General features: G+C 39.2%; 9 protein-coding genes across 10 annotated transcripts in view; 4 read left to right on the top strand and 5 right to left on the bottom strand.

Moving 5' to 3' along the window:
- c5h1orf159 (chromosome 5 C1orf159 homolog) overlaps positions 1-7,921 on the bottom strand; it is an 8,979-nt gene extending 1,058 nt beyond the window's left edge. Inside the window, exons 1-9 of the mRNA XM_030729558.1 lie at positions 7,719-7,921; positions 5,091-5,171; positions 3,689-3,773; positions 1,750-1,845; positions 1,613-1,669; positions 1,342-1,476; positions 1,215-1,240; positions 1,042-1,066; positions 1-771 (exon numbers count right to left, since the gene is read on the bottom strand). The exon at positions 1-771 is cut by the window's left edge and continues 1,058 nt beyond it. Of these exons, the coding sequence (XP_030585418.1) occupies positions 668-771; positions 1,042-1,066; positions 1,215-1,240; positions 1,342-1,476; positions 1,613-1,669; positions 1,750-1,845; positions 3,689-3,773; positions 5,091-5,162 (600 nt within the window). The 5' untranslated portion in view covers positions 5,163-5,171; positions 7,719-7,921 and the 3' untranslated portion in view covers positions 1-667. The remainder of the gene's footprint in view (positions 772-1,041; positions 1,067-1,214; positions 1,241-1,341; positions 1,477-1,612; positions 1,670-1,749; positions 1,846-3,688; positions 3,774-5,090; positions 5,172-7,718) is intronic.
- Positions 7,922-8,458: 537 nt separating this feature from the next.
- ccdc36 (coiled-coil domain containing 36) lies at positions 8,459-11,713 on the top strand. Of its 2 annotated transcripts, none has more exons than XM_030730314.1 (8): positions 8,459-8,565; positions 8,774-8,840; positions 9,038-9,176; positions 9,972-10,108; positions 10,192-10,240; positions 10,337-10,421; positions 10,615-10,670; positions 10,825-11,713. In XM_030730314.1, exons 2-8 carry the CDS (start codon positions 8,788-8,790, stop codon positions 11,539-11,541), a joined length of 1,236 nt encoding a protein of 411 aa, XP_030586174.1. In that variant the 5' UTR covers positions 8,459-8,565; positions 8,774-8,787; the 3' UTR covers positions 11,542-11,713. The 2 variants fall into 2 exon arrangements, with proteins under 2 accessions (XP_030586174.1, XP_030586173.1); XM_030730313.1 differs by having other exon boundaries at positions 8,494-8,644.
- Positions 11,714-12,364: 651 nt separating this feature from the next.
- On the bottom strand, positions 12,365-15,596 carry kbtbd12 (kelch repeat and BTB (POZ) domain containing 12). The gene is made up of 6 exons (XM_030729317.1): positions 15,535-15,596; positions 14,018-15,171; positions 13,659-13,929; positions 13,318-13,468; positions 12,999-13,196; positions 12,365-12,909 (listed from the first exon to the last, which is right to left on the bottom strand). Exons 2-6 carry the CDS (start codon positions 15,088-15,090, stop codon positions 12,740-12,742), a joined length of 1,863 nt encoding a protein of 620 aa, XP_030585177.1. The 5' UTR covers positions 15,091-15,171; positions 15,535-15,596; the 3' UTR covers positions 12,365-12,739.
- Positions 15,597-16,467: 871 nt separating this feature from the next.
- Positions 16,468-23,667, top strand: slc26a6l1 (solute carrier family 26 member 6, like 1). Its single transcript, XM_030729316.1, has 19 exons — positions 16,468-16,669; positions 16,837-16,976; positions 17,078-17,188; positions 17,277-17,452; positions 17,548-17,712; positions 18,290-18,442; positions 18,756-18,838; positions 18,943-19,090; positions 19,202-19,315; positions 19,462-19,539; positions 19,683-19,778; positions 19,928-20,034; positions 20,204-20,273; positions 20,356-20,448; positions 20,988-21,098; positions 22,125-22,523; positions 22,818-22,872; positions 22,955-23,100; positions 23,260-23,667. The coding sequence occupies exons 1-19, from the start codon at positions 16,530-16,532 to the stop codon at positions 23,284-23,286; spliced, it is 2,412 nt and encodes an 803-aa protein (XP_030585176.1). The 5' UTR covers positions 16,468-16,529; the 3' UTR covers positions 23,287-23,667.
- p4htmb (prolyl 4-hydroxylase, transmembrane b) lies at positions 23,526-30,396 on the bottom strand. Its single transcript, XM_030729318.1, has 9 exons — positions 29,527-30,396; positions 29,366-29,447; positions 28,309-28,499; positions 28,098-28,194; positions 27,343-27,505; positions 27,084-27,269; positions 26,717-26,807; positions 26,426-26,549; positions 23,526-24,307 (listed from the first exon to the last, which is right to left on the bottom strand). The coding sequence occupies exons 1-9, from the start codon at positions 29,857-29,859 to the stop codon at positions 24,081-24,083; spliced, it is 1,494 nt and encodes a 497-aa protein (XP_030585178.1). The 5' UTR covers positions 29,860-30,396; the 3' UTR covers positions 23,526-24,080.
- A 1,158-nt stretch (positions 30,397-31,554) lies between these two features.
- LOC115779825 (myosin heavy chain, fast skeletal muscle-like) lies at positions 31,555-43,182 on the bottom strand. The gene is made up of 40 exons (XM_030728674.1): positions 43,154-43,182; positions 42,786-43,001; positions 41,411-41,554; positions 41,164-41,320; positions 41,033-41,060; positions 40,836-40,950; positions 40,667-40,759; positions 40,494-40,557; positions 40,288-40,386; positions 40,067-40,170; positions 39,694-39,832; positions 39,483-39,601; positions 39,121-39,270; positions 38,824-38,994; positions 38,419-38,725; positions 38,131-38,198; positions 37,915-38,002; positions 37,714-37,831; positions 37,512-37,635; positions 37,257-37,393; positions 36,837-37,092; positions 36,500-36,742; positions 36,239-36,415; positions 36,016-36,161; positions 35,686-35,776; positions 35,187-35,576; positions 34,924-35,050; positions 34,715-34,833; positions 34,409-34,605; positions 34,152-34,335; positions 33,894-34,059; positions 33,471-33,595; positions 33,076-33,384; positions 32,789-32,992; positions 32,574-32,699; positions 32,305-32,475; positions 32,110-32,214; positions 31,927-32,022; positions 31,710-31,841; positions 31,555-31,597 (listed from the first exon to the last, which is right to left on the bottom strand). Exons 2-40 carry the CDS (start codon positions 42,987-42,989, stop codon positions 31,577-31,579), a joined length of 5,814 nt encoding a protein of 1,937 aa, XP_030584534.1. The 5' UTR covers positions 42,990-43,001; positions 43,154-43,182; the 3' UTR covers positions 31,555-31,576.
- A 10,678-nt stretch (positions 43,183-53,860) lies between these two features.
- On the top strand, positions 53,861-67,260 carry LOC115780859 (myosin heavy chain, fast skeletal muscle-like). The gene is made up of 39 exons (XM_030730279.1): positions 53,861-54,073; positions 54,338-54,481; positions 55,011-55,167; positions 55,396-55,423; positions 55,542-55,653; positions 55,748-55,840; positions 56,072-56,135; positions 56,215-56,313; positions 56,717-56,820; positions 56,945-57,083; positions 57,550-57,668; positions 57,750-57,899; positions 57,986-58,156; positions 58,255-58,561; positions 58,690-58,763; positions 59,206-59,293; positions 59,520-59,637; positions 59,721-59,844; positions 59,941-60,077; positions 60,489-60,744; positions 60,831-61,073; positions 61,156-61,332; positions 61,428-61,573; positions 61,658-61,748; positions 62,121-62,510; positions 62,624-62,750; positions 62,846-62,964; positions 63,056-63,252; positions 63,326-63,509; positions 63,587-63,752; positions 63,957-64,081; positions 64,210-64,518; positions 64,627-64,830; positions 64,913-65,038; positions 65,442-65,612; positions 65,875-65,979; positions 66,624-66,719; positions 66,886-67,017; positions 67,139-67,260. Exons 1-39 carry the CDS (start codon positions 53,861-53,863, stop codon positions 67,157-67,159), a joined length of 5,826 nt encoding a protein of 1,941 aa, XP_030586139.1. The 3' UTR covers positions 67,160-67,260.
- A 9,129-nt stretch (positions 67,261-76,389) lies between these two features.
- LOC115780858 (myosin heavy chain, fast skeletal muscle-like) lies at positions 76,390-88,405 on the top strand. Its single transcript, XM_030730278.1, has 41 exons — positions 76,390-76,408; positions 76,608-76,660; positions 77,119-77,334; positions 77,746-77,889; positions 77,976-78,132; positions 78,330-78,357; positions 78,454-78,568; positions 78,652-78,744; positions 78,826-78,889; positions 78,993-79,091; positions 79,231-79,334; positions 79,448-79,586; positions 79,677-79,795; positions 79,892-80,041; positions 80,171-80,341; positions 80,648-80,954; positions 81,048-81,121; positions 81,243-81,330; positions 81,433-81,550; positions 81,656-81,779; positions 81,893-82,029; positions 82,131-82,386; positions 82,471-82,713; positions 82,805-82,981; positions 83,069-83,214; positions 83,301-83,391; positions 83,470-83,859; positions 83,949-84,075; positions 84,477-84,595; positions 84,689-84,885; positions 84,965-85,148; positions 85,496-85,661; positions 85,791-85,915; positions 86,236-86,544; positions 86,641-86,844; positions 86,934-87,059; positions 87,155-87,325; positions 87,419-87,523; positions 87,610-87,705; positions 87,815-87,946; positions 88,245-88,405. Exons 3-41 carry the CDS (start codon positions 77,131-77,133, stop codon positions 88,263-88,265), a joined length of 5,820 nt encoding a protein of 1,939 aa, XP_030586138.1. The 5' UTR covers positions 76,390-76,408; positions 76,608-76,660; positions 77,119-77,130; the 3' UTR covers positions 88,266-88,405.
- Positions 88,406-97,229: 8,824 nt separating this feature from the next.
- cacna2d2b (calcium channel, voltage-dependent, alpha 2/delta subunit 2b) lies at positions 97,230-139,824 on the bottom strand. The gene is made up of 38 exons (XM_030729168.1): positions 139,489-139,824; positions 129,721-129,802; positions 125,430-125,546; positions 124,535-124,594; positions 118,796-118,840; positions 118,508-118,643; positions 118,281-118,412; positions 118,129-118,186; positions 117,984-118,034; positions 116,227-116,326; positions 115,959-116,120; positions 115,726-115,836; positions 115,513-115,591; positions 112,982-113,031; positions 112,726-112,815; positions 112,549-112,614; positions 111,968-112,042; positions 111,805-111,879; positions 111,542-111,613; positions 111,316-111,387; positions 109,904-109,965; positions 109,681-109,757; positions 109,528-109,588; positions 109,356-109,453; positions 109,155-109,245; positions 109,007-109,069; positions 108,804-108,907; positions 106,886-106,984; positions 106,705-106,796; positions 106,576-106,623; positions 104,515-104,586; positions 100,979-101,131; positions 100,841-100,893; positions 100,593-100,648; positions 99,884-100,007; positions 99,670-99,779; positions 99,478-99,560; positions 97,230-98,300 (listed from the first exon to the last, which is right to left on the bottom strand). Exons 1-38 carry the CDS (start codon positions 139,599-139,601, stop codon positions 98,187-98,189), a joined length of 3,306 nt encoding a protein of 1,101 aa, XP_030585028.1. The 5' UTR covers positions 139,602-139,824; the 3' UTR covers positions 97,230-98,186.
- Between the last annotated feature and the right edge of the window lie 909 nt (positions 139,825-140,733).

Here is a 140,733-nt window from a genome sequence, read left to right as displayed (position 1 = left end):
CATTGGCCTAATTCTAAGCAGTAAAACTCAGTGCACAGTTATAAAATGCAAATAAATAGCACACATGTACAAACATCCTGGTCATCAAAACAAATGTCCATCACATGATACCGGGCTGCTGCTTAGATGCAAATCAACACAAGACGAGTGGTGTAAGAGTTTCCCATCTCACAGAGTCGAGTTTGACAGCTACGCACATATTCAAGAAGCTCTTCATTTACATTAGGTGACCAAACACAGCAGATTAAAAACTGCTTGCCGACAGCATTTCCACTTAATCTGAGGCGTGATCCTGAGAGATGCGTGACTCTCATTCACCACAAGAAAAGACAAACTTGCACATAAACACAGAAACTATTTTTCCTGGAGCGGCTATAATGTGTGTGTGCTTCTTTTTAAACAAATAACCAAATGAGTACAAGACAATTCAGAGCCCCAGTTAATTACTTGATACTGGTGATTTTTTTTTATTTTTTTTTTATATATATTATACTCTTATTACATACTGAAAAATTAACAGCCCTAATGACACGAATGCAGCAAAAGCAGCTACAGTTAAATTTGGCCATCTTTATTAGAGTCAGCTTACCTTCCTTCACTCATTAGAAGATCTTACATCGTTCCTGAGCTTTCTCTCCTACCTGCAGCAGAACTCCCGCACACCCTCCTACACATTAAAATCTTGAGTAGGTGAAGTTGTGGTTATGGTTGCACTGTTCAGGTTTGTCGAAGCAGAGGGTCGCTCTCTTCGGACATATCTGGGCTTCCTCACTTAAAAAAACAAAAACAAATGAAGAGTCATAAAATCATCTGTGAGAGTAACAAGAGGATACTCTCAATCAGATTTTGCATGTTTGGACTCAATTAATCTGCAATTTCAAACAGCTTTTATGCCAAAATTTGCTTTCATGCAGACAGGCCTTTAACTGCAACAGTCCTCACAAATAATGCCAAATACTCCCGGCATTAGTCAAAAGCTTCACATACTACTTCCTGTTTCAAAACAGTTTGCAGTTTACAAAGACGGTGTGGCCATCTCACCTGACGAGGAGGGGATCATGACAGCCTAGAAGGGAAAACAGGAAAGGTTAAAGAGCTGAGACACAAAGCCTTTGTACTTCAGGAGACTCGACATCATACGAATTTACAGTCTCTACACTCCAAATATGCCGTAGCATTTGATGAGCTATTACCAAATGATAAAAGCGACTTACTGTCTCACTTGGTTGAAATATGAAGGCTGAAAAAGTACAAAAAAAAAAAAGTTACAAAATCAAAGCCAGCAGCAAAGTTTTTTCCATCTTCATGCACACACTAAGTGAGTCACTGTGCAGTGCTCACCCTTGTTGCGGCGGTAGAAGATACTCGGGAGTCGGTTGGAGCGTTTGAGGTAGAAAAAGGAGGCGACGGAGAGTATCAGGAAGAGGCTGATCAACAGCGTTCCCAGAAGAAGAGAGGCTGCCACACCAGGGCCACCTGCACAAAAACAGGAAATGAACAGAATGTGAATGTGACAACAGACTGCCGCAGACACTGACTGCATCAAACAATCCCGTCTCTTCAAGCCACACAAGAAATATTACACCAAATAAAATGAGTCTGTATGTCTTACCAATTTTAGGAATAACTGTAGTTACAGTTGTATGATTTTTACGCTCCACTGTGTGGTCTGGAAAGCACAGAAAAATGCCAATTAAACAACACAAACAGACACAATTTAACACGCAGCGAAGGGCTGAGAGTCCTTACTGTAAGTGCAGACTGTTATGTTTTCTAAATCGACAGCTGCCGGGTCGCACAATATGCAGACAGTGTTGCTGTTCTCAAGGACACGCAGGAAGCATCCTGTGTAATTCAAGAGAATGATATTACATAGTTTGCCCTTTTGACACCTTTTCATTTTGATGTGTTGACTATCTATAGCAAAGTAGTAATAAAACAAAAGCATTTTCACATTTTGATACACTAAATTAATTGCAATTTCGTATAACTAATGAAATGACGATTCATTGGTTAGATCATTAATTTTTTTTCCTTGTGTCATGAATAATCTAACTGCCTCACGTTCATTATGGCCACAAACTGAAACTTTTAGTTTCATTAACCCTCTGGAGTCCACGGACTCGCCGGCGCGTCAAAATGACATCGCCAATTTGACATGACGTAGCATCGGGACGCTGCTGCGCTGAGTCTCCATTTCAACATGAATCGAAAGAGCAAACTTCAAACTACGTACCAGTTTTTAAATTTCGTTGATAGGCCAAGTAAAACCAGAGTTATGCCCAATGAATTACGCCATGCTTTTTCCTTTATAGTTTCCTCACCTTCGTTTTGTGCAGAAATAAACTGCGAAAACTGGAGTTTCGCTAACAGGAAGTGCCTGCTAATAAAAACAAAACAAAACAAAATAACTCCCAACAACACCTTTCCTATTGGTGGAAAAATGCACCATTTCAACCAATCAGAAAATTATGCGGTACCATGGTGCATTTGGGTGCATTTGGCTCCTGAGGAACAAGTGAAAAAGTGGTAAAAGAGACAATATTGATGGCAAGTTCTGCCTGTGATGGGCCCCTCAGTCTTGTGGAGGACAGAAACTGTTTTTTGAGGTGGCATAAATAATTTGTGTAGCATCTTAATGTGAGTCCTGATTGCTCTGCAAATAGTTGTACAGAAAAACGCCTGAGGCCTTTCCTGCATTTTAATGTGAATACCTGCATATAACTTTATTGTTTACTATATTTTTACACAAGTTTTGAAAATTTACAACTTATATTTGCATTTTAAGTTATAAAAATAATTCGTTAAGCATGTTTGTGATTTTTACAGTAAAAAAATCAATTTTTTTTCTACTCGGATTTTATGTTTTTATGTGATTTTAAGTCCAGTGTGTTAATACAGTATGCCAAAATGAAAGAATAACTATACAGTCACACATGAGGTGGTGCTGAAAAGAATGATACCAAGGTAAACAGTTTCTAAGGTCAACTATAAAGGTAAAAACAAAATTAGTCAAAAACGGCCAAATATACCCCGGACCCCAGAGGGTTAAAAAAAGAGAGATTAAAAACAGCCGCCAACATAATGTGTCACTCATATTCTGTTCTACTTCTGAACAGACGTCTTTGATTCATTGGCACTATGCAAATATCTTCAAGTGGCTGATGAATGCCAGCCCTTTCTGTATTTCCACTCACATATCACAAAGGCAGATTATTTTTGAAAATCTAACTGTACAGAATAATTTATTTATAAATTATATAATCAGTCTATGATCGGGTCTCAGAGTTTCAATAAACTATTCCCTATTCTTCTCCATTCACCTGTTTCATCACTAACTTTGATATCAATCATAGTTAACAGACACACGGCTTAAAAAAAATTTGAAAAAAAATTCTAATAACTACCACCTTTATGTATTACTACAATATGAAAACCAGTTTAAAAGTGAACCTAACAAATCAAATCATATCCCCCCCTCTTTAATTTAGTCCAATTTCTTAAATACTTAATAATCAGACGTTCTGCTCCATCATCAGTCTTTCACTCTGACTAATCTTATATTGATGCTAATAATAATAATAATGATGTTTAACAGGTAAAAACTCTCAGTGATAACCTACATACTGCTGATATGCTCCTTCACAGCTGTTTGTCAGTGATAAGACATTAAAGACATCCATATTACCTGGTTCACAGTGGGTGTCATTTGAGCAGGAATTGTTGGCTCTTTGCTTATCACCACAACATTCAAGTGAGTTCTGATGTAGGGCCTGTAAGCAGAGAAGAATGCATAGATTAAGAGATCAGTATCACCTGAACAAACCACGTGTGGCTCTTTTGGCTAGGTAACATCTACTGCCTACTAGGGTTTAATATTTTTCCCGAAAATGACATGAATCAAATCCCGGGAAATGGCTCGTCATTTCCCGGGAATCCCGGGAAAAAGTTTATTTATTTTTTTATTTTAATTAGGCCTTCTGTAGCCTGTGTCGGCCTTAACCTATTGTGATATTGTAGAGGTAGCTTTCCAGCTATGTCCTGTTATGCCCAGTAGGGGGCAACGTCGGCTTGATTAATGCAATAAAACCTACATCTCGGCATTGGAGTGCTCGAGCTATGCGGTGTTGTATCGTTCCTCAACACTCCCTTAACAAATATAATTAGAATATTCCTCCATTGTACATGGAATTATACCAAGCGATTTTACAACTGCTGGTGCAAAACAATACGGTTCATCTCCACAGCATTGATAAAGGCTCAGCCACGCTGTCGTGGCGACATCTGTTGCGCTATATCTCCACCAGTGGAACGCTGTAATAGTCATTGAAAAGTTAACTACCGTACTACACTATAATATGACATAACACAGGGCCTTGAGTAATGCACTACGACTTGGTCATTGCCATTCTGGCAACAGCAAATTTATAACACCGTGTCTGAGGGTTAAAGTAGGTTCGCTGTGAATCGTCTTTTGAAAAACTGGCCAATCCTTATAGCCTAAAAAATATACATTTTACTCAACTCCATTTTAAAAGCGAAATATGTTAAAGCAATCTATTTCATGATAATTTCTTCACCCATTAGGCCCGTATCCTAATTCATGATTGTTAGTAAGCGGCTGCAAACGAGGAAAAGAAACACTCGAAGTTAAACAGATATTTCTTTATTGTTCAGGGCAGGCATATTTTATAGGCTATATAATGCAATATAACAATATATAATAATATGAAATTATATAATACAAAATACCTTAGGGTAAACACATTGCCTACGATTTCAACAAATTAAAGAGGAAAAAAGCACAACTGTGTAATACCTCTATTAAAACGCTTGAGATGAAGGCTGAAGCCTTAAACGGAGGCTGAACGTGCCTGAAATGAAGAGTAATGCTTTTCGCATTAAACGAACCCTTCTCTCAATATTTCCTTAAATTTAACATTCTGAAGCTTTCTTTTCTTTCTGAAAGTCAAATTGATGCGCGCGACTTTTTTCCCGGTTTCCCGTCTAACGTTTCCCGGGAAACGGGAAATGGTTCTGATCGCATTTCCCGGGAATCCCGGATCCCGGGATTAAACCCTACTGCCTACCTTAGTTACAGGCGTCTCGGGTCTGATAAGAATCACAGTAGCAGCCAAGACCAGAAGGAATGATAGAGCCATATTTGAATCCTTGGAGATGAAACAAAGTTAAAATTAGTAACGCATCAATCACAATCTAACCAGTCAGGACAGACATTTTCATACTTTGAAATCTGAATAACTAAAATATTTTGATAAAAAAAAAAAAAATTATTTTTCTTGTTTGCCTGGTGTTTACTTTTTAAATGCATTTCATAAATTGGGTGTCTATAAAACCTAGATACTTTTGTTGTACTGCCTGAAATTTCCTCTTAGAAAACCATGAAGAAATGAGAGCTGGAATCAGATTTTATCAGCTTAAATTGTATATATTCTTAATTATTCATTGATTCAACCCCTAATACTAATTTTAGACTAACCTACAGTGTGCCACTATTGCATTTCATTTTAAGTTTGTGCCTTCTCTCTGTACCTTTCTGCAGGTGCCTGGCTTGGGAGGGGCATGTTCCTTATCTGCGGTTATCGGGCCTGTCTGACCTGCCAGGTGTTTGTTGTTATGCTGTTTACTGTTTCAACCTTCCCCTCTTCCCCAACCGGTTGAGGCAGATGGCTGCCCTCACACAGTTAGGTTCTGCAGATGTTTCTGTTAAATTTTTCCTCCCTGTTGTCACTAAAGGTTTAAAGAATGGCTCGTTATTTTTTTCCCCTCAATAGTACTGTATATTTCTTCTATCTTAATGCAAATTACATAAATAAATTAATTAATGAATTAAATGATTTGGTCTGTCTATTAAGAGAACAACTGTCACCTGAATTGTCTATGTAATGTAAAATAAAAATTTGAAAAAAATGTTTTATTCTTCGATGTGCTGGAAAAAAAAATTGTGATGTTTAAAGCACGGCTTTCCTATTACATATAAACTGGCATCAACATACAATACTGTGCACAAGTCTTGGGCCACCCCTCATTTCTTTACGTTTTGCTTAGAAAATGGTATATAGGTGCAGAGATTTATTGAAATATGTACAGACCTACATGGAAACACAAAATATAAGACAAAAGGAGTCTGTAGAATTATAAGTTTGAAAGTCAATATTTGGTATGACCACCTTCAACACAGCTTCTTCAAGGACATTCAAAGCTCTTCTTTAGATGTTGGCTGCCTTTTGTTCTGGTCTCTGTCAAGATGATCCCACACTGCTTCAATAATATTGAGGTCCGGGCTCTAGGGAGGCCAATCCATGACTGATAGTTTTCCACTGTGTGCTTTTCTATTCAGGTATGCTTTTAGTGTGTACTTTGTACATACTGATTAAACCGAAAAAGAAAAAGGTCCATCAGACCCGATGCCACTGATTTCCAGTCCAGTTCTTGTGAAACTGGTATACATCAGTATTTTCTCCCTGTTTCCTAATCTTAAGAGTGTTTTTGTTTTTGATGGCCATCCTTCCACTGAGACCATTTCTGATCATGCTTTGGTGAACAGTCCTTCAACTGAAGGGCCAGATGCATTTCTCAAATCCTGTCATGTCTTTGCTGGATCTTCTCCCCATTTCTTAGAGATATGATTTTCAAAAACTGTACATCTGCTGTAGATAGTTTTTTATTTTTTTTTTAGGTCTGACACTTGTCACAAACTTTTGTCCTCCACTTTTCCAGTTTCCTCAATTTTGTTTAAGGACACACCACACACCCTGTGGAGACATACCAAGTTTTTGGCTAATAGCCCTTTGGGAATCACCTTGTTGGTACAAAATACTATTTTATGTCTGTCAAACTATGTTATCCTTACCATCTATTATGGATCATAATAGATGTCAGGCTGGTAATAAAGTACCTAAAGATACAATTTAAAACTTAGCTCGTTGCTAAGTTGTCTCTTATGTGTAGACAACACTGGTTCATCCCTTGAGTTAGGTTGAATGTTTGAATGAGTCACAGATCAGTGTTAAGAGGCTGAACACTGAAACAAACATTCTTCTGATAATGGTCTGATAAGGAGTGCACTGAAAATGAATGAAAAAGCAGCCAATGTCCAAAGAAAAACATTGAAAGACCTTCAGAAAGCAAAATATAAAGAAAGGAGGGGTGGGTCAAGGCACAGTACCGTAGGTCAGTTATCTTTAACTACATTAACCCAGCTAATAGAACACTACATTTGTCTGATCACAACACTGGAAGATGCAGTGTATGCTTGATATTAAACTACACAAGTTACCCACAAATAGTTTGAGCATTCCTGAACGTATACAAAAATAACTAGAGCTATCTTTTTCTTATTAATAAAGTGATTTTCACAGGTTTTTCCACAACTGTTTTTTTTAGCAAGGAAACTTTTACACCTAACGCAAAATTTCAAATGCAATACAATGAATTCAGGAGTAAGCAACAACGCTAACTTATCAGAAAATTACGGGCAACGGGCTAACGTCTGTGGTGCTATACAGGAGTACTGTTCAGCTAGCTAGCACCTGCCACTGAGATGAAGGTATAACTTGATTGTTCTAGCAGTTAGAGCTATAAGATCGATGCCAGCGTTTAAGAACTAAACCCTTCTCACATGATCGGATATGTTTACAATCGCACATCAGTAGCTGTATAATGGCTGAATGTGAACACACAAAAAGTTAACTTACCAGCCAAACACCAGGCTTTGGCCTGACCAAACTCTTAGGTGCGGTTTAGTAACCGGCTGGTCTCGTCCGCCGCCGCGGTATTACCACACAGCTAGTTGTAGCTTCTTCCAGATTACTCATCCACACACCTCTGGTCTTGAGCCACAAACAGATAACCCTACAGCGGGTGGCTCATAGCGACTAACGTTTGGATTGTAAACTTCCGGGACAATTTTTCAAAATAAGAATCAAGAGAACGGCGATGCGCTTGTGACGAAGAATAGAGGACAAATATATAAAAATTATATTCCCTTCTCCTTCTCCTCTTCTTCATCACTTTCTCCTCCTAGTAACAGTAATAATGAAATTTTATAAAGTCTTTAATTTATATTAAGGGGTCAGTACACCCAAGATCCAGGATTTTTTTTTCCTGAAGTATTGGAAATTATAACTTGCAGTAAAGGATTTGCAGCATAGCTGAAAGTGGTTAAGCAAAGTACAAAAAAAAATATTATGGTGCCAACAGTTAATATCATGACAACAGACCACTTCACAGTCCTGGTTTGTTAGTTGCATTGCTTTTAACTTTAAACTAACTTCTGCACATCTTAGACCCCCCCCCCCCCCCCCCCCCTCATTGGCGGCCTGTTAATAAATAATTTTAATAAAGATTAAAAATATATTCGTCCACGACAGAAAAGCCTTACAGTGTCCAGCGTCCTTTGTGTTCTGTGGCCTTTCAATGTGGTGCCTGTGGTGGGGACATTTTCGACGACCTCTGAATGCAGCGCAGCGTCGTCCTGATGGCGGGAGATATAAATACTGTCCAGTCAATTTTCGATAGCTATAACTATTAATAATCACATCTGTAAGAAATGCGTTAATTTAAAAATATATAATAGTGCTGATTATTACTGATATCGCATCTGGACACAAAGTTAAAAAGAGTAGGCTTTTCTGAAGGTTTAGAATGATTTTCCAGCTGTAAACAATTAGCTAACATCTACTTGTCAGCTAATGTACTGCTAATATGACAGAATTACATAAGTCTGTAGCTAACTTATCTTTACAAACAGATAACCGAAGAACAATGAATCATATAAGGAATATAAAGGAAAGGCTGAACATCCCAACTGGAAGCAGGTACTACTTCACAAATAATTGTTTTCCTTGTTGTTATTGATATATAACATTCCTATTTTTAGCTTTAAAGCTATAAGTTTTTCACATAAACACATGGAACAACATTTTGGTTATTTATTTGTGATTTTGCTACACAATTTAACTGTGCTTGGTTTCTTCTCACTCATCAAATCTCATGGGGATGCAATTATGAACAGAAATGCGGCTACTAGCGGCTACTCCAGTTTAATAGACTCTCAGCTCTTCTTTGGGTCTCAGTTTTGGCTGGAAAATTCTCAGGGCCTGTCTCAGGATATGAGTGTGTCATCCAGGAATTCCCAGCAAAGTTCACAAGAGGTAAGATTTTCCATTTTCACCTTGCAGGTAGTTCTTGGTAAGGTAGTAATGCCTTCTGGTTACCAACTGAATAGCCTAAGCCACTTATGTGGCTTAACAGCATTAAACTAGTTCGGTGGCCTTGGTAATTTACATATAAGTTACATTCAAGGTATGACCTTTGTAACAGGACTAATGACAAGGCTAATTTTATAGAAATGGTTTACTTTTAAGTTGTATTTCTCCTTCCTTCTGGTTTTAGTTGTCTATATTATACAGTCAAATCATTAACCTTACCTTCCACTGGTGCTAACCTTTGCAGACCTTTAACTCTAGCCTTTATTTACTACTGACATTTCCTCCATGAAACTATCATGTGCTCTGCTGTCTTTGTTTATTAACACTTATTACAGGGCACCCAGTTCCCCAGTCAGATCACCTTTTTCCACTCTGCTAATTAGTCCCCTTTCTATATGCCTTCAGCTCTCAGTGTTTGTTTGTCTACCTGTAAGTCTGTTTTTTTCTTTTGCTTTTTTTTGTCTTCTACCTGTGCCCTATGCTTTTGGATCATTTGTAACACTGATAGTAATTTCATTGCATTTATTTAGACTCAAAAATTTGTTGAGGCTGAACCCTTGTCCAAATGAAATGAGTAGGTTTATATAGGCATTTCTGAATTCCCAATACCACTAATCTGTTTATGTACATAAAACAAAACAAACTGGGGTCTAAATTGCATACAAATATACTGAAATTTTTTTATTTTTTTTTGCAAAACATTCTCTTTCCTCATGTGTGTATTTTGTCTCTGTTTAGGGGAGTGGCCCAAAGTTTTCAAGTAGTTATCAAACTAAACCTCTTCTCTTTGGAGACTTCAAGGACAAAACCAGTACTTCAGGTATACTGGATAAATTTGAAGAGGACAAGAAAAAGGCAAAAGAAAAAAATGACAGGTGGGTCTTTTTGTCATTTCAGACATACAACTCTGGATCCCCAATTAATCTTTTTTTTTTTAACCGCTTCTTTACTTTAACAGTGATCACTTTGCCAAAGAATGCCAGCATATCAGAGAAACACTTAGAAATGTAAGTGGTGATGGGAACCTATTACGTTCATTGAAATTCCGCTTACCTCCTCTCTAATTAAAAATATTTTTTAAAGCAGAAACATTTTCTTTTCAGATTCAACAGTTTGTTGCCGGCACTGAGAGAAATGCAGCTGTGAGCCAAATAGTCTCTGAAAAAATTGACAATTTCACATCAACAAGTAAGTTCCCTAATTGAATTGTGTTTTTGTAAAACATGGTTAATGTTGATGTATTGAAAAAGAAATAACACCAGCAGATGGTGCTGTGTTCCAAGCAGTCTCTCCTAATCATTTCTAACTTGTTTATATTTTCATTATGTAGACTTACAACTGTGCTTTGTATATGTTTAATCTTTTTATCTATTCATCCCAGTACAAAATCATTTGGACCATCTTCAGGGCCACATCTCCCAGCAGTTTAAGTCTTTGGTAAATAATATGAACTCCCAAAACGATGTGATGACAAAACTTAAGAAAAGAATCCAAAACACGTTGCTTATTGTGTTCTGTATTTTGAGGTGAGATTTAAGTGGCTAATGTTTATGATTAGTGAGGAGTAAAACTGTTTATTAATATCCTGCAGAATGGAGACATTCTAGCAGAGCTTGACTCACATCTGCAAAGCATAAAAAGTAGCCTGGAGGGACTGAGGGAGGAGCAGGGAAGACAAGGGCACATGCTCGAAGAGGTCCTGAAGCTGCTCAGCACTTTAGTCTCAGAGCATTCAGCCAAACCCCACACTGAGGGAGTGATGGACAGCGCCATCCAGACATCACCAGCACCGGAGGCATCAGTGTCCAGCATCCTGCACGACAACAAGCTTGAAGGCACGCAGCTCACTAGTGCATCATACAACCTTGAAGAAAATCAGGGTGAAGTTCCCCGTCAGGATCGCAGCCACCTTGCTGGAAACCGGAAATTCACTCCAAGACCACAAAACAGGCTCAAAAAGAGACCGCTGGTTCTCTCACAGAGGAGTATGCATGCTGCCTCAGATGAAAACCGTCGACCTCCCATGAACTATAACAAACAGCAGAAATCTAAGAGCTGTGATGTGAGCATGATGAGCAGTAAGGGCAGTGTCAATCCAGGCAGTCTGATGCCACTTGACAAGGAGACCAGATCCTGTGAAGCTGCAGGTTGTTTCATCACCCCTCTGAGCTGCTGGTCTCAGGACAGCGGCAGCTCTGTGTGCCTCGCAGAAATAGAACCCATCTTAGAGAAGCTGTCAGCTGAGCAGGGGTCTCCAATAAACCCAGGAGGCTTCTGGCAGCTGTTTGATTCTGAATCAGACCTTTAAAGAAGGTGCCAGAATAATTTCCTTTAATTACTGTCAGAGCATAGAGGATAAAAGACAAAAGTGTGCATCTGTATTTATTACTTGTATTTATTAGTTCTGACCTGTGTTCTACTGGAAATGTGTTCCTTTCTGTCTTTGTGAAAGAGCTGTAAAGACAAATTAAGCACTGTGTTGTACAAAAAAGCATTAAAAATATTTGAAATTTCTGATCATGTTATTTTTTTTCAGGTTACATGAAAAAAAGCACAACCTGGCTCTGACCAGAACAGAAAGGGAGACCCAATTTCCCATTCGGGGGGTGGGGGTACTTCAGAGTTCCCAGTATGAGAAAGAGATGCGTGACAGGTCTTAAACTTGAACAAACATTTGTAAGACTCAGATTGTTTTGCAGTATCATTTATTTTATTTTACGCATTTAATAATTATTTTTTTTAGAATAAGAATACTCTGAGTTTTTGAGGAAAGAAACACATTTTTGCCACTGTCTGACACAAATGGCCAAGTTTATTGCATCATTAATCAGTGCATCTTTAAACATGATTAACTTGCACTAGGTAACAACTGTGCTGTTAGAATACAGGAGTGATGGTTGCTAAAAAGCATACACCTACATAGATTTTATCTATTAGCAGTTTATGATAAATGATTCAGGTTTTCATTGTTCCAACAATAAACATGTCCAATAAAAACAAGTGATTTTCTTTCAAAAGCAACAACTTCTAAGTGGCTTCAAACTTTTGTGTGGTTGTGTATGAACTATGTGTCAGTGTCAGTCATAAAAAAAACTTTATTATTTTCCTGTAAAAAAAAAAACAGGCCGAGTACCAGAATTTGGCTACAATATCTATCAAAGCATTATGTCCACTACTATAATCATTCATACCCCTCAAAGAAAATCCTTTCCTGGAGCTACTAATAATGCTCCAGATATACCACACAGCTGCAGGTTTGGGATAATCCACTTTGCAGCTGTTACACAACAAAATAAGAAGCAATAAAAATATTGTATTTACAAATTACTTTCCTTCTTCCCAATGTGCAACCAAGCATTTAACCACAGACACCTCTTTCGTGCAGAGTGCTAAGATCTTTTCTACTTGAAAAAAAATGAATGCCATAAGCTGTGCAATAAGTGCATTAATAATTAATTTCCTTCACTAATTCTCCCTCACAGACTTTGATCTGACTGACAGCACTGTTACAGTTTTACTAACTCTGCAGGTGGGGATAGGAGTCCCCTTGGGTTGAGATTTGCCACTAAGCAGACGTCATAGTTGTCATGCATTAAAGCACGCTGAGCCACCGCAATCCACCGGTTTTCCCATGGATCCAGCTCCAAAATGTCCTTTGTTATGTTATCATGGCGATCTAAGGATAGTTAATAAACAATACAGTCACATGGAAATAAATGTCAAATATCACATTTCTCATATCAGATATGGATACTCTTTCATTACCTGCTCCTCTGTAATAGCCACAAATATAAATCTTTCCTCCCACAACTCCAGCATTGGAGGCATTGGTACGTAGTGAAAGCTGGGAACATGGCAGAGGAAGTCCATCCCTCCAATAATCTCCATCTGGGTTGTAAATCTCCACCACATTGAGACAGTGACGTGATTGTCCACGATCCACACCCTCACACCCAATACCTCCTGCAAAACAGGTCGGCAACATTCCCATAGGCTATTCAATTCATTTAGGACAGCCATAATATGCATATTGTTAAAAATTCCTTCAAATTTATTGTCAACTTAACTGAATAATTCATCTTACCCATGACATAAATTTCCCCATTAAGTACCACAGCACTGCACCGGTACTTTGAGTACTTCATGGGACTGAGCTCTGTCCATTTATTTGTGTTTGGATCATACTCCAAGAGGCGGTTACTAAGACAGTCGGGCTCCTCATCCATCCGGTATGACTGGAAGGTTGAAGGGGAGAAATGATATGACAAAGGAGAGCAGGTGCAGTCAGAGAAAGGTCACATCAAGACACAGTAAGAGCTCTTGTTAAATGTGTAAATGAAGTCTGAGTCCCTTTAGTTTACAAGATCTAAGGTGAATGGAAGTTTTTGAATAGTGTTTGATTTTTTTTTTTTTTTTTTGCATCACCTGTGGGGTTCGACCACCCATCACATAAAGGCGATCTTTCATTCTGACCACACTGTGACAGGCCAAAGGCATAGGAAGAGGTGCTGCACTCCGCCAGGGTCCACCCTGCAGAGACCACCGCTCCACACAGTTTGTGATGAGTAACTGGTTCTTTAGCTTCATCTGCCCTCCCAGTAGGTATAGGGTGTCTCCCACTGATCCCAGAGCATAAGAGTCACGGTACTCTGCTGATGTCAGGTGCTCCCAGGTTCCTTGGGCCTCCACTTTGTACCTGGAAATCCAATCTGGCAACATTTAGTATCTTCTGTGGGGGATAAGTGAAAGCACAGTAGTCGAGTGTTACTAGATATCATTCTTACCTGTAGATCTCAACACTAATGTCTTTCTGTCGGGCCATTCTGCGAGCACTTGCCTCTCCTGCTACAATAATGTCATTTCTTTCAGTCACAACCCCAGCACACACATACCCCAGAGCTTCTCCATAGCGAGGTGAAGTGATGTAGTAGGTTCGCCCTGTGGATGGGGCATAGCAAAAGCTGCGCTCGGCATAGTTTCCGTACCTTGACCTGATCCCACTACCGTCATTGCCAATACAGAGCAGCAGATCTGTGGTCTCCATGCCATACCGCAGCTTTAGTTTGCGTGGTGCAGCTGAAGGATGCAATGCAGTGGCCTCCAGTGCTTCGTTCACAATCTCCAGGCATTCAGCATCAGCCAGCAGGGCTGTGTTTCTCTTTATTGCTTCTCTTAAGTAGTCAGGGTTTATCAGTGGCAGACGGACCTTCCTCAGGAGCTCTGGGAGATGTCGAACACGTACTTCTCCATCCAACAGAGAGCTGTGTTTGACCCAACGAAGAACCACATCCAAAATGGTTTCTTCACGAGAAACATTCAGATCGTCAGATGACAGAAGCTTTACGAGCTGATGGGCCTCCAACTCCACGACTTCCTCATTCTGGCAAACTTGAACAAAGTGCTGCCTCAGGAAACGCTGAGCTTGGTCAGCCAGTTCCTCTGCACCAAGGTCACGGGCAAAGTAATACACACCGAGGCAATTGGAAGCATCCATGTTCTCCATCATGTGCAGCTGACAGCGAGTGAAGACATCATCCATTTGCAGAAGAAAAGCTGCAATAGAGATGCCCTGTACATTGGCATTAGTGAGAGGAAGATCTGAGCAGTACATGTAGTTCAAGAGGAGTGCCAGGCTGTCTGCAGGGGTGTCACGCAGGAATATCTCTCTGTTGTTGCACTCACGCAGACCACAGGTGAACATAACACGGAAGTATGGGCTGAAGGCGGATAGAACAACTCTGTGACAGGGAAAGCTGATGCCCTCAGCAACCAGCACCACATCTGTCAGATGCTCAACCTCCCTCATCTTCTTCAGCTGCTCGAGCAGCAGCAGCCCATGTTTGGCAGTAAGATCCATTGTGCTTCAAAATGGTTGTAAAAATCTTATTTACAAAGCTACACAGGTTTTATACACCCTGAACAGCTATTAAGGTTCTCTCTGAAAAACAGAACAAAATACATGGAAAATGAAAGGCTGTCATTCCTGAAATTTCACAGGTAGAAACTGGGTTAAAGAAGTTTGAGCAAATCAACTTCTTCAGCTTGTGCGCACCATCTTATGCAGATAAAAAAGAAGGAATGTTTCTGTTAAGAGCAGTACCAGTTAAAAGAGACTATCGAAAGTGCTTTATATTTCAACCTCCATCATTTTAATGAATTACATTTTCTGATTTGCCCTTATAGATCGGTGGATAGATGTGTATGCAGCAAAATAACATGTACAATGTAACAAATAAGTATTACAGCAGACTACGCAGTGCAGCATTTATTTTGTAAAAAAAAAAAGTCTTATCAGACTTACCAAAGTCATCAGCTCCACTTGGCTGGCCTAAAAAGAAAAGATTTTCTTCAGTCTAAAAAGACCAGCGCATATCTGTTTTTAAAACCAGGCTATATGAGTTGTTTATGTTGCTGAATGTCACAGTTGGTGGGGGTTAGAGAGGTCTGTGCAAATGTGTGGCAAAGATATGTACCCCCTCCTCTGCTGCTGCCCTCTGAGCTGGTAACCCAAAAATAGAAGATAGTGTTGTGGCAGACAGCAAGTGGGTCAGAAGGGTTTGAGTGATCCTTAAAGAGAGAAGGTTTTAAAGCAGTCACAATGATAAATGTTATATTTCATGTTGTCATTCATAATTTGACTCATGTGCATTTTAATGCCCAGTGTTTGGAGTAATTCTTTTCAGCTTGTTTGCCTTGGTTACATGCAGCTCTGAAATGACTGAAACACTGCTGCGAGTTCGGAATCAGATTTCATTGACAGTGTTCTCTTAAAGACCCAGTATATGTTGTGTGCTCACAAGTTTCAGAAATAAAACTTTCATATTCAAATTCATAAGATTCTTGAAGCACTCACAATACAGTTTTTGGCTTTCTGATATAATTTATATTGACATACTGAAATACAGCTTTAAAAGAAACCGCATTTGATTTTGTCACTTTGTTCGGACGAAGCCTTCATTAAAGAGTTACCAATGTACTATGGGTTTAAAATGACTTTTCATGGTTCATTAGTTTCATTTTTGTTGCTGAATGGAAAAAAAACCCCACACGAATGGAAACACACCATCATTGAGTTAAACTTTTTCCTCTTTCAAGTCATAATTACATCTTTTGCTTCATCCGGTCTAATAGCTCTGCCCACAACATCCTGGCTGTAGTTAACCATTAGGCAATATGGTGTACATATGCAGATACAGTTGCTGCTTCCACAATAGTGCTCTAGCATCTGGTTTTGGTTGCAAGTTTGCAGTCAGAAAGAGTCTTTGGACTTGGGCAGAGTCTGACAGATTAAACCCAATGGAGTCTGCAGGCAGATCTGGGAGGTTCAGAGTGGAGAGGGAAGTGCTTGATGAACAGAAACTGGAAGTGGTAACACAGAGGAAGACATACTCTGAAATCCACTCTTCTCTAAGGAAGCAGCTAAAGAATTCCTTAAGGTAAAGTCTTATATGTTACTGCTTTCTTGCTGATTGTACTTTACTAGAAAGAATACAATCAACAAGATTGTACTGTTTCAGTGAATTGATGCTATGAAATATCTGCCAGTAGCCTACAGTATAAAGATTTTCACAGTTGCTTCCCGAATCCCTCAAATGCTTCCTAGATGCTCTGTACCTAAACTCAAGCGAAGCGTGGTGAGCAGTTTGCCTGTGTTATACTGGCTCCCCAAGTACTCAGTCTGGGACTACGGCATGCCAGACCTCATCTCTGGGATTAGTGTGGGTATAATGCACCTGCCACAAGGTATGACAGTATTTTACTATGACCAGTTGTATTCAAAATAGCATCACTCCTTAATCATAATTGCCTCTCAGCCGTTGTTACAGAACATCTCCCATCCACAGGTCTGGCATATGCATTACTGGCTTCTTTACCTCCTGTATTTGGCCTCTACTCATCCTTCTACCCAGCATTGGTCTACTTCTTTTTTGGAACATCACGGCATATTTCCATAGGTAAAGATGCTAATGGGACACATACACCGTATCATGACAGTTATAGTAACTACTGAAATAACTTGTTGCTATGTTTTATTGTGTTCAGGCACATTCACGGTGCTCAGCATCATGGTGGGTAGTGTGACAGAACGACTTGCTCCAGATGTAGATTTCCAGAAAATGAATGGGACCAACATCACCGCAGAGGTAGATGTAACTGCCAGGGACTCATACAGGGTGCAGGTGGCAGCAGCTACTGCTGTGCTAGGTGGACTTATTCAGGTTTGCAAAACTGCAACATCCAAGAAATCAATAACACCCTATTTTGTTACTACAGATACATTAACACATATACACTGAAAATATTATGTTCATAGGTGCTACTGGGTGTGATAAAGTTTGGATTTGTGGGGACATATTTGTCTGAGCCTCTGGTGCGGGCGTACACAGCAGCTGCAGCAGCCCATGCTGTTGTGGCACAACTGAAGCACATCTTTGGTGTTTCTCCCACACGGTTTAGTGGTCCGCTGTCACTGGTGTATGTGAGTAATATAAAGTATTGATTATGCTCTCTGTGTTTCTGTTAATAAAACAGTCCTGACCTAATTCTTTTATATGTGTTGGAACAGCATGAGGTCATGTGTTAAATTGCAGCATCTGTAGTCACACAGGAGGTACATATGCACTCCTCAGGATCCAGTGTTCTCTCACTTAAAATATACAGATGTTTTTTAGGGTTTAGTCTCTTTCATTTGGGCATCTTTGAGTCCTTTATGTTTTTATAAATATGCAGTTTTGCTGAATTTTTAAAAAAGAATTTCATTGATTTCACACATCCAAATCTGTTTTTACTGCAGAACAGTAAAGTGTACATAGCAAAAAAGTATTTTAAAGTCCTGTGTGGCTTCAGAGTGAGCTACAAGGAATCTGATAATCTAAAATCAGATAAAACAAAATATCACCTGTCATAGCTTAATTTAATCTATGCACACAATAGAGCTTGTTAAAGAACTCCTTCTGTACTCATGACTCAATATGAGCAAAACCCATTATTATGTCAGTTTTATGTGTGTGTTTATAGCATCAGTTTATAACCACCTCCCACTTTTTTATTTTCAGACTCTGAAGGCCGTTTGCTCTTTACTGCCACACACTAATCTTCCCACACTGCTGGTCAGTGCTGTGACTGTAGTGCTTCTAATTGCAGCCAAGGAGATCAACTCATTTCTCAGTCCAAAGCTGCCAGTGCCCATCCCAGTGGAGCTTATCACAGTAGGTTGACAGGAGGACACCATCTCTGGCTGCTCTTTATGTTATCACCTCTGCGCTCTGTGCTGATGCTGATGTTGCAGAGCTGAAAAAGCACAGACACAGTGGAAAAGAGCAGCTGAATCAGCAGCAGTATCAGGGCCTCTCAGTTTTTGCACTTCACAGCAAAAAATAGATATTCATGGCTAATAATTAAGTGCACATCTGGCATATGAATGACCAGATTTTAATGACTGATGTTAAAAGTAGATGTGTTTTGAAAGTTAGCTATGCACCTTTGTGTTTATGATGTTCGTGTTTGCTGTGATCACTTTAGATTGTGGCAGGAACACTGATATCATCCTATGCCCACTTGAACAGCAATTACACAATTTCAGTTGTTGGAGAAATTCCTAGTGGGTATGCATTTAACTTTATCTTTTACTGCTGTCATTTTTGTTGAGTCATATTTTCAGCATGCTAGAACTAACTTGTTTCCTTCATATCTGCCACCTGTTCACCAGTCTAAGCTCCCCCAGTGTGCCAGATGTGAGTCTTTTCAGAGAAGTTATTGGTGATGCTTTTGCACTGGCCATTGTTGGATATGCCATAACTATTTCACTCGGAAAAACATTTGGACTAAAACATGGATACAAAGTGGACAGTAACCAGGTGAACAAGTCTTCGTGTTAAATAATCCATGACTTTTTCTACACTCAGCAAAACAATTATTTTCACTGTTTTCTCACCAATTCTTGTATCTTTGGCTCCACCCTGTTGCAGGAACTTGTGGCGCTGGGTATGAGTAACGCAGTAGGAGGCTTCTTTCAGTGCTTCTCTGTCTGCTCCTCCATGTCTCGAAGTCTAATACAAGAGACAACTGGGGGCAAAACACAAGTGAGTGAGCACCTGAAGTTAAAACAATTACACAGAGACAGCCAAGAAGCTAATATCTAACTGTGGACTCATTCCATCTCCGCTAAACAGACTAATATTTTAACATGCACAATAAACCAAAAACAATTTTTGTGTTTATCATGCAGATGGCTGGAGTGGCCTCGTCTCTAATTGTGTTAGTGACTATACTTAAACTTGGGACACTGTTCCACGATCTGCCAAAGGTCTGATTGCTCTGCAACCAGTCTTTACTGTAAAGTAACTTCCTCTGAATGTTTATGATAATTACAGATTTTCTGTCATATCATACACTGACTTGTGACATTTAAATTTCTGAGCACATTGCTGATTATTTTTGTTGTTTTAGGCCATCCTTGCATCAATTGTGATTGTAAATTTGAAGGGGATGTTCAAGCAATACTATGACATTGTTACACTGTGGAGGAGCAGCAAGATTGATCTGGTGAGAGGATAATGAATTATGATAAATTACTGTATCCTTAAATGTAACGACTGTGACAGTTTGCTTTTTGTGCTGAATCCATGAACGTGTCATGTTTCATTATGACTGTCACAGGAAAGAATAATGCAGTGTAACCCTGTGTCACTTAGGTGATTTGGCTGGTCACTTGGGTGTCAACATTGCTGCTCAATCTGGATCTGGGTCTGGCAGCATCCATCACCTTTGCTTTGTTTACGGTTATCTTCAGGACTCAGCTGTAAGACCCCTCTCACATCATCAAAGCAATGCTCTCTGCAGTCTCTGAGTCATACTGTGTGCAAGATGCAACATAAGGAACAAGATGTTGGACTGCAGGATCTGCCATATTAGACAAAATATGCAAACATAATGTGCACATACATTAAATTTTTCATTCCACTTCTCAGGCCAACATACACTGTTCTGGGAAATGTTCCAGGTACAGAACTGTATGTGGATATAGAAACGCACAGAGAGGTAAGACAGAAAGACAGAAAGCTATGACTAAAAGCTCGTCTCCCCTGACTGCAAAAAAGCTAATGATGTCTCTGTTTGACAGGCAAGACAGATTCCAGGTGTTACTATATTCCGCTCTTCTGCTACAGTATATTTTGCCAACGCTGATCTCTACCTTGAAGCCCTGAAAGAAAAGGTTTGCTTTCTTTTTTAAGAATATCTGGTATCAAATCCAGGGCAGCGACTTGTGACATTCTTTGTTCAGTCATCTGATCAGTTAATATTTTCTTGATTAATAATCAAATCATTTTGTCAAGAAAATGTTGCACAGTAAAACATATTTATCACCAATCCAAGGTTGTGCTTTAAATACCTTGTTTTATGAATATATAGATATCGATATATATATCTATATCTATCTATCTATCTATCTATCTATCTATCTATCTATCTATATATATATATCTATCTATATATATATATATATATATATATATATATATATATATATATATATATATATTAGGGGTGGGACTCGATTAAAAAAATTAATCGAATTAATTACAAGCTTTGTAATTAATTAATCGAAATGAATCGCATTTTAATCGCATTTCAATATTTGACATGAGAAATATTAATTTAAGTTTAGTTGATGAATAAATCTACATATATATATATATATATATATATATATTGTTCATTGGTTCTGTTTTGTTCCTCTTTATCTGTTTTCAGAGTGGGCTTGACATCAGCAAAATGATTATCTACAAAAGGAGGCAGGAAGCTAAACAGAAACGAAGAGAAAGACGGGCTGAGAGGCGGGCAAAGAAGCAGGCCAAGAGAGAGGTGACATGCTCAGTGTATTGTTCTCCTTTCAGCTGCTCCCTTTAGGGGTCACTGCAGCAGGCAATCCATTTCCATCTCTTCCGGCCCACTGCATCTTCCTCTGTTATGCAAACCACAGTCATGTCATCTCTTACCACATCCACAAGACTTCTTTTTGGCCCTTTTCCTTTTCTCTTTCCTGGCATCTTCAACATCTTTCTCCCAGTTTACCCAGTAGCTCCCCTCTGCAATTGTCCAAGCAAACAGTCTTGTCTTTTTTACTTTATCACTAAACTGCCCAACCTAAGCTGTCCCTCTGATGTATTCATTAATCCTATCCATCCTTGTCACTCTCAGCACAACATTAGAAGTGAGTTTTTGGCTGTTAATCCCATTGGTTGTCTTTCCTAAAGTTAAAGGGAAAACTAGTGCCAAATATGAGTCACACAGATTTGAGAGTGCAGGCAGGATGGAGTGGGTGGAGACAAGTCTGAGGGGTGATTTGTGGAAGAAGTATAGCAGCGAGTGACAGGGAAGGTTTACAATATGGTAGTGAGCCCTGCTATGATAAAGGGTTTGGAGACGGTGGCACCAACAAAAAGACAAAGGGTGGCAGAAATTAAGGTGCTAAAACCTTCATTGGGACTGACCAGGATTGACAGGATTAGAAATAAGTATATAAGGGGGACAGCTCAAGTTGAGCAGTTTGAAGAAAAAGTTAGGGGCAAGGCTGAGGAGGGATAGTGAATATATTGAGCAAAAAATGTTGAAGATGAAGTTGCCAGGCAGGAGAAAAAGAGGAAGACCACTGAGAAAATTCATGGAATGAGTGAGGGCATGCAGAGGATTGTGTGACAGAAGAGGATGCAAGGGATAGGGTGAGATGGAAGCAGATAATCTGCTGTGGTGACCCCTAAAGAGACCAGCTGAAAGAAGAAGCCAGATATATGTGGGTAATCAGTAGCCCAACTTCTCCAAACTCAAAAAAGCCTACCTTGTACTTTAAAATTATATTAATAATAATTTCCTTTGCATACAACTCCTAAGAGACGAGCACAGAGGGCAGCTAGACGGCTCTCAGAGTTACCAGAGTTCTCTGTGGAGGAAGAGGATGGCTGCTGGGAAGACACAGTGAAGGAGGAGCAGGCCTGGACTGAGAGGGAGAATGGGACAGTGTTTGTCATCCCAACTGCGCCCCGAACACCAGATGGTAGATGGGAGTACCTCAAAGGAGGAAATCCAGATTGCAGCAGCTTGGGATGGATGTCCGAGCTGCAGGATGGGAACACCACCTTGGGCTCCATCAGTGAGGACACCTTGAGCCATGATCTGGAACGGGTCTCTCTGGGGTCCCTGGGCAAGTGGACTTGGGATATTCATTCCATCATTCTGGACCTCTCCACGGCTAACTTTATTGACATAGTGGCTATCAAGACTATGAAAAATGTGAGTATTAAGCAGATAATTATTTCACGAGTGAAATGTCCACGTATTTTATATTGTTTGGAAAATTTGGACGAAAGCCATTCAGACTTTAAGATCCCTCAGGTGTCAAATGTATTAAACAACTAATGTAACATTTTACAGTGTTCAAGTTTTTTTTAATTGGCAATGACAAATGTAAACACAGCGTAGCGTAATTTTTAATGCTGTCACTGAAATGTAAATTCATATAATAGATAATACCTTCTCACAGTCAAATTGATAATGGATGCTAATCAGTGTTTATTATATTGACAGATTTTCCAGGACTTCAGTGAGATTGATGTGGATATCTTTATGGCTGGTTGTCAAGGTAAGCAAATACCACTACTGCATGTGCACTATGCTGTACTTTATGATGGTGGTAATTTACTCATAAGCTCTTCTGTTTTTAGCCTCTGTGGTGGAACAATTAGAGCGCAGTGACTTCTTCTCTGAGACAATAACAAAGAGACATCTTTTTGCTTCTGTACATGATGCTGTGCTCTACTGTCTAAGCCATCGTGGAGCGACATTGTGTCCCACATACGAGCCGTCAGTGGTATGTCCAGCCAATGTTCAGGTTTCATTTGGAAATTTAAATGACCCAACTTTCATGTGACTGGGTAGATATGTTGAAACATATTAAGGTTATAGCTGATGATTAAAGATTAAGACTGATGAACAAAAGTGACCACTAAAAACACTTCTTTGATTACAGGAGATGCATACCAGCACAAAACTTTAAGGTCTTCAGCCAAAAAAGGAAATCCAGCACAAAGAAGAAATCTCAAAAGCTCAAACTGTATCTGTAAATTAACTGATACAAGCACAGAGCAAATCTTCAAACTTATAACATATAGTATAAGCTATTGTTTGAATTATTGCACTGTGTGACGAGGGTGTCTCATTCATTTCCTTGTTGACCTGATTTAACATTCTTAAAGTTTTTAAGTTATGTAAAAGAAAGACTAATGCTCATGACCGGAGAGCTTACTTGAATTTTATTCAATGTAGGAGAGTGAGACAGTGCATTCAAAAGAAATACGTAATAAATAAAGTGGAATCTGAGCGATATCTTGTGCATTTTAACGTGTTGTGCATTCCACATGGAAAAGGTACTGATGAATTCAAGGGGGGAAAACCAAGGCAACATGCATCACACTGACAGTGTGTGAGCCTTTTTTTTGGTAGTGGCAGCAATAACAAGGTAGGACACTGAAAGGTTTACAGTTGCCATTTCAGTTTTTGAAGGTAATGCATGCAAAGGAAAGCTTTTTCAAATTGCAACTGAGTTTCTAGTGCAACACTCCTAACACACAGTTTTGGTAGATAAAAAAATAAAAATAAATAACAGGATAGCAATATTCAAGCAAAATATATAACAAAAAACATCTCTTTACTGTTGCATAAACCCACTGTGACCACTTTCCCTGAATAAATCTTGTCTCTACGCACTGGCCACAAAAGGGTGTTACCAAAAACATTGTGCACAGGACTGAGGAAGGCTAGGATTTTTACTTGTATTATTTGGTAGATGAGCTACAAGTCTTGATGGATCCTGGGACCCTGTATTTCTGTGTTCATAGTCAGACCTTCATCATCTTCCTCCTCCTCCTCCTCTGACTGTTGTGATACCAACTGCTGGTAGCGAGCCTGCCGCTGGTAATCCGGATCAATGTTGATCCATTTATTGGCAACCCACTTAGTGCCATGGGTGACCACACAACCTCCATGCAGAGCGTATTCGTCCTGCTCCCCCACCCAACCTAATGAGAGAAAAAAAAAAAAAAAAAAAAAAGTATTTTATTCACTAACAACATCCTTTAACTGATTTAAACTTATAATTAATTTAATGAAAACACTGACACTTTGGCTGTCAAAAACACTGCTTCATCTAATGAAAGCAGCAGCAGAGCACTTTCTTCCCCACAGAAATTATAATTTATTCTAATTCTTAAAGTATGAATCAAGTATATAAAGCAGATGAACTGCAGATGTTACAAGTTTTCTTACATTTTTAACAATGCCCATAGAGGTTTGAATTTCACATTTTTACACAGCACATTGACATTTACTCTGTGTATCAATTGTGCCACCAAATGCAAAAACACTAGAAAACCCACCTTGCCTCTGTGACTCTTGTAACTTGACCTTTTGGATTTAAAATGTCATCACTTCAGAATTTTACCCTTTAAGACGTTTGTGTGACATTTCTTCACGATTAGCAGATTAACTCTTGAGTCATGGTCCAGAAGTGTTTTGAGAGGATACAGTGACCTTTGACCATCAAGTATCTCAGACTGGAGTGGATATTTTTTGCCACACGCAGTAGAATTCCCTCAAGGGGTTGCTAATACAGTATATTGCACAAGAGGTTTGTTTTTACAACTATGGGATGGACAAAAAGATAATCCAAAAACATAATGCCTCCAGACCTTAAATGGTAAGATTAACTGAATATAGTATTAATGATAAACTGCTTTTCAGGATTATTTTTCCATGCTAGCAGTTTGGCTCTAGATCCACCAAAACCCAGCAACTGTTAGAAGGATTATTATGAATTTCACATGCTCTAAAGATTTTGTTGATCTCATAACTTTCATTTATGCAACCAACTACAGATATCCTTTAATTTTTTGTTTTTTTCTCATCTAATGCTACCTAAGGGCACAAAATCAGGTAAAGACATTCATGAGTACCTGACACTGTATCTGCTGTAACCTTAACTTTGAGCTACCACCACCATGAAGTATATTTCTCCTGTACATTTCTATGACAAAATACCAACCAGATATACCAAAATCACAGTCCCACCATCCTCTATGCACTGTTTAGTTTTCTGAGAAAATCCATATTTACGTAATTTGCCAGAGAAAACAGAACACGTTATTCTCACATCCTTTCTTGTACAACTGGTAGAGGTTGCTTAATTTTATTTTAAAATATAGGTATTGGTTGGAAAACGTGCCTGCAAAAATGACCTATGAGATCATTTTTTTAAAAGGAGGATAGGCCCTCTATGCCAGTGCCAAACAGCTTATTCTGCTATTGACTCTGAGCTTCTGGTACACCAGATGCTGACAATCAGGCTTGTCGTCATTGGAAGCAATTTCACTTCAGAGAGATAGAGATGAGATTCTGCAACCAGTGGCAATCCCATAACTCCACAGTCTGGGACCAAACTCCATCCTTCATGACGACAACGCTCAGCCCCACAGAGCGGAGTTTATCAGAGACTACCTCAAGAATTTGAGAGTGGAGAGGATGGGGATGCCATCCCACTGATGGCCAGCATGAGGATGAGGTGCCAGGCTGTTGAGGCTGTGTATGGTTCTTCCACATGCTACTGAGGGTACTGTTTATTAAATTAATAAACTGTTAAATTGTCAATGACACCAAACAAAAGTCAATAGCAGCATAAGCTGTCTGACACAGGCAGAGAAGATTTAGCAAGTTTAACACGGGCGCACCCCACATACTCAACTCAGCTGCTCAACCCACAAATGCATTTTCCTTACAAATGTGGCACATTTATGGGCAAATAGACAGACTTTCCAACTGTATAAGATTTATTGCCAAGAAGCATTGTTACAACAAAGAAATAATCAACCAACCACAAATGTCCTTACTTGTTGTGTTAAGTTTAGTAGCATTAAGTCACTTTAAAGATGTGTGTTTAAATTTTCTAATATAGCTATGCCTTAATCACTTGTTCATACTGTATGCATAGTCTGAGGTACATCTAAATTTGTTCATAGATTACAAACAAATTCAGGCACGAAAATACTGATTCACAGATTTGTGTGTGAAATGTTTGTACACACTGTTTGTGAATGAGGCCCATTTTTTCGCAACATTTCTGAAAATGTCTTTCATTTACCTACCTTTTCCATCAGAGAGGTAATTGTACCAGAACACAGCAGTCCCTTTTGTAGGCTTCACCCTCAGGTTACTTTTGTCACAGTTTCTTCTGGTGTCCAAAAGATCCACGTCATTCTGTATGAGAGACTAAAACACACATTCAAAATCAGGGACATCGTTTGCCTGATGTCAGACCCATGCATTCGCTGACATATGTGTGAGTCACCACAGTTATGAAACACATGCGCAGAATGTGCACAATACATTTGCAGGACACTTTGCACACATTTCCAGATCCAGACACCATTACCCACCACTTCATCATAGGTCCTGTTGTCTGCCACTGGGAATGCGGTCTCCCCGCCCCCATCAACAGAATTCAGGTAGAAGAGAACTGTGATGTACCTAAGTGTGCAACACAGATTTAAATTGACACACACATGTAAAGTGCAAGCAAACAGTACACAAACACACACATAAACAACAAATGGCAAGCATGCACATTATTGCCAGATTATGTTGAGTCGCACAGACTAGCATGCCAGCTGTCACAATGGAGCAACGGTGCATAGTTCAGTAATGACAGACAGATGAATTCATATCTGAACATTCACAGACATATTTGTTAAGGAATGCGGCTTCTAAGATCTCAATAAGCAACATGTAGCGCAGTGATCTCACCGGCAAGATGTTTCAAAAGGAGTAGAAGCATTGGCTGCAAGGCGCGTGTGCGTGCAGGCTGTTTCAGGGTAGACAGGGCCGCTGTCGTGGTGGGCGTGGTAGTGTCCCCCCTCCTCATAGCGAACCACCTGTAATGGTTCACTAAGGTCCACTAATTTGGTTGGAAGCCGAGTGAGGCGAATCACCCTTTTATGAGGGAAAGGGAAAGTTTTAAATATATACAAGCACACGATGAATTCCAGTGATTTGTCTCTCTCACCTCTCTTTAATGTCTTGGAGGACCTGGTGTGCTCCTTTGCCCTGGTACAACCAGGTGTGTCTGCTGTTCCTCACCAGCTGACTCCTTTTCACTCCGCGCTGCAACAGGAAGCGCTGGAAAGCATCGTTGCTCAGAAGCCTGAACTCTTCTAGACTCAGCAAACCTACCCAAAATATGAGGATATACAGTCCTGTGAAAAACTACATGCACCCCATGATTCAGCAGTTGTAGAACCACCTTTACCACCAATAACTTGACCTCCAAACTGCAGAAACGTCTGCTTTTACAGAGGTGCTCACACTTAGTGTTGACCAGTTAATCAAGTGCATTTGATTAGCAGTACCTGGCTGCTACTTACACTCTTAAGTCCTATGGAAGAATAAGGGTGTTCTTAGTTTTTCACAGGACTGCATATCCTGTGAAAACCTTTTTTCACATTCTGATGTGTTGCTAATGTTTCAGAAAATCACCATAACCATCATTAATGGTTTAATTTCAGTTACTCACTATTATACCACATATTTAAATTGAGGATTAGTATTCTTATCACACCTCTATAATATTACTGTCACTGCACTGAAACTGTACCCGCAATACAACCAAAGAAATTAAATGCATCACAGAAGGTGAGCATATTTCACTACCACCTAAAATTTAAACAAATTATCCACACATGAAGATGTTTTTGACACAGAGGAAAACTGGTTTCAATGATATGGTCTAGGTGGACATGACTGATAAAAATGATTTCTTACCATTGCCATCCTTGTCAGCTTTGAGTCCAGCATAAATTTCTCGCAGATTCTCTGGTGTGAGCCAGATGCCGTCCCTCACTCGAGAATGAGTCAGTATCTGGTGGAGTCACAGTAATTAAGACAGAATAAGTTAGAGACCTCTGAAGCAGGAAAAAAAAAATGTTCACGTTGGACACTACAGTTCAGGCTCACAATCCACAAACTGACATACCTCATGCAGCTGCAGTTGTCCATCCTGGTTGATATCAAGAAGGTTAAAGATCTCCTCTGGGCTGAGATTGAGCTCCCTGGCCAACTCCTCCTGACCATCTTGTACCATTAGCTGGCTCTCCATTAGACCCTTCAGCTGAGCAAGCTGCATTACCACACGACACTCATCCTCAGACAGAAACCCAGGGATCTCTGCAGAAACACGCAAAGTCCGAAACAATTCGAAGGAAACTGGGACAACATAATTGCAGCATTATCTGTCCCTTATTTTTAAGTTAATGTCAGGCTACTATCCACATATGGCTGCAGAATTATGTAGACTGAAGCTGGAATTAACCACGAGTTCAAATCAGTAGTTTAAGTCGATTTCAGAAACCGATCAGTTTCTCCACATGCTGCTCCAATATATGATCTTTTAGGTTGTAACTTTGGGAGATTATGTTTAATATTCTGTTGAATATTTTCAATGTTTGCTTGATTTAGCATAAAAACATAACTGTCAGATTAATCTAACTAAATATTATTGAATCATACTTCACTTAGCTGCCAGCTGACCTACTGCTAATCTATTAATATCAACCTTGAACCAGTCCTTTTAAAATCTGCAAGTAATCTCATTACTAATAAAAAAAAAACACAGTAACATAAGAGAAAACAACCAAAATGACTACAGGCCAACTGCATAATACTTGTAAAGCATCTGTGTGCTGATGCATTATGCTCTTCACTTCAGGTACAGATGTATTTCTGCCCTTTACCCAGTCAGCTGTAAGACCTTAATTGCATCACATATGCAATGGACCGAGTTTCAATAGAGCAGTTGCTTCAGGACTTGCTTGACTATTTTATGTAGTCCTGCTTGATCTCAGCACAATACACTCAGCCTAGTCTGTGCCTTGATAGCGTGACGAAGAGGAACACAAGGTAGAGCCAAGTGTAAGCTGCAACATGTTTTTTTTTTTCTTTTGGCTGGGTGGGGGTTTGGGGGTGGGGGCAATTTTAGGCCGTACTGATGTGATGCAGATTTGTTTTTGTTACATGGTTGTACATCCTCTTACCAAAAAGAAGAGGTTTCAGGCTCAAAGTACGCATCTCATGCACTTTGCCTGGCATGAGTGACACCTTCTGGGCATGTCCCACCTGAAAGATACATCAGAGGCGTGTATGAGAAAGACAGATGGAGTGATGCACCGTCGTCAAATACTCACCCCCAACTCACCCTTATCCCCTCTATTCGTGGCAAGAAAATATCACGCAGAAACTCATCTTTCGATGGCGGACGTCGCGACTCGGGGCGCTGGTGGTCACGGCTGGGAGTATCACGACTCCGGCTCGCGTCTTCCTGTCCGCTGTTGTAGTGCACGTAGAAAAGCAGCGCTATCACGTTAATGATGTAAACATGAAAAAACACCATCACTACCACAAAGTACGAGCGGGAGCACACGCTGCTCTTGTGGCACGAGAGGCGCTCGCACGGCGGACGGAGCGGCAAGGTCGCGCTCCCGGACGGAGTCGTGTCCTCAGCATCTTGGGTTTCCTGGTTGTCAGTCATTTTGTGGTTGAAGGAGTTGATAGTTCCTCAGCAGTAAAGTCCATCTGATTAATCTGGCGACAAGAGAAACCTTTTATGTCTGCCCAGAAGTAGCAGATGTTCTGAGTGACAGATGTCCAGTTTAATTCAAATAAAGAAAATCCTTAAAGAGCTCCGGTTTGTGTTGTTCTATTCCGCTGGAGACAATTCACTAAAATCGTTGCGCATTGTAGAAAAAAATAAACAAAAAAACAATGATGATGAAATTGCAGCCCTACTGTTTTGAGCTGAAAAGTCAGCTATCACTGGGACTGTATGAGTATCTTTTCTTCTACAGACAGCAGCGCTGCAGCCTCGGACAGTCTTGTTTACACTGCAGCAGTCCCAGTCAGCAGCGGCAGCAAAGCGCACTGCGCATCCCAAAGCACTGCGAAAGTCATCTCAGACGCCGGGTCCGTAAACCTGACCCAGCATCGGCTGAAAGCAACGATATTCGTTAAAATCAGCTTTATTTCGACTGCAAATAAGCAAACAGCGATTTTATTCACACGCCATAACACGAACTCTCCGCTGACAGCAACAGCATGTAAAGTGTGCAATGCTGACCTCTGGCGACCTGCGGTAATAACGTTCCCGTCTTCAAGATCCCACTCAGTGCGGTGCAGTCCCTCTGCTGCTTAAAAGGTCCAGTATTTATTTGCTCATCTCAGAATGTTAGCGGTTAAATGGCTTTCGAATTTGTTGTAATAAGGTTTTTTTTTTTTAAATAATAGATTATCATTTATACCAAGCTTGCATTTGGAACTTCATTGGGATAACATGCTCAGTATTTCCTTAAAATAAATAAATAAACAAATAAACAAAGATAGCAGCAGAAAGTGACAAATGGGTATCATCAAAAGCTAAATATCCATCAATCCATCCATGAATCCATCTTTCTAAATATTCATCAGTAAGAAGGCTCACTATTATTATTATTTATTTATTTAAGTTTGTCTAAATTGTGCACGCAGATCAGTATTTTTGTGTCAGTTGAAGAGAGAAGTTTTCAAAGTTTTCTACAGAACAGTGAGTAGTGGTGTTAAATGAAGCACTTGATTTAGGTTCATGGATGTAGTGAAGGACGACATGCACATGTCACATTCGTGTGACAGAGGATGCTGGGGACAGGGTTAGATGGAGGCAGATGATCTGCTCTGACAACCCCTAAAGTCAGCAGCAGAAAGAAGAAGAAAGAAGGTTAGTAGTAAAACTATCTTAATGTTGAACTAGCAGAAGGTCCGTGATTTGAAAACAGCCTGGTGAGATTAGTTTTGGGGAGCCTGTGAACACAATGGAAAGCCTGGTAGCAGGTGTCTTAAAACAAAAGTGTTCGAGATGGCAACACCTTTTCTTTTCTCCATGTATGGAGATGTAATCTTGTGCATGACTATACGTCAATGCGACTTAATGCAGTTCACACTTGAGCCACACTGAACGTAGTTCTGGCTGTTGCAGTGAATGTCTCAAGTTTTACACAACAATAACTAGGATGCATAGTTGAACCTGAATTTAGAGGCTTCAAGATTGATTGAAAAGGAGCTAAAATGAGTCATTTAGAAATGAGAGCGCAAACACAAAAAAGATGAAACAATCTATATTTTATTCACTTCAAGCACAGTTACTGTTCTTATGTGAACAACTAACAAGATAACCATATTGTATGACTTCTTGTTGATTCACAGCTTTGCTTTCTTCATCACTCCGCCACTTCCTTGGTCTGGAATGACAGAACAATGGCACGTAAAACATTTCACCAGATAGTCTTGATTTTAACAGGATCAATGTTTCTACAAACTTGATGCACGTTAGATTTTTTTTTTTTTTTTCACCTTGACAATTTCACGACTCTTTGCCCTCAGCTTGTTGACCTGGGACTCAGCAATGTCAGCACGCTCCTGAGCTTCCTCCATTTCATGTTGCACCTTCCTGTACCTGGACAGGTGAGTGTTGGCCTGCTCCTCCTGTGTAAGAAGCCACAGTGATGTTAAGCCCTGTACACTGAATGACACTGTCAAAGCGTGTTTCATAAGAATCAGGTGTACTTACAGCCTCCTCAGCCTGTCGCTTATATGATTTCACTTTAAGCTGCAGCTTGTCAACCAGATCCTGAAGTCTGGCAATATTCTTCTTGTCCTCCTCCGTCTGTTGTAAAACAATAATAAATGTTCTAATACAAATCTAACACTTATTTGAGCATGATATTTGGTTTTGTAGTGGTAGGAAACTGACCTGATAGGTGAGCTCCTTCACTCTTCTCTCATATTTTCGCAATCCCTTGATAGCATCAGCACTGCGCTTCTGTTCAGCATCAACTTCAGCCTCTAGTTCACGGACCTTGACGGAAGATGAATGCAGTCATTTTTAAGAGGTAAAATGTTTTCCCAGCTTACAGCAAATTGGTCACATGGTCCGTGTGACACTTACCCTAGCCTCCAGTTTCTGGAGCTGCTTCTTGCCACCTTTCATGGCCAGATTCTCAGCTTCATCAAGGCGGTGCTGCAGGTCCTTCACTGTCACCTCCAGGTTCTTCTTCATCCTCTCCAAATGAGCACTGGTGTCCTGCTCTTTCTTCAGCTCTTCTGCCATCATTGCAGCCTGGAATTTGATATAATTTGTGTTGTTGTAACAGTAATATAAGTAATATAGTTGGCAGAGAAATAGCTACTGTATAGACATTCATCAGGATGTCTCACATCAGTGATGGCCTTCTTGGCCTTTTCTTCAGCATTTCTGGCCTCCTGGACAGCATCTTCCACTTCACCTTGGATCTGAATAAGGTCAGCCTCCAGCTTCTTCTTGGTATTGATAAGGCTGGTATTCTAAAGAAAAATAGTGGAAAAATAATCACATACTCTGATTTTCAGTTTTCAAGTTTTAAAGCTATGTTGCTGTTTGAATCTTAACCAACCTGAGAGTGCAGCAGTCCCACACGCTCGCTGGCATCAACCAGCTCCTGTTCAGCAATTTTGCGGCCTCTCTCTGTTTGCTCCAGTGCAACTCTCAGCTCCTCGATCTCAGCCAGCATCAGGTTGTTCCTGCGCTCCACCATTGCAACCTGCTCTTTCATTTCTTCCTGACTTCTGACAGCCTCATCAAGGTGCAGTTGTGCGTCCTTTATGAATAATAAAACACTTTTACAATGCAGTCTAAATGAAGGAAACTTGACTTGCAATTTTATTTCAGAAGCTACCAGACCTTCAGCTGTCCCTGCACATTTCTCAGCTGTTTCTGGGCTTCAGCTGCCTGGCGGTTGGCATGACTCAGCTGAATCTCCATCTCATTCAGATCTCCCTCCATCTTCTTCTTAATTCTCAGAGCATCATTCCTGCTCCTGACCTCAGCATCCAGAGTGGTTTGCATGGACTCAATCACTCTTTGGCTGTTCCTCTTGATCTGTTCAATCTCCTCGTCCTTCTCAGCAAGTTTTCTATCAATTTCACTCTTGACTTGGGTCAGCTCAAGCTGAATGCGGAGAATCTTGGATTCCTCGTGCTCCAGAGTAGCCTTTAAAAAACAAAAAATATACTATGTAGCTCCAGTGCCATTTAAATTGAACTGTGTTTGACAAGAAATATTTTTTCATACAGTACCTCTGCCTCTTCAAGTGAAGTCTGGAGTTCAGACTTCTCTGTTTCTACAGTCTTTTTTGATTTCTCCAGTTCATGAATGGTTTTTCCAGTCTCACCGATTTGCTCAGTTAGATCTGAGATCTCCTCTGTAAAAGACAATGAATAATCAATTTAAAGTTTAAGCTGAATTTATATATACATGTATTTATTTACATTTGGTAGATTAATGAAGTGTAAACTTGCATCAGTTGTAGGATACAGTATTACATTTGTAAGTTTTAAATCTTTAAGAATCTCTGAACTGTTCCTCTAACAAAACATGTGACAGTTTTAGAAACTGCATATCCCTGGGTGTATTAAAACACATTGTAAAAACTGTAACAGTTTGCACATTAAGCTCACTGTCTGGTGTTTTTGTTAGATGGCTGAATCTCAAAAACTTACGTTGCAGGTTCTTGTTCTCCCTCTTTAAGGTCTCCAGGTGGTCCAGAGCTTCTTCATATGAATTTTTCATCTTGAACATCTCAGTGCTGAGAGAACGAGCTTCTTTTTGAGCTCCCTCTAGCTCTGCTTGGGCTTCTTCATACTTCTGCTTCCACTCAGCAAGAATCTTGAATATAAAAGAAGACCCATGAACTTCAATAATTCATGATTCTTTAGCCTTCATTAAAATAAAATAAGTCAAAAATAAAAAAATGGCACCTTGTCAAAGTTCCTCTGCTTCTTGTCAAGGTTGGCAGCCAGAGCATTAGCTCTCTCTACATCGATCATCAGGTCCTCCACTTCACCATGCAGTCTCTGCTTAGTCTTCTCCAGAGATGCACATTTTGCATTCACAGCCTCGATGGACTCCTCTGCATCCTGAAGACGCTGAGCAAGCTTTTTCCTGTGAAGAATTTCTTTTAAGACTTATTTTCTATTATATCTACAGGGCAACAAAACTAAAACTGGAGACTCACTTTGCCTCTTCCAGCTCCTCGGTGCGCTGAATAGCATCAGTCTCATATTTGGTTCTCCACTGAGCCACCTCGCTGTTTGCCTTGGACATTGCACGCTGCAGCTCAACTTTGGCCTCCTGCTCCTCCTCATACTGCTCTCTGAGGAGGTCGCAGTCGTGACGAGCCGACTGGACAGCATGAGCCAGGGCGTTCTTGGCCTTACAGAAAATTGGAGGTATTATTCATTAACTTAAATTGCTCCAGTTTAATGTTTCTAACTGTTTAATCAGCTCCGAGGTGGTGATAGTATTTTGAATGAGCACTTACTTTAACTTCCTCCTCAATGTGCCTCTTCAGCTCTTCAATCTGCTGAGTGTAAGCCTGCTTGCTCCTTGTCAGCTGAGAGATCAGGGCTTCTTTCTCCTCCAGTTGGCGAGTAATTTCACCTAAGGTGAGACAGAAAATTAGAATCCACATTCGAATATGATCATACATCGAATATGACTGTAAAAATATCTAAAATATTGGTTCCCCACCATTCTCTGTTTGAAGCCTTGCCCTTTGTACCCCGATGTCATTCAGTTGTCGCACATGTTCATCATTTTTGGTCTTCAGTTCACTCAGTTGATCTTCAAGTGAGCGACACATTTTCTCTAGATTTGACTGAAATAAAGAAAAGCTCTGTTAATCTAAAGTAACAAATGTAGTCTAAAAGCAGAAGAGTCAAATTAAGGCGTGGGTACTAGTCGAGTAATTTATGTTTACTCACTTGCACGTGAAATGTTTTACTTTATCCTACCTTGGCTTTAGCGATGGCCTCCATGTTGCTTGAGAGGTCATCAATCTCCATCTTGTACTCGCTTTTCTCTTTCTCCAGCTTCTGTTTGACTCTCTGGAGGTTATCAATCTGCTCTCCTAGCTCAGCCACGCTGTCAGCCTGCTTCTTGCGGAGCGTTGCAGCGGTGGCTTCGTGCTGCAGGGTTGCCTCTTCGAGATCACGTCTCAGCTTCTGAAACTCGGCCTCACGCTTTTTATTCATCTCAATCTGAACAGCAGTTGCTCCACCGGCTTCTTCGAGACGCTCACTGATCTCCTCGAGTTCCCTGGAAAGATCAGATCTCTGCTTCTCCACCTTGGCCCGAGCAGCCCGCTCAGCCTCAATCTCCTCCTCCAGCTCCTCGATACGAGCCTGTTATTTACATGTTGAAAGGAACAGATAGACATCTATTTGTAAAATTGAAGCCACATATACTTGTTAATTGTAACAGACTTTTGAGGTTTCTGTCAAATATACACACCTGCAGTTCTTTGATCTTTTTCTGAAGCTGAGCACTAAGGGATTGCTCATCCTCAATTTTGCTAAGAAGCTGGCTTGTTTCAAAATCCTTTCTGTGTGGGGAAAAATTCAAACAAAATTTTACATCATAAGTAATACCAAGTGGAGATTGTCAGGGTTTTGTTTGGTTTCCTAACTCAAAGAGTGGGTGAACTGTTCTGTTTTCCATTATGGTTCTGTTTTCCATTATGGTGTGCTGTTTGGCCAGAGAATGATTTTTATCATTGCTACTGTCTGCTGAGGAAATGCAATTATATCAGATATTAAAATTAACAAACTCCATTTTGCTTACTTCTTTATTTTCTCCTCAGATTGCTGCTTGTCATTCTCCAGATCCATGATGGTTTCATGGGCCAGTTTAAGATCACCTTCAAGCTTTCTTTTAGCTCGCTCGAGGTCCATGCGAAGCTTCTTTTCTTGCTCCAAGGAACCTTCAAGCTGTTTAAACCAGGATGAGATTTTATTTTGTTTTTGAGATTTTTGAAATTTTATTCTTTTATTTTCCCTTTACTCACATCATCCACTTGCTGCTCCAGCTTGGTCTTGGCCTTCGTCAGACTGTTGACTTTGTCTTCCTCGGCCTGCAGATCATCGAGGGTTTGCTGATGGGCCTCTTGGAGGGCTTTCTTTTCTTTGGTCAACTTAGCAATGGTTTCATCTTGGGAAGACATTTCCTCAACCAGATTTTTAACCTATATTGACACCACAAGTGAAACCACAAGGTTTTGTAGTTTGCAAACAATTTGACCTTAAAGCCTTGTGACTGATGCACCAACCTTGTTCTCAGTGGCGTGTTTCTCCTTTTCCACTTTGGCCAGGGTCAGCTCCAAGTCATCAATGTCTTTCTTCAACTCAGAGCACTCATCCTCCAGCTTCCTCTTCTTTGCAGTCAGCTCAGCATTCATTTCCTCCTCATCCTCCAGTCTCTCAGACGTCTCTTTGACTTTGGCCTCGAGCTGGATTTTTGCTTTGATGAGACCTTCACACCTTTCCTCTGCATCAGCAAGGTTTTCACCTTCCTAAATTTGGAATAATATACAAATGAATTAAGATTTCCTTATTCATAAACACCTGGACTACTGACAGAAAATTCCTTTCTTTCTTTTAACATACAGACTGAATTTGGATCTGCAAGTCATTCTTCTCCTGTAGCAGAGAAACCATTTTTTCCTCTAGCTCTTTCTTCTTAGCAAGAGCTTTTGCCAGCTCCTCTTTGGTCTTTTCAAAGTCCTCTTTCATTTGTGCCATCTCTTTCTCAGTCTCTGCACTCTTCAGCAGAGGTTTAATCTTGAAGTACAGCTTCATCCATGGCCAGGTTTTGACATTCATGAATGAACGGATGTTGTACTGGATGGAGTAAATTGCCTCCCTGGGGATGATTTGAGGGAAATGGATATTTTAAGATTTTAAAAGCTGTGATAAAGACCACGGGCTGCACCACAAAGCAAATTATTGGCTTAGAAATTACAGTGAAGTTGTTATCTACATAGTACACCTGCCCTTTGATGTATAAAGCTAATATGTCTACTATACCGGCGCTCCATCATCTTGACAAACTCCCTCCTCATGAGGAAACCTCTGCAGAGAGCCTGAGTCATTGTGACCAGGATAGCAAGTTTGTCATCTCGCATCTCCTCCAGGAGACCCAGCAGCCCAGCTTTGAAGAATACCTGGAAAATAATGGTAGCGAACACATATTGTCAAAAAATTGTAATGCCTGCTTAGAATATCATGAAGAAGAAGTTTGTTAAAAACACCCACAAAGGTTTGCATATCTGGTTACTGTACCTTTGTGTGGCCAAACTTGTACTGAGTATGGTCAACATCAATGGAACCCAAGAGTTTCTCTGAGGCCTTTTTGTTGTCGATGAACTGTCCCTCAGGGATGACACTAGCATTCAATACTTTGTATCTGATTGGAGGTAAATTGACAAATTTAGAAACAGCTAGTCTTCAGATTGTGAAAAATGTAGTTATTCTTAGTAATCACCTCTGCTTGAAGTCACCATAGAGGATTCTGCTGGGGAAACCTTTCCTGCAGATCCTGATACCCTCCAGCACACCGTTACACCTCAGCTGGTGGATGACCAGGTGGTTCTCCATGAGACCTTAAACCCATTCTAAATTCAGTCATGTGTTGCGTAATACATTTAGTTCAAAATGCATTAATTTTTATTGCTATTACGCTTACCAGGAGTTTTTGATTCATTTGGGATTATACAGCGTACAAAATGAGGATGAGTGCTCCTTAAGTTTGTCATCAGCTTGCCCAGATTTTCCTGAAATATGAAAAAATTCAAATTGTTACACAACAAAAAGTAAACGAAGCCTGAATGCTACCTAAGCATTTGAGGGAAATAAAGAGATGGCCATATTTTATTGTAGTTGGGTTATTTATTATGCTTACCCTGAACAGAGCGGATACAGTCTGAAAAGACCCACCCTTCTTCTTGCCTTTTTTCCCACCTCCCTCAGCTGTAACATTAAGATTAAATGTCATTTATTAACTTGAATGAATATAAATATATTATTTAAGCAATATTCTCTTCTGAACAAAATCAAATTATTTAGAAATGGAATGCAAACAATAAAAACTCTAAATTTTGTCCTAAAAACATCATCACACATAAATAATGCAGTGCAATAAATGCAATAGTTTTGTATATACATAAATTTATATATAAAAAAGCACTACCTTCTGCAGAGGCATGCGATGCATAGAGCAAGGCCAACAGTTTTGTTGAAGACTTCTGGTAGAGCTGCACCACAGAGTCATTCAGGGGGTCTTTATTCTTCTCCAGCCAGCCAAGTACATTGTAGTCAACAGTGCCAGCATAGTGCACCAGGGAGAAATGGGCCTCAGCTTTGCCTTTGGCAGGTTTTGGTTTCTGAAAGGGGGCACTTTTGCCAATATGCTGATCATAGAGTTTGTTCTTGAAGGTCATGTCTGTTGCCTTGGGGAACATGCACTCCTCTTCAAGGATGGAGAAGATGCCCATTGGCTGCCATGATGAAAAGACCATTTAAGACAAACAATTTCAAAAGTTGTTTTCCATTGTTTTCTGTGTGTAAATATACAGTAGTCCAACACATGGCTCACCTTCTCAATAAGCTCAATGCAGGCAGCCAAGTCCATGCCAAAGTCAATGAACTCCCAGTCAATCCCCTCTTTCTTGTACTCTTCTTGCTCCAGGACAAACATGTGATGGTTGAAAAACTGTTGCAGTTTTTCATTGGTGAAGTTGATGCACAGCTGTTCCAGGCTGTTGAACTGGGGGAACAAATCCTTATAGTATCAAAACCTATAACTTACTTATCATTAAAATCTATCATATGCATTACTTCTTGTATCAAGAAAATCAGAGGTATAAATAAGTGCCCTTTCCAGCTCACTTACATCAAAGATTTCAAATCCAGCAATGTCAAGCACTCCGATGAAGAACTGTCTCGGCTGCTTTGTGTCCAACATCTCATTGATTCTGACGACCATCCACAAGAACATTTTCTCATAGGCAGACTTGGCGAGAGCCATGACGGAATTGTTGACCTGGTTTTTTACAAATTAATTATACAATATTATCAAGGATGAAGTGGATTTATATTGATTATAATTTTAGTGGCTGTAAGTTTTAGAACCATAGTTGCATTGTAACCTATAGGTAAGAAAATCATTAACAGCATGCATAAGTGTGATGTTAAGAGTCACTGTCTTACAGGAAACAATTAATTATTTGTGTGTTTTCTTTGTAACAGCTATACCTGAGGAACAGTTTGACCTTTGGTCACAAACTCGTTCCCAACCTTCACTCTTGGGTAGCACAGTGCTTTTAGCAAATCAGCTGAGTTCAGACCCATGAGGTAGGCGATTTTATCTGCAACTATAAGAAGACCACAAATAGATAATAAAATAAACCTCTACCTCAAAGGTGACAATATCTCCAGTGCTTAAAGCTCATGGTGTTCTTCATACCCTCAGTGCCATCAGGCTCAGCCTGCTCTTCTCTCTGCTTCTGCTTGAACTTCATGTTTCCATGATGCATCACAGCTCCAGTCAGCTTATACATGCTTGCCTTCTCCTCTGCAGTGAAGCCCAGGATGTCAATTGCAGTCTGTGATATGATGGATAAGTTAAATAAACACAAATTGAACACCATTTAATTTTCTTTCAGATAAAAAGAAGCTTTATATATTGAGTCTAAATTACATTTTTAATTCAAACTCCCCATCTAATGTTTACCAATCAACAAAGTCTAAAAAAAAAAAAAAAAAAATCAATGTGATAAGCTTCATTGGTTATATAATTATAAATATGAGTGAAGGGACGTGGGTGAAGTTGTTCTTACATCAGTGGCAAGGAATTCTTCAATGTCATCGATACTCTTGACAGTGATTTCACCCTGACTGATCATGGGAAAGTCATATGGATTTGTGGTGATCAGGAGAGCCTCTGAAGGAAAAAAAAGAACACAAAAAGTAACAGCACTATAAATGGTATATCTAGGCTAAGGTACTCTGGTTTACTTCCTGGAGGAAAGCTGACATAATTTCTGTATTATTCTCTAACCTATAAGTTCAGGTTTGTGGCCTGTAGTGAGCTGATAGAAAATATGGTAGCTCCTCTCAGCAGAGAGCTGGAACGTCACTCGCGACTTCTCCAGCAGATCTGTGCAGGTGTAAGTTGGAAATAATCATGTTAATTCTTCCTTGTAGCACAGTTAAGAAAATTTCTGATAACTTCCTCAAAAGAAATAAAACAAACAAAAAACGTACATGTTTCAATGTCAGCTGAAGCCAGTTTTCCAGTAGAGGCAAAGTGAATTCTGATAAATTTTCCCTAAACAGAAGGAGAATAACATTTAAATTATAATGGTAACAGTGATTTTTTTTTTGCCACAGAATAGCTAACAATTTCAGCTTAAGGTAAAATCACCAAAATAGCTTACAAAGCGGGATGAGTTGTCATTCCTCACAGTCTTGGCATTACCATAAGCTTCCAACAGTGGATTTGCTGCAATGATTTGGTCTTCCAGTGACCCCTGAAGACAGCATTCATGTGCTGTGAGTCCAAATATTCTTTGATTATCAGATCTCATATTGTACAACTTCATGTACCTGCATTTTTCCAGGAACTGGCTCGGCTTTCTTGCTTCCACTCGCCACTGCGATTGTCGCAAAGTACTGGATGACACGCTTGGTGTTGACAGTCTTTCCTGCACCAGATTCTCCACTGGGTTTAGGAAGGTGTTTGAGAGTTTCAATATCACAAATACTATTTTCTATAATAATCATAAAAAATGCTTTGCACTTACGTAATCAGGATAGACTGGTTTTCTCTGTCTGCAAAAGATCATGATATCAATGATATAGGCCAGAATAGTTGGGAATTGACTTTAGAATTGCTGCTGTATATCTGAATTATAGCTTGCAAAATGATTGATACCTTGGAGCATGAACTGATAGGCATTATCAGAGATGGAGAAGATGTGGGGTGGGGCCTCAACTCGCTTCTTGCCCCTGTATCCTGCAACAACTACTGCATCATACACTGGGAGCCACTTGTAGGGGTTCACAGTGACGCAGAACAACCCAGAGTAGGTCTGTGGAGTCAGAGAGGATCATTTGTGATAGATATCTTCCTTTTGTCATGATAAGTTTCATTTGTGGTGTTCTGATCAAGACAAACTCACATAGATCATCCATGCTGCATAACGCTCTTTGAGGTTGTACAGCACAGCAGGCTCACTGAGGTGGGTCATCATGGCCATGTCCTCAATCTTATCGAATTTGGGAGGGTTCATGGGGAAGATGTCATCTTCTTTCACAGTGAGAGACTGTCAAAAGGACCAAGGAGGCACAAACATAAATTTAGATACAGTTAAGCAGTTTTGTCTAACGTGTGAGATCTAAAAAAAAAAAAAAAAATCTTAGTTTATTTCAAACCATTCATTTGTCCTTCTTATCAGTTTTAGACTTTGGGATAAAGTCAGATGGTTCCACGAGTCTACTACTTGGCAGTCTACTTTAACTTGTATTTAATACATTTTTTCATTACAAATGCTAATATAAGGAATTGGAATGAAAAGTTAATCTCTAAAAAAAAGTACGTGAGTTTCAGGGTAGTTAGTATTACAGCATGAAACTGCCATCTAACAATATTTTTATGATATCAGGAAGTATTCTTATTATATTCTTGCCACACCCACCCACTGAGCCCATGATAGTTACAATAACACTACTTGGTCTTTTTTTGCTCTTCAAGTGGTTCATGCAAAGTTTTGCTGTATGTGTTGTTCCAATTACAGCGTGAATTCTTCACAAAGATGCAAACCAGAGTCAGAAGAAAGGAATGCTATTTTTCCTTTGTCTATTTTTTTAGTGATTCAGACTAATCTGAAATTACCAACAGTTAATAGTGAAATGTTGATATGTTTGACCTTCTTTTTCCTGCCTGAGCAGTGTTTTATAGAAAAGTAAAACACTTTAGTGAATAGTGCTCATCACATGTTTGATTCAACACTTTAACATCAGACGCCGTTCTGACACAACTCCAAAGGGGATTAGTGTTACCAACTGGAATTGACCCAGTGACCTTTCCCTTGCCAAGTGAATGTGTTAACCACTACACTATGGAGGCACTTTTTGGTCAGTTTGTGACTACTTCCAGTAAAGTGCTTTAGAAACTTTCAGTCTAACCACTATGTTGAGAAAGCTCCTCCTTCCACAACTTAACACTTTCACTCGGTTATGATGCCACGTTTTCCACTATCACAGTAGGTCACCACTGTTCTGCTAAAGAACAGGAGATAGTGTCACGGGTTTGTCAAGACTTCTAATCTTTTTTTTAAAAAATGTTTGTGAACTGGAAAATTTGCTGATTATATGTTTACAAGTAAATATAATGGACCACATTTGGACCACACAACATATAGTTTTATTTTTAAATTATTTCTAGATTTTTTTTTTTTTTTACTGATTAACTCATGTCCCAGCTGTCCGGGGACTATATCAAAACTCTTCTTAAGCAATGTGAAACTGCACAGATTCAAATGTGGCCACTCTCACCTTCCCACATAGAGTCTCCACGGTGGCTTTGCCCCCCTCTCTCTTAATTAGTTTCCCCTTGAGGTACATTTCACTGGGCTCAGACACGAAGTATGCTGTTTTAGCATCAAATGGAGTGTTCTGAGCTTCAATGCGCTCTCTTTCTGGCTTCCGGAGGTAAATGGCCGCCGGGCCAAAACACTCCATTTCCGGGTCCACACTCATGATGACCCTTTACTGCAAGTGAGGAAGCAGGAGAGTAGTCATTTATTTTATATGCCAGCAAAGTAGATAGATTTGCACTCTTCATTGACACTGCAGTCAAACAGCTCTTATGTCTATAGTACTTATGAACTGGTACTGTTGACCAACTAATTAGTCAGATTTACCTTGGAGGACACCAGGTGAGAAATGGGTTTTCTGTCAGACTTCACTGCAGACTTCTGAAAGAAGAAGCAAATGTGCAAGGTTTACAAAATGCTATGTCATACTTTATTTTAAAATAACATTAAATAAAATTCAGATTTTTTTTAAAGAAAGCCTTTAAATCTGTTTGCAGACATAACTGTGTAAACAATCAGCCTGATTCCTATTATACCTGGAAGTACTGGAATAAATGAACCATTGAGAAACTTACCTTTGCTGGGTGCCTGTGCTTGGTGGTGGTTTGCTCTTCCTTTTATATCGAGTGATGGGAGCCTATCACACGTGGGTTTCTCTATTTGGTCATGTTGTCGGGTGTTATCCTTGTGCACTAATTCTTACCTCTGTCTCTGTCTTTACACAGTTTATGTTTTCTGGATGTCTTCCATACCAAATTGCTGTACCGGTGATTACAGGCACACAACTGGGTTTTTGTCAGCAATAGATCTTGACTGAAAATATGAAGGTGAAAGCAGCATTTCGAACTCCACACATGTATTATTTTAAATTATTATGCAGCATACAGATGTGAAATATGCTTTGTTTATGTGTATGGAAATATAAAACAAATAGGAAATTGGTTCATTTTTGTTAAAGTCAAGTCATCAGTTACAGACAGTCCAAAAGTATGACTAATGCATCTTTTTATTGGTCTTTGGCACAACAGTAGCTCCTTGAAATGCCTTGGAGAAGCTTTAAAAAGTCACTGAGGTACTGTTTCAGAGTCCTTACAAGTCAGAAATTATTATAAAATAAAATGAGTGCCAATAAGCTTTAAAGAAAAGGAAGGATTGCCAAGAGATTACATTTTGCGACAGAGCCAACAGCTGTTCTTAGTCTTGTTCTTCTTAAAGGACACACAAGGGAGACTGAGACAATCCCTAAAAGTAGAGTGGCTGAGTACACGTTCTTCTCCTTTATGTTTGAAAAATTACCTCACTGTGGGTTTCTTTTTTTTTTTTTCTTTCTGTGAATCTAAGTTCAACAAGTTATTCCAAACATTGTTTAGGGCATTCCATCCAACATTATTTGTGATTGTTACAAGTCCGCTGAAGCTTTTGTCAGAGATGCCAAGACTATGGCACAGAGCTGGCACAATTATGTGTGGTCATTGGGCACAGTTTCCCTGGAAAGAAGATCAACTTACAGCAGTGAATAAGAAGAAGACATTCTAAAGCACTTACCCACAAGATATAATGAGCCTCTGTCTTCAATAAATATGTGTTACATGATACCTGCTCTGAAATCTTCTGTCTTATTAGGACAAAATTCAAATATAGCATCAGCCTTGTGCTGATGCTAAGCCAAATGCCACATACCTAGGAGGCTTATTGTGTTTTTATGGCCTTTGATCTACATCTGTCTCTTTCTTCATTTGAGGACCAGCTGGGCTGTGGATAATAAACTAAGGTGTGTGCTGGGTAACATTCCAGTCCATAGGCTGACAACAAATAAGCATCCATGTGTAACACTGTATGTATTGTACATTTGAATGTGTTTTAAACATTTTGGATCAACTATGATCTTCTAGCTATTGCTGAATAATTTCTAGTGTAAAAATCTAATCTGTAGAACAGTGTTGTACCTGTGTTTTGTCAGTAGTAGTTACAAGTGGACACTGATGCTGTGTGGACTGATATTTGTAGTTATGTTGTGTTGCGGGAGCCATTCAGATTATTGTGTGTCATATTAGGTGCATGTGTAAAGCATTTAACTTTTTATGACTCGTGGTTTAGTTTGCAGAATGAGGATGCAGGTATTTTTACATTTTTTTTGACCTCGTTAACTGTGAAGCCTGAAACTCAAATATTAAAGAATGTGTTATTATTTCATTAAGCAAATTATTTCTTTATCAAATTGTCTAAATAATGCTATGTTGTCATTTACACTCAGCGTGTATATTTTAATATTATTCTGTCTGACAGTAAGTAGTACTCAAATATAGCTGCAAGGAGCGCTGACTGTGACATTGTTTGTTTTTTGGGGTTTTTTTTGGAAGAATGGCAGTTTTGTTGTTGGCATGGTTTTTCTTTGTTAAATTTAGTCTGAGTTTTTGATTTGGCAGTACCCATCATGCAGTAAGGCACTGGTATTAGGGTGTGAGAAAGTGGCAAGTGTGAGTGAGGGTGGGTGTGACTGTAAAGCTGTCTCCAACAGTCTGTTACTCATACATGATATTTTGGAAGCTAATGGCTTCATGCGGATGAAATTTCATCCCATCATTATGCAAATGAATGCATCATACTTGATTTTTCCAAAAATGAAACTGAATTATAAATTCTGAGTTTTAACTTTTGTGCTGCACCTTTAAAAAAATAGATTATTAAAATAAATTATAGCTGAGGATGCTCTCTGTGGTCCAGGCAGTGTTAACTACTGCCACATGGGTGGGAGTCACGGGTGTCTTATAAACACCAGAGGGAGACTCAAGTTCCAAAGGTGCAAATATGTTGCTTATGTTACTGGCTTCTTTGTCATCATCACCATCATAATCATCTACTGGTCTCTCTTACACTGCATCGCCAGCTTTTATCAAGCGTGTTTATTTACCTAAAATAATTCATTATTATACAAAAATATCTACTTATATTTGTTTTATTCGGGTGACAAGGTAATACTTGAAACTGTATCAGCTTGCATTGGACAGAAGACAGCGGAAAACATGGGACAGTCCCTCATAACTATCTTAAAATATGGTATGACACATTTTCAGATTTTTCCATGTGGTATTCACCTTTTACTAGTTTAACATATTGAGATTTTCTTGCATGCATTGTTCTGAGAAATTCAAGGTGGAATTTAGTTTCTTGCTTTTTCAGTGTAAAAAAAAGCAATTTGTAATAGATTGTAATAGATTGTAATAAATATTTCACTGGCTTACTGTGATACTGAATGCAGTAAATCACTCTAGTTCACATTAAACTAAACTTAAAGCTTCTTTAAATGAATACTGGGTTACTCTTGGTTTAAGAGCATGGGTTGAAATGAAACCTCTACAACCAGAAGACAAGTACAGTCTAAGAGTTTTATGATAATATAAACTCTCGGGTATTTCAGGCATTTGTTTATTTAATTCACTGAGTCAGCAGTAATTATGTTTTTGTTATTGTGGGGCTCCATCAGGGTATTACATTTCCCAAAGGTCCCAGCTGCCTCTCCTGTCAAGCTTAAAAAACACTGGATCCTACGTTTTCTACAGTCCTCAGCAGCATTGTTATTGAATCTTTCCTGCCTCTTTTCTGGCCACTGCCGAGGCCGTTTTTCACAGGCGGTAATTTAATCCTCACGAATCAAATGACACATGTAAACCTTAATTGAGTGCTCCACTGAAATATTTAATAATTACTGATCACAAGATCCAGTTGTGAATGCAATGTAAGTTTTTTCTAAAAGGTTAAAAGCAATTAACTAACGCTGTTCTCATATATACAGGAAGTAGAAGAAGAAGCAGTGAGATGGAGCATCAACTGATGACAAAGCTGCCAGTGAAAAGTAAGAAAAACCTCTTGGCACAGGGTTACAGTGGAACAGGTTCAGAAGAACAGTGTAAACACAAAACTGTAATTTTTTAAAAACTTAAACCTTATCTGTATGCCAGTGTAGAAACTGGTCCCCAGCCACCTGCTGGACAGATTTTCTCTTTGTGAGGATCAGCCAATCAGAAGAAAGCTGGCTTAAAGAGGGCAGGGTAGCCTTAAAGGGAGAGGAGATAGTGTTTGTTTCAGACAGTGGAAGAACTAAGAAGCTAAATAAGGCAAGTAAGGATTATTTTTGAACTCTAAATTATGCAGCACTACTCTAGTAACATTCAAGAAAAACTATGAATCTTATAATTAGTATAATAAGTCCCTTTAAATAATGTGATTAGCTGGGGAAAAGGCTGATCCCCTTACAGCTGTCAGTGCATCACTGACAGCTGTAAGTTCTTTACTTATAAATGAGTGTGTGTGGGGAATGGCTGCATTTGAAATTACCTGCCACTTAATAAACGTTACTCCTGTTGGAATATATAAACAAATGCATTACTTACATTGATGTTATTGCTGAATTATATGAAAGCGTATTACTCAAATTGGTATGTTATAGAATGTATCCTGTATATTAGAAATTATATAGTTTGCTAGATTAAGATAGAATTTAGAGGAAGCTGCAGAAACAAAATGTACTCTTTTATGTAGCAACATGCGTTAGTAGATTGCACTCACTTCTAGATAGAAGCAAGTGTGAGTGGCAGCTTTGAGAGCAGGAAAGTGCACAGAGAGGTCAGATAGCAGAAGCATGCGACTAAATACACATTAAATGTTCAGACAAAGTACAAAGGTGTCAGCCAGAGCAGCGAGCAACAGGAAACCATCACAGGCAGAAGTAGGGTGCTTTCTTGTTCTTGTCTCGTTTGGACAGGTGCTAAAAGAAGTAGGAAACACGGCACGGCACGAGAATGGAGACAGTTGTACTCGAGGTCACGAGAGGTGAAATGAGGCAGAGAGAGGAGCTGCGCCTAACAGTAGCAAGAAAGCCACAACCAATCAGCTGGCGATGACACTCCTTACTATATTTTTTAATAAAAGCTGGATCTAGGGAAAGGTAGGGGCATCAGACTTCGTGAACTGAGTACCCATTCTGTGGATAAGGAAAAGCTCACAGTCGGATCTGGGGCCCTGTAACCAACTTTTCTCTGTGGATTTGTAATAAACTCACTGTGTTTGGAATTTATCGACTCCTGTTTATCTTTATAAAAGACCACGCGAGTCCAGGATTTTTCGGACTCCTCAGTCCTCTGCTGTAGCGCTGGCTAGATGCTGAAGTACCGCGACCACAACTTACCGATATCAGCACTCGCCCACTTTAACACCAGAGTACAGCGCTATAAGTGATGCACAAGTTATATCGTTTTGCCTCTTTCACCATTTCATGAATGGGATAAGCCCCGGTGATGGAGGCTACTTCAACAGGATTGGCTTTTATGGGTTATTCCCACCTCTGCAAATCACCCATGACACTCGTCTCCAGCCACTTAACCCTGCCTGCACACTCTTCACCTTTCGAAGTATCGTCCATGTCCATTGCGTTGGATGGTTGACCACAAGTATTTATCTATATACAGTAGATCTATATTTATCTACCTTCACTATCTATGCTCCTTGCATGTTCACTTTTCCATCCGTCTCCCTCTCATTCACACACATGAATTCTTTCTTGTTTCTACTGACTTTCTTTCCTCTTCTCTCCAGTGCATACCTCCACCTCTCCGGGCTCTCTTCCACCTGCTCCCTACTCTCACTAAAGATCAGAAAGTTGTCTGTAAAAATCATAGTCATAGAGACTCCTGCCTGACCTCACCTGTCAATCTGTCCAGTACCACAAGAAGGGGCTCAGAACCAATCCCTGATGTTATCCCACCCCCACACTGAACCCATCTGTCACTCCTACCACTGTCTTGTTGTCCTCATACATGTCCTGTTCCACCCTTGCATACTTCTCTGTATGTCTTCTTCTTCTTCTTCCACTCCTGACTTCATGCAGTACCACAGTTCTGCCACTTCCATAAGAATTAAGAGGGTAGTCAAGTCAAGTTTACTTCTAAAGCACAATTAAAAACAACAGCAGTTGACCAAAGTGCTGTAAAATTAGAATAAATAAAATAACAAAAAACACAGGATAAGAAGACAGTTAAAACAGGAAAAAAAAAATAATAAAACATAAGTAAAAGAAAACAGCATCACTAATGTATCCAGGACTCAAGAATCATTCTGATTTAAAAGCCAAAGAATAAAAATGGGTTTTCAAATGGGTTTTAAAAGTGTCAACTGTAGGAGAGGTCCTGATATGAAGGGGCAATTTGTTCCAGAGTTTTGGAGCAACAACTGCAAAGGCCTGATCACCTCTGTGTTTTAATCTTGATCTCGGTACAGTTAGGAGCATTTGCTCACCAGACCTCAGTGATCTAGGGGGAGTATGCAGGTTGATAAGATCGGAGGGGTACACTGGCAACCAGTGTGGGGATGCTAGTATGGGGGACATATGGTCTTGTTTACGAGCGCCGGTTAGTAACCGTGCTGCTGCGTCGACGAAGTAGCGTCATACTGACACCTGAATAGAGATTATTACAGTAGTCAAGTCGGAATGAAGGTCGCCTGGGTGGCTTAGTGGTGAAGCCGGCGACCACATACACACGCCGCGTTGTGGTGCGGGTGGCGCGGGTTCCGTCGCCAATTTGCCCGCGTGTCTTCCCCCGTATCTTCCCCCCATTTCCTGTCACTCTCCACTGTAGACAAAAGCCGCTGTGGCCAAAAATGCAAAAACAAACGAAAAAAAAAAGTGAAATGAAATGAAGGCGTGGACCGCTTTCTCAAAGTCCATGAAACAGAGAAATGACTTCACCTTTGCAAGTAGATGAAGATGGAAGAAGCTAGATTTGATTACAGTATTAATGTGTTTGTCAAAAGTAAGATTGGTGTCAAAGATCACCCCCAGGGTCCTTGCAGAGGATTTATTATATATCTTTAAGGGGCCAAGATCATAGAGGTCAGGGGTACCAAACACAATGAGCTCGGTTTTCTGCTCATTCAAATTAAGAAAGTTTAGAGCCATCCATGATTTAACTTCTTCCAGGCAATCCAGTAAGGCCTTCAAAGGACTCATAGAATTTCATTTCAGTGGCAGATTTATATGCAAGTCATCTGCATAACAGTGAAAGGGGATGCAGTGTTTTTTTAAAAATGGACCCCAAGGGGAGCATGTAAATTGAAAAAAAGGGCTGGGCCAAGAATGGACCCCTGGGGCACCCCACATGAGAGCAGGCTTTGAGAGGAAGAAGTATCCCCTAGCCTAACTGTAAAACTTCAGTTTGTTAAATAGGATTTAAACCATTCAAGTGCAGTCCCTTTGATTCCAACAAAGTGCTCCAGTTGAGAAGCAGTAGCCAGGTGCGAGCTGGAACATTCGTGTGTGACACAACGCCACACTCTACGCAGGAGTGGATGTCTCAGCCAATTCACACCAAGGCCGGACCATGCGATGCTCAGAGAAACTGCAGAAAACCTAAGAGCTACATCTCAGACTCCACAGGCCTCACTTAGGTCTCAGCTAGAAAAAGACTGAACAAGCATAGCTTTTTTTTGGAATGGTTGCCAGGAGAAAGCTTCTTCTCTCTAAAAAGAACATGGAAACCTGGCTAGGGTTTACAAAGTTGCATCTAAACAATCCAGAAGACTTTGGACTTATCTGTTCTTTGGACAGATAATGTTTGGCCATAATACAAAGTGCCATGTTTGGTGTAAACCAAACACAACATATCAGCACAAACACCTCATACCAATTGTCAAGCACATTATTGGAGGGGTGATGCATTCATTGAGTCAACCACAAATTCCTCTATATACCAAAGTAGTCTAGAGTCAAACATTCAGCCATCTGTCTAACAGTTAAAGCTGGGCCAAAATTGCTTTAGCTGTTGGACAGACAGCCAAGAGCACAAGAGGGATAGCACTTCTAGTATTTATAGGAGACTAGTGGTATATTTCATGAATCAGCATTCAGCTCTCAAAACATCTTTACATCATCCATCAGTCTACAGTGTCAGTAACCTAGTCACCATACTGACAGTCAGAAACACACAGCTTGGGCATTTGTCTATTGTGACTAGCAAAGGGATGCTGAAAAAAACATTGTGGGATCATTGTCCTGCAATTCTCCTGCAGGGCAATCATCCCAAGCACAGCAGCAAACCTACAACAGAATAGCTGAAAAAAAAGTCAAGGTGTTGCAATGGCCCAGTCAAAGTCCAGACCTCAACCTGACTGAAGTGCTGAGGCGGGACCTTGAGAGAGCTATGCATAAATAAATTTCAAGTTATTGCTGCTAAAAGTGATTATACAACCACTGAATCATGGTGTGTACTTATTTTTTCACAGGACTGTGTATGAAAAACTTCATCTCTTTCACAGTACATGATTTTGGTTTAGTGCCATAGACCAATATACTGGGAAAGTGCATCCTCTTCATAGAATCAATTTTTATGATACTAATAATAATACTAAAAAAAAACTAGTAGAACAATTATTAACACTAGTAGTACAATTATTATAACAATATAAATGATTGAATGCAATGTAGAATGAGACAGAAAGTCAGCCTTTGACTGCTTATTTTTTGATGCTGGCCATGGCTTTTTCAAATGGTTTTCAATACTCCATTCTAGTAATTCTACTGTATCCAGGGTTGTAGCAGATGAACTGAATTTTGACTAGTTCTTTACCATTTGAAAGTACATATACAGAAGCTTTTACTAACAACCCTGAGAGCAGGAGAGGGATGACACTTATATTATTTATAGGAGACTGGTATATATTTCATGATTCTAAAAAGGAAATCATACATGCTGCAGTCAGCACTCAGAGCATCTTTGCATCATCCATCTATCTGCAATGTCAGTAACATAAGGCATGTGGTACACATGGAAATGCACAAACTGGTAACGCATTTAACAAAACTCGTGAATCCCCATTTTTTGTTTTAGGTATTTAACTTACCTGAAGTTTCCAAAAGGTGATTCAGAAAGATTCTGTTTCAGTATCAACTCGAGTAAAATATTAGTCAGTCTTAATCTCTCCTTTCCTCGCTCCCTTTCTACACTGCTAATTTGATTTTCTTTGTAACGCATGCATAAACGTGCTGCCAAACACCTGCACAAAGATGTCTCTTTAATCACACACAGGGGAATATTTTCCAGCTTAGCAGTTCAAAAATATCTCGGCCTCCTTGAAGCCAAGGCAGATTGTTTACCAAAGGCTGGCAGGTGGTCGGCCATGTGAACAAGTTGTTCATTTGTTTTCATTAAGACAAATATTCACTGCTGATTAATGTCTCTGTTTGGTTTTTTTTGTTTCTGTGAATTAAAATCTATAAACAAACCAAGTGAAAAAAAATGTAGGCATATCAGTAACACTCTGCATATACATAACAAGTCTGCTTTCATGCACATATATGTTTTTACTTCCTTGTGTAAAGCATTTTTTATTTTTTTTTATCAGTGTTTGCCAGATTTTCCAACCTCAGGCTCTCCTCTTGATAGCGAAATAAGTTAATAATGGCCAGCTTTGCTTTTCACAGCACTGCCTGGTAGAATACAATATGGACATAACTATAAGCTTAAGGTATTAGGTGCACAATTTTCCTTAACTGCGTAACTTTATATCTGTGTCACACAAGAACTTAAATTCTGCTTAAAATGATCATTTATTTTGATGGTTAGTGAGAAGTCACCTTTTTTTTTGCTTTCAAAGATTTTTTTCTGACAGAAATTTGCAAAATTGACCATATTTAACCATGCAGTAACAGCTGTCACTTTTCTCAGAGTAACATCAGCATTCACAGCATCAGAGGCCGCAAACACAAACTACAAGTAGTGCTAGCATCATGCACTTAGCAAACTCACTGAAGTACAGAAGAACAGAAACAGTAACAGACTTGCATAGATCTCTACTCACCATGACAGAACTTAACTCAATTGAACTTGATGTGTTTGTGACTCAGTCACAATACTGACGGTCAGAAATAAAGAGCTTCCCAGCTTGGGCATTTTTCTGATGATTTGTAACAGGATGCTGAAAAAATATCTGATGTAATTAACTGAAACGTTCAACCTATTTGTCAACAAATGCAATAGCAAGAGCTTGGGCATTTGTGAGCTGTAGGCTATATTTGCTTTAGGTCCTAATAAGACTGTAAAAGTAGGGTCAGATGTATTGAATGTCAATTTTTTTGCAACTTAATCATACCGCAGGAAAATACTTTTACTGCATCCTAGGTGTCCTCTTTCTTTATAGAGAAAGCACATCATGATAATGAACCATAAATGGATCTTAAATTAGCTTCAGCTAGATGCTTGGGCCTTTGCTTAAGAGATGTCTGAAACAATGCCCCTGCCAAAAATGTGTTTTAATGGTCAGACTATTCCCTCTGCTGATAATTTAATCTGTCTTCTGTACACAAAGACTATCATTAATCATTCTTGATTTTCATGAATTCATAAAGGCCTGCAGAAATGCAGTATATATGAAGTAATCCTTCCTTTCAGGTTTACGTATTAAAATGCATAAACGGCCATTTGGTTATTTGCTGGTTAGTTTTTTGTGAGGAAATTTTGAGTTGGGGTATTTATTGTTTATCTTTCCATTTTAAAGGAAAGGTTGACATCAGCTGTGGTGATGAAGTTGGGAAACTATCTGATATCATTCTTTTCAGAGAAGCTCAGTGACCTAAACAGGAGGGCTGCTCATTCATGATGGCCAGAGATTTCAGTATAAAAGAAGCACCCTCAGCCTCCACGAAAGCTTTGGACTCACAGGCTTCCAACAGAGGTAAGTCCTCTCTCACACTGTAGCAGCGAACTGTGGTTTTGGTTAATTACATGTGAAAAAGCAGTTCTTTTTGCAGATGAAAGTTAACATTTTTTGACTCTGTTCTATTGAATTTAGATTTGCCCTTTGTAATACCCACACACCAACTGCACCTGACAGCAAAGGTAACATGTAGCTACTAACAAGGCTGAAAAAATGTTCTAAATTAAATTAAGAATCTGTTACTAACCCATGCATTTTCTTTTATTATTGAAACTATTAATCTATTATTAATATTATTGTATTTTACTTATTAATTTTTACAGAGGTGCGATGAGTGGTCAAAAAGTAGATCCGGATATGGAGTGTTTTGGCCCGGCGGCCATATACCTCCGGAAAACTGAAAAGGAGAGAGTAGAGGCTCAAAACACTCCCTTTGATGCCAAAACAGCTTACTTTGTGACAGAGCCCACTGAGATGTATTTAAAGGGGAAACTTGTAAAGAAGGAGGGTGGCAAAGCCACAGTTGAAGTTCAGGGTGGAAAGGTATGTACATGTGTTGATGCATGCTCAATAACCTAGGTAAGGAAATACCAGAAAGTTTATTCTGTTCATCTGGATGCAGCATTTTTGGAAGCTGAATGAGGTGACAAGGTCGCTTGGATGAACGATGAAACATTTCTCCCATGTAAAATGCTGCGTCCAGATGAACAGAATCTCGATGGATACCTTTGTGTGGGAAATAGACATCTGAAAGTAGTGAGTGAACATCTGAACCCTTTGCTCATATTCTTCAATGTTTTGGTGCAGACTTTCACCGTGAAAGAAGATGAAATCTTCCCCATGAACCCTCCAAAGTTTGATAAGATTGAGGACATGGCCATGATGACCCACCTCAGTGAGCCTGCTGTGCTGTATAACCTCAAAGAGCGTTATGCAGCATGGATGATCTATGTAAGACCAGTTTAAAAAAAAAAATAGTAGTTTGTAGAAACACATGAATCTTTACCGAAGGGCAAATCATTATGATCACTCCTGCCTTATATGCCAGTCCTTCCTTTATAAGATTTCTGAAGGTGCCCAGAGATGCGCGGCAGTGATATATGAGAAACAGATCCTTTAAAACCTTTAAATCTGGACATGGATCTGCCACAAATCAGATCAATCATTTTAGCACATCCCCGATAACCCCTTGGTAGTTCAGAGTTTGTTTGTTTGTGGGCACTCACAGCTGCTACCGTGTTGACCCATTTGTCTGGCCATAATGATTTGTCCCCTGTCAGAATCGCCCATCAAAGTCTTTACACTAACTCATTTCTCCCACCACCTGCCCACTGACAACAACAGCAACCATCAAATAGATTCCACTTTGACATGTATCATTGTTATGAGATATGTGTTATGTGTTTTATCTGTGAGTCATCATAATATTTTGGCTTCTTTAATTTCTTGATATTTATTTAATCTTGTGTTTTTCAAACAGACCTACTCTGGGCTGTTCTGCGTCACTGTGAACCCCTACAAGTGGCTCCCAGTGTATGATGCAATGGTTGTTGCAGGATACAGGGGCAAAAAGAGGATTGAGGCTCCACCCCACATCTTCTCCATCTCTGATAATGCCTATCAGTTCATGCTCCAAGGTAATAAGCCTTTTAAAGCCATAGTATATCCTGACTAGCAACTCTATTAAAGTAATAAGCCTTAAAAATTCTACAATGTTGATATTATATATAGAGTTTTGTTGTCTCTACTGCTTGCCTTTTATGAACACACTGTGCTGTAATAAAAATAAATTTATAATGCAATCTTACAGTTTAAGAAAAGTGGATTCAGTAACATAATATGTATTCAATTACATTTTTCAACAGATCGTGAGAATCAGTCAATCCTGATTACGTAAGTGAAAATGAAAGACATCCTTTTCGGACTGATAAAACTCTGACTGATCTAACTGGTTATTCCTGTACTGAATTGTGCCTGATTTATGCCAATGCATGTGTGTTTAATTATCTAGCGGAGAATCTGGTGCAGGAAAGACTGTCAACACTAAGCGTGTCATCCAGTACTTTGCGACAATTGCAGTGTCTGGAGCTAAGAAAGTCGAGCCAGTTCCTGGAAAAATGCAGGTTAAAAAACCTGATGTACTGTACATACTGTACATGTGATACACATGACAATTTAAACTGCAAAATACAAACGTGTGATATATATAATTTTAAGGGGTCGCTGGAGGATCAAATCATTGCAGCCAACCCACTGCTAGAGGCTTATGGTAATGCCAAGACAGTGAGGAATGACAACTCATCCCGCTTTGTGAGTTTAGCTTCTCAGAATCCTGTTTCCTCAGGTCTGTGTTTACAATTGTTTGATAGTCCTCTGTCCTTTTTTCACTTCATTACTTTTAAATGCTATCAATATCAAAACTGAGAAGAGAGCCATTTGTCTTTGTGTGTTTCTGGCTGTAAAGTCAGGAGGATGAGGTGTAGTATGTGCATTAGCATGTTGAATTTTCATACCCACTTTAATGCCTGTGTACTTCTGCAGGGTAAATTCATCAGAATCCACTTTGGATCAACAGGAAAACTGGCTTCTGCTGACATTGAAACATGTGAGCATCTCATCTCTTACTATCCAATAGTTTTGAAGACAGGACAAACTGTAAAAGAAGTTTTTGTCTTGTGTCATAGATCTGCTGGAGAAGTCTCGAGTGACGTTCCAGCTGTCTGCTGAGAGGAGCTACCATATTTTCTATCAGCTCACAACTGGTCATAAACCTGAGCTCATAGGTGAGCAGTGTAGCCGCAGAGTATACACTGATCAGCCATGAACATTAAAACCACTGGTAGATGAAGTGACTAACACTGAATATCTCATTTCAGCGACATCTGTCAAGTATAGGCAGCAATTTAACTGTCAGCTCTAGAGTTGTATTGAAATTTGAGCAATTTTGGAGTTTTACCAAAAGTAGTTCAATGAAGTACACTGTGATGGTGATGCATGGCCAAGGCTCAGTGATGAATCGTGTGCACAGCCAGATGTATGTGCCGTACATTGTTCACCTTGTGAACAGATGGCGAAAAGATGCATTGTGGGTTTTAATGTTGTGGCTGGTTTTATTTATTTATTTTTTTAAAATAAATATGGACTTCAACTGAGTCTGTGTAATGAAATGCGCTGACAATTTTTCAGAGTCTCTCCTTATTACCACCAACCCTTTCGACTTTCCCATGGTCAGTCATGGAGAGGTTACTGTCAAGAGTATCAATGATGTTGAAGAATTCATCGCTACTGATGTGAGCGCACATACTGTAACTTTTTAATCACACAGTGAACACATTTGTAATATGAAAAATAAAATCTTGTAGATAACATAAGTAATACATGCAAAATCTGTGTTTTTGATGATTCCTTCTTCAGACTGCCATTGACATCCTGGGTTTCACTGCAGAGGAAAAGATAGGCATTTACAAGCTAACTGGGGCTGTGATGCATCATGGAAACATGAAGTTCAAGCAGAAGCAGCGGGAAGAGCAGGCTGAGCCTGATGGCACTGAGGGTACATACATTTCTTTATGTAGTAAAATAATAATACAATTATGACTGTGATCCAGTTTTACACCTCCCAGCATTCATCTTCTTATATAGTGCATATTGTGTACATATTCAATCCTGTTTCAATTGAGAATGATAGCATTGTAATGGACAGGGTATTTTGATTGTTTTAAGAGTTTTTGGTTGATATATAAAACTAGTTACAGGGTTCAGAAAACTATAAGGAGCTCAGAGCAGATCTGCCAATCCTTCACTTTATAAGGACCCATTAACAAGCCCTTTGAAGAAAATAAACTTCCTATGTATTGTATTTTTGGAATATGCATATACAAGATACCCAGAACATGCAGGATGCTTTCTTATCATACTAACTTGGATTCAGATGAGCAAAGCAGCGTACCTGGATTGATTTTGTTAAAACTTAGTAATTTTTAAAAGAAACTCTTTTTTTTTTTTCCTGTTTCCATCAGTGGCTGATAAAATTGCCTATCTCATGGGTCTGAACTCCGCTGATATGCTGAAGGCTTTGTGTTACCCAAGAGTGAAGGTTGGCAATGAAATGGTGGTCAAGGGTCAAACTGTGCCACAGGTAATTTAAAAACATTAGTTTATGAGCAAATAGCAATTTATATAAAAATTCCACCAGAAGTCAAACTCTCATATTTTTTAGGTGAATAATGCAGTGATGGCTCTCGCCAAGGCTGTGTATGAGAAAATGTTCTTGTGGATGGTTGTCAGAATCAATGAAATGCTGGATACCAAGCAGCCGAGAAATTTCTTCATAGGTGTCTTAGACATTGCTGGATTTGAAATCTTTGATGTAAGTAAAGTACAAATGGCACTTCTTTATACTGTAAAGGACAGCAGCACAAAAATTTTGGCACTGTGTATTTTTCTTCTTTTCAGTTCAACAGCCTGGAACAGCTGTGCATCAACTTCACCAATGAAAAACTGCAACAGTTTTTCAACCATCACATGTTTGTCCTGGAGCAAGAAGAGTACAAGAAAGAGGGGATTGAATGGGAGTTCATTGACTTTGGCATGGACTTGGCTGCCTGCATTGAGCTTATTGAGAAGGTGAGCCATGTCCTGGACTACTGTATATATTTGCACACAGAAAACAATAGAAAACAACTTGAAATTGTTTGCCTTAAATTGTCTTTTCATCATGGCAGCCAATGGGCATTTTCTCCATCCTTGAAGAGGAGTGCATGTTCCCCAAGGCAACAGACATGACCTTCAAGAACAAACTCTATGACCAGCATGTTGGCAAAAGTGCCCCCTTTCAAAAACCAAAACCTGTCAAAGGCAAACCTGAGGCCCATTTCTCCCTGGTGCACTATGCTGGCACTGTTGACTACAATGTACTTGGCTGGCTGGAGAAGAACAAAGACCCCCTGAATGACTCTGTGGTGCAGCTCTACCAGAAGTCTTCAACAAAACTGTTGGCCTTGCTGTTTGCATCTCATGCCTCTGCAGACGGTAGTGCTTTTTTTTAATATATATATATATATATATTTATGTATATACAAAATTTAACATGTGAGAAAAAACTATTGCATTTATTGCACTGCATTTTTTACATACCAACTTGCAAAATACGGTTCCAGATGCAAAAGGTGGAAAGAAGGGTGGCGGCAAGAAGAAGGGTGGTTCCTTCCAGACAGTGTCAGCTCTTTTCAGGGTAATGTTTATTTTCTTAAATAATATAAAAAGGCTTTTGTGTAAACAGCACATGCATTGTTCAAATTTGGAGGTCTAACACTAAGCATCACAGAATACAGTAACACAGTGACCTTTTTTATACTATAGACTTTTCATTATTGCAAGCCACCTTAATACCTAAATCCAAATGTTCTGCATGAAACTGATGTTTTGGATAAGAAAGCCGTGCACATGGTTTCAATTTAATGAGACATCAAACAGAGACAAGAAAAGTTTTGCAGATTATCTGTATAACATATCAACAAGGAGAGACTGCCTATAAAACGAAGTCCATTGCAGTATGAAGCCCCCTCTGGTATTTTTGTTTGGGGTTATGTTTATAAGTTCTGTAATGTGAAGGGCCATAGAAGTTTTTCATTTTGGAGGGAAATAAAAATAATGAATCTTTTGTCCATCAATAGGAAAACCTTGGCAAGCTGATGACTAACTTACGGAGCACTCACCCACATTTTGTGCGCTGTTTAATTCCCAATGAAACTAAAACACCAGGTAGGTTAAAAAAAGCCCAAAAACATATCTGTTACCAACAGAAGTTCTATCACCTGTCTCAGTGCTGTTAGTTCCGGTGAATTCCTAGTTCATTCGTATACTTCTTCATTCAGTCACCTACAGTGTGGTTAGCCTGGCTTTCTAATAGCTGTTGTTTAAAATTAGGGTTGTGAACTCTGTGAGCCATTCATACCTTCCACAATCAGTGTGTTTGTTACTGTTTTAGGTCTTATGGAGAACCACCTGGTCATCCACCAGCTGAGGTGTAACGGTGTGCTGGAGGGTATCAGGATCTGCAGGAAAGGTTTCCCCAGCAGAATCCTCTATGGTGACTTCAAGCAGAGGTGCAGTAACTATTTATATACCTCTCAGTAAACAGATCTTGAGTCTGTTTTGTTGGAGATGTGATTTCAGTTAATTCCTTCAGGTACAAAGTTCTGAATGCTAGTGTCATCCCTGAGGGACAGTTCATTGACAACAAAAAGGCCTCAGAGAAACTTCTGGGATCCATCAATGTGGACCACTCTCAGTACAAGTTTGGCTACACCAAGGTAAATGACCAGACTCAATTACACTACAAAAAAATGGAATAACTTGAAAAAAAAATCTTCACACAATATTTTTTTTTTTTTAACACCCATCAAAAGGTATTCTTCAAGGCTGGGCTGCTGGGTCTGCTTGAAGAGATGAGAGACGAGAAACTGGTGGAACTGGTCATAATAACTCAGGCTATATGCAGAGGTTTCCTGATGAGGCGAGAATTTTCAAAGATGATGGAAAGAAGGTAGGCTGACCTAAAATGGCCATTTTTAGTGTAGAAATAGAGTTACACTTGCAGGCAAAAATCAATGTATATTAGCAAAGATTGTGTCACATCATAAGGCCCTCCTTATAGTGGTTAGTCTGTCTCTTGCTGTAAAATCACTGCATGTGTAGGTTTTGATTAATGTAGAGAAAGTACTTCTGCTCAGTATGTTTCAGGGACAGAGGAGGATGCTAGGGACAGGGTGAGATGGGGCGATGGTCACATTCAAACAAAATGTAATTTTTAATGGCAGCAGATTACATTTAAGGAACGTCTGGAATGTAGTTTTTAATATGGGAGTCAACAGTAACTCTTTCCTAAATCCTTTTCAGCAAGGAAAAAGGACAACTGAGCAAGGAAAGAAAAATGTTCTGTACTTTGTGTCCACAGGGAATCCATTTACACCATCCAGTACAACATCCGTTCATTCATGAATGTCAAAACCTGGCCGTGGATGAAGCTGTATTTTAGAATAAAGCCACTTCTCAGGAGTGCAGAAGCGGAGAAAGAGATGGCCCAAATGAAAGAGGACTTTAAAAAGACCAAAGAGGATCTAGCCAAGGCTCTGGCTAAGAAGAAAGAACTGGAAGAGAAGATGGTCACTCTTGTACAGGAGAAGAATGACTTGCAGCTCCAAATTCAGAGTGTATGTTAAAGAGAAGTAGGGCTTCACTTGTTCAATAGCTTAATTTAGTTACGGTTGACTATATCATTTACTTTTTGCATATACAGGAAGGTGAAACCCTTGCTGATGCAGAGGAAAGGTGTGAGGGGCTCATCAAAGCAAAGATCCAGCTCGAGGCCAAAGTCAAAGAGACGTCTGAGAGACTGGAGGATGAGGAGGAAATGAATGCTGAGCTGACTGCAAAGAAGAGGAAGCTGGAGGATGAGTGCTCTGAGTTGAAGAAAGACATTGATGACTTGGAGCTGACCCTGGCCAAAGTGGAAAAGGAGAAACACGCCACTGAGAACAAGGTTTGTGCCTCATTTCAGTTTTCTGACCTCTATTTAGTAGAAAATTCATGCTATAATGATTTTATTCACATAAACTATTTAGGTTAAAAACCTGGTCGAGGAACTGGCTGCTCAAGATGAGACTGTTGCCAAGCTGACCAAAGAAAAGAAAGCCCTCCAAGAGGCCCATCAGCAGATCCTCGATGATCTGCAGGCAGAGGAAGACAAAGTCAACACTCTGACGAAGGCCAAGACCAAGCTGGAGCAGCAAGTGGATGATGTAAGTTTCTTTAATTGTTTGAATCATCTTAAGTGCAGCACCAAGTTTTTGTATATTTTCATTGGCACTAATTACCCTGTATGTGAATGCACAAGATCGAAGGTACACTGGAGCAAGAAAGGAAGCTCCGTATGGATCTTGAGCGAGCTAAAAGAAAACTTGAAGGAGATCTGAAACTGGCCCATGAAACCATCATGGATCTTGAAAATGAAAAGCAGCAGTCAGAAGAGAAAATAAAGAAGTATGTAAAAATGAAGCCTTAATCTGACTTTCACAATTTTCAAAAGGTCTACATCTTACTTTGATAAATTATTGCTTTTTTTAGGAGGGACTTTGAGATGAGCCAGCTTCTTAGCAGGATAGAAGATGAACAAATAATTGGAGCTCAGCTCCAGAAGAAAATAAAAGAACTGCAGGTAATGTGCAAATGTGTTTGCCGGGGCAATGAAAACACTGTTTGTTTTATGAATGGAATGAAATACTAATTCACAGCCATGTGAGAAAGCCATGTAAAAAACAAAATACACACTAGAATTAGTGAAAAAAATTTAAAAAAAAATGTATATTTCCTGAATATCTTATTAGTATAATCTATCAGTATACCCCTATCAGTATATAAACCAGAGATTGTTCTCAATGACCTTCAAAGGGGAGAGCTGTTAATATCATTACTGAGTTGTAAAGCTTAACTGTGTTATCTATGATTTGTTCATAGACACAAAAAGTCATACTGTCTCACATACTCAAAATAGCAGGATGCAAACATGACTTACTTTTTTGCATAACAGGCTCGTATCGAGGAGCTGGAGGAGGAGATTGAGGCTGAGCGGGCTGCTCGGGCCAAAGTGGAGAAGCAGAGATCTGATCTCTCCAGGGAACTTGAGGAGATCAGTGAGCGTCTCGAAGAAGCCGGTGGAGCAACATCAGTACAGATTGAGATGAACAAGAAGCGTGAGGCTGAGTTTCAGAAGTTGAGACGTGATCTCGAAGAGGCAACCCTGCAGCACGAATCCACTGCCGCCGCTCTCCGCAAGAAGCAGGCTGACAGCGTGGCTGAGCTAGGAGAGCAGCTCGATAACCTCCAGAGAATCAAACAGAAGCTGGAGAAAGAGAAAAGCGAGTACAGGATGGAGATTGATGACCTCACGAGCAACATGGAGGCCATTGCCAAATCGAAAGTAAAATTGACTCTTTTGTTGCTCAATATTAATTACAACAATTACTTTTTTTATTATCTCCAGAACAAGCATGCTTTTTGGGTACATCATACTGATTTTTGTCTTTACTGTAGGGTAACATGGAGAAAATGTGTCGTTCTCTTGAAGATCAACTTAGTGAGTTAAAGTCCAAGAATGATGAGAATGTGCGTCAGCTGAATGACTTAAACATGCAAAGATCTAGACTGACTACCGAAAATGGTGAGTGTGACGTTTGGAACTCGACATTTGGAAATCCTAAAAAATGCTAGAATGTAAACAATGCTTAAGAAGTATATTTTCTCTCCTGTATTAAGGGGAATTGAGTCGCCAGTTGGAGGAAAAGGAGTCTCTTGTTTCACAGCTTACAAGGGGAAAACAAGCTTTTATTCATCAAATTGAAGAGCTCAAAAGACACCTTGAGGAAGAAATTAAGGTAATTAATTGTCTTAATCATATATATTCTGATAACAGATGGTCAGCACATTTTTTTAATGAATAATTCTTTACGATCTTTGGTCTTTTAGGCCAAGAACGCCCTGGCTCATTCTGTCCAGTCGGCTCGTCATGACTGCGACCTCCTCAGAGAGCAGTATGAGGAGGAGCAGGAGGCCAAAGCTGAGCTGCAGCGTGCAATGTCCAAGGCAAACAGCGAGGTGGCTCAGTGGAGAACCAAATATGAGACTGATGCTATTCAGCGCACTGAGGAGCTGGAAGAGGCAAAGTGAGTCTCCAGCGTTATCCTTTTCCTCTTGTTAGTATATGCAGCAACTCTGAAAATCAAATATTTTTTACAGGAAAAAGCTTGCCCAGCGTCTTCAGGATGCAGAGGAGTCCATCGAGGCCGTGAATGCAAAATGTGCCTCTCTGGAGAAGACTAAGCAGAGACTGCATGGTGAAGTGGAGGACCTGATGATCGATGTGGAGAGAGCTAATGCTCTGGCTGCTTCCCTTGACAAGAAACAGAGGAACTTTGACAAGGTACAGCATTTTTAGCGTATATGAATGTGATGTGATGTCAAAAGAAAAAGAAACCCAATAGTTTGCCATATCTTCAGGTTCTGGCAGAGTGGAAGCAGAAGTATGAGGAAAGCCAAGCAGAGCTGGAAGGAGCTCAAAAGGAGGCTCGTTCTCTCAGCACAGAGATGTTTAAAATGAAAAACTCCTACGAGGAAGCTCTGGACCACCTGGAGAACCTGAAGAGGGAGAACAAGAACCTGCAACGTAAGACAAGAAAGCGTGTACAGGATTGTTGACACTTGTCATTCTGTCAAAGTTAACTGCATTTTTTTTGTACATTTTGTAATAAATGACATAATGTGATAAAGAAAATTGTGCAACACAGGAATCAGAACACTAAATTGTGCCGACAAAGAAACTTTTTGGTATCATGTAAATGTTTCTGTCTTCATTTTGTTGTCTCAACAGAGGAAATCACAGATTTGACTGAATGTATTAGTGAAACTGGGAAGACAATTCACGAACTGGAGAAAGGGAAAAAGGTGGCAGAAATGGAAAAAACAGAAGTCCAAACAGCACTGGAGGAAGCAGAGGTAAGAACTGCATAATTTTGTTTCTTGATCTTAATCGAAAAATTGCCATCAGTTGCCTAATCATTCTGAATTGTGAACATTTTCAAAAAAATATATATTTGTGCTTGGTTTTTCTTTTAATTTTATAGGCTACCCTGGAGCACGAAGAATCAAAGATTGTCCGTGTCCAGCTGGAGCTCACCCAGCTGAAAAGTGAAATTGACAGGAAAATTGCAGAGAAGGATGAGGAGATTGAGCAGATCAAGAGGAACAGCCAGAGAATAATCGAAACCATGCAGACCACTCTGGATGCTGAGGTCAGGAGCAGGAATGATGCCCTGAGAATCAAGAAGAAGATGGAGGGAGATCTGAATGAGATGGAGATTCAGCTGAGTCATGCCAACCGCCAGGCAGCTGAAGCCCAGAAACAGCTGAGGAATGTGCAGGGACAGCTGAAGGTCTGGCATAAGCATGCATGAACATAAAAATATGCAAAAAAAAAAAAAAAAATTTATAGCTCAAACATATATAAAATGTAATCTGAATTTCTGTTGTCTTGATTTCAGGATGCTCAGCTGCACCTTGATGAAGCTCTCAGAGCTCAGGCAGACATGAAGGAGCAGGTTGCAATTCTGGAGCGCAGGAACAACCTGCTGCTGGCTGAGATCGAGGAGCTGAGAGTTGCACTGGAGCAAACAGAGAGAGGCCGCAAAGTTGCTGAACAGGAGCTGGTCGATGCCAGCGAGCGTGTGGGACTGCTGCACTCTCAGGTTTCGACAACAGGCAAAATAAATAATGAAATAAACATAGAGTGCATATGTAGAACTCTCACCAAGCATTTTTTTTCTTTAGAACACAAGTCTTATCAACACTAAAAGAAAGCTTGAAGCTGACCTTGTCCAGATCCAAGGTGAAGTGGAAGATGCTGTCCAGGAAGCAAGAAATGCTGAAGAAAAGGCCAAGAAGGCCATCACTGATGTGAGTCCTGTTTAGGTATTTTAGCTACTGCTTAATTCAAATCTATTTATGCAGCTCCATTCCTTTTATGAATTTTAATAAGTAGAATATACTTTTTACTTAATGGAAAAACAGTCATACAGCTATCAGTAGGCAATGATCTGTGAAGCATAGTTACATAAGATGACCGTTTGATTTAGTTTAGTAACACTGGTTTTGCACCAGTTAAAATAAACTGTAACAACCTGTAATGAAACTAATCTTTTATGGGTAAATATAATCCCACTATTGAAGCAAACACCTTCTGTCTCATAAATATAAACAGGTGAACCCGTTCCTGTATAATCTGTACTTTTGTTTCACATGTGACTTACAGGTATGTGGCTTGTTTTGTTATTTGCCTTTTTCATTACTTCATATTTAGGCTGCAATGATGGCAGAAGAGCTAAAGAAGGAGCAGGACACCAGTGCTCATTTGGAGAGGATGAAGAAGAACCTGGACGTGACGGTGAAGGACCTGCAGCACCGCCTGGATGAGGCTGAGAATCTGGCCTTGAAAGGTGGCAAGAAGCAGCTCCAGAAACTGGAGGCGAGGGTATGTTTACTGCATAAAATGTTCTTTTGTTTTATTGTATTGTTCCACACTTTGAACATGGGCTCATTTAGGGGTTTTCATGACTACCTCTAGCAAAGGATGCAGACCTGGTACAACTGTTCACCTTATATGAATGTGAACACCCCCAAACACACTTAAAACTAAAGGTCTGTGCTGTTTATTGTACCAGACTGCTTTCTGTAGGAACAGGTTACATACATATTGTTTCATTTTTTTGCCATCTGGACTTGTGGTCGGGAAGGTTCGAGAGCTGGAAGCGGAGGTTGAGGCTGAGCAGAAACGTGGAGCTGAAGCTGTGAAGGGCGTCCGCAAGTATGAGCGTAAGGTGAAGGAGCTGACCTATCAGGTATGAGCCAACAAAATGTAATGTTTTTTTTTGAGATGTCTAAAATTTTAATCATATAGTCAAGCTATTGGTTATTATCACATTTTTTTCCCTGAAACTTTGTGCTGCCAAAGACAATCTGGGTGTAGAATGTGCTTTACACCACTAGAGGGCGATAATATCCATTATATCAAGTGCCTGTGGCTTCAAGAGCAGTTGATATGCTGAAGTGATATAGAGTACACCACTGCTGGAAATAAACTCTCTGGTTGCAACTATAAATACAGTGCAGTTATGTGTTTATATTTATGCTAATTGTGTGGAATCTATAGAAGTGTTTAGCAGATTTTCACTTTGAAAAACTGAAGAGATGAGGAACTCTTGCATGTACACTTACACATGCAGTTTGGTTGACGGAGACGTCAGTGTTTGTGCTGCACAGGATGATCCCCTTGACATAGTGTGCAGTGTTGAAAGTATGCAAGCAAGAGTGGTTGTTTGAGTGTTTGCATATATTTTTGTTGTTGTCCCTCTGGCCTGTTTGAAGTGGATAGATGAGTGTGTTCTATGCTCTGAAGTTGTGTTGAAGATGTTCATAAATCAGACTGAGAGGAAGGAGCTCCCTTTAGCTCGCTTTTTCAGACTGTGCTGTGTACCACCTCTAGACCGAGGAAGACAGGAAGAATATTACTCGACTTCAAGATCTGGTAGACAAGCTGCAGCTGAAAGTGAAATCCTACAAGAGGCAGTCTGAGGAAGCTGTGAGTGTGAAATACTTAACACATCCAAAGCAAACATTCATGACAAAAGTAACACCTTTACCTTAGACTATGTTAACAGCAGAGGACTGAAGCAGAATTATTAAATGATGGTTGTTTTTATCTGATATAACTGGAACAGCATCACTCATTTATTTTCTACTTTCAGGAGGAGCAGGCCAACACTCACCTGACCAGGTACAGGAAGGTTCAGCATGAGCTCGAGGAAGCTCAAGAGCGTGCTGACATTGCAGAGTCGCAGGTCAACAAGCTGAGAGCCAAGAGCCGTGAAATTGTCAGGGTATGATCATTTTTGTATTCTATTTTATTGTCATGATGAAGGCACTCTCCAAAGACTCCAAATCTCTTACCAGAACAGTTTGACACTAATTTGTCACTCTCTCTGTTTTGCTGATTTAAAGGTGAAAGAGACCACTGAATGAACCTCATTCGGGATGAGACATGGTACAAGAAATCATACAATATGATATTTTTGTCTGATGTGTCAAGTGTGTAACAGCAAATAAACATGGAAGCAACTGAATGTCTTTTGTTGCTGTGTGCTTTAAAGAGTGCTGAACTCAAAAGATGAGGATATGAAGTTAGTAATTCACAAAGATTACAAACATTAAAGTTAAACAGATCATTTTAAAAAATATTTATAGGCGTGCTGAAGAGCTCTGGACATCTATCTGAAACTCTGTCGGGATTTAAAGGAATACTTAGCCACTTAGTGCACCTTCACAAAATAAGTGAAATTAAATAAAATACATTTATACAGTGCCTCAAATTAGACAAAAAAAGTATTAATAGATCCAAATCCAATAACAGTAAACTCTTTTTTTTTTTTGTGGTGGTGGTAGTCTAAATGTCGGCTGTACAGCTTCATCACTCACAATAACTTGGTTGTCAACTGTCGCCTGTTGTCACATAAAAGTTCTTCAGGTTATGATAACTGCAAATCTGTGCCCTGTGGTGATAATGTTACTGACAGTGTAGTGACCTTACAGTTTTTCTACATGCTCCAGAACACATGTTGTGCATGTCACAGCATCCCGTGATGAAAATAGACCCATTAGTGACCCACAATGTACAGCGACACTCCTCATGCTTAAGCTTGTGCAATGTCTTGACACTTACAGTCAATATATATATAAAATTATTAAGTATTAATTTAATAATTATTCCTGAAAAGTAATTTGACCTAACTGTACTATGGCAAAATGGGAAAGTACAGGAAAACTAAAGTAAAATTGTACTTTACTCAAACACAGCGACGTAAAACAAGCTTAGGAATCATGTTTTACATAATGTGGTTGGTACTGTACATACTACAGTTATTTATCATTTTAAATATCCTTGTTTTGGCATTAATCTCAGGCATCTTTTGGGAAAGTATCCTTTTGGGAAGTGGTTTTATAAAGAGTGGACTGTGGCAGAGGGGAGAAAAAATAATTGACCACACTGAGATTAATTTTATAGCTACAAGTGCTTCCAGATAGGAGTAAATAGAATAGACTGATTTTCTTCCATGTGAAAATCAGTCTAAGGTCACAGAGCTGAATATAAGATACTGAGGGAACACTCAGTTCACTATCTTTGTACTCAAGTAGTGGAGGTGATTCTAAAAATGTGAGAAAGCCTTTAGAGATGTTACTGCAGATTTTTGTAGCAGTGTGATGACAAAATACTTGAATTGGATTGTTGCATAAAACTACTTTTAAACCATGGATGAACAGACTAACACTAGAAACTAGAAATGATAAGTTGGGTAAAAGTAATTGATTATATTGTCTTTGTCTAATTAGTAGTCTATTAGTCTTCCTTTAAATATGTTTATCTAATATCACCTCATGTCTCTTAGCTTCTTTGCTGGAAGCTGATACATTATCATTTCAAATAAACACAACATAGATTCCCACCCATAGATTCTGAAAACTGTTAAAAACATCAATATCGCAAATTCTTTATTTGAATTTTGTGTGTAAATGTGGTCTCACGTTTTAATAACACTTCAGTAACGTCTCAGACCACCAAGGATGTGGTCGTTTCAAATCAAAGGCTGCTCCACAATAAGACTTGAGGCTGTAACAAATGGCCGAGCTCTGAGAGCATTGCTGAGGAGACAGCTATATTTGTGTTTCTTCCAAATAAGCACACCCAGGAGCACAAGAGCTCAAGTATCACATTTCTATTGAATATATAGGCCTATTTTATAGGGTGTCAAGTCCTCAATATTTGGCTCCTAATGCCCTCTTCCCTTCTTTGCCACTCCAGTGTCATCTTTCAACAAGGAAAGAATGCAAACTACTACACATCATGTAAAATGATCCCCTCCTTCTCGCATATGGGGAACAAACACTTGACTTAAGGGAAGGTCAAGCTGCAAGCCGCTCCTTGTCTTCAATTCATCTGTCAGGGCGCACAGCACAACAAGACCATTTTAAGAAAGGGTTTAAAAATACATCCTTGCCCTCGAGACAACCCGAATGCTTGCCCTGAAAAACCTGGAGACACAAATCTAATCACCTGTTCGCTGCGGATTCCACATCAGATGATGGAAAGTTTATTGTCTTGAAGACAAATGCAACATGACGAGTTATGAAGCACAATGTCAAGGGCTTCAAAAGCTCGTAGCTATGGCATGAGAGAAACTAGAATAGGTGATGGTCTGCTGTCAAAGGCGCTCCTTCACTCAGACACAGACAGTTGCCTTGTCAACAGCAGTGGCTCAGCCTTAAGATAAAGGTGTCTGTAAACTTTTGACTTTCATCTGCAGAAATAGGAGATGAGAAGCTCAGCATCTGATTGGTTACAATGTTAAAAATGCAGCCATGCAATCTGATATGAAGAAAAATACAAACAGTGAAATTAAAAATGTGATACAAAACGGCATTAAAATGAGAGTAGCAGTGGAAAATAGGATGGATGGGCCGTATTTATGTGCATGTGTGCAGAGTCCTCAAATCCACCGCACACAGTCCCACATAAAAACAGTTCTTTTGTCCTGTTTCTGTTGGTATCCTGCATCTATGTCTCGTCCTGGTCTGTGTTTTGCTTTATTTTTGAAAATGAAGCATTAAAAAAGTGGCAGTCAGGGAAGACAAACAGACTTTAGGTTTATTTGATTACATGAGCAAGCTGCAATGCTGAGGGTGGAGTTTGAAGGTAAAACAAACTATAGTAACTGATGTGATTTAAAAGAGTGACACACTGATAATGAAGATAGTAGGGGGTAGGGGACAGTAGGGGATTTTTAGAAACCTGACACTGTTTCTCCTCCATAAAACTCCCATCAAGTAACATAATCTAATGCCTGCAGTGTACTGTATACGTCTGGCCTTGTGTGGATTAGAGAAAATCCAAGATAAATTCAAACTTGTGCACCCAATGCTTGTTTCTTAAAGTCATAAAGATGTATGCTACACAATCATTCCACCCTGGAAAAAAAAACAGTTAAAAAAAAAAAATCATTACAAGCCCAAAATTACCAGGACATTCATGCCCATGTATTTAAACTTCTCACCACAACTGTAATTGATCATTACTTTTTTAAGATAATTAATTATTTAATTTTAATCTTATTGTTGTTTTATGTGTTGAAATTGTCACACACTTGTATTTGACCAACAAATTATATAAAATCCATGATATGGTCTTTATCACAAGAAATAAACATTAACAAACTCGGGACCATTGTCTCAAAAAGTCAGTTGGAAATCCATAATTTCATCTCCTCTTGTTTGGATGCACTGTTTTCCTGTCTGACTAAAGCATCAATTAGTTGCCTCCAATCTGTACGAAGTACTACTTTAAGGCTTTTAGCTCACTCTCATAAATCTTCACTTATCACCTCACTTTTAAAGTCTTACTTTTATGGCCTCACAGGGGGAAGGCACCCACCTCCATAATGGAACTGCTCCACCCCTATTCTCCAAGCTGGGCTCTTAGGTCCTCAGATAGTGGTCTTCTTGTGATTTCACATAATCATCTTGGTAGATTGTGGCTTCCAAACTTTAGCTCCAGAACTGTGGAACAACTTACCACTCTCTCTTCACACCTTTGACTCTGTGACACCCATTAAAACACAGCTTAAAACTCATTTGTTCAGACAGGCAGTTGCATAGTGCTGAATGTGTTTTTGTGTGCCCACTTTGCCTTTGGCAATGGCTGGTTCTTATTGACTTGCCTCTGTAAAGCACTGTAAAGCATTTGAATAAAATCACAAAAGAATCCAGTGAAAATGAATGAATGAGAACACTGATACAAATATGTTACTCAAACCTTTGACTGGAGAAGCAATTTGTACAAAAATAGGAGGACTTAGGTTATTATAATGAGGTAATGAGATACTTTGACCTGCAGCAGCATCATCATTCAGAGAGTATTAGTGAGGTTTTCATAGCATAATACTGCAGTGTGTTCAGTTTTTGTTTGTTTTTTTACATTAACCACAGACAAAAAAAAAAAAAAAACTTTGCAGAGGTAAGTATGTGTGAAACAAGGTGTGGTTATGGTTGGGGATTTCACACCACCTTTGTTTACATACAGTGAATGACCTGAAAGGGTCTATCCACACAACCTCCCGTGGCCCTTTAAAAGCGGTCTAACTTTGCTGAATGGGATTGAGTTTTTTCTTCTTTTCAAAAAACAAACATGTCATCTCCTTCCTTCTCCTCCTCCGAAATCCATGCCTCACTACCAGAGCTCTGGCCGATCACCAGCCGCATCAGCATCGAGAACCCCGCTTCCTTCATTCTGCACAACCAAAGCTCCAGACCGACAAAAACAGCAGCAGCAACAAGAACCACTTTTCCTCTGAAAGCCTTCCAGAGACCTGGAGCAGATACAGGTTTGAAAACCCTTGTGGCCCCAAAAGTGTCAAGGGATGCAGAGAGACTGACAAATCCACACCTGAGACCCTGACAAGTGAGTCAGGGTGTGAAGTGAATCCCTCACCACCTCAGCCCTGGTCTGCTGACACTGACGACCTTGAAGACTTTTGGTACTTAGCGGATTTTTCACCCGAGGTTGGACTAGGACATGGTCACTGTTCCCCGGATCGGTGAAACCATCATGTCCCCAGAACCATGTCCCGTCGTATTGGACAGTGCAAATACTGTCACTCTCTCCCTCCAATATCCTGATTTAAAACCAGCAAAACTTTACATGTGGCCTGGCAGTACCAAATGTTTTCGTGGAATAGTACTGTATATAATATTCAAATCCACCCTCTGGCCGGGGCCATTTCTGTGTGAACTTTGCATGTTCTCCATGTATCTGCTTGGGTTCTTGCTGGGTACTTTGGCTTTGGTGGTTTGCTTTAGTTTTTTAGTTTAACCTTTTGAAATGAGCTCGTGTATTTGGTGAATAATTCTGACACTGATAATCGTGTTAGACTATTGTCTGGTTGAAAAGTATAAAAACTGTCTCCTTCAGCTGAACATCAGAGATAAGACTAAATGTGTCAGTTGACAAATTTTTAGTCATATTGGAGATCTACAAAATACAAACATCTCGAAACACAAAGTGTGCCAGATTCAGATCTGATTTGGCTCTAACCAAATCCAATTACATACAGCAGAAACACATTTCTCCTTAAATTCAATAGTTCTCAATTTTTCTCAAAATGTTAACATGAAATACATGAATCTCTTCACTTGTGAAGAAAGAAATTCTTGGCTCACTTTCTTAATTTTAAAAATCTAACCTATGTGCCTCTCAAAATCTGTGGAAACAGTACAGTGCTGATGCAGTTATGGTTCACTGCCCTAATTCTGCCCTTGAGGCGTGTTTTTAAATAAAACAGCTGAAAAAGACATTCTTAAGTGCAACCTCCAAACACCAGCCTCTTAAAGTGGTTTCAAATTCTTCAAAGTGGGCTTGACAACCATTTTACCACACCAGGCCTACTTTGGTCTGGAAGGCTGGTGACCTCTGAACTTGTAACGACTTGTTACCTTGTACTGCTGTCATGGTGCAGCTATGAAAGTGCAGTTTTCCTTACAACAGCTGTCCTAATCTAACAAACATTTATAAAATATTTCTTTGTAGAGACAATAAAATGTAAGCAAAAAGAGAATCAAAGCAAGGAGGGGCAAGACAGTGTAATTAGCTCTGCCTATTCTGGGTATTGCAGCTGTGTCCTCAGTTTGTTAACCTTTGGGGTCAGCTTTCTTACATTAAGTTCCATCGGGACTTTTTGCACATGTTCTTAAGTTCTATCTATCTATCTATCTATCTATCTATCTATCTATCTATCTATCTATCTATCTATCTATCTATCTATCTATCTATCTATCTATCTATCTATCTATCTATCTATCTATCTCTCTCTCTCTACAGCTGAGGGCACCTCATTCAGTACCGCTGTTCCATCAGTGACTAGATTGATGTGTTTGGGTGAATGGAAAGGATCCTCTTTCTGTGTGGGAAACTTCACACCCACACCCACACACACACACACACAAAGAGAGGGCCATTCATTTCTTTAATTAAATAAATAAAAAATACTTGTAACAGCTTTTGGTATCTCATAAACGATCTGTCCTTTGGATTGTAAATTAACAGTCAAATAAAATTATTTGCAAAAAATCACTTTTGTTCCATCACAATGTGCATTTAAATGCTATGAAATGTTCTTGTTCAGCAGTTTATTCACTTTTCATAGAAGTAGCTTAACAACACAGTTAATAGGACTTGAATTGGTGTAACAAATCTGGTATTGTGATTACTCTAAGCAAAGGTGTATTTTAGGAGCGCAGGATCTTCTTGTAAAATTGTTTCAACAAAGTTGTTATATTCCCATTTCATGTACTTATGCACCTTACCGCTCAGCTTTGAGAATTAAGAACTACTGTGGGTTACAAAATGGTTTAAGGACATTTCTCGAGTAAAATGTGCTACATTAAAAACACATCAGTAGATGAGAGGTACCGATCATCTAGTCGTTCAGTTGAAAGGCAAGCATTGGAGCCCGCTTACATCAGTGACGGCTCTGAGACTAAACAATATATGTTGACTGAGACGCGTCTCTGCTGTCATAAGGCCTTCATCGCATTCACACATGACAAAGAAAATTATATTTAAAAACATGAGGTTCCTTAGCTGTGCTGATGTTGGAACCGAGACTTTATTTATTTATTTATTTTTAGATGCACAATTTATTTAGATAAAAATACACTAGTAACCTAGTAATACCTTCAGATTTTTGACTAAATTAAACCCAATTAAAAACAATGAAGTCACATGAACAAGCAAAGCCACCAGGTCTAGGGGAAGACGTACATGCTCACATATGCACATGCACAGGTGGGTGGGGTGGGGGTGTATCACCACTTACTTTCACTTACTTTTATGGCCTTACGGGGTCAGGCCCCCACCCGCATGAACTGCTCCACCCCTATTCTCCAAATTGGGTTCTCAGGTCTTCAGATAGGGGCCTTCTCTTGATTTCACATCTTCGTCTGAGGGGATTGTAGCTTCCAAACTTTTGCTCCAGAACTGTGGAACAGCTTATCATTCTCTCTTTGCACCCTTGACTCTGTGGTATCATTTTAAAAATCAGTTTAAAGCTCGTGTGTTCAGACAGGCATTTGGATAGTGCTGATTGTGTGTTTTTTTTTTAAATTGATTACTGTGACTGCTCCTTGTCTCAAAAAGCACAATAAATTAAATTTTTACTTACTTAGTAATTACAATAAATGACACAGGCTGCTGTCACTTTATGTTTTTAAAATTGGCTTTATTTGCAAAATCAGGTTCTTTACAGGTTAAGGATGCTTTAAAAAAGAAGAAAGCAGAGGCAATGATTGAAAGTGAAAACTGATACAATTACTCAAATATTTGACTGGAGAAGCAATTTGTACAAAAATAGGAGGGACCCCCACCCCCCCCACCCCCCAATCATGACCTGTCACTTGTTCCTGGCTGCAGTGTAACTAGCCCAGCACATCTGTGGATCCTAAAATACTTTCAGAAATTGCTGAAATTCTTTGGGATCATGTCTCATTAGTCTAAAAACTGCCTTTTCTTTTTTTCTTTCTTATTTTTTTAAAATGTAGTAAAATTAAATCTCTTCCCAACTAAATAAAATTAAATAGTCTAACACCATTCGCTACTGCTTAAAATAAGAGAAGAAGAAACATTGTGAAAATTACAGGCAATAAACAAACATGATAAACTTTTAATTGCCTGCTATAATAAAGTTGTGGGCAGATATTATTTGTCAGGAATAGTAACTTTTTCTATCAAGATATTTGTTTTTTCTCATTTATTATCCACCCATTTGTAGGTGTCTGAATTTTTTTGCTGAATGTATATATAGTTAAATAAACACATAAACACGTGTCTAACTGCACACTGTCACTCATAACCCATTTGTTCAATATTAAATACTGCTTATGAATACTAGGGGGTGTTAAAGGGTCATTTTTTTCACATTAACTGAGTCCTTTTGCCAAGATATTCACCCTTAGGTTGCTATAATGAGATAATGTGATACTTTGGCCAGCAGCATCATCATTCAGAGAGTATTAGTGAACTTTTTGTGCTCACAGAGTTTTTTTTAATGAGCATGAGGTGTTCTGTGATTGGCATTTGTATTGACAAAACTTCAAAGCATCATTTGTTTGACATCTGCTTTCCGGACACATACATCTAGGACAGAGGAAATTAAAGTGCTATAAATATATAAGTATTGTTCGGCTTTCCTTCTGCCATTGTCTCTTCCTGCGATGGATCAAATCTAATTAAGTGTGGGATTTCATAAAACGTAGACCCCAGTGCGTGTTTCTGCTATCGTGAGGTATCACCATTTTCACAAGTTCTTAGATTAACAGCTGTTAGGCCCAATTGTGCTCCTTTGTCACAGGAAAGACTTGCAAGGCTTCTGCAACAGAATCCCAGAGACATATGAGAGCTTCTCCACGTCTAAACTCAGATCCACTGCAGTGCCAAGGTGCATTAAGGAGATTATTGTAAAGACCAAAACAATGTCTGAACTTCAGTAACCGATACGCATGTCAGAACAATATTTACACAAGGTTAAAAAATGCCGCATTGCTAGTGTCTTCATTTATTTATACAGATAAAGCAGATGAAGCAGAAAGTCTTCCTCCTGTTTGACAGTGTGTATTGTGTGGCATCTTTACTGCACCCATAAACTAGTTTATGACAGGACAAATATCTTCTGTGCTCTCTCACACACATCTCACTGCCTTAGGACCCATTAGTTTCTATTTTAAACATATAAATTATACTAAGTAATATTTTAATGAATGACAAGGGAAAACAAAACCACACTAATAACTAACTACTAAAGCTTACACAATCTGGTAATGACACCAGTGAGGATAATTCAATGACTTTTATATGCACTAATTAAACATAATGTGTTACTGGCTCTTAATATTATTTCCCATTTAAATATTTATCATTGAGTAAAACATGCCTCTGTAAGCAAGTTACTCAGAAAATGTAAAATCTAAAAAGTGAAAGGTTAAATGTGTGAAAGTGCCTGTTGATCAGTGACGAAAGATGCCAGAGAACAGACTGGAGGCAAAAATAGTCAGGGAAATAGCGTAAAATGACCTGACCAAATAAAGGAGGTCATTTCTGCTTAGTGAACACTGATCTCTCTATATAAGAAGGAAGGCTGGACACCCCCAAGGACTGCCAAGCCTCCAGTCAAGGTGAGTGAGTTACAGTCTTTTATTAGCAGGAGAAGAGCCAGCAGCTTAATGAACAATGCAGGGCACGATCATTTACTGCCAGACACAGGACAGTTGTGTTTATGCCAGGACTTTACTGAAGACCAAGTTCCTTTTTATTACAGAATAGTTTATTTACAGCTATTAATTTGAAGTATTTGTCTTTTTTTTTCCCCTTCAGAACCCTCACAGGACCGTCAACAGCTTTGTTTTTTTCTGGAGGGAGGGGAAAAGGTAATTGCTTTTTTGCATGAGAGTTTTGTGTTGTCAAAAGACAAAATAGCTAAATGTTCATTTAGCCTCATGTGGGATGGTTGACAAATCAATTAACATAGCTTATGATGTGATTCTCACTTTATTAACATGTCTGCATCATTAAACAGAGAAGAGAATTTGTTATATTTGTTTAGTGTTACTGCCTTTTAACCCTTCCATGTTTTAAGATTCTGGAAGTCTTAGGACCAATAGAGGTTATGCACAGATTGATGTATTTGTTACCAAGTATTTTTAACACAGTCCAGCTAAAGCAGTAATGTAGATTTGTCTCTAGTCTTCACATGAGTGAAACATCCACCACAGCATTAAGATTCTTTTTCCTTGTGCAGCAGCGTTTTACCATCATGATTGCACATTAGAGAAGAAATAATGCCTGGAAGAAATAAAGACTATTGTCTTGTTTTACTTACTTGCAGTAAAGGGTCATCATGAGTGGAGACGCAGAGATGGAGTGCTTTGGCCCGGCGGCCGTTTACCTCCGGAAGCCAGAAAGAGAGCGCATTGAAGCTCAGAACACTCCGTTTGATGCTAAAACAGCATACTTTGTGACGGATGCACATGAAATGTACCTCAAGGGGAAACTTACTAAGAGAGAGGGCGGCAAAGCCACCGTGGAGACTCTGTGTGGAAAGGTGAGAGTGGCCACACTTGAATCTGTGCTGAATGTGCTGAATTAATTTTGAAGTGAAAACTGCTGAAAAAAATTATAATTATTGTAGTGTAAATATAATAGAGTAGAGCTGCATGAGCCTGACTACTAGAGAGCGGGGATTCAAATATTTGAGTGCAACAGCTGCATGTACTGATGCTGGTGTGCCCTCATTCAACACTGAATGAAGACCTGTGATTGTATTTATACTGTTATTAAAAAGTAACTAAAAGTAAAGCACAAACTCATTTCCAGCTAAAGCAAGTCAGCATAGCAGTAAATTAATTTTTGGATAAGGGAAAAGCTAAACTGACTGTCTTTGCTTGTTTAATAACTTTAATAAGTGAAGGCCACTTCAGTTCGCCTACTGATGTCTTTTCTATGTCTGCATTAGACTGCCACTGTGAAAGAAGACGAAGTCTTCCCCATGAACCCTCCAAAGTTTGATAAGATTGAGGACATGGCCATGATGACCCACCTCAGTGAGCCTACTGTGCTGTATAACCTCAAAGAGCGTTATGCAGCATGGATGATCTATGTGAGTTTGTCTTGATCAGAACACCAGTAGATGAAATCTCTGATAACTAGAGGAAGCATGGCTAACAATACTGTCTGACTCCACAGACCTACTCTGGGTTGTTCTGTGTCACTGTGAACCCCTACAAGTGGCTCCCAGTGTATGATGCAGTAGTTGTTGCAGGATACAGGGGCAAAAAGAGAGTTGAGGCTCCACCTCACATCTTCTCCATCTCTGATAATGCCTATCAGTTCATGCTCCAAGGTATGAAACATGTAGCAACACTTAGCATGTGATACCAGGCTCATCTAACAAGAGAGGAACAGTTTATGGTATAACATGTTTTGAACTTCTTATGTAAAACTTTCAACACCATGGATTTACTCATATTACGCACTGATACCAGGTCACCACATTACTGTTAAAATAAATGATGGCCAATATGTTACTCTTTTCCACAGACCGTGAGAATCAGTCCATCCTTATCACGTAAGTTTCTGTTTTCTGTGTATGTGCATGTGTGTGTGTATGTTTGCCCAATACAAGTGTGTTTTCTTGCTAATGAGCTGTTTTTTGTGCCTCAAGTGGAGAATCTGGTGCAGGAAAGACTGTCAACACCAAGCGTGTCATCCAGTACTTTGCAACAATTGCAGTGGCGGGTGGAGGCAAGAAAGCCGAGCCAGTTCCTGGAAAAATGCAGGTAAGTAATGCAATGTACTGTACATTATTTATATGAAAATAAACAAATGCACGAAATACAAACATGTGTCATTTAACTTTTAGGGGTCCCTTGAGGATCAGATCATTGCAGCCAACCCGCTGCTGGAGGCTTACGGTAATGCCAAAACAGTGAGGAATGACAACTCATCCCGATTTGTAAGTGTCTATTGACTAAGCCTTTATAAATAATATATATATAAAAAATATAATTCTAACCCAAATTTGTCTTTAAAAAAGGGTAAATTCATCAGAATCCATTTTGGAACCACGGGGAAGTTAGCCTCAGCAGACATTGAAACATGTAAGGCTAGAAATGATAAAGTAGATAATTTGTTTCTGTACTGTTATCTTATAGACTTGTGGATTCATTTCTTATGCTCATGGTACTTTCCCTTGTTTTATAGATCTGCTGGAGAAGTCTCGAGTGACATTCCAGCTGTCTGCTGAGAGGAGCTACCACATTTTCTATCAGCTCACTACAGGCCACAAACCTGAGCTCATAGGTTAGAGAATAATAATAATAATGAAAACATGTCAGTTTTCCTATAGCAAGTCAATAACAAGCCTTAACTTATGTATATGTACTTTTTCTGTGTATTGTATAGCGTATCATATTTCCATGTATTTTTTGTTTTTCTTCAGAGGCTCTCCTGATCACTACAAATCCATACGACTATCCCATGATCAGTCAGGGTGAAATCACCGTGAAGAGTATCAATGACGTTGAAGAATTCATCGCCACTGATGTAAGAAAAATGATTAAATATCCACCACTATGAAAAAAAAAACACACCTTCCTTTAGGAGTGCATTAAATAAAGAGCTTTGTGTGAATGATGAATGTATTTTAATATATACAGACTGCCATTGACATCCTGGGCTTCACTGCAGAGGAGAAAATGAGCATGTATAAACTGACTGGAGCTGCGATGCAACATGGAAACATGAAGTTCAAGCAGAAGCAGCGGGAAGAGCAGGCTGAGCCTGATGGCACTGAGGGTGTGTTGGACTTTTGTTTATGAAATAGATCCCTGTCTCTACAAACTGAAAACAGTCTTGCTCATTTTGTTCTCGTTTCTTTTCTTTCAGTTGCGGATAAAATCGCATACCTCATGGGCCTGAACTCAGCTGACTTGCTTAAAGCACTGTGCTACCCGAGAGTGAAAGTCGGAAATGAGTTTGTGACCAAGGGTCAGACTGTCCCGCAGGTGAAATATTCTCCTCCATCCTGTTTTACCATTGAAACTGTTCATTTGTTTTGTGTTTTCTCATCCTTAGTTCTTGTTCTGTATCTGTAAAACCAGGTCAACAATTCCGTCATGGCTCTCTGCAAGTCTGTGTATGAGAAAATGTTCTTGTGGATGGTCGTCAGAATCAATGAGATGTTGGACACAAAGCAGCCGAGACAGTTCTTCATCGGAGTGCTTGACATTGCTGGATTTGAAATCTTTGATGTAAGTGAGCTGGAAAGGCCACATATTTATATCTCTGATTTTCTTGATACAAGAAGTAATGCATATGATAGATTTTAATGATAAGTAAGTTATAGGTTTTGATACTATGAGGATTTTTTTTCCCCCCAGTTCAACAGCCTGGAACAGCTGTGCATCAACTTCACCAATGAAAAACTGCAACAGTTTTTCAACCATCACATGTTTGTCCTGGAGCAAGAAGAGTACAAGAAAGAGGGGATTGAATGGGAGTTCATTGATTTTGGCATGGACTTGGCTGCCTGCATTGAGCTTATTGAGAAGGTGAGCTTGCCGGGGTTCTCAAAGTTTTTGATGACCGGGTGCACATTATTGAGGGCCACACAGAAAGATTAAAGAGAAATGCCTCCTAAATCTGTGCTGCTATATCATCGTATGACATGAATTGTGGATGAATGTACAGTATATGAAGTGCACAGCAGTGCAGTCTGTCGTTGTCGTGCTTGCAGGCTTCGTAAAATTTTTACCAAGGGCCACACACTGAGAACACTGTACTACGTATTAATAATGCCAGTAAACAGCATGAAGTCTTGAAATAATTTATTTTAAATAACTATTTCATTATGACAGCCAATGGGCATCTTCTCCATTCTTGAAGAGGAGTGCATTGTCCCCAAGGCAACAGACATGACCTTCAAGAGCAAGCTCTATGACCAGCATGTTGGCAAAAGTGCCCCCTTCCAGAAACCAAAACCTGCCAAAGGCAAAGCTGAGGCCCATTTCTCCCTGGTGCACTATGCTGGCACTGTTGACTACAATGTACTTGGCTGGCTGGAGAAGAACAAAGACCCCCTGAATGACTCTGTGGTGCAGCTCTACCAAAAGTCTTCAACAAAACTGTTGGCTTTCCTGTATGCATCGCATTCCTCTTCAGAAGGTACACAATGTAACACGTCCACAATTATTAGATATTAAAAATTAAATATCATTACTCGCTTTAATCATTTCACTCTAACTGTTTCACTGACAGGTGAGGGTGGTGGTGGCAAGAAAGGTGGCAAGAAGAAGGGTGGCTCCTTCCAGACAGTGTCTGCATTGTTCAGGGTATAATGTGAAAGAATCAATTACTATATATAAAACTATATACTGAATGTCATTGGTTAAGTGGAAGAAAATGGATGGATGGATGATTAATATAATGGATTTTGCTGATTTAATGCTTCAGGAGAATTTGGGCAAGCTGATGACCAACTTGAGGAGCACTCATCCTCACTTTGTGCGCTGCTTGATTCCCAATGAGTCAAAGACACCAGGTACGCGATTAAAAATGTAATCTGTAATGTGCTTTCACTGTTTCACTTTTACATTCTATTACTCTTGTCTAAAGCATGTGTTTATTTAACATCATATCACAGGTCTCATGGAGAACCACCTGGTCATCCACCAGCTGAGGTGTAACGGTGTGCTGGAGGGTATCAGGATCTGCAGGAAAGGTTTCCCCAGCAGAATCCTCTATGGTGACTTCAAGCAGAGGTAGCACCACTAGCATCTTTACTGACACGAAACAGTATTTATTGTATCATTATTATTATCTTAAAGCCACTGCATCTGACTGGATGATTGAACTCTTTACTTCAGATACAAGGTATTGAATGCTAGTGTCATCCCTGAGGGACAATTCATTGACAACAAGAAGGCCTCAGAGAAACTTCTGGGATCCATCAATGTGGACCACTCTCAGTACAAATTTGGCCACACCAAGGTAGAGTGATAAATATTAGTAATAAATAGTAATAAAATGCTGTTTAGAATGACATTTAAGAAATATTGGAAATAGTTAACAACTTAAAAATAATTTGTATTACTGACTTTCAGGTATTCTTCAAAGCTGGTCTGCTGGGAACTCTGGAGGAGATGAGAGATGAGAAGCTGGCTGAGCTGGTCACAATGACTCAGGCTCTCTGCAGAGGCTTCCTCATGAGACGAGAGTTTGTCAAGATGATGGAAAGGAGGTAATCTATCTGTTAATGATATTGTAACAAACATTGTTGACACCTGCTATTTGATTTGTAAAATTAACATTTTAGAACTTGTCTTTTTTCTGTTTTATCAGAGACGCCATTTTCTCCATCCAGTACAACATCCGTTCATTCATGAATGTCAAAACCTGGCCGTGGATGAAGCTGTACTTCAAGATTAAACCTCTGCTGAAGAGCGCAGAGACTGAGAAAGAGATGGCACAAATGAAAGAGAACTTTGAAAAGACCAAAGAGGATCTAGCAAAGGCTCTGGCTAAGAAGAAAGAGCTAGAGGAAAAAATGGTTTCTCTGCTACAGGAGAAGAATGATTTAGTGCTACAAGTGCAGTCTGTGAGTTCAGTCGCTGCACTGCATGCACATGTCTGCTGATTTTCAAATAACTGATCTGATTAACAAACTTGTGTTCACTTTTAGGAAGGTGAAAACCTTGCTGATGCAGAGGAAAGGTGTGAGGGGCTCATCAAAGCAAAAATCCAGCTCGAGGCCAAATTCAAAGAGACGTCTGAGAGACTGGAGGATGAGGAGGAAATGAATGCTGAGCTGACTGCAAAGAAGAGGAAGCTGGAGGATGAGTGCTCTGAGTTGAAGAAAGACATTGATGACTTGGAGCTGACCCTGGCCAAAGTGGAAAAGGAGAAACACGCCACTGAGAACAAGGTTATGCTCCTTCTTTTAACAAGTTACTGTTTTACTGTGTCATTAAAAACCAAACCAAACAAAAACACATATGTAAATTCAACTTTTGTAGGTCAAAAACCTCACAGAGGAACTGGCTGCTCAAGATGAAAGCATTGCAAAATTGACCAAAGAAAAGAAAGCCCTCCAAGAGGCCCATCAGCAGACCCTCGATGATCTGCAGGCAGAGGAAGACAAAGTCAACAGTCTGACGAAGGCCAAGACCAAGCTGGAGCAGCAAGTGGACGATGTAAGGATTTGAAAACACATTTGAAAACCAACAATCCTCTAATACAATACACATTTTAATTCTATGAAACATTTATATCCTTGATAGCTCGAAGGCTCTTTGGAGCAAGAAAAGAAGCTTCGCATGGACCTCGAGCGAGCTAAAAGAAAGCTTGAAGGTGATCTTAAACTGGCCCAGGAATCCATCATGGATCTGGAGAATGACAAGCAGCAATCTGAGGAGAAAATAAAGAAGTAAGAAAGAGAATTAATTGTCTGTTCACATTGAAATAATCTATAAGAAACACTTTAATAAGCCAATGTCCTTTCCTTCCATCTAGGAAGGACTTTGAGGTTAGCCAGCTCCTGAGTAAGATAGAAGATGAGCAGTCTCTGGGAATGCAGTTACAGAAAAAGATCAAAGAACTTCAGGTATAATTAGAAGTATTGCATGTGGCAGCAAAATGTTCAAATATCTTCAGCATTTCACTTAAATCTTTTGTGTTTCAGGCTCGTATTGAGGAGCTGGAGGAGGAGATTGAGGCTGAGCGGGCTGCTCGTGCCAAGGTGGAGAAGCAGAGGTCTGATCTCTCCAGGGAACTTGAGGAGATCAGTGAGAGACTCGAAGAAGCCGGCGGAGCAACTGCAGCTCAGATTGAGATGAACAAGAAGCGCGAGGCCGAGTTTCAGAAATTGAGACGTGATCTCGAAGAGGCAACCCTGCAGCACGAAGCCACCGCTGCAGCGCTCCGCAAGAAGCAGGCTGACAGCGTGGCTGAGCTAGGAGAGCAGATTGATAACCTCCAGAGAGTCAAACAGAAGCTGGAGAAAGAGAAAAGCGAGTATAGGATGGAGATTGATGACCTCTCAAGCAACATGGAGGGTATTGCCAAAGCCAAGGTAGTCAGGGAATAAATTTTGCAAAGTGGAAAATAAACTGCAATTTTATTATTATTTTTGTTTTACTGATAAATGCTTTACTTTGTCAGGGAAACCTTGAGAAAATGTGCAGGACATTAGAGGATCAGCTAAGTGAACTCAAGTCCAAGAATGACGAGAATGTTCGTCAACTGAATGATTTCAGTGCACAAAAAGCACGGCTTCAAACTGAAAATGGTATGAACCTCACTTTATATCTTTTGTATTACTTTGCAAAAATAAGGTGACTGACAAAGGAAACAAGATTCATGATATAACCAATTCAGCTAGAGATGGTGGCAGTGGTACTTATGTTCCCTGAATGATGCAAAATGCAAGCAGCAGCAAAATCTGTAACAGCATTCTTGTTTGTGTTACCTTTTGAAAATTCATACACAGTTTTAAAAGTAAGCTATAGAGCCATGTGTTATTTCTAGTCTCAGTGGGATGCTATGGCAAATTCATAAGTTTCAGGTTCATTAAGGTTGTTAATGTTGTTCTTTAACTGCAACAGTGGGAAATGCATGGGCCATCATTTTATGCTTATTTCCTGTTCTTGTTGCTGTGAAGTATATTAATAACGAAAAATCTTTGCTTAGGTGAATATGCACGTCAGCTTGAGGAGAAAGAAGCTCTTGTGTCTCAGCTGACCAGGGGCAAACTGGCCTACACTCAGCAAATTGAGGAGCTTAAGAGGCACATAGAGGAAGAAGTCAAGGTAACAGCATTTGAAAACTGTGGTATATTCCAGAAGAAAAGGCCAAAAAATGTTAAGCTTCAAATACTTTTCTGGTTTTTGTTTGGATTATAGGCCAAGAACGCCCTGGCTCATGCTGTCCAGTCGGCTCGTCACGACTGCGACCTCCTCAGAGAGCAGTATGAGGAGGAGCAGGAGGCCAAAGCTGAGCTGCAGCGTGCAATGTCCAAGGCAAACAGCGAGGTGGCTCAGTGGAGAACCAAATATGAGACTGATGCTATTCAGCGCACTGAGGAGCTTGAGGAAGCAAAGTGAGTCTCCAGCCTTATCTTTTTACTCTTGTTATTATTACTGTACAGCAAGTGTGAAAAAAACGTATATTCTCTACAGGAAAAAGCTTGCCCAGCGTCTTCAGGATGCAGAGGAGTCCATCGAGGCCGTGAATGCAAAATGTGCCTCTCTGGAGAAGACTAAGCAGAGACTGCAGGGTGAAGTGGAGGACCTGATGATCGATGTAGAGAGAGCTAATTCTCTGGCTGCCAACCTTGACAAGAAGCAGAGAAACTTTGACAAGGTACAGTATTTTTGTTTTGTTTTTGTTTTTTTTTGCCAGTGCCAGTTAAATTTAATGAATCTCATTTATATGGCACCAAATCACAGTTAAACAGTTAAAAGTGTGTGTGTGTGTGTGTGGGGGGGGGGGGTGTCTCCTGAATCCAAACTGGGAGCTAATGTGGTACTATGAGATCTTTAAGATATGGTGGAGGCCTGATTAGTCAAGACTGTATGTGAGGAGAAGGATTTTAAATTCAGTTCTAGATTTAACAGGGAGCCAATGAAAAGAAGCCAATACAATACTATAGGCAGCATTTTGGATTGACTTGAGGCAAAAAGAAACTAAATAGTTTGCCATATCTTCAGGTTCTTTCAGAGTGGAAGCAGAAGTATGAGGAAAGCCAGGCAGAGCTGGAGGGGGCTCAGAAGGAGGCTCGTTCTCTCAGCACTGAGCTGTTCAAAATGAAAAACTCTTATGAGGAAGCTCTGGACCACCTGGAGACCCTGAAGAGGGAGAACAAGAACCTGCAACGTAAGACCATCAATCCTGCTCTGACCAGGCACTCTTTGTCAGAAAGATACATTTGCGAAGCATTGTGATTACTTTGTGTAATGTTTAAATCGGCCAGTATGCTTATGTAATAAACATCTGCTTGAACAGAGGAGATATCAGACCTGAGTGAACAACTTGGTGAGACCGGTAAGACCATCCATGAGCTTGAGAAGGGAAAGAAGACAGTGGAAAGTGAGAAGTCAGAAATCCAGACTGCTTTGGAAGAGGCCGAGGTAAAACTAAACTCTACAATTCCTGAGCTAAGTTTAGTCTCTGTAAAAAAGAACATGCAGTGAAAACTGGAATGTAAAACTCTATGCATAATAATAGGTGCAAAACCTAAAACACAACAAAAACAAAAAGTGTACAGCTTGGGCTCTTGACTCTGCTGAAGCTTTGAGGCATTTGAAGCATATCTGTGCGAGACTCAGCCTGCAACAGTATTTGATATGATATATCTGAGCCATTTTTTCTTCTTTCACTAATCACTTAGTTTGTATATTTCTACTAAATTTTCTGTGCTATTGTTGATGTAATTCACACTTGTTCACAGGCTACTCTGGAGCACGAGGAATCCAAGATTCTCCGTGTTCAGCTTGAGCTGACCCAAGTCAAGGGTGAAGTTGATAGAAAACTTGCCGAGAAGGACGAGGAGATTGAACAGATCAAGAGGAACAGCCAAAGAGTGATTGAGTCCATGCAAAGCACTTTGGATGCTGAGGTCAGGAGCAGGAATGATGCCCTGAGAATCAAGAAGAAGATGGAGGGAGATCTGAATGAGATGGAAATTCAGCTGAGTCATGCCAACCGCCAGGCAGCTGAAGCCCAGAAACAGCTGAGGAATGTGCAGGGACAGCTGAAGGTGCATCCACTGAAGGATTTGTGGCAGAGCTTTCTAAAAGAATCTGAGAAGTAGCTTAAAGTGTTTACTAATATCTCTTAATGTTACACATTTCAGGATGCCCAGCTTCATCTTGATGAAGCTATTAGAAGTCATGAAGACATGAAGGAGCAGGTTGCAATGGTGGAGCGCAGGAACAACCTGATGCTGGCTGAGATCGAGGAGCTGAGAGTTGCACTGGAGCAAACAGAGAGAGGCCGCAAGGTTGCTGAACAGGAGCTGGTCGATGCCAGCGAGCGCGTGGGACTGCTGCACTCTCAGGTTGGTTAAGATTTAAACAGTAACATGGCTTTAAAACTTGAAAGTTGAAAATTGGAGTAAGTGATTATTTTTAAACTATTTTTCTTTAGAATACCAGCCTTATCAATACCAAGAAGAAGCTGGAGGCTGACCTTATTCAGATCCAAGGTGAAGTGGAAGATGCTGTCCAGGAGGCCAGAAATGCTGAAGAAAAGGCCAAGAAGGCCATCACTGATGTGAGACATCCTGATGAATGTCTATACAGTAGCTATTTTTCTGCCAACTATATTACTTTAACAGTTACAACAATACAAATTATATCAAATTCTAGGCTGCAATGATGGCAGAAGAGCTGAAGAAAGAGCAGGACACCAGTGCTCATTTGGAGAGGATGAAGAAGAACCTGGAGGTGACAGTGAAGGACCTGCAGCACCGCCTTGATGAAGCTGAGAATCTGGCCATGAAAGGCGGCAAGAAGCAGCTCCAGAAACTGGAGGCTAGGGTAAAGATTTTTCTTTTTCACCAGTGTGATCTCAACCTTTTTTTTTTTTTACATAACCTATTTTTGAACTCTCATACATTGTTCATATTTCAGGTGCGTGAGCTTGAATCTGAAGTTGAAGCTGAGCAAAGACGAGGAGCTGAAGCTGTCAAAGGTGTTCGCAAATATGAGAGGAGAGTGAAGGAGCTTACCTACCAGGTAGGACTTTTCTTCCATTTGATTGATACAGGTATCTCTGGGAAGCCCATATGATTAAATTTGTCATGAATTTCTGTAAACTGCAGACTGAGGAGGACAAGAAGAACATCAGCAGACTTCAGGATCTGGTGGACAAACTGCAGCTGAAAGTGAAGGCCTACAAGAGACAGGCTGAGGAGGCTGTAAGTTAAAATCTTTGACAGTAATGAAATACTTTGCTGTTTATAACAACAGTTTAGTCTCTGTATGTTCAGTGCACAGGGCTTAACTTCACTGTGGCTTCTTATACAGGAGGAGCAGGCCAACACTCACCTGTCCAGGTACAGGAAGGTTCAGCACGAGCTGGAGGAAGCCCAGGAGCGCGCTGACATTGCTGAGTCCCAGGTCAACAAGCTGAGAGCAAAGAGTCGTGAAATTGGAAAAGTAAGCAACACACCTGCTTTTCAAATCTTCTGATTGTGAGGGGCAGCCAATCAGAAGAAAGCCAGCTTAAAGGCTAAAATGGTTTGTTTGAGACAAAGAATGAACTGTGGGGATGCACCAAGGACAGTATAAGATAACTATTATTTTGAATCATGCACAACTAAAACATGGCACTAGAAATGATCACAATAGATCCCTTTGAAGTACAAAATATTTTCTCCAACTTCATAGAAGCAAAGTTTTCCTCTCACAGGTCAAAAGTGGACTGACATTTGTGTTTTTTTTCTGTCCATTTCAGGGAAAGGAAGCTGAAGAATAAGCTGCAACTTCTATGAGAGACAACAATGAAGATCATAAAATATGATTTTTCATTGAATTGCTCTCATTAAATGTTGTTGATTTGGCCAGTCTGCTGTCTTTTAACGTTCCACAATAAAAAATAAAATCCTTCCAATCTGAGTGTCTCCACAGCCTGTGTTGTTATTAATCTAGTCAAGAGAAACAAGACAGAATGCATGTGTGTGGATGAGAGGGAGGCAGCTGTAACAGTGAAGCTGCAAGGAGCAGAGGTAGTGAAGGTGAATGAGTTTAAATATCTGGGGTCAACCATTCAAAGCAACAGACAGAGCACAAGAAGCAAGCACAGGCAGGGTGGAGTGGGTGGAGAGAAGTGTCAGGGGTGATTTGTGACAGAAGGATAGCAGAAGAGTGAAAGGGAAGATTTACAGAATGGTAGTGAGACCTGCAATGATGCATGGGTTGGAGATGGTGACACTAACAAAAAGACAGAAGGCAGAGCTGGAGGTGGCAGAGTTGAAGATGCAAAAATTTTCACTGGGAGTGACCAGAATGGACAGAATTAGAAAAGAGTGTATCAGAGGGACAGCTCAGGTTGAGGGGTTTGGAGACAAAATAAGAGAGGCAAGGCTGTAGCAGTTTTGACATGTGCAGAGGGGGGATAGTGGATATATTGGACAAAGGATGCTGAATATGGAGCTGTCAGGCATGAAGACAAGAGAAAGACCACAGCGGAGATTCATGGAAGCAGTAAAGGAGGACATGCTGAGGGTTGGTGTAACAGAGGATGCTAGAGACAGGGTGAGATACAGGGTGATGATCCACTGTGGTGACCCCTAAAGGGAGCAGTCAAATAAAGAAGAAAGACTGGAATCTGAATCTAAAACACACACAAACAAAAACAATAAACCATCAATATCATGTTTCTACCAAGTTTGAAACTTTCTTAATATTACTCTCTATATCTTAATTGTTCATAGGAAGTTTAATTAGTTGAAAAGTGAGAGAACATTGTGCAAAGAGGAAAACAAGACAGTCTGGGTCCAAACCAGAAGTTTCATTGCTGTGGCTACGCAGTAACAGTGGTTACAATTAAAACGTGTGAAATTACAATAACTTACAATAATGAAATGCATCATCATTGTAATATACCTGCACAGGCTTCCTGTCAATGAGCCTATGGTAACATGTTTATTTTGCACAGCACTGAAAAATATTATTCTTATACACTATATTGCCAAATGTATTCACTCCTTCACACCCATATGAACTTGAGTGACATCCCATTCTTAATCCATAGGGCTTACATATCATGTAGGTTCACTCTTTGCAGCTTTACAGCTTCAACTCTTCTAGGAAGTCTTTCCACAACCCCACACAATAATCCCACACTTCACCAAACTTTACAGTTGACACAATGTAGTCAGATAAGTACTCTTCCCACCAAACCCAGACTCATCCATCAGATTTCCAGATGTAGAAGTGTGATTCATCACTCCAGAGAACACATCTCCACTGCTCCAGTGATGGCGTGCTTTACACCACTGCATCTGACACTTTGCATTGTGCTTGTTGATGTAAGGCTTGGATGCAGCTGCTCAGCCATGGAAACCCATTCCATGAAGCTCTACACACTGTTCTTGAGCTAATCTGAAGGCCACATAAAGTTTGGAGGTCTGTAGTGATTGCCTCTGCAGAAAGTTAGTGACCTCTGCTCTGCGCACTATGCACCTCAGCATCCACTGACCCCGCTCTGTAATTTTACATGGCCTGCCACTTCATGGATGAGTTCCTGTCAGTCAATCACTTCCACTTCATTGTAATACCACTAACAGTTGATGGGAATATTTACTAGCGAGGAAATTTCATGACTGACTCTAAAGGTACATTTTCTTTAGATATTAATAGCTTAAGTTGGGGTGTGTTGCATTCCTACTCTTCATACCAGGAAAGAATACAAATTATTTAGTCAAATCCTCTGGGGCAAGGCAACTATCCAACATGTGCTTCCTCTTTAGGGACACACATTTTCATTAATATAACTTGACAGCTGCCCCCTCCCCATATTTGTCTCAGTGCACCTGTTTGTTTCTGAATACATGGCACCATGTGAGATTCTTTACACCCCTACGTTATTGTCTCTTATAACTACACACAGGGGACAGGCTGGTATTGTATGGGTCTTACTCACCTTACACTTTGTTTTTTGTCCCTTTTTAATACCTATGCTTAAATAACAACGCACACAACTAAACATGGTGTGTTGCAGTAACATTTTTCTCTACATTCTCCACATAACTAAAATCTTTTCAAGCTTGAACTTTGCTCTGAATCCGTTCCAGGTAACTGTATCTATGTTAGTGAAGTGCTGCATTCACCAAAAGGTGCCACCTCAACCACTCAACAGTGTATCATACAATATCTAGATTAAGTTGTTAACTCATTAACATCACAGTAATTTTGACCACATATTTCTAACAGATATAAACACTTTTAAAACAAACATCTACACATTATTTCATGAAGAAAATACATGCCTTCAAGGATTGACTTCAAATGCAACAAGTGTTGATATATAAGCATCTTATCTGTCAGACAAACTGAAAAAGGTGCAGACATATCTGACACTAAAGCAGTTTTTAAGTTTTCATCTTTGGTTAATAGTAATTAGCAGCAGTTTTACCCAGATGAAGTCAAGTTCTGCAGCAAACCAACATCAGTCCACGTCTCCCCTGAACGCTTCATCTGTCCTGCGTCGCTTAACTTCAACTTATGCCCAACAAGCTCATGAGCTCTGCTAGATAAAGCCAACATGTTTTAAATTGACAATAATTCAAACTCCTTTGCCAAAACACTTGATGCACTGACATCATATCTAATTCAGATAGTGTGTTTCTCCTTAAGCCACATAACAAGGCACAATGCCAGCTTGGATAGAAGGTATCACTTTTCCAAACAAGACTACTGAGAGTGGCTGGGCAGGACTGTTGATTTACTGAATCATAGAAGCCAAAACATCCAACAACTTCTATCCAGAGTTTTTGGTGCAAGTGACAGATCACCTTTCCACTAAAGACCTCAGCCTACTGGTTGCTATCCTCTATAAATGACATTAGAAAAAAATGGCCAAGATTAGTTTCCAAGCTGCTTGACTCTTGGATTTCTTTTCTGGTGCTCATCCAGTCCCCCCAAAATTCTTGGACAGAACCTCTCTGCATCAGGTAACAGAAGAACGGCCCACTGGCATGACTGAATTTCTTACACACAGCAGCATCACTACAGTTTACAGTATAAAGAACACGGTATTGTGCCCAGATGTACAGTAGTTACCTTCCTGAGAAACACCTACCTAGTTTGCTGGTTTGGTTCTTTCAGGTGTGTGTTAACACAATGCCACAGGGGAAAGACATCAGCACTGATCTTAGACTAGCAACTGTTGCTGCCCATCAAACAATGTGAAGTCCATCATTCTACAGAGAGCTAAATGCCTGCAAATATCAATGAACTGAAGCAATGCTGTAAAGGAGAGTGGGCAAAAGAAAATTATTCCTTCAGGTTATTCCTGTTAAAGTTTATTCCAGCAGCTACTGAATGATGGGGTGAACTTTCATTTTCACATATACTGCTTCTACGTTTTGGCTTGTTATTATTAAACAATAACAACACCGTGTCATTATCATGTCATGTGTTGTTCATCCGAGGTTGACATGAAATAACTGCAGAACCTGGTGAGGACCAGAAGAGTTTTTATAAATAAAACATTAGAATTGAAAGAGCGTGTGCTTTCTTTTCTTTCTCTACCTAGAAATGTTCTTCTGAAAATGCCAACAACCTGATACCAACAACATGTCTCTAAAAAGATGGGATGGGGCATTAGGGCACATAGCATGGGTAAGTTATAAACTGGTGAAAGCACTATGGATGCTAAACAATGCCTTCATACAGATACATCTCTATTAGGAACATGCCGGTATTACAAAGTGAAAAGTATGAAACACGAGGCGTCTTACTGCTGAGCAGCTGAAATTCCACATCAAGCACAAATGGGAAAATTTGCCTTCAAAACTACAGCACTGGGACTTTTTTAAAGAGGTAATAGAACACAGTGGGAAAGATTTCCATATCCCATTTTTTTAAACATGCTGGCATCACATCCAAAATCAGCAGATTTTTCAGTTTCAGCTGCTTAAGTTGTTTTTACACAACTTTAAATTAACAATGGGATATAAATGATTCGCAAATTACCACATTCTACTTTTAGTAACATATTACAACTTTTACAAATATATGAAACAGGATCATAAAAAGTTGGCATTTGAAGACCTTTGTGGTGCAAAAAAACAAGTTATGACAGTGTGCTGATGAAAGAGGGCCACTGCATGAAAATAATGAGCGAAGAAAAAGTAACCATTCAGAGTTAAAAATATCAATAGCATTTAATCACCAAAGATATAAACATTTAAATATCCACTTTGTAATATGACTGACAAAATCTATACAAAGTTAACCTTCATCTTCAGCTGACTGCTTCACATTGTCTGTACAAAAATGAGGTGGTGTAGGAAACTGGCACAAAGAGAGAAAACTGTCCCAAGTAAACAACGACATCAGCAAAATGAAAAGCAAAGTTACAGCAAAACCATGAACATTCTTCTTGTTTGACACTCAGTAAATTAAAGGACAGAGACGTACAGAATATATAGAGAACTTCTATTTTGCTTTTTTTCTTCTAAACTGTTTCTCATTGCCTGCGCAACCTTCAGACACCTCCAATTCCTTTCTGATCAACACAAATATCATTTACAATACCCAAATAAATAAATTAATAAATAAATGTACATTTAAATAAATTAAAAAACACATATTTCATAAACAAAGCCTATTAATAAAGGGGCGTCCCCACACATGCCGCAGCCTTACTTGTTATACAGCCATTAAATGCATGAGTCATTTCCAAAGTTTTTATATCAGTTTTTGCTGAATAAATGAATAAAGTTCAATCAGGCAGTATGTTGCTCATAATTCTTAACTCCTCTGTGCTTTTACTTTCTGCAAAAGACTTAAACTGCAAACACTAAGTCACTGTAGGCTTCACTGAAGTCAGACTTTCAGCTTAATTCCTTCACAGGCAGCAAAGAGCTCAGCGACCTCCACCTTACCACCTTACCCAAAATATCCACGGTGGGGTACAATCGCACCACCTGCCCGACAGAGCTGAAGAGCCAGATGCAGACAGGAATGTAAAATATCCATCAGACTATGTACACAAATCTGTTCAAAATATCATGCAAATAAATACCAGTAATTTAAAACGAAACTACAACACTGACCTCGACAGTAGTAATATATTGTACTGCAGGGTATAAAGAGTTCGACAAAAGTTCTTTCCTCAAAGTACAACAGTGTTGTTTTAATAATGCAAAATGACCTAAAGTAAATACTGCAGGTCTCAGAGGAACAGCTGCTTTCTGTTTGGGTCTTCTTTTGAAAGCAGCGTTTGAGGTCTTCAATCAATGTTGAGCTTGAATCTGCTTCTCCAGGTCCCCACCATGCTTGGGTACAGCAGAGATGCACAACAGTAGGTATAATGTACATAAACATTCACTCATTTCAGTCACAACTGAAAAGTACACATTTCCAACAGGCATCAAATATAGAATATAGTGTGCTGCAGATGGGACAAAGTAGAAATCTATGAAAATGGACAGTGTCTGTGCCAGGCTGGACCACAGTGTAGAGATAGACGACACACACCAGAAGGGCAGCGGGGTTTGTTTGTGTAGATTTGACAGACGTGTCCATGAGAAGGCAGGAAGGGAGGCTGACTCGCTTCTGTTGTGCGCTTTCACAACTGTGCTCCTTTAAAAATATCTTCTAAGCTCTCGGGGAGCATCTTTTCACATTCCCTGACCGGAAAGTCCTTTCAGAGCTGAACCATGGCGGCCCTTGAAATTCAAGTGCGTCTTTCCCATGGCCTGCTTGATGAATTTCCACATCTAAGATGCAAACGTTCCTGACATCTAAGATGATGAGTGCAACAAGGCACTGCAGGGTGGAACACCAGGCAGACAGAGGGGAATTTTTTTTTTCTTTTTACAAATATGTAAAAAAAAAAAAGCATTTTTAAAAATATCCTGTTAACTCTGCAACCAGATCAAATGATTACAGAAAAAAAAAAAAAAAACACAAAAGAATGAATCACTGTGGAAAACTGATTTCTGGATTTAATCATGCATGCAGCAAATCCTCATGAATCACAGATAACGCCACTTTTGGGCTCCTGTCTTTCACGTTCTTCAAAAGAAATCAAAATATGTTCTTTCCACTGGTACTACCCGGGGATGTTAGAGCTTCACTGAGTAGAATATGACTGTGCAGTGTTTGACAACTGAAAGCTGTTTTTCACATTCATCTGCTGAAGGGGAGGGGGGAGCGTTTCTATGAGCTTAACTTTGATCTGAGAAGAACGAGAGTATAGATTTTGACATCAAAACAAGTTTGGAAGCCAATTATGCTGCAACACAAACTTGAAATCTCCTGTGCACACTCACTGAGAATGAACTATAAAACAAAAAGTAGCTTCATAAATCCTGGATTTAATCTGTAAATAGGTAAGTGCCTTTTTTTAATTTAAAAAAAATCAAATCAAATTTAAGTAATTATTCCAAATCCAGTTTTTTATACACGTAAGTGTCAGTAGGGGATCTTGAGCATAATAAACATCCAGACCTCTGCTTACCTGTCAAACTTATGAAACCCTACAGAGCTACATTTCTTGCTACTGTTGTCAAAGGATTCTTGAATCAAATCTGAGTGCATGATAACACCGAAATGTTCTGCCACAGTGAATCATCGTGTTCAGCGAACTTGACTGGAATTTTGACAGAAGGTCAAAAAGTACAGAAAAACGTGTTCATAACACAGAAAGCTTTTCAGAAGCTACATTCCCCATACAGAAGCATACATATGAGCATAAATTCAGACTTGACTAACATTGGCAATACAAGATACAAAAAAAAAAAAAAACTTCCCATTAATCAAACAGCTGATGTTAAAAACATGTTGGCAATAAACTGACTTCTGCACGCCTTGTGCTAAGAGACTACGCTCACAACGCTGCATGTGACACTGCAAGTATCCAATGATCATCCCACAGCAGTTTTACATGTTTCTAAATATTGTAGTCCACCAAGGATGCACTAATAGTTCACAAAATTTGTTACTGTTTAATAATTTTGTTTGTTGTTCAATTTCACATCAATTTGATGGCATCTTACTTGACCGGAAGCACTTCAAGATCATACCGAGCATCTGTGGAAGAATTAAAAAAAAAAAGAAAAGAAACCCTCAACTTTAACAATTCTGTCTCATAAGCAAGCTGCACGGATGCTTCTTTATTGATATGTCATACTGGCTTTTCTCATCGCTGTTCTCATATACTTTCAGAAAAAATATCTTATGGGGAAAAAAGACGACATTTTTATCTAAATCCTGTCAGAAGTCTGGTTAAAATAGAGGCCAAGAATACTTGATAGAGAAGCCATCCAGGGTCCTGTCATGCATGACCCAATTTGTAGTACTAAAACTGGCTTGGCAAAGATCAGAACTGGATCAAAAGACACTGAAGTGAATGTGGGGTCAAGGCCTGGATCTACCATCATATGAAAACAGCTGTAAGTGCAGCGGCTCCTGATCTGTATGTGCAAAGACATATGCTAGGACTGGACAAGCAAGTACAAACAGGTGCAAGGAATTCATTTCAAGCTAACAGCATGGTTGCCACAAATAACATCTGAGTAAACTACAGGTGAGAGTCTTAAAGTCGCCCAGCAGCAGATTCTGATTTTTATGGAAATTTTCAAGGCAGTGATTGATGTCCATTGATCTGCCATTTAAATGCCTTAGGTTGCTAATCCAAATGGTAACAAAACATTCCTATGCTGTGATACTGTATGGTTGAACATTCTAATGAATTACAGTATATTCAGCTTTTCACTAACATGTTAAAGTTCTGAAAGTTCTAAAAAAAAAAATCTAGGTGTCTATCTGTCTTCAACCAATCATAGAGCTCCTCAGAATAAAAGGCAGTGCATGTGATGGTGTGTACAGCCTTGTACTTTCAGTGATGGAAAGTAACTATTAAGTATTTGACACTACCTGTAAATACAGTGTTGGGTTTCTTATAAGATAAGATAAGATAAACTTTAATGATCCCACCTCAGGGAAACCTGATTATACTTTAACTGAATCAAAAATATATCATGCATCTCAAATGTTCCCTGTGGAGTTTTACATACATGGCTTCACAGAGTATTTGTATACAGTGGGCAGTAACGTGCTACGACACACACCTTTGAACTTGCAAAGGCAGGGAAGAAGACTGCACCGTGCCGTGAGAAAGTTTTTGCCCCCTTCCTGATTTCTTAGCATTTTGCATGTTTGTCATGCTTACATGCTTCAGATCAAACAAATTTTAATATTAGACAAAGGTAACCTGAGTAAATGCAAAATGCAGTCTTTATAATGATTGCATTTATTAAGGGAAAAAAAGCTATTCAAACCTTCTTGACCTTTGGAAAGCTGGCAAAAATATAATAGCTCTCACTGTGTGCTGCACACAGTGAGAGCTATTACCCACAAACGGAGAAAATTTGGAACAGTGCTGAACTGGGTGTGGCTGGCCTACCAAAATTACTCCCAGAGCTCAATCCCTAGGTTTAGGGGGCAGTTACTTTTTCACACAGGGACAGGTAGGTTTTGATAGTTGTTTCCTTTAATAAATGAAATAATCATTTAAAAACTGCATTTTGTATTCAGTCGAGTAAAAATATGTTTGCATTTTACTATTCAAAAAAAAAGAAAGAAAGAAAAGAAATCAGAAAGGGAGCAAATACTGCAGCCACTGTGGAGTCATCCACTGGTGCATGAAATCCATTTCCTTTTTTAATCTTTTTTTTTTTTTTTTTTAGCAAGAAATTACCTTAATTGAATAAGAAGGTGGACTGCTAAGTTATCAGCCAATCCAAGCAAGCTAAGCTTAACCTGTAAAGACAGTTTTTGCAAATGTTTTACAAGAAAAGAAATCAGCACCAACTGTCACCAGAAATTAAGTAAAACCCCACAGGCACCTTCAGTCCTCCAATCGCTCTATATTACAGAAGACAAGATTGCACTTTTCAATCACTACATTTATCAGACAGTTGTAGTCACCTGTTCCTTTTGCACTTTGGTCAACTTTTGTTGTGTTAAATGTGCTATATAAATAAACGTGACTTGACTTGACCTGACCTATTTGGCAGTTTTATACAAATAATCTATAATTATTTTTTTAATGACAGATTATTATAGACCCAAGCAAATATAATATAAAATTAGCTTCGCCACATACTATATTACAATACTGAATACAACGGTAAAAATAATGTAATGATACAATACACTTTAATTACATTAAACTCTTTTTGTTTTAATATTGGATGTTACTTTGTTAAAATTTTGAATTTTACTATTGTAACAGATGTGATTACAACCTCCCCCACCGTATTTACCAGAAAACAAATTTAAAATTTCACCACCACGATCAAACTGCGATCGACATTTGCTGCTGCTGGGTGATTAGCCATCGGCCTGTTGTGGCTGACTCCCTGACTTTTCGCTGTGGCTAAGCCTTTATGCAAAAAATAAATAAAATAAAGATGCAATCTCAGTTTAAATAGCATGCACACTCAACACATTCTAATCATATGTGTTGCACTCAAGCCCTGAAACACCAACAAATGCATTAGCAATAAGGCAAAAGACACTATGAGCTGATCCAGGGTTTTCTTGCCAAGCACTATGCTCTGTGAGCTGTTTGTAGTTCAAAAAAAAGAAGAATTTTACAGTTGCTGTTTGATCTGCTCTTCAGTAGATCCGAGCCTTAACCTGAAGAGATAAAAAAATGTCAGAGCGTTTGCATGTGTGAGAGATGAAAGAGAGGCAGAGTGAGCTGAATGAAGAGGAGCACTCCTATGGAGGACTGCAGCGAATGACCTCGTCCACACTCTGACGTGTTTTCCTGCAAAGAGAGTAAGAAGTGAATCCTTTTTCTCCAGCACAAATGCTCCCGCAGTCGTATATAATGAAAATATGTCTTAATCCTGAATGTGCAATGGGACATTTTCAGATTATTTATTTCCAGGTATGTCAAAGCTAAATTTACAGAAAAATTACAACTCAAAGTAATTAAGTTTTATAAAATTCATCTTATACCTTTTAGCCTTAGCCAGCTGTTGCGGGGGAATTTGATTTTACAGTAGGTCATTTACTATGTAAGAACAATTGAATGGAACACCCACACTCTGTTCTGCTTACTGCTGAATTTTTATTACATTTTTGTCCAACTTACCATAAATACAGTGATTAAAGTCCAGCCTTCATTGGGTGCTTAATGTGCTCAATGAAGGCTGGATAGAACAAAACTCAACTGGAGTTTTGCACACATAGTTGGGATTTCAAGTGTGTAAAAGTGAGTGTGACAGGTAATCTTTGCATGTTTGTGTGGATTATGGCATAAGCAAGCACAGCTCAGGAGACAAAGACAGATTAATGGGGAGGTGTTCTCCTTTCTCTTGTTCACTTTCTCAAAGGTCAACACCTTCTGAACCTCTCTGATATAAATTACTCTTTGAAGTAGACCAAACAAAGAAGAAGCCATTTTATGACTCCAGAGAGCCAGATGACGGGCATCATGTTACTATGTGTTGCCCTGTGATGATCAGCATTTCATTTCAAGGACCTTCCTGCTCCCATCATACAGTGAACTTAATATAGAACAATGAAATATTCCCTGACGTGCACAGACCACGCTCCCACAGACAAAAGTGCCAAAAGAATTCTCTGATCCTACATTAAAATAGCGAGAACAAGGACAAAAGGATTCTCCAGCATGGGAGAGGCCATGCTTTGACACTAATAAACCCTATGTCTTTTATATATATATATATATATATAAAATTTTGACAAATATGCAGATTTATTACTTTCTGTCAAATGGATGGGAAATCTCTATTCAATTAAAATACAAATCTTAAATAGCATACCTATTCTTCTAATATTTGTCACTGAATAGTAGTTTAATTCATCAAATATTGTTTATGTGCCATTACAAATATTTTTTTTGTTCAGAATTTCCTATCACACGATCAGGATTAAGGCACAAACTGATTCCTTTTAACAACAGCACAGCCACTTACTAAGGCACTGTAGTCAAAGCAGGTAGTTGGGCCTTTACGATATCGTGCATTGTTTAATACTTCACATGGATTTTCCTCCTGAACTGTTGGTTGTTGGTTAGGGACGTAACAGCAAATATAACAGCCACAAAAGACATTTTCTACTTCGGCAAAAATGAAAGCATCAGAAGCGTTTGAGAACAGAAAGGATACACTCTGTCCTGACCAGGTTCAGTGTCTCAATTTCACAGGACTTGCAGAGCAGTTTCTCAGCAACCACGAAAAGCAGGTTTGTGTTTTCTATCCTCTTTGCATGGAACAGCCTGTAGAAGACAGTGATGAGTATTTAGCCATCTCCACATGAACAGCAGAGGGCCGAGAGCTCATAAAGACTGCAAACATTTTGCTGACTCTGTAGAAAACACACCGCGAGCAGTTTCCACAGTCCTGCAGCATATTGTAGGAGTTTGTGGTGTTAGTGAAGTAGAACTGGCTATGGATGGTCACACAGCTGCTTTCTTTTGTCTCAAAGCCTTCAACAAGGACATCATCTAAAGAAACAAACACATGTTCAAACTCAGCTGATAACATAACGACATTCTTTTATAAAACATTCAAGTTTTTAAACAAGTGTACGCTTAGTAGTTTGCTGATTCTCACTCAGAACACACTGCTTGTTAACATTACTTAATGAAGAGTAAATATCAAAGTAAAAATACAGTAAAAATCCTGAAAGTTTACTGTGCATCCAATGTGTGTATCCTATTTTATAAAAGAGCAATGATAAATGGAATAGATCTTATATAGCGCTTTTTCTACTCTGAGCACTCAAAGTGCTTTATACAATACATTTGCATTTACCCATTCACACACATTCATACAAGCACTGTTTTTCTATTTCAAAGTGCTTTCCATCTAACATTCACACACATTCACACTCCAACGGTTGCATCGGATAGCAACTTGGGGATCAGTATCTTGCACAAGGATACTTTGGCATGCAGATTGGAGCAGCCAGGAATCAAACCACCATCCTTCCGATTAGTAGATGACCTGCTCTACCGCCTGAACCACAGCCAACCCAATGAATGAATGAAATGAATAGCAATGGATACAACAGTTCACATGCATTTAACCTTGATAGAGCCAGCTGTTATACGCCAGTCCATAAAGAAGCTGCTGAAACACAGACCTGAAAGAGAAGCATGTTAAAGAATGGAAACGTCAATAAATAACAGTAAATGTCTGTCAGAGTGACATTAAAACACCTAAATATAACTGTGCGCCAGTTTCCAAGCATGAAAAATACAAAATTACATTCATGGCTTCATGTGCACAGTCAGTCTATCTGGTGTCAACTGATTTGCGGCAAATAAAGTCTCACCATGCCATTGTTGACGTCCACCAAGCCAAGCTCAAGATATCAGCAATGGACGGCTACAGGAACAGAGCACAGTAAGAAATAAAGCAAACGTCAGACTGTCTAATTATTCAAATTTGACAGCGTCATATTGTCTCGTACCACAAAAATGCCTCTCGGTGCTGAGCCAGTGTGACTGCTGCTGACTGGTTCACACGCAGACTGATATTGGAAAGACTGCCGCCGAGTGAAGATTGAATTATTGTAGAGGGCATACATCAGGGAAGGGTCCACATCACCGAAGAAAAGACCAATCTGTGATTTAAAAAAATTAAAATAGAAAGAAAGATGTGGGAAAACATAAGCATAATGGCTCAACACAGTGGTTTGACAGTTTTATTACCCCTAGCTCCACTACAGAAGCTTTGCATGATTTTTTAAATCTCTACTTATCTCACACTGCCTGTTATACAGCCCCTAAGTTGAGCTTCTACCTCTTTTATGTGGCACAAGCCATAGAGAGAGGGGGAGAAAAAAAAAAAAAAAAAAATCAACATATCCCCATTAATAGGTGTACATGTGGGACATAAGTGGAAAACGTCTACTCTAAGAAATGTCAAAAGTGATGTAAATATGAAATGTTATTTTGCTCTGATCATACTGGTTTCTTTTGTATACTGGAATAAATAAATGATTATAGCAAGTAGAGTCTTTTTAAAGGACATCTTAATACCAAGAAGGCTGCAGTTTGTGTGGGTGTGCTGAGTCTGAAGCAGATAACCATACAGTCATGGCCAAAAATGTTGGCACCCCTGAAAATTTTCCAGAAAATGAAGTATTTCTCCCAGAACATTATTGCAATCACACATGTTTTGTTAAGCACATGTTGATTTCCTTTGTGTATATTGGAACCCCCCCCCCAAAAAAATAGGGAAAAACTCCAAAAATTGGCTGGACAGAATTGTTGGCACCTTTTCAAATTTGTGGGTAAAAAAAAAAATTAGTTTCTAGAATTTGATGCTCGTTTAAACTCACCTGTGGCAAGTAACAGACGCGGGCAATATAAAACCAGATAAAAAGGAGAGAAGTTGACTCAGTCTTTGCATTGTGTGTCTCTGTGTGCCACACTAAACATGGAGAACAGAAAGAGGAGAAGAGAACTGTCTAAGGACTTGAGAACCAACATTGTGGAAAAATATCAACAATCTGAAGGTTACAAGTCCATCTCCAGAGATCTTAATGTTCCTTTGTCCATGGTGCGCAACATAATCAAGAAGTTTACAGCCCACTGCACTGTACAGAAGCTAATCTCCCTGGACGTGGACAGAAGAGAAAAATTGATGAAAGGCTGCAATGCAGGATAGTCCGGCTGGTGGATCAGCAGCCCCAACCAAGTTCTAAAGAAATTCAAACTGTCCTGCAGGCTCAGGGTGTTTCAGTGTCAGCGCGAACTCTGTCAACGTTTGAATGAAAGGAAATGCTATGGCAGGAGATCCAGGAGGACTCCACTGCTGACAAAGAGACATAAAAAAGCTAGACTGCAGTTTGCCAAAATGTACACGGGTAAGCCAATGTCTTGAGGACAGATGAGACCAAGATAGAGCTTTTTGGTAAAGCACGCCATTCTACTGTTTACCGAAAACAGAATGAGGCCTACAAAGGAAAGAACACAGTACCTACAGTCAAATATGGTGGAGGTTCAAAGATGTATCGGGGTTGTTTTGCGGCCTCTGGCACTGGATTCCTTGACTGCATGCAAGGCAACATGAAATCTGAAGATTACCAAAGGATTTTGGGTCGCAATGTAGGGCCTAATGTCAGAAAGCTGGGTTTGCGTCTAAGCTCATGGGTCTTCCAACAGGACATTGACCCCAAACATACTTCAAAAAGCACAAAGAAATGGATGAAAACAAAGTGCTGGAGAGTTCTGAAGTGGCCAGCAATGAGTCTGGATCTAAATCCCATTGAACACCTGTGGAGAGATCTTAAAATTGCTGTTAGGAGAAGGCACCCTTCAAATATAAGAGACCTGGAGCAGTTTGCAAAGGAAGAGTGGTCCAGAATTCCAGTTGAGAGGTGTAAGAAGCTTGCTGATGGTTATAGGAAGCGTTTATTTTTTCCAAAGGGTGTGCAACTAAATATTAAGTAATATTAAGTAAATATTAAGGAGTTTTGCGTAGAATTATATGAATTTTTTTTTTTTGTGTGTGTATGTTTTTTGTGTTGTTCCAATACACACAAAGGAAATAAACATGTGCATAACAAAAGATGTATAACTGCAATAATTTTCTGGGAGAAATACTTCATTTTCTGTAAAAATTTCAGAGGTACAACATTTTTGGCCATGACTGTATAGTGAAACCTGTGACAAACTCATAGTAGCTCATTGCTGACGTAGAATGAAGTCCCTTGTAAACACACTGAGATTTCAGGTTCACAGGAATTACTTTTATATAGATTTGCCTCATAATTTTAAATCCTGGCCATGTTTGATGAACGTCTGACACTGTAACATTATACACATGACAGAAAATTATGAACAAGAATCCTGTTGGCCTATAGAGCTCTGCTGATTTTTTTTCCCCTTGTACAATATGTGATAAACTAATTTGGCTGTAGGTCCAACCATCATTGAGCTGATACTTACTTTTTTGTTTTTTACAAATTTCAAAAATTTGTAAAATATAAAAAAGCAAAAAATTGAAAATCTGTCTGCAACATTTTGTAGACCTTTGCTCAATGAACACTCATACTAAGTTTCAGAAGAATTTGCAAATAAATAAGGAAGGAGTAGTGACTGACAGTAAACATGAAAGTACAGTATTTCCTAAAAATTTTGAAAATTTGTGAAAAAAAAACAAACAGAAAATGGATGCAAAATGGATGAAAATGCAATTTTTGTTGACCATTGCCCAATGAATATTCATGACAAGCTCCAGAAGAATAAGACTATAAATAAGGCAGATGTAGTGGCTGAAGTTCAATGTACATGAATGTACAGTACTTCTTAAAAAATTTCAAAAAAAGTGAAAAATCAAAAATCCCCCTATCTTGTAAAACTTTACTCAAAGAGTATTGGTGCCAAGTTTCATAAGATTTCACATATAAATGACAGAGTAGCAAATTTAGCAAAAGGTTGAATTACTGTTTATCTTCAAAATTAAAAAACAAATTTGTAAAAAAATATTTTAAAAAATTGTCTAAAGCATTTTATAGAGCTCTGCATATTGAATACTTATACCAAGTTTCAAAATAGTCAGTCTAGGAATAAGGGAGGTGGAGGAGTAAACATCCATTTATTTCTCAAAAATTAGAATAGGTTAGAGAAAAAAAAAAGTCCAAAATCACAAATCCATCTCCCTTATATTTTAGAGCCTTATTCAAAGAGTATTTTAAGTTTCAGGAAATTTCAAATGTAAAGTAGCGAAGGAGTAGCAATTTTAGCAAAAAACTGATGGACACTGGATCGCTCTGCTGATTGTCGTCTTAAGCTGAATTTAGCTGAGTTAAACACTTTCATGATCCTATAACAAAAGAAAAATCACTTTAAACAACAACAAGCAAACAAAATATGAAACATGATTTAGATTTTTTTTAATAACTTATGATCCCGTTTAAACTATGCTGTATGAAGTATAGAGCAGACTATAGATAATACACATTATAAAGAATAAACACATTACTGCACACAGACATACCTTTTGAAAGTAATCTGCCTGATTGGACATAACCAGGAAACCACCATCATCGATGAGATAGCAGACGAGTTCCTACAGCCAACACAGTGTAGGTGCAGCAGAACACAAAAATTCTCAAGATAAAGTCTGATTAAAGTTTGATCTTACCAGACAGAAAACAGGCAAATGTGCAAATCAAAAAACAATAAAAAGAGTAATATGTCTTATTATGTGCTGGGAAATATTACAAAAAAGTAGCATAGTATATTAAATTATATTGTAAAAACATTTGTCACTGTCAAACATTTGCACTAATTTGCATTTTAAATCACACGTGTAGGCTCAAGGGCTGTGGCATGAACTGTCAAGGATTCAGCTGACAGAAATTGAAATTGCAGGCTGACTCCCAACAGTTCATGGAAGTTTTCTTCTTAGTTCTGCCACTAAAATCCCATGAACAGTCAAAAACCTGAACTTTCACAGCAATTAACAGATATACTTCATGAAGAAAATCCTGCTTTTCAGGTATTGTTAAACAGCTAAATCAAACACGTATAAAAAACATTAAGAAATGATAATCACTGTACATTTTCCTTAAGTTTTTTAACATTTACATTTTAAAACAGCATAAGGTAGCATAGAAGCTACCCCTCAGCCTCCTGGCAGTAGAATCTTTAGGTGGCACAAATCCTCTCAAAGTACAAATTCTAGAACACATAATTACCAGGACTCAGTAGATCTTAATGGGGTTCATATAAGCCTTAGTAATGAAAGTAAATGATAATAAATATAAACCACAGAAAATAGTGTCACTTTCTCTGATTGGCATTATTATGGTAAGAACTAACTCATCTGAGACTTTTAGTAGATCCATCTACGGTTTCAATTTGAGGTTCTAGCTTTCTCGAGTTCACAAAATTTTCAGAAAACTTGACCTCTGACCTTGAGGTCAACGTCGCCGAGATTCAAACTCATCCGCGATTTTTTTTGTAGATGCATCTATGCTGTGAATTCAAACATCCTAGGTCACATCATTCTCGAGTTATTGTGTTCACAATGTTGAAAGTTGGGCGCCTGCCCGGCAGGGTGAATACCATACCATATCAGCCTGTTTAGGGTCAGGGGTAAAACTAAAAGTCAGTTGATACAGTTGTGGACAGAAGGTTACATACACTCATGAGCATGAATGTCATGGTAATTTGGGGCTTTTAATGATGTTTTTGAGTGCATGAGTTTGAATTTATTTTGGATTTTCACTATTCCACACAGGGCCACAAATATACATACACGCTCAAATATATACATACACTTTTAAATAAGTGTTAACGTGACAAGGCCAAGGCCCATTAACTTCTCATCAGTGTACATGATTGAGTACAACTGCTTGTTTATTTTTGCCAGCACTAAAAGGATTTGTTTGACAGCACTCACTGGATTGACCAATAATCAGAACAATGGGAAAGTCCAAGGAACTCAGTAAATATCCCAGAAAGAGAACTAATTCTTGTTTTTTAAAGTAATTAAAGATGTATGCTGTACAATCATTCCACCCTGGAAAAATAACAGTTCAAATAAAACATTCATGGCCATGATGAGTACAGGTAAACTTCTGACCACAACTGTGTAAGAAATTAAAAGAAGGATTAAATCTCACATCATACGCTGACTTGTTCTTTGGTTGTTGACTTTTTAAAGGGGAAAAAAAAATCATTTTAGGGATCAATTTCTGAATAAAATAAAAGATTTGAAAAATTTTAATGACAGCATTTTATGAGCTCAAGTTGAGCTCAGAACTCTCTCTCAAATGTACACACACAATAGTGTGGATTACATTAATCACATAATAGATAAGAATTAATAAGAATTCCTTTTTTTATGTGAGTTGACCAAAAGAGAAACAAGCAGTAACAACAGTTTTCTTCTGGGCTACAAATTGAGAATTACGTGAGATTAAACTGTCTATTAACTGCATTTTCAATCACCACTAAAGAGCATTAGCTTGTTAAACCGATGGCACTGTCCTGCTGCAGTTGCAGTTTGGCTATAGTGTTGCTGGTGTGAGTGAAACAGAAAAGTCCTTACATCTGTGTCCATTTCGCAGTCCATCTCACAACTTCTCAATGGTCCACACTGGTTAACAAAATGAGCTCGTGTAAGTTTTTTTGTGCAAGTGAATTCAGTTTTGATTGGGTGATTTATACTTTGCCGTACCTTGTGTGAGCCCTGTCGACTATCTGACATGTTGCTGGCCAGGATTTTAAACTTGTCCACCCAAGCTTCCAAGTCCAGCTTCCCACCAACCACTGCAGGATAGAACGTGAATCACAATCCAAATAAAAATCTTAATCACATGTAACATATTATGGTTAGCATTTGTCACATAAAAACTTACCTGCGGGTCTGAGCAGTTTTCCTGCTATATTAACCTCTACAGCTGAACTAATCAGAATTTCACCAGTGCTATTTTCTGCTCCCATGGGGTCCTCCAAAGCTGTTGAAAGGGCATAAATATGAAAATATGGCATCATTTTGAATGCATGTATGGATAAAATGAGCTAAGATCTTGGGATTAAGATGTGGGACAAGAAGTTAAATAAAAAATACATGATCGAAGGGTAATTGATTATGTGATAAGACAGGGAGATTGATCCCATTTTAAAACTGATGTAACACATTTGAATCAAGTAATGATATTTGAGAGCTCCCATTTGAGTGACTTTCATTAAAAAAAAAAAAAAAAAAAAAGGTTTTCAATGTGCCTCATATAGATATACAGATTCAAGAATATATGTCCACACCAACATATTTTACATATACAAGAATCTCATATTGTATGAGGTAAACTTTGTCATTATCACTTTCTTACTAAGAAGTAAATTAAAAGACTGATAGCACTCCCATATAACGAGTCACTTTATGAGGTACACTTTGCAAGTACTGGTTCGACCCTTTTTGTCTTCAGATGTGTCTTTATTTTGCAAGGCGTAGATTCAACAAGGAAACATTCCTCAGAGACTTTGACAGGCTGTGTGATGCTATCATTGACATGATAGCATCACACAGTTGCTGCAGATTTGTCAGCTGCACAGCCATGATCTAAATCTCCCATCCACCACATCCCAAAGGGGCTTTACTGATTGAGATCTGGTGACTGTGGAGGCCACAGCAATATTCATTCATTCACTCATGAGATGATCTGAGCTTTGTGACATGGTGTCTTATCCTATTGGAAGCAGCTATCAGCAACTATCACACTGTGGTCAGCACCAGTACTCAGACTGTGGCATTTCAACAATGGTCAGTTGGTACTAAGGGGCCCAAAATGTGCCAAGAAATCATCCCTCACGCCATTACTCCACCAACACCAGCCTGAACCACTGCTACAAGGCAGGATGGATCCATGCTTTTATTTACGCCAAATTTCGACCCTACCATCTGAATGTCACAGCAGAAATCAAGACTCATAAAACCAGGCAACATGTTTCCAATCTTCTATTGTCTAATTTTTGTAAGCTTGCTCGGTTTCCTGTTCTTAGCTGACAGGCTAAGCGTCATCTGATGTGGTCTTCTGCTTCAAGGTTCAACATGCTATATATTCAAGAGTTGCTCATCTGCATGCCTGGTTCAGCTCATCAGCTCTTAACAGTCTGGCCATTCTCCTCTGACCTCTGTCATCAACCAGGCATTTTGGCTCAGAGACCTGCTGCTCACTGGATAATTTATCTTTTTAAATTCAATTCTCTGTCACCCCTACAGATGGTTGTTTGGGAAAATCCCAGCAGATCTGCAGATTCTGAAATACTCAGAGCAGTCAGTCTGGCATGAACAAGCATGCCACTTTTTCAAAATCACTTAAATCACCTTTCTTCCCAATTCTGATGACTGATTTAGAACTTCAGCAGGTCATCTTGATCATGTCTACATACCAAAACACACTGAGTTACTGATTAAATATTTGAATTAACAAGTGGTCGAACACCTACTAAATTTAATACTGTGGCCAGTAAGTGTATGTTCAAGTAAATATTAAATTTGAAGCCAGAAACCAGTTATATTAGCTTTGAAAACAGAGAGAGAGAGCCTGCTCATGCTCAAATTTAACAAAATCTGCCTACCAGCACACTACCTCGAATATTTAAAACAAGCTGAGGTGTAAAAAAGATAAGCTCAAAATCTTATCTACAGTAATGCCAAAGCTTATAATTACCGCCTTTCACCAGGCAAACTATTGCTTTGTTAACGTTTCCGTCGATGCCTTCTTTGGGTCAGTAAAGTCTGGTACTTTTAAGTGAACCTGCTTAGTTACTCACAGTATTTCAGTGTAGGTCTGAACATGTAGCCTTTGTTATCGAGGTTCCGTCTGTAGAAGTTTGAATTGAAGGGTTCAGGATCTTCATCCCACAACTCAGCAGCTCTGCACAAACGCAAACACAAGTCATCAAACAGTTTAAAGCTGAAAGACTGACAGCACAACTATATTTGCCTGCTTGGATAATTATTTTTAATCACTCACATGTTGGGAAAAACTCGTGTTATTCCTCCATCTGTGGATGCAAATACAGCTAGGAAGCCGTACCTGTAACAATTTTTTTATTTTTTTAATTTCTTCAGCTCAAGTTTTGAACTATGATGGACTATGTGAACAAAAAAAGCAGACTCACGAATTGAGGTCCTTGTTCTTCCATACACGAGAAGCCAGCTGTCCAATAATCCTAGAATCCAAAATCAGGTTGTGGATAAGTCCTTGGTCACCTGAAAAGAAAAGAAAACAAAACAAAAAACAAGAACGCTGACAATTATCTTAAATGCATCTGCAGCAGCATCAGATATTTTCAGTTACAACAATCTGTTAATGCACTCACACTCATCAGATTCTGGGGAGATGTCAATCATGAGAGACAGAAAGTTCTGCAAGAACTGGGTGTTGTTGTCAGAAAGCTGCAGACGCTTGCAGTATTCCCTGCAGATATGGCAGCATAAATAACCGCATTTCTTTTACTCAAGAATTAAATCATGAAAGATAAAGATGGTTACCTGGGAGCTAAAAAAACGTGGCCTGATGACTCAAAGGAGCTGGGCAGCAAAGACTGCATATCTGTAACGAGAGAGAGAGAGAGGAGTGTGTGATGCTTCTCATTTCTATGGAACATCTTCACTGGATGTAAAACCGTGCCTCCATGTACTCACACTGGAGCTGCACCATCACATCGCTCAGATCTGCCTGGATGTAGTACTCATTGTAGGGTGGCAATACCAGGCCAAGACTGCAGGTGGTAGCATCCCGACAGGATTCCAGCATGGATGGGGAAAAGATGGTGGGTCTTTGAGTGAATCAATCTGTGCCTACAGGCCTCACTTGGCCACAGCTGGTTGGTTATTATTCATAATTCATAACTCTATATCAGCTCACCTGTAATCTGTACCATTGATAGGAGTCCAGGTGTAACCCCTGTAGACCTCATCGATGTAGTGCTGCAGTGGTGAAGAATCTCGATAAACACAAGAGGCAAAGCTAATAAAGTGCAGTGACTAAAGTTTACAGAGTTTTGCCTTTGTGAAAACTGTTTGTATACTGTGTGTATAGACACTGTTGCAGTACAGAGTCCACAGAAGAAGCTCCTTTAGGAATTTGATTAATTTAAAGCTCCAATCTGTGATCAATATGTTAATAAGGGAGCTGCAAAGTCACCTCAGTTTAAAACATGGGTCCCAACCTGAAAAACCATCACATTTATATTTTATCACCTTCGGTCATGATACAGGAATTTTGGTGGACAAAAAAAATTCATCTTCTGCCTACGTAACCGTTTAGGTACGAGATGTCAGAAAATGAATATTGCAGTGCAATATATAATCATAGAAATTGATGTACACATTTGTGTATGCAGTGACCGAAGGGGTTATGACAATACTATTAAAGAGAGCTATTGTACTATGTATGCTAAACTATGGCAGGTAAAAAGAAAACAAAAGGGGATCAATTTAAATCAAAATTGATGGTAATACTTGAATAAATGACCTTGAGCTCAGATTGTTCACTTTAGCAGATGAGTGATGAGTTTTTGGACTAATTCTGCAGACAGTGTGAGTGTGAAATTTGCTCAAATATACTCAACTTATTAATAAATAAGGTTTGGACCTTGAACAAAATAACCTAAAAGAATTTTATTATAGCAAAAAAGCAGTGAAAGTTAAATATCAATACCTGCATGCTTTCAGCAGCTAATTTCAACAAGCAGGAATGATCTATATATGCGCTAAGTGTTTCATCTTTAACATACAGCGTTTATATAAAGAACAAAGAGGGAAAAAAAGAGACCAAAAAGAAACAAAGGAATCAGCACTGAGACATGAGGAGGCATTTAACCACACGGAAAGAAATTTCTAAGTTTTACAGAGATGCAAGAGCCCAGGTAGCTACAAAGCCTGCTGCTGGATAACCAGACATATACAATAATCACAGCTGCTAAATAAAAAAACCAAAACAGTTTTTCAAGGATGTGAAAAGTAAATCAGTATGCAATTCAAGCTGAACTGGTTGCAAGGATTAAAAAAAAAAAAAATGTGAGACAAGTTAACCTGGATTGTAACTCTGCAGAAATCCCTTTCTTGGTTATAGTTCTATATCTGAATTTTAAAAAGTGGTTGAGATAACCGTGTGAGCAGCTTGTTTCATGGACCCACTGTAAATTTATTAGTATGAGTCATCATTGCACACTGCAGATGAAAGCTGACCACATGTGTTATTAAACTCCATATGACTGCTACAGCCCAGACTAAAGATGAAGCGTGTGAAGGCATTCAAGAAGAGAATTAACTTGCCTCATCAATCGACTTTATAAGAGTTTTGATCTGTATTTCGCCTGGTCTTCCGTCAATCATCTGTCGGCGGATCTACACAGTGGAAACAAAGAATTTTTTGTTATTTTTGTTTGTTTGGTTTTTATAATCAGGCACAGATATGTTACAAAAACATGTTGCACAGGGTTTCAGTTAACTATATAGACAATTAAGTCTTAATTAAGCAGAAGTGCTACTTGGTCCTCACCTCCTCTTTATTGCTGTCCTCCACCTCTGCATCCAGGAAATCCAGCGTCACAGGTTCAGGGAGGTTCACAAGCTGAGAGGAGTTGAGGGAGTGTATGATATTAACATACAGCTTAAAGTTTATTAATTATTCATCATCATCATCATCGATACTCAAAAGCCTAAAAATTAACACATAATGCCTATCCCCACTTCCTTCTCTTCAAAGCAGCTACCCGCAACATAAATAAAGCATTTTGCCTAATTAAATAAATATAAAATCACCTTTGGCTGGAGATTAGGATGAAGGAGCAGATATCCATTTGGATCAATGGCAAATATGTATCCATTGGCCCCAAGCTGTGTCAACCACAAAAAAAGAGGAACAGCAGTGAAGCACCGGTCTGCCTCGCCCATCTCAGCGAATAAATATGACTTATGAACGTACATTGTACCGCGGTGTAAGTCGCTTTATCTCATCAAGATGCACATCGACTCCCATGACACCTAAAATCAGCTGATTCTTGTGAAAAAAAAAGTCATACATATGAGAATTTATTTAAAGAAATTGTCACACTTTAAGCAATGTGCTTATTTCCTGAGTGAGTCAGATCATGAAGCTGGAAGCAGCAGCCAGTTAGCAAAGTTTAGCAGCAGAAAGTCACTTCACCTGTCCAAAAAAATGGCCTGGCACATATCCCACAATGGAAATGTGTCATTTTTACACAGATAACCTCAATAAGATGTAATCTGTTAGTGAGTTATAGCGGAGTTCATAGGTGAACTTTGATCAACTTCAACAGAGCCAGACTCACTTTGTCATCCTGTTTCTGAGTCATTCTTCTAAGCTAAGCTGGCATCTAATTATTCTGATTAAATGCAGTATTTATCATAGAGACACTAGTGATCATCAATAACGTGATATTATACACCGGAGTTTGTGGACTAAATAAAAGTGGAAAAAAAAGAAGTAACACACAAAAACATCTCAGCCATCTAAGCTGCAGTGTAATTATCCTTTTTTGTTACCTGTGAGTTTCCATCCATGGTGAGATTAAAAACAGGCAAAGTCCCAGTTACTACCATGCCAAGACCCTGCAAAGTCCAAAGACAAAGTTCCGGATCATTTATGAAAATGCAAATGAGCTTATTTTTTACTGCGCATTTAATGCATTAGGTGTATTTGATGACATCACGTCGTCTCACCAGAGCATCCTGATACACATTGGTCCACTGAACCTGCTTGGCTTCGCTGCCTGCCAGAACCATGGGGCGGCCCAGCACGTCGAGGTACTCCTGACAAAACACAGGGATAAGTGACGGGCTGCAGCTTGAAAACAACCAACAACAACAGGCCAGGGTGTGCAAACAAATGAGCATAGATGTTTCTATAGAATGAGTGAGCGCCACAAGGAGACAGTGAACAGGGATCATCTGTGTCAGAGGCACTAGACAAACCCACCTGGGTGTTAATCCTTATAGCACAGATGGAACGGATCTCAAAATAGTAGCCTGGCAAGCAACGAAGAAAAAAAGACAGCCAGAGAGAAAGAGAGAAAGAGCATGTGTGAGCAGTTCTATCAAAACACACACACACACACACACACACACACACACACACACACACACACACACACACACACACACACACACACACACACACACACACACACACACTCTGGAATGGTGCTCATAAATATTCTAGATTTGACTAGATGTTACTAGTCCAGTGACTCAGCCACTAAAACCCCACAGATAGGAAGCTTAAGGGAAAAAAAAGTACTGAGCTTTAAAAGAGAGGTATCTATATTTGCAAAATTTAGTCAAGGCTATTTAATCAGATGAAAGTGTAAAATTTAAATGACTAACATCTTATCCTAAACAAAGTCTCAGTCCTAATCTTTTGGCATCCATTTGTCCTTTATTTACCATTTAATTTAAAAACAAAAATCACATTTCTTCAAATTATTCCACATCTGTATTTTTTTATGTCTTTTTCATAAATTCAGACAAGCATGCACTGATGTGTATTTAAGCGCTTCACTAGGATTTAAAAGAATTTGTAATGAAGGCTGGAAGGTTCAGTGCAGTGAGACAGTTTAAAAGAGCTCAGGTCACAACGTTTAACGGTTAACAAAACAGAACACAGGTTGTTCAGCTGAAAGCATCAATTATTCAGTCAAAACTGGTGAAACAGGAATATCGTGACAATGCTTTTTCTCTTGGGTCAAAATATCACTTGGTAGACATGAATTTTTCAGAGCATTTCCCCTGCCACATACATAGCATTCCCCCAAAGAAGTTTTCAGTGTCACTAAGTAACTGCCAGGGCTCGAAATATCTAAACAAAATGTCTACACAAGCAAAGCTGACCTCTCTGTGAGTTCCAGCACTTCCTTAAAGTCAAGTCCTCTAATAGGATCAGTGCATTTTGCATTCTGCTCAATTATTTATTTGTTCTATGCGCACTGTTTATTTTGTCTAAGCTTTGAGTCATCAATTTAAAGTGTAGACAGAGCGAGGATGTTACAGCAATGAGGCAGCAATATTGATGTTAATGAGTTCATGTCCAGCGTATAACAACACAGTAAAAAAAGTTTCCTTCTTCTTCTTGTTTTGGCTGCTCCCTTTAGGTGTGCCACAGTGGATCATCTGCCTCTGTCTCATCCTCAACCCTCTGTATGTTCTCCTTCATTACATTCACAAACCTCCTCTGGAGGCTTCCTCTCTTCCTCCTGCTTGGCAGCTCCATATTTAACTTTGTCCAGTATATCCACTATCCCTCCTATGCACATGTCCAAACCATCTAAGCCTTGTCTCTCTAACTTTGTCTCCAAACCACTCAACCTGAGCTGTCCCTACAATGCACTCATTTTCTTCTAATTCTGTTCCTCCTGTTCACTCCCAATGAAAATCTGAGCACCTTCAGCTCTGCCACCTCCACCTCCTGTGTTTTTGTTAGTACCACATTTTCCAAACCATACACGATAGCAGGTCTCATTACCATCTTGTAAGCCTTCCTTTTCACTCTCGCTGCTATCCCTCTGTCACCAATCACCCCTAACACTCATCTCCACCCACTTCACCCTGCCTGCACTCTGTTTCACCTCTTGTGGACTGTCCATTGCTTTGGATGGTTGATAATAATAATAATGCATTAGACTTATATAGCGCTTTTCAAGATACTCAAAGATGCTTTACAATTTCATGCACTATTCACTCACACCTCAGTCATACTTGGTGGTGGTAACCTACTAATGTAGCCACAGCTGCCCTGGGGCAGTCTGACAGAAGCGTGGCTGCCAATTTGCGCCTACGGCCCCTCCAACCACCACCACACACCAACCACACAACCACATTCACACTTGACCCCAGGTATTTTTCACCTATCTTCACTGCCTCTGCTCCTTGCATTCACTGTTATACGTCTCTCCCTCTTATTCGCACACGTGTTCTGTATTGATTCTACTGACTTTCACTCCTCTTCCCTCCAGAGCATACCTCCACCTCTCCAGGCTCTCTTCCACCTGCTCCCTACTGTCACGACAGATATCAATGTTGTTTGCGAACATCATAGTCCATGGAGGCTCCTGCCTGACCTCACCATATTCCTGTATTTACACCCCCACCTTAGCTGACTTCCTCATGCAATAACAGGTTTTTTTTCTTGACACCTTATCACATGCTTTCTCTAGATCCACAAAAACACAGCACAACTCCTACTGGCATTCTCTGTACTTCTCCACCAACACTGTCAAAGCAAACATCACATCTGTAGTGCTCTTTCTCAGCATGAAGCCATACTGCTGCTCGCTACAATGAGTAAAAAAATAATAAATCTACAAATATTTCTGCTTATTACTTATTTTGAGAGTGAGCCACAGACTGCAGTCTTAACCATCTGAAAACTACTTTTAGTATCATTACTACAGGGTGAACCCTTTTGTAGTGTGTCTCTGTCTTTTGCTCTATAGAATATGAAGCTGACCTCACCTTTATTGGTGCAGGCAATCCATTGTAATGGTGTGACATCATAGTTATGCTGGCCCACAGAAAAGGTAAATACTCGAACCTGATGTGGGTAAATAGAGGAAAATGTCAAATTAATTTTCATGCAGTGATTAAAGTACTACCGCACATCCTGTTCAAACACAGGAGGTAACTGAAAGGTGTCTGTTAAAAATGAGATGATTATGAGAAACTGACTGTTTTGTTGGGCCAGTTGTATTGCATGAAAACATCCTGAGCGCGGTCCTCCCCTCCATCAGTAAACAGCATGATTATTTTATTGCAGTTAGCCCGGGGGACGTTTGTCTTCTGAAAATCACAAAAAAATAAAATAAAATAATACATGCATCAGCCAATACAGTAAAACAGCAAGTAGAACCTTTAATGCTGACATAATACCCAGTCAAACTAAATCAGTATAGACGATTTACATTTAACAGTTGATTGAAGGCAAAGTGAAACCCAGACTTGTAGTCAGTGGTGCCTTTAGCCTGCATCTGCTGCACTGCATCCTTGAAAATCTTTTTGTTACGCACATTAGCCTGGACAAGATGTTTGAAGCAAGGAACCACAGCCTCAGCCTTCTCATTAAACTGAAACACAGGAGGAGACACAGCGTGAACAAAGGTGGAACAACACAGTGATGGGGAAATGATGGCAAACCAGTGTTAGGAGTCAGTAAGTGTAGTATATGCCGACCCTGGCCACATTGACGTAGTCATCATCGGATAAAGTGTCCAGCATTTCCATCACTGATGCTTTGATCAGTTTCAGGGTGAGACCGCTGACACTGCCGCTCCTGAGGAAACATCACAGTTACACATAAATACATACACAGACAAACTTAAAACTTCTTTGTACCCAACCAGGTACCCAACAAAATAATTCATAACGCCGCCACTAAAGTCTTCAGTCGTGCTGCAAAATTTCCCCTGCTGCAGTCATTGATCAGCGCTGATTAAATATATTCAGTGGTTATATAATGGTACTTGTCACTCTTTCAGGTTTAATTTTGTACAGTTTGCATTCAACAAAACACAATTTTCTGCAGTGCCAGTAGAATTTTAATCACAATATCCCAGTAAAAGCGTGGTTAAAGACAATAAATCTCATGAATACTGTATGCAAGAATACATCTGAAGCCCACATTTTTTTTTTTTTTTTTGCCAAGTGTCTGCAGAGTTTCTTAGCTAAGATTTTTAAAAATGCAGCTGTAGCTAAAATGGGTTTTTTGTGCTTTTGGTCATCCTAATGTACATGTGATGAGCAACCAGGTTTAATGCTTATGAAAGGTCATTCATGACCGCTGCTTTCCCACAGTCAGCGCAACAATTTCATTAACCTTCACTGAGTACCAAGAAATTATTTCTTTTCACCACAATAGCAACCATGGGGACGGTACCACAACAACAGACTGCTGTACTTGACCATGAGTTTGAATTCACTCAGTTCTGCCATGGAAATAGAAATGTTTCAGATTAAAGTAATCCTTAAAACACTTTATGAAATATACAAATGTGCGTTCTGTAGAGGCAGATGAGAAGATGAAGCTTCAGCCAGCAGCATGCTAAAAACAAAGTAAAAACAAAACATCTAATTGATAGAAGGAATATGCATTTAAAGCTCAATATTTCACACATCATCCCCTTTCCTCTTTAATCTGCAAAAAAACGAGGTGTAAATACTTGTGTCACGCTGATGAAAATGTTCGAGATCCACACACAGAAAAACAATCAGGCTAGACTTGAAGGAATTTAAATGGGTGTGTTAAATACTAACAAAAAAAATAAAGCGATGCATAGTAATGGCAGAAAAAAACATCTTAAATGAGCAAATAGGACCAATCTAAAAAAAACAAAAAAAAAACAAAAGAGAACACAGGGAGCCAGAAAGAGAAAATAAGGTTAATACAACAGAAGCCTGACAAAGACTGAGGGAACAGACAGACTAAATATACACAAGGAGGAAAGGGAAATAGGTGAACTTAATAAAACACAAAGGATTGCAGAAAAAACGCAGAAACCCACATGAGGATCTAACCTTCAACGTAAAAAAAGGAAAGAGGGACAGAGACCAAACGCACACTGTTAACAGTGAGAGGCAGTCAGGGAGGAATTCAGGAGGGACATAAGAAAAGGAAGAAATTTAGCAAAACAAGAACTGAATATTACAATAAAAATCAAAGGATCACGATTCAAAAACACAAAGGCAGTGAACAAGTAAGGAAAATAACAGAAACCACAGCTACCAGACCGTGACAACTGCAACTGACTGTTGCAGACAATTATGTGCTACACAATTTCTTGGTTGAGAGAAGCGGCTTCCTGGACTTTCTGTAGTTTGCCAGCCAGTCTAACCATTCGTTCATTTCCACTAGTCAGGCTAAACTAAGATAACCAGAAAAAAAAAAGTGAATATTTGTTGGTTAAATGGAACAATTGAGTACAATTACTTACACGTCAACAAGGATGACCATATCTTTGGGTGATGAGGCGCCCTGGATGTACCTGTGGAAAAAAGAAAAGACGATGTAAAACTTCAGCTTGTTCAATCGAATGCATCAAGTTCACATGTAAATTTGTCTTAATCAGAAAAGCATACCAGGGCCTCCTCCTGACATCATACAGGTCAATTTTATCAGGGGCTTTCCAAGGTGTTGCTGCAATAAAATGAGCAGAAAATCACCTCATTCTATTTTCGCAACTTTAACGTCAGGCTTATTCACCCCATATCTGACCGCTGTTAAAACCTACCTGGGTAATAGCGAGTGACTCCTGTCGCGCTCCCAAATGCTTGCCACAGCAGCGACGGATCCTCTCGACTGTTTTCCATGAACACTTTCTCCAACGCTTGCGTCCAGTTCAATTCATTGAGAATGACGGGAGCTAATTAACAGACATTGAAACATTTGAAATACGCACCTTAGGCTTGAGTGAAATCAATTACAAATGTGTCTTTTCAGGTTGGGAACTCTACTTACCTCCTTTATAAATATCAGTGGGAATCTGAACAGCTGTGTAGGAATAGTTGACATTATTTTTGAAGTTTGGGTCATACACAAATTCCAGCTTGATGTGAGAGGGATTTTCCACCTCTCCTTCTCCATCCATGGAATACTACATGAACATGAGAACAAGCACATGATGTTCAAAGTTACACTTTTTTTTCTAGTTTTATTACTGCAGTACTTGAGGCCATTTAGAATACATGGAGTAAATATAAGCAAAATATGTTTTAGAAAAGTTCAGTTTATTTGTCCCTTACTCACATAATCCAGCTCTGCCTTGGAGTCATAGTAAGCCATGTCCAGCTCCTAGTAGAGAACAGATGGAGTTATGAAGAGGCTGCAACTGTGAAACAGTTTGAGGAGTAATCATATGCATGCACTTGTCAAGTCTGTCTCTGGACACCGAGTTCTTCATAAGGGTAGTCACTAAAGATTATGGTGGTTATTCAGAATGTATGTTCATTCCTGATTAAGCCCATCAATACCCCCAAATAGAGATTTATTTATACTACAACCCTGTTTCAAAAAAAGTTGAAATGCAGCACAAGATTTAATATAACACAAAATCACTTTCTAATCACTTAAATCATTTTTTTACCTTTTAATTTTATCCACCATTCATACAGTTTAGAATTATACAAGTGCAGAATGTGGTCCGATCTTCCAGAAATAAACAAGGCATCCCCTGATGGCAGCATATTTCGTTAAAACCAAACAGAATACCAACACTCACTGAGGAGTATACTTATAAATATTCAGTTTGGTGAGGCAAATATGTTTCATCTATAAGCCGTCATCAGCCTACAACATACAAGTGAGTGACCCTTCTCAGTTCTTCTTTATATTTCATTGAAACAGAGCTCCCTATGCATAATCATGATTTGGAGTTGAGCGTATTGCTACTTTGTGTTACATCTAGCATATGCTGCTAAACTTGTATTCATTATTCACTTATAATAGGGCTTTCTCAGATGTGCAAGTCAGTCACTCATTTCCCCACATAACTCCTGTACAAGCATGGATGTTATGTGCGGATAACAAGCTGGAGCACAAGCCCAGCATCCATAATTAAAAAAAAAAATAAAAATAAAAATAATAATAATTTCAAAACCACAGAACTGTTTTCTACATTGTCTGACATTTTAGGACCTTTTTCCATGTGCTTTTTTTCACGCATGGTAGAGTTTCAAACTTGCATTTGAGGATAAATCATCAAGGAACTCCAAGGTACTCGCTTTCCAAATAAAACTTAGAATGCCTTTATTTTAACGGCATGCTCGTGTTTAACCTAAAAAATAAATCAATCAAATAAAAACCTCTAATGTGTTTCAGCACACACAAGCCTTGTTAGTTGTTGTTGTTGTTAGTTAAATGTGGATGCATAGATCATTTTAGCAGCCACTGATATTGAATCATTGTTGAACCATTAAATCACACTACTATAGACCATGAACAGGGCCTAGCAGCACTTTTCTGGCCGAGCACATTTTTTAAGTGCTTGGCCAGAATCTGAAGTGCCACTTAGTGATTTTCTGTTGTCACTGAATGGACTTTAACTAACAACATTACACAGTATTTAAACAGATCAAGGGATGTGGTATGGGGGCTTACTATAGTTCTTCTTAAACAGGTCTATACCTGAATATTTGGTGGCAAACTGATTATATTTGTTTGGCTTAGTCTGGATCAGAGGCAGAGCTACAAGATTTTTATATTTTTTAAATAACATTAATCCCAATATTAAGCCATCTTTAGTGTATAGCAGGGAGAAAATACACTTCTTATATCTTATGAACTTTAAAGATAACAAAGGGACTTTATATACATCTGTATTTAGAAAACCAACAGAAACACTATATTACATGCCGGCAGCTTTCATTCGAAGTAGCTTAGAGAAAATGTCCCTTATGGTCAGTTCAAATGAGCGACAAGATTCTGTAACCAGGAAAACGAGTCTGTTTTCAGGAACATAGATATAGAAACATTACCCTATAGAAGGCGCACACTCGAGCCAAACAGCTGGACAGAAAAACCTTACTACAAAGAAATGTTCCCAAACTAACAAAACATAAATTAGTCTTTGTCACAACATATAGTACAGAGGCAGAGAAAATAAAACAGCAATTGATGTATTATTGAGAATGATGATGTAATGGCCCAAATCTTCTCTAAACCACCATTAATCAGTGTTACGATGCCTCCCACTCTACAGGATAAACTGGTACGCAGCAAAACCAGACTCCAAGCAAAACTTGTTGGATCCTATAAGTTCAATCAGTTTTATTTGAAAAGAGAGTGCCTTGGAGTTCTTTGATGACTTAGCCTATATGCATCCTTTCCAAAGAGCACCTCAAATAGAAGCGATGTAATTCCAGAAAACTCTCCTTCTCAACAACATTTGCATTTGTGGATGAAGTGAAGAGCTGTGTCACAGTAGTTTTCCAAAGTGCTCCTGCAGTGATTTCCACTAAAGAATCATGTCTGTTCTTAATGCAGAGCCCCTGTCACAACTTTAAATAAAGTACTGTCAGCCACCAGTACTATCCCTCAGCCTCCTGGCGGTGGAATCCTTAGGTGGCACAAATCCCCTGGAAGCACTAGAACACAGTAGAATCAGTAGATCTTAATGGGGACTTAGAAATGGCTAAGAAAGAGCCAAGAATAAAATCATTATTTAAACCACTGAGAATACTGTCACTTTGTGTGATTGGCATTATTATGGTAAGAACTAACTCATATGAGATTTTTGTTGATGCATCTATGGCATCAATTTGAAAATCCAAGGTCACATCATTCTCGAGTTACCATATTCACAAAGTTCAAAGTTGGCCATGCGCCACCAATACTCTTTTTAGGCTGAGGATGCTGGCATAAAATTCAAACCAAATTGAACTTCTTAGTCCGTTGGATTGTGCATGTTCTCCATGTACCTGTGTGGGTTCTCCTCACGTACTCTGGTTTTGTCACAGATGGACTGTGTGGCAGGCAGAGTACCTACATGCAGGACTTGGAACACGAGGAGTAAAGCTGAACTCAGCTCTTTATTGATTGGAAAATTAATTAAATACACTCAGGGCTGGACTTAGCCAGAAATACATAGACTGAGTAACTAGGAGGATACTCAGACACACAAAGCACTCAGCATAATATATATATATATATATATTTATGTATATAGTGCTTATGTATATGTGTATAGATTTTTGCTATTTTATTTTATTCTATTCTATTTTAGTTTAGTTATTTGTTCTTACTCATCCTTTTCATTTTTTCTCTGAATTGAGCTGCTGTAATGCACAAATTTCCCCGTCGTGGGATCATTAAAGTTTTATCTTATCTTATCTTATAAACAACAAGGAGGACATGACAAAGGATTGTGAAGGACACAGACAATATATACACATGGGGCAATCAGAGAGTGGAAAGAGCAGAGGAAAACAGGTGAACTGAATCAACTGATGAGACAGGGGAAGCAAAACTGAAAACAAAGCACATGATACAAGGACTGGCAAAATAAAACAAGGAATTAAATACAAATAAACTATAACTAAGAACATGACAGACAAACACAGACTTGACACACAGGGAGGCAGGCACACTGAGGAAAGACCACAAACACTGTAATAGAAAACTCAAAACTGAAACACTAAGGATAAATGAAAAATACAAAACAAACAAAACCAAAAACACTACAATAGATTAAGATTAAATAATAGATAAATAATAGAAACTGAAAGTCCAAAACTGAAAGTGCTGGATCACAGACCCAGGATCATGACAGGTTTCCTCCTACAGTCCAAGGAGCATGACTGTTTGGTGAGCCTAATTTGGCCAGAGGTGTGGGTGTGAGCCTTTGTGGTTCTTTCTCTCTCTGTCGACCCTGTCACAGACTGACAACCTCTCCAGGGTGTAGCTCACCTCTTGCCCACAACAATGACATGACAAAGACACCCCAAGCTGGATGCACGGTTAAGAAAGTGGATGGAGGAAGAATTCTGTTTCCATTCATTTCTATTCAATTCCTCCATCCATAAAATGCTAAATGCACAAAATAAAAGTCAGAGTTATGTTTTATAATTAAATATTTTATCTACAGAGCAGCCAAAAAAGCACAAAAGTCTTCCATTTAAAACTATATAAAAAGAGAAAAGCCGCATTTGTGATGCTGTAACCACCAAATGTTTCCTATTGTTCTGTACTGTTTTCTGCTCAGCGATGTCACATTATGAATCAGTAGACAGGCTGTAAGGCTTGTGTGGAGCATCGCCATCTGTTACTGTCTTTACTTCAGAGTACGCATAACATCTACACTGAGGTGGATATGTTCCTATTTTTGGCCTGTTCTGATTACCAGATTTGCTCTCCAAAGAGCGCCTTAACCTAAATCGAACTTAGCATGACAACTCTATCAGTCTGCTGTTCGTCATTTTGCTGTTAGTAATATAAAGTCTTTAGCACCTCCGAAAACACCGAGCTATCAGTCAGTGCTCTTTTTCAGTCCGTCCAAAGAAATAACACTGCTCATCCACCATGTTAACTTCTCCTGTGAGCTCTCCTTCTTCAGATATTGGTCTGTCAGCAGCAATAGAGGACGTTTCATTCATACGTGACGAAAAAGGAAATGTTTACTATTTACTCAAATCTTCTCTTGAATCTGCTTTATCATCATACCCTCACCTTTATGTATAACAATATGGTTGTTCCCGTCTTTGCTGAGAGACAGATGAGGAGATGTGCATCACTTTTATATCTCTCTGCTAAATATAGAGCTCCACGCAAAGCAGGCTGGGTTGCTTAGCTTTGCATACATACTGGAAACAGGTGGAAACAACACCACCTCTGTCCAGGGAAATAAAAATCAATACAATAGAGGACCTTTGGGGTGTGGTGGAATAGGAAATTCACATCATGGATGTGCAACCAACAAATCTGCAGCATCTGCGTGATGCTATCAAAATCTCTGAGGAATGTTTCTAGCACCTTGTTGAATCTATGCCAGGAAGAATTAAGGCAGTTCTGAAGGCAAAAGGGGGTCCAACTGATATGGATATATGCAAAAAGTGTCTGTTTTTTTGTTTTGCCATCAGTAACAGCTGAAAACTCTAGCCAATGCTGGTTATTAAGTCCCAGCCCAATATTGAAATATATCTAATCAAAATCTAGCTACTTTGCCCAAATCACTTTTCACATAATTAAAAAGAGAGAGGAAGAGAAAACAACAGCCAGCTAAGATGTGGAAATCTATCTGGAAGCTTATGGCATGCTTCAGGAAGTGGTCAACAGTGTCAACTCAGATTGCAGCAGATGGGCTAAAACATGCAGTCGTCTGAAATCACGGGGGGATTCAGTGCCTCTGAGAAGGATGTGAGAAGCCATGTGAGAGGATGAGGTTAACCCCGTCTCATTTTGTCGGGGAAATGAAGCAGACCGAGTGGAAAAGTGGAATGCCAATGTGTGTAGGACTCAAAAGAACCACACGGCTGAGTGCACTCAGTCATCTGTTTCAGCCAGACGAGCACAGCGCAGAGGGATCCACTCAGCTGCCTGGTGTAAATGTTCTTTCTTTCTCAGGTCATCCCCTTTAGACACACAGCGTTCAGGAATATACCCCTGAATTATTTTATTTAGTGGTTAAACATGAAATAAAGATGAATATGTATAGTTTTCAATATTTGAGGAAATGTGTTGAAATGTATTTGTCAAAATGGAAACAAGAAGGGTCTTGATAAATTAATATTAGTCTAATATTGTGTTTTGTTTCTCCCTTTTTTAATATATTTTTTAAGTACCTCAAAGACTTTCTATTTTCAATTACTGTAGAATTACTCAAGTTCAAATACATGATACAAAAAAAAAGACTAAAACTATGTTAAAAACCCTCCAAGGCTTGATAACTAATAAAATATTCAAAAATAAATTTGTTAACGGAAAGTGAAAGAAATGGAGCTGAATTTAGTACATCACAAATGCACAACAGAGTATGATGAGACTGAGATTTACCTTGATTTCATCCTGCCATAAATGCTCCCGCTGGAGTCGCTCTGCTTCACTGGCTAACCTCTGTGTGTTGCAAACAGAGACAGAGTCACATCAGAGGAGCAATTATGACGACATGCCCGACACGCTCTCTAATCTAATGTTGGGGCTTTAAAAAAAAAAAAAAATCATATGTTGGATCCCTATTAAACAAACTTAACCAGAGTTAACCAGACTTGGGTTAAGTGGTATTTGTAAATATTACTGTGGTCCTGCATTTTGTGGAACAAGGGAACTGTACAGGTAGTTTAACACAAGTTCTCAGTCAAACCTTTGTGTCTTTGTCTGTTATTTCTATATAGTAATATATACATGAAGTGAATTTTATTTATTATTCATTCATTGTGTTAACACACACCTGAATGCTCCAGATCAGAAAACTGACAAAACATCTACTTTTATAGCGGTGTTCACACTTGATGGTGATCACTTAATCAAGTGGATTTGATCAGCAGTACTTTGCTGCTACCGACCTGCTTAAGGGTGTATTTAGTTTTTTTTAACACTTCTGCATTTTTGTCTTAGTTTTTGTGAAATAAAAGATGACATGTGTAATATGTCCTTTGCTGTTGTTCATCTGAGGTTGTATTTATTTAATTTTAGACAATAGTAAGGACCAGATTATGTCCCGATATGTAAAACCTTAGAATTGAAAGATGGCGCATACTCTTTTTCGCATGACCATAAATGCAATATTATATTATTAATGCATGTGAGGTAAATTTAATTGAAACCTTACATATCAAATTACAGAGAAGGTAGAACTTGCTAAAACAGTCAAATTGTCCTGAGAGATACCACTTTACTTGCAAAAAAGCAACATTTAAAACCACAAGACAAAAAGGAAACCTTTACTTACATCAAGTGCTTTGCGCTTTTTAGCCAAGAGCTTCTCTATATCTGAGGCCACCTTTTCAACAATCTTCCGAGGCTGATTCTTCACCAGACTAAACCGACGCCTTTCTTCGTTGTATATCTGTAAAGTTTTAATGGACAACAACGGTTAAGAACATGGGAGCAATAGGAGCTCAACAGTCTATATGGACTGCAAAGCACATTTCTACTGACTATTCTAGAGACAAGTTGTGATCTGTGATATACTGCCTAAATCAGTCTTTCTGTGGCCATACAAAACAAAAAAGGGACACTGAAAAGTTTAGTACTCAGGATTCAGACAGAGCCGCATGATTCAAAGCTTGTGAATTTGCAAAAGCACATCCATTTAGTGACAACACAGAGTTGTGTTTGTGTGTACAGTTCAATTCTAAATACATCTCATTTCATGCACAGGACTTTGGGAACACTTCATCCTGAAGCACCCAGAGTAACTTTAACGGCAATGATAACATGTTATTAAAAAAAAAAAACATATCACAAGTACTTTCTATTAGGGTCCATTTATGCTTAAATGAAAAAAGAATATTTGTATCACACAGCTGACTTTATCTCACAGTTCAATTCAAATTAGATGTGTGTTATACACATGGGTCTTAAGCTTTCTACAGACTGAAAGAATCACATTCACCCAAATGATGCTCTTAATGCTCTTCCCCACAGGCTCTTGAATGTGAATTAGATCACACAGAGAAAGATGCCACAGTTAAATTCAGAGCACCTGCAGTATGTCCTCACTACATCCACACAAAATATTCTTTGAGATTTCTTACACTGCAGAAGTTTACGGGTCACTGGGAGACATCTAGGAATCACACTGGACCGAAAGTGGGTGGAGCTGCAGGGAGTAAACCTCTGTAATGTTTTCATTTAAGAGATATGTTTTCCTCAGTTTTGTCTGGGATTCATTTCTGCTTTGAATCTGAAAACATTCACTGAATAAACTGTCACCATAGAAGCCAATGAAGAGGTGGAAAAAACACAGGTAAATATCTCTCAGTACTTCATCTGGAACATTAATAAGAAAAAAAAAAATTTCTGAAAGAAAAAGTATGCACCAATTTATTATACTGTTTCCTTCCGTCACTCTTCTCAACACAGAATAAAAAGAATGTCACGTGGCATATACATGGTTCCCTGCTTCATCCACCGAGCCATTGTTATTATTTTATTATAAATTTCATATCTTGTGTGCCAACATTGTGTTCAACTGTGCATTATTGCACACAGAAAGCACACAAAGTGGGAGATCCTTGTTGTCATCCAATAAACAAGGTGGTAAGTTATTAACAGCCTCTCATTGTATACTTACTGTCTTTTAGATTTGAGGTCGTCACACTCATCTATTCCATATGCAAAGATGTCTTAGGAAAAAATTAAGATAAGCCAGGAAGGAAAGTACTGATCTGGATGAATCCATTTGGCAAACAAGCATACAGACTTTAGGAGGGCTTTCTCCCTAAAATTAGACTTCCTGAAATCAACTTTAAGATGTCCCAAATGTTGAGAACTGACCAGATGCTTTACTGGCCCGTGCTGCACAGATGGGAACATGCAGTAATGAACAGGGTGTTTCTGTGAACTGTGCCGTCTGTGAAGAACTAAGTCTTGAGTAGAATCAATCAAAGAGCACCACTGAGGATAGATGCGATGTAGATAAAACAGTAATAACCATGCATTCAAACTGAAATAGCTCTCACTCTTAGATGATATCCTGTGAAAGCTTGACTTCCACAGTTACAAGAGGACGCTCACTTTGGTTATGTACCATGACATTAACATGAGAGACAATTCTCAACAACTATATTTAAAATAAATAAATAAAAAGCTACACACATCTCTATTTTCCTGCCCCACAATTCCAGCAGTGCTGCAGACTTTTAACCTTATTACTTTAGATGACTTCTACAAGGGGTCTTGGCCTGACCATTACAGATAACATGTTGGTTTTCAAACTTATTTGTGTTCTTTACTATTTATGCCAGCAGCAAGAACTAGAAACTTGAAGGCAAGTAAGAATTCATCACAGAGGCCAATGTTGTAAATTGTCTGTGGGAATTTTGAGTTTTGTTATTTTGAAGTTTATTTTCCCTGTTCTTGAATCCTAGTTTTTGACTGAGGCTAAGTTTTGATTCCTGTTAGTTCCCACGTTATATTCAAATTCTAGTTCAGTAATTATGGAGTTTATTAGTGGAGTTTAGTTCCTTGAATTTTCCTTGTATTTTGGTGTATCATTCCCATTCGTAGCCTCCTCAACGTTTCTTGTTCAGTGATTTTCCTTCTCTGTCTTTAGTTTAGCTCCAGTTTCACTTTGTTAGTTATTGTCTCTCACGTCTTGTTTTGAGTTTTACTTGCTGTCCTGATTTGTTTCAGCTGTGCCCCATGCCCCACCTGTTTCTAATTTCCCCCCTGTGTCCTTATGTTTTTTTTTTCTTCACTATCACATCATACATTTAATGCCGTTCATTCCTGATCTGGTATTCCCTAAGCTCCATGGTCACCTGTTCCTAGTGTTTTTGAAATTTTTGGATTTCATTTGTGGTTTTTGCATGCATTTAATCAGCCATTAAAGCTCGACTTTCTTTTTTTTTTTTTTTTTTTTTTTTTTTTTTATTACTGACACTTTCATGCCTCCTGCAACCTGCCTTTTGTGTCCTCAAATTACTACAATACACACAGCTAACTGTGACAGCTGTAGTTATCTACAAATGTATATTCCAGGCTTAGGAATTGAAAATGATGCTTCATTTGAATTGCAGTTGTTTCTTCAGCAAGAGGAGATTGCACAGAGCTTCCTAAGCTAAGGAGAACAATTTCTTTAACAGATCAGGAGTGTTTCTGTAGCATGGCGGGATTACTGAGGATTGAATGAACAAGTGAGTTTCACATCAAGGCATTACTGCAGGCTGACCATCTGCTATGGTGTGACACAAACAGAGAGGACACGTGCCGCTGCTCTCTGCTGAGGGAACGCCCCCACACATCTCCTCAGAGCAGGGATCTCTTGCCCCCTACAGATGAGCTTTGGTCTTGTTCTTTGGCATTTGCCTTTTGAGGGACAACCCCTCCCAGCCACCTGTTACACTAAAGATTTGAAATAATGTTGAAATTATACAGGACACAAAAAAATAAGTGAGAAAAGAATGACAGTCTACCAGATCACTGTGAACAATTAGGCAAAAAAAAAAGAAAGAAAGAAAATTCAGTGCAATGACAGTGAATTTCTCTAACAGCAGATATTCTAAATATTTTTTTATCTTAATAAATCCCATAAAAACAGCAAATTCATCAACAAACTGAGCTACACTGCTCCAGTAAGATGTTCATTTATTTTAAATATAAAATAGTTATCAAAACCTCACTATTACTTCTGCATGAGTGACGCTCATTGAAACCTTTGATGTTCAACCTTCAGTTGGAACCAGTAGAGTTGGAGTCTGAGGGCCAGATCCAAGTTCACTGGATCTGGACAATATTGCTTTTTTAATATATATAAGAGTTTTTTAACAGGCCAAATAATATTTTCTGAATACAACATATTGTTTATTATTTTAAGTTAGAACCATTTCATATGGAATATACTGAATCAGAATGAAGAGAGCCAGGAACCAGATTACTCTAATGTATGTAACATAAAAATGAATGAATGACTGTGCAGTCACTTCCAATTTAGAGCTTGATGAAAAATACCCTTTATGTACACAAAAATGAACCATTTCAATATTAACATGAAAGGCCTGAATTAGTATTCAGGCCTGTAGGTGTTATTAAGCTCATGACTTCATGAAGCTCAATTCAGATACTCTAAATCTAACTACTGTAGGTGTGTGTTGAGGCGTCTCATTCACTTAATAGGATTCATACAGTGTGTGCAAAATTGATAATTATTGCAAACACAGTGTAATACACAAAGTGCGAGGAAAAATTATGCATCTAAAACATCTAAAAACAGAGTATACTCTATACTAAAATAACTTCTAAAGAGAAAAACTGTTAGAGAAAGATTTATGGCGGTCCTGAGAGAACAAAATCTTTTTTGTTGCTGGCTCTGCAGGGATCCCAGAAAACTACCAAACAAGGAAACAAAGTGGTTTCAGTGAGGAAGACTGACTGTGTTCTTCTTTTTATGCACCTATTTAGCTTCAGCTCTTCAACTTAATGGATTTATAGTCAATTTGCACACTGACCTCTCTGCTCGGTGCATTTCTTATTGAGTATATCCAACACTGTGTTGAGTAAGGCAAACACACACTCACCCCTTTCAGCTGCTGAGCTCCAGTGATGTGCTGAAAGACTCTGTCAATCTCCTGCTCGATACGCCTGGCCCAGTGCATCATCCTGTGGATAAACACCAGAGGCTGACTGTCACACAACACAAAACAAATGAAAAAGATAGCTGTATCTGTTTCACAGAAACAATCAGCGAAGATGTAACAAGATTAGCAGTTAACTGCATGTGGATTACCACACGTTTTATGCCAAGAGGCTTCATTTAGCAAAAATTAAAACAGACAAAAAGACAACTGTATTCTTTTTTGGCTCGTTGACAAATATAGTTTCAAGATGTACTAACTGAATGCACAAAAAAATATCCACCCACACTGCAAGAAACTATAATAAGGTACCAATGGCTTCCAATGCAGCAGAGTGAGCAGAAAAACATGATCAATGGTAAGTCTTTTTTTTTTAACTCATCAGTATAATTGTCTTTTCTTGTTTGTTTGTTTTTTTTTAATTAAAAAAAAAAATCAGTGTGTGTAAATATCTCTTAAACACTACAGTTAGAGCCACCATCTATTGATGACATTGGGTTTTTGTAAAGTGCTCTTCAAACTCAGCAAATAAGAATAAAGAACGATAAACAAAAAAAAAATCCACTGAGTCGTGGGATTTGTAACAACAGCAGGACAACAGGGAGAAGTACAGAGTGGCTCTACAGCTGAGTAATTCAATGTCTACATGTTACAACTTAAATCTAGTCTTACTGATTGCTCAAAGTCCTTTATCCTACAAGCTACATTCACCCATTCAGTATCTTGTCCAGGAACATTTGAACATGCAGACTGGTTAATCTAAGTCAATCCCCAATAACTCTAACTCAGCTGTCTCATATATACTGTGTATTATTAAAATGCTTAACATAACTCTGTATTACTTTAACTCTTGTTCCCAGAACAACGTAAATCTACAAATTTTATTCAATTTGGGTTCAAATAAGCACACGCAACCTGTGGGTTTTTTTTTTAGGCTTGATAGAAGGGGCACCCGTTCAAGGTCAAGCTACTGTTTTTGCTACTGTGAAAGAAATATTCACACAGTTTTTAACAAACAAACAAACAAACAAACAAAAAAACAATATGAATTCATGGGAAAACAAAAGCAAAATTCATTATTTTCCATTGGATCAAAGAACAGAGAACTATACTCAGTCCAATGTATCCAGTAGAGAGACTATTTGTCAGACTTAAACAGGCACTACTGGGAGAACTCAGGAGATCACATCTGATATGTATCCATTGTACCTTGTACATGAGACAGGACAATATTTCATTAAAGTAAAACACAAATCAGTCAAAACTGGAAACCTGGGGGACAGTGTGGGGTAAAGTGTGGATTGATTATCAAGCTTGACTTTCTTGAATGTGACCTTGAAAGAACATGTCACACAGGAAAAAAAAAAACAATTTAAGTACTCTGTACATAAAACAAAACCTTTGCCACTTTTCATCCTGCTAATTTGGTTGATTTTGATCTTCTGCATATGCAAGTGGCAGTCTCAAATCTCTAGCCATTCTCACACATGTACTGCAGCCCTGAAAATGAATTCTGAATGCAGATATCCGGCACAGTAAGATCAGACATTGAAAGGCGTTCAAACGGCCTGCTCCCTAGTACAAAGACGATGTGATGCAATCGCACTCGTGAGAATAAGACAGGTAAACAGGCAAACGAATGGTCGTCATGTAAGCCCCCTCCCCTAAACCAAATGAAGCGTTTACAGGAGCAAGAACATGTCTGAATTGGGCCGCTTCCTTTCGAGTGTTTCGTTAAGTAAGAAAGGGCAACATCAAACAAAATCTCAGCTCAAGACCTCTGCACCTCCCTGTGGAGTTTTCCTTGTTGACTAGCACTGCCCATAAAGACAACCTCTTTAAAAAATAAAAATTGATGCTGTAAGGTAGAAGTATAGCAGCTATGTTGAAAACATTACAATGTGTTCTTTAGGGGAAAATGCACTTGTTTAACAATAATATATTACTTCTATGTCAGTCAAACCACCACAAAAAGCGTAATTTTAGCTATGGTGCTATAGTGCTTCACAGCACATCACAGCTAAAATTATTTGGTTGGAGTCAAATAGTCTTTTGTGTTTGAAAAGTCTCCTAACTGAGTGAACTGACATATCCAAGTGGCAGTCTTTTCTCTAAATGCTAAGGAAAGGTGCTTCATTTCCTTCCTCATCTCCTTTAGCATTTAGGGTGCACTGAACTATACAATATGAAAGGAAAGGGAAGAATGCCTTTCCACAATTCTTTGCAGCAGTAACATTCAAAGCCTAACACACTAAATAATTCATAAGCTGTTTTCATACAATCATACTAAATGAGATTCATGTAGATAAATAGGAGCAGACAGAAGGGCAAGCTTTAGGAAACCTTCTGAATAGCACACTCATGAGACTGAAAACATATACTCAGTGGTCACTTTATTAGGTACATCTTTTCAACCTCCCATTAAAACAGTATCTAATCAGCGAATCACAACCCATTGCATTTAGGCATGTAGACATGGTCAAGATGCTCTGATGAAGTTCAACCTGAGCATCAGAATGGAGAAGAAAAGTGATTTAAGAGACTTTGGTTTCTTGGTGCCAGACAGGCTGGTATGAGCATTTATGAAACTGCAGATCTGCTTGGATTTTCCTGCACAACCATCTCCAGGGTTTACAGAGAATGGTCAAAAAAAGAGAAAATATCCAGTGAGCGCCAGTTCTTTAGGCAAAAAAAAAAATGCCCTGTTAATATCAGAGGTCAGAGGAGAATGGCCAGACTACTCGGAGCTGATAGGAAGGCAACAGTACCTCAAATAACCACTTGTTACAACCAAGGCACACAGACAAGCATCTCTAAATGTACAACCTTGTTGAACCTTGATGCATAAAACCACATCGGGTGCCACTCCTGTCAGCTAAGAACAAGAAGCTGAGTAAGCTTACCAAAACTGGACAGTAGAAGATTAGGGAGAAAAATGTTGTCTGGTCTGATGAGTATCAAGTTCTGCTGCAGCATTCAGATAGTAGGGTCAGAATTTGGCATTGACAACATGAAAGCATGGATCCATCCTGCCTTGTATCAATGGTTCAGGCTGGTAGTGATGTAATGGCGTGGGTATATTTTGTGTATTTTAGTACCAACTGAACATTATTTAAGTGCAACAGCCTGCCTGAGTATTGTAGCTGACCATGTCCCTCCCTTTAGAACCACAGTGTACTCATCTTCTGATAACTGCTTACAGCAGGATAACACACCATGTCACAAAGCTCAGAACTGGTTTCTTGAACATGACAGTGAGTTCACTGTACTCAAGGGGACTCCACAATCACTGGATCTCAATCCAACAAAGCACCTTTGGGATGTGGTGAAACAAGAGATTCACATCATGGATGTGCAGCTGCCAAAGCTGCAGCAACTGTGTGATGCTATCATGTCAGTATGGATGTCTATGACGTGAGGAATGTTTCCAGCACCTTGTTGAATCTGTGCCATGAAGAATTAAGGCAGCTCTGAAGGCAAAAGTGGGGTTCAACCCAGTACTATGGTGAGTGTATATTCATTTTTTTATTTCATATTCAGTCTGTGTAATAATAGATTACATATTTCATACTTTTTTTACTGTGTTGTCCACATTTATATAACCTGCATTAAACCTAAATATCGAACATGCACTTTTTGTAGTCCACCTTCAGAACACCGAATTCTCCTTATGACCTCTCATGATGTTTTCCATCAAGGTGAAGAAAAAAAAAAAGTTGTAAGATAAGTTGTATTTTATTATTATTATTATTATTATTATTATTATTATTAGACTTTTGATTGTTTTTTTTTTCCTACAAATGAAAAATAGAAATACAGAATGAAGATGAATGAGACTGAGGAGAAAAACACTCCCAGAACCAGACCTATTAAATTGTACTTCATTAGTGGGTATGTGTTCTGAATACTTTTAGTATAACTAAATACATTCCCCGAATGTATTTGAACTAAATATACAGCCTTCACCCAACTAGTCATTTAAATAAGAATTTTTCATTTAAAATCAATATTGTGAATATAGCACAGTGTGTCCTCTTCCATTCTAAATAATAAATGCTGTCCCATAATCACATCACAAGCTGCAATTTCAAAGCAACACACAATCCTACACAACCTATCAGAACAAAGAAGGATCCTGCAGTTTAAGAATCACTGACCTTCAAAATCAGTATGTCAATTTTATTTTGTTGTGTGGGCACCCATTAATATTTAAAATGTAAATATTTGCTTTAAAAGACTATACACTACAGTATATAATATTAAACACACTATTTATGTCACGGACTTCCCAGTATGCCCTGAAAAAAAGAGACTGAGGATGGATACATCCAATATATACATGATTCAACTGGTTTAACCTTCAGGTAATCCTGCAGTTCACTTCAGCTGGATTTAAGAAAAGTTTCTAGAGATAAATGTTAATTTGAGTTTCTACCTAAATCAGTCAAACCAGGAAATCAATTAATCAGACCTGTAAGTGCCCAGAGAGTCGATTCATTATCAGTCAGACAGCTCCCAGCAGAGTTACAAGACAACAGCACAGATTAAAGTCTTGTCGTGCTTGTTTCTGCCGTCAGACAAGCCACAAATCTTCACTCAGCTGCCCGACTCCACAGAAAGACAGCTTTTTGGATGCTGCAAGGAATTCTTTTTCTCTCTTTTATCTAGCTGAGCTGAAACCGAGGACAGGCAGACCTGATGAAGATCAGACGGCTCTTAATACAGTGCGAGACTTTTCACATTCTTCTATTTGAAGTGAAAATATACTTCTGAGTTTCTGGGAAGTGTCCAGCTACAAGAACAGTGTATAAAAAAATAAGATATAACCTTTTTTTTTTTGTACTCCAGCAACATCAAGAGTATCACTCTAAAGGCCCATTTAAGATTATTATAAGATTGAATGCCTGACATGTCTTCACACAGAACTATTTGAAAGTGAATTTCTTTTTAGCTTGAGGCATTCGAGGCAGTGGCAGAAATAAGTGAGGAGTGCTCTGGAAAAGAGAAACAGGAGAATGCACGGATTCTTTTTCCCTTCTCTGCACTGACATTAAAAAGAAAGAGCTGCAATCAGAAAAAGATCTAATGTTTTGATGAAAGCCATTAAAATGCACTCCATGTTAAAATGCACTCCAAGTGTTATCGGGGTTGCAGCTGCCTTTAAAAATCAAGATTACATTAATTTGATTAACTGAAAATATTTAACATATTATTAAAATACAGATTTTTTTTTTAAAGACTTACTTTTGTCACTCAGTTATTTTCTCATCAGTCTGGAAAACCATCAATTTGTCTGCTGGCTAAGCCTCGGGGGGCAATTTTAGAGAAAAGCCACTAAAAGCTAAATCAATGTTGTAGCTGATGGTTTCAAATGGCTGCAAATCCTTGTTTATGTGCATGTAAGCAAAGCCTGCTCACATGTGCTTGCTCAGTAGCACTTAGACTACAAATGGATAGTTTTATCTGTTACAGAGATTACGTGCTCACCCATTTAAATTTGTAAAAGGCGCAAAATCCAACGACACGAAGAGCAAAGTAGATTCAGATCCTGTTCCCTTTAAACGTCACCTATAAACTGGGCAAATACATGTCACATGGTGCAAAACAAAATCTTGTTCACAAGCCACATCACACTGAGCAACACCAAAGCTGAAGCACGTCAGATGCTATGAATGCTTCATTAACTCATGTCATCCATCTGCATCCCATATGCTTTGACATTTGCTAAAAAAAAAAAAAAAATGTGTGGGCTTAATCTTCATCGATTAAAAGAAACTGAATCTGAGTTATGAATATGCGCCCTAAACCTGGGTAAAACAAGTCAATGTTTCCTCTCACTTTCTACTGAAAATACTGCAAAGTGTTTTATTTATTTACTTTACACAAAAACAGTGCACACCTTGTTGTGCTGGCCAGTCTTTTGTGTGTTGTTATAAAAGAATATTCAAATTTGCTGCTTTGCAGATCTGGTTTATTGCAGCTGTGAGAATACTGTCCCGAGTTTCTGGCACATCAGAATAGCTGCTGCTGGCTGCAAAAATTAAGGTTTGCTCATGCCATGAGCTGTGACTACCATTTTGGAATGGCAATCGTACATTTCTACACAGTTTTCTCATAACTAGCTGAAGACAGCACAGTAAGGAGGGCTATAAGGCAATCATATAAGGGACTCGTGCCTATTGGCCTCACAAGCTGACTGAAACTTCTTTTTCCTCCATCCAGGGAACCTTCATTATTAAAATGTCACTTTTATGCCTTGTTGAAATACGCCAAATAGCTTACTGAAGCTAGGATGGAAGATACTGAGCGTACTTCATCACAATTTTAGTTAAGATGCCCTCAAAAAGTTGTCTAAATTAGGTTTGTTACGTGACTCTAGCCCACAGAACTGCAGAGCAGCTTCGACCGTGTGAATCCGTGCTGCTGAAACACAATCTAAAGTTTTTTTGACTGTGTGCTCCATTTCCTCTTAAGCCCTTTGGGACATCAGAAAACTCGGTACAGGGGGCCACACAGCAAAGCACTCTTGTGCCTCTACTCTGTTACCAGCTATAGTTGCACAGCCCTGTGAGGAAAGAGAAGCACTATACGATGTGACCCATATTCACTTACGGCAGAGAGAGCAAGAGGTTGAGAGGAACAGCTGAGCCATAGGTGAAGTATAAGAAGCAGATTGAAAAGGCATAAAGGATCTATCAATCAATCTATCTGCACAGTAAAAACTGCTACATTGGATTGGGTTACTGAAAGAAATCCATGATGGTTAATAAATCAGTGATAACATGTTTTCAATGCTTAACTATCTTCATGTAGTGCTGAATCAAAAATCATTAAATGTCTTTTCTGAAACAAAATGTCAATACTAGTGTAAGGATTTGCTGCTCCACTTTGTTTTATACCTTTGTTAACTTAAAGCATTAAATTGTTACATTTTCTAGCTTTCAAATTTTACTCTCATGCCTCCATTTGGACACCCCACCTCTGCCCTTGTGACAAATATAATTATCTAGACAAAATCAAGCACAGCTGATGTCACTGTCAGGCCACATGAGCTGGTGGCTCAGTCAATGCCCTTCTTCACATCACATTGACAAATCTCACACAGTGCATGCCGTTTAGGCTGCTTTTAGCCTAAACACGGTTGCTGAGAATCTGCAAGCCACTTTGCAACCCACCTCCTTTCATTCTGCATATTAGACAATCGCTATTTTATCCATGGATACTGATGCCTGCTCAGTTCTGTTTGTCTTGCTGCTCCTCAAAGCCACACCTCCAAATAAAACCCTTCTTTTGACAACAGCACCTGACTTTGTTAAGATATGAGCTGTTTCCTTTCATGTCTGTTCATGTGGTGTGCGAGCAAAAGCACAAAGGCACTCGAGACACAGAAATCTACTGCTGCACCAGCAGTGGCCTTGAGAGCAAGATCAGCTCTGTTGAATAGTGGATTTAACTAAGATAAGGTGACTAAGATAAGACTTCCTCTCTTCCCTGTTACAACTCCACATGTGTTGCATTTTACACATAATTTTGCAGTGCTAGGGGGAAAAAAAAGTATTTATTCTAGTAAAAGTCCTTAAAAATACATAAATATTGGCAGCAAAACAAAATTAAAAGTACTCATGCAAAACGGCCCTATTTAAAGAGTCATATGTGCCACATTAGAACTGACACAAGATCATAATAATATCCAATAATATGGTCATTTTTTTAAAGGTGACAAAACATAAGTCTTTCATTTCTATCGCTGCATGTATCAGTTAACACCTTGATGTCAAACAATATAAGAATCAAATTTCTGCTTCAAGGTATTAGCATAATTTTGTTATGGTCAGAGTAATGCAGCAAAAAGTGCAACCTTTGTCTCTTGAAGGCAAAGCAGCAGATAACAGAAACTGAAATTTGAAAGCTCCAGCTGGACACTTCATACTTTTACAGGTAATGACCTCCCTTTACAATAGGAGAACAACTGGATCAATAGGTTAATATAAAAGAAAATAATTTACTACCTGCCACCCTAAAACTAGGATTTTACCCTCATATTAAATATGTTTTTTGGATTGGCTAGATGGAAAAACATGAGGAAAGCAGACTGTGTATAAGAAAACATGCCAGTGAATGTAATCAAGGCAGAAAACACATGTCCTTCACAATGGCCTCACTATGGCAGATTATTACTACAAAAACACATCTATCTATCTATCTATCTATCTATCTATCTATCTATCTATCTATCTATCTATCTATCTATCTATCTATCTATCTATCTATCTATCTATCTATCTATCTATCTATCAGCAGGGACAGGCAGTGTGAAAGGGTGGAAGGGGAAAGAGCAAAGTGAGAGAGCGAAAAGTGGTATAAATCCTCACTGCTGCAGTATTAATTCTTAATTGGAATGAGATGGTGTTCTATGGCGTTGCAGTACTGCTTCATTTAGCTTAACCGAACCGACCCAGGGCACAGGACTATGGAGCTGTTTCAGAGCACTCAGCAGAAAAAAGCAGCAGAAAGGAGGAGGAGGAGGAGGAGAAAGCAGCAGCTTGAAATAACCCAATTCATCATAAAACACACACATATGCACACGCCCACACTTCACCAGTTTACAGAATAGACCCCTCTTTTCTAATTGGTAAATACACCTCATATCTCCAGTTGTGATTGGCCAGAAATTCTTCAGCATGTGCCCTGGAGATGAGTGGACCATCTGGCCTATTCCTCCCTCCGGAGCAGCCCGATCGCTGAGCCTGGAGTTGGGCCCAGATAGTCTCGATTTAAGTGCCAGCTGTACTTAACAGTAACGGGTTAAAGGTTAGGATTGAAGAACTAAGCAGGAGACTGATTGAAAAAAAACAAGAAAAATGTTACTTCGAATGCAGCCTTCAGCAGGAAGGCACAATGAAACCACACCTTTCTTCTTCTGTGCCAAATAGTAGGCACAGTACTAGTAGGCTACTACTGAACTTGAAGTACTTCTGTTACAGTGTGGTTTACTCAAGAAGCTGTAGGAAATGAGTGTTTCATGATTTTTTTTTTTTTTTTTTCAAGCCATTATGGAAAGATCTAGCACTGACTGGAGCACAAGAAAAGCAGTGGAAACAAGGAAAAGAGCCTTAGCAGTTTTATGACTGCACAGACTTAATGTTGCATGTCAAATAGAAATGCTCCAAATGTCTCAACTAATTAAAGCCACAGTCTACATCTTTTAAACTTCACTACACATCCTTGCCTTTTTGTGATTTTTTTTTTTTAAACAGGTCTCTGAGAGACTCAAACTGAATATTCACAGTCATCTATTAGGTAAAGCCTACAGATCTTCTGTGTGCAGAACATCAGATGAAGGCTCTAACTCATCATATGGTAATAGGGAGGATTAATCATTTGCCAGATGCTCCTAATTTTGTCTAACTTGATGTATAAACACTTACAGTTTGGGGTCTTAGGCTTGGGAGAAAACGCTGAAATATGACTGCTCATATATCCCCGCAAATATACCTCATGTATGCCCAGTCATAGCGTGGACTGCACCTTCCAGATCTTTAAATAACCTGCCTTTACATTGATGTAATAGCCAACCCTGTCAAATTACATAACAGCAGAAGATAAAACATGCAAGGTAACTGAAGTATCTCTTGATAGCAAAACAGAGTGGTCAAGCCCAAAGTTGTCTCCCATCGGAGCCCGGCTGTGTTTTCACTGAGGGTTACTTACGTGTATTGCTGGGGGAAGAGACCCTGCGCTCCAGGCCACGATGCGCTGAAAATGAAGATAATCTGGATAGATAGCAAGCAGACGATGCTGCAAGACCTTTCGCCTATCGCCATTTTCCATTAAAAAATTCTCGTCACGGGCTCTCGGTGCGTGAATGAAGCGCTCCGGACTATCTCCGGGGCATATAGCAAGCAATGTGTGAACGTCCGGCTCAGTTTCCCGACGACTTCATATCGGTTTCTCTCGTCAAGTGGACGCGGAGGAGGCAGGCATTGGCCGTGAAGGCATCGCGGACGGTGGGAGATGCACTAATGCAGCTGCCAAGACACTGCAGAGTCTCCCCTCCTGCTCCCACACACATACACACCACCACCAACACCAACACCACAATCACACACAGGCCGGCGCGTCCGCGACGACTCTCTCTCTCTCTCTCTCTCTCTCTCTCATCAGCAGCCCGTGGATCCGTGCGCGCTCCCGCTCACCAGGCAACAGAGAAGCAGAAGAAGAATCTAGTTTGGCTTTATTTATCCCTGCGGAGCCACGTGGGATTTGTCATCCCCATAAATTTAGTTTTTCTATTTGCAGGGAGATGCAACACTTCAGGTATTAAAGGGTCCCTGAGTGTAATAAAATCAAGACGTTTCTAACTACCGTTTCACTCCCCTGGGGGCGTTGGGGCTGAGTTTACCAACTGGGCCTCGGGCCCCAGGGGACCCATCTACGGTCACGCATGACTAGATACAAATGTTACGTTTGATCATTCAATTAATTTCTATTTACTTATGATTTGACCATAAAATATATATTATCAACTTCAATGAATTTTTAAATATTAAAATAGTGCTGCGTAACTTGTCGATCTGTGACCCGTTTACAGTGTGATCAGATCCCAGTAAAGTGAAATGAAAGACAAAGAGTCTGTATGTGTGGTGCAAAGTGGGACACGTTAATACTCAGGATTAATCTGAAATTTTTTATTTATGTAACTTTGAAAAATAAACACACACGTGGTGTGAAGGACCGTTTGTTTTTATTTAAATGCGAGTTTTTATACCCAAAAATGGTGTAAAATATTTTTATTATCTTTGGACAATCCTGTCATCCCTTTTCCTGTTGCACTGACTGTTTTCTCAGTTGCTGTTCTGTCTAGTAATCATATTTGGGTTTCAGTAAGGATGCATGTTTCTTGTGAGACTTGTATTATGATTTTTGTAAGCTGGAGCCAATCAAAACGTGGGATAT

This window comes from Archocentrus centrarchus, chromosome 5 (genome assembly GCF_007364275.1).
Source record: "Archocentrus centrarchus isolate MPI-CPG fArcCen1 chromosome 5, fArcCen1, whole genome shotgun sequence".
Taxonomy (NCBI): domain Eukaryota; kingdom Metazoa; phylum Chordata; class Actinopteri; order Cichliformes; family Cichlidae; genus Archocentrus; species Archocentrus centrarchus.
The sequence above is the reverse complement of the archived record's forward strand: the minus strand, read 5'-3'. Positions and strand labels throughout refer to the sequence as shown.

What these genes read in the sequence shown, in the direction of transcription:
- cacna2d2b (XM_030729168.1), bottom strand. Translation starts at nt 139,601, where the DNA reads ATGGCGATAGGCGAAAGGTCTTGCAGCATCGTCTGCTTGCTATCTATC. An exon ending in CCATGGATGGAAACTCACAG is followed by an intron (nt 112,043 to 112,548) that starts GTAACAAAAAAG and finishes TTTTTTCACAAG; the next exon opens with AATCAGCTGATTTTAGGTGT. An exon ending in AAGAACAAGGACCTCAATTC is followed by an intron (nt 109,070 to 109,154) that starts GTGAGTCTGCTT and finishes AAATTGTTACAG; the next exon opens with GTACGGCTTCCTAGCTGTAT.
- ccdc36 (XM_030730314.1), top strand. Translation starts at nt 8,788, where the DNA reads ATGAATCATATAAGGAATATAAAGGAAAGGCTGAACATCCCAACTGGA. An exon ending in AACATCCCAACTGGAAGCAG is followed by an intron (nt 8,841 to 9,037) that starts GTACTACTTCAC and finishes AATTATGAACAG; the next exon opens with AAATGCGGCTACTAGCGGCT. An exon ending in GCAAAAGAAAAAAATGACAG is followed by an intron (nt 10,109 to 10,191) that starts GTGGGTCTTTTT and finishes TTACTTTAACAG; the next exon opens with TGATCACTTTGCCAAAGAAT.
- LOC115780859 (XM_030730279.1), top strand. Translation starts at nt 53,861, where the DNA reads ATGAGTGGTCAAAAAGTAGATCCGGATATGGAGTGTTTTGGCCCGGCG. An exon ending in TGAGCCTGATGGCACTGAGG is followed by an intron (nt 57,084 to 57,549) that starts GTACATACATTT and finishes TGTTTCCATCAG; the next exon opens with TGGCTGATAAAATTGCCTAT. An exon ending in CAGTGTCAGCTCTTTTCAGG is followed by an intron (nt 58,764 to 59,205) that starts GTAATGTTTATT and finishes GTCCATCAATAG; the next exon opens with GAAAACCTTGGCAAGCTGAT.
- slc26a6l1 (XM_030729316.1), top strand. Translation starts at nt 16,530, where the DNA reads ATGGAGTCTGCAGGCAGATCTGGGAGGTTCAGAGTGGAGAGGGAAGTG. An exon ending in GTTATCTTCAGGACTCAGCT is followed by an intron (nt 20,035 to 20,203) that starts GTAAGACCCCTC and finishes TCCACTTCTCAG; the next exon opens with GCCAACATACACTGTTCTGG. An exon ending in CCACATACGAGCCGTCAGTG is followed by an intron (nt 23,101 to 23,259) that starts GTATGTCCAGCC and finishes CTTTGATTACAG; the next exon opens with GAGATGCATACCAGCACAAA.
- p4htmb (XM_030729318.1), bottom strand. Translation starts at nt 29,859, where the DNA reads ATGACTGACAACCAGGAAACCCAAGATGCTGAGGACACGACTCCGTCC. An exon ending in GACAACTGCAGCTGCATGAG is followed by an intron (nt 28,195 to 28,308) that starts GTATGTCAGTTT and finishes TGACTCCACCAG; the next exon opens with ATACTGACTCATTCTCGAGT. An exon ending in AGCTGACAAGGATGGCAATG is followed by an intron (nt 27,506 to 28,097) that starts GTAAGAAATCAT and finishes TATTTTGGGTAG; the next exon opens with GTTTGCTGAGTCTAGAAGAG.
- kbtbd12 (XM_030729317.1), bottom strand. Translation starts at nt 15,090, where the DNA reads ATGGATCTTACTGCCAAACATGGGCTGCTGCTGCTCGAGCAGCTGAAG. An exon ending in ATTAGTGTTGAGATCTACAG is followed by an intron (nt 13,930 to 14,017) that starts GTAAGAATGATA and finishes TTGGATTTCCAG; the next exon opens with GTACAAAGTGGAGGCCCAAG. An exon ending in TGGGGAAATTTATGTCATGG is followed by an intron (nt 13,197 to 13,317) that starts GTAAGATGAATT and finishes CCTGTTTTGCAG; the next exon opens with GAGGTATTGGGTGTGAGGGT.
- LOC115780858 (XM_030730278.1), top strand. Translation starts at nt 77,131, where the DNA reads ATGAGTGGAGACGCAGAGATGGAGTGCTTTGGCCCGGCGGCCGTTTAC. An exon ending in TGGAGACTCTGTGTGGAAAG is followed by an intron (nt 77,335 to 77,745) that starts GTGAGAGTGGCC and finishes TGTCTGCATTAG; the next exon opens with ACTGCCACTGTGAAAGAAGA. An exon ending in ACAAATTTGGCCACACCAAG is followed by an intron (nt 81,780 to 81,892) that starts GTAGAGTGATAA and finishes ACTGACTTTCAG; the next exon opens with GTATTCTTCAAAGCTGGTCT.
- LOC115779825 (XM_030728674.1), bottom strand. Translation starts at nt 42,989, where the DNA reads ATGAGTGTGGACCCGGAAATGGAGTGTTTTGGCCCGGCGGCCATTTAC. An exon ending in CTGTATCCGCTCTGTTCAGG is followed by an intron (nt 38,003 to 38,130) that starts GTAAGCATAATA and finishes TTCATATTTCAG; the next exon opens with GAAAATCTGGGCAAGCTGAT. An exon ending in AAGGCTTCAAACAGAGAATG is followed by an intron (nt 34,834 to 34,923) that starts GTGGGGAACCAA and finishes GTCTCACCTTAG; the next exon opens with GTGAAATTACTCGCCAACTG.